General features: G+C 30.8%; 10 protein-coding genes, 1 long non-coding RNA gene and 1 other non-coding gene across 29 annotated transcripts; 6 read left to right on the top strand and 6 right to left on the bottom strand.

Moving 5' to 3' along the window:
- Positions 1-8,414: 8,414 nt before the first annotated feature.
- On the bottom strand, positions 8,415-15,909 carry LOC101249070 (uncharacterized WD repeat-containing protein C2A9.03). Of its 4 annotated transcripts, XM_004237844.5 has the most exons (10): positions 14,614-15,909; positions 13,674-13,830; positions 13,414-13,581; positions 13,232-13,318; positions 9,894-10,028; positions 9,704-9,814; positions 9,532-9,623; positions 9,338-9,443; positions 9,160-9,246; positions 8,415-9,068 (listed from the first exon to the last, which is right to left on the bottom strand). In XM_004237844.5, exons 2-10 carry the CDS (start codon positions 13,824-13,826, stop codon positions 8,655-8,657), a joined length of 1,353 nt encoding a protein of 450 aa, XP_004237892.1. In that variant the 5' UTR covers positions 13,827-13,830; positions 14,614-15,909; the 3' UTR covers positions 8,415-8,654. The 4 variants fall into 4 exon arrangements, with proteins under 4 accessions (XP_004237892.1, XP_019069167.1, XP_019069166.1 ...); XM_019213622.3 differs by lacking the exons at positions 13,414-13,581; positions 13,674-13,830; positions 14,614-15,909 and adding an exon at positions 11,601-11,657 and having other exon boundaries at positions 13,232-13,315; XM_019213621.3 differs by lacking the exons at positions 13,232-13,318; positions 13,414-13,581; positions 13,674-13,830; positions 14,614-15,909 and adding an exon at positions 11,601-13,208.
- Positions 15,910-21,176: 5,267 nt separating this feature from the next.
- LOC101248768 (cyclin-H1-1) lies at positions 21,177-27,656 on the bottom strand. Of its 7 annotated transcripts, none has more exons than XM_004237843.4 (14): positions 27,156-27,656; positions 26,544-26,666; positions 26,387-26,437; positions 25,186-25,264; positions 24,942-25,054; positions 24,790-24,863; positions 24,428-24,548; positions 24,269-24,337; positions 24,079-24,123; positions 23,050-23,127; positions 22,024-22,082; positions 21,858-21,942; positions 21,654-21,742; positions 21,177-21,550 (listed from the first exon to the last, which is right to left on the bottom strand). In XM_004237843.4, the coding sequence occupies exons 2-14, from the start codon at positions 26,601-26,603 to the stop codon at positions 21,490-21,492; spliced, it is 984 nt and encodes a 327-aa protein (XP_004237891.1). In that variant the 5' UTR covers positions 26,604-26,666; positions 27,156-27,656; the 3' UTR covers positions 21,177-21,489. The 7 variants fall into 7 exon arrangements, 5 of the variants coding, with proteins under 5 accessions (XP_004237891.1, XP_010320159.1, XP_010320160.1 ...); XM_010321857.4 differs by having other exon boundaries at positions 26,544-26,688; positions 27,156-27,428; XM_010321858.4 differs by having other exon boundaries at positions 26,544-26,679; positions 27,156-27,366.
- Positions 27,657-28,095: 439 nt separating this feature from the next.
- LOC101264005 (probable beta-D-xylosidase 7) lies at positions 28,096-31,901 on the top strand. The gene is made up of 6 exons (XM_004238472.4): positions 28,096-28,828; positions 29,295-29,597; positions 29,708-29,877; positions 29,989-30,080; positions 30,222-30,986; positions 31,078-31,901. Exons 1-6 carry the CDS (start codon positions 28,436-28,438, stop codon positions 31,671-31,673), a joined length of 2,319 nt encoding a protein of 772 aa, XP_004238520.1. The 5' UTR covers positions 28,096-28,435; the 3' UTR covers positions 31,674-31,901.
- A 6,000-nt stretch (positions 31,902-37,901) lies between these two features.
- Arf/Xyl3 (alpha-L-arabinofuranosidase/beta-xylosidase) lies at positions 37,902-42,259 on the top strand. Its single transcript, NM_001279180.1, has 6 exons — positions 37,902-38,329; positions 38,928-39,230; positions 39,552-39,721; positions 39,827-39,924; positions 40,588-41,352; positions 41,466-42,259. The coding sequence occupies exons 1-6, from the start codon at positions 37,919-37,921 to the stop codon at positions 42,050-42,052; spliced, it is 2,334 nt and encodes a 777-aa protein (NP_001266109.1). The 5' UTR covers positions 37,902-37,918; the 3' UTR covers positions 42,053-42,259.
- Positions 42,260-44,495: 2,236 nt separating this feature from the next.
- Positions 44,496-50,873, top strand: Arf/Xyl4 (alpha-L-arabinofuranosidase/beta-xylosidase). The gene is given in 6 exon segments (NM_001279185.1): positions 44,496-44,937; positions 45,856-46,158; positions 48,179-48,348; positions 48,461-48,558; positions 49,206-49,970; positions 50,057-50,873. Coding segments are annotated over 6 exon segments (2,328 nt in total). The 5' UTR covers positions 44,496-44,535; the 3' UTR covers positions 50,647-50,873.
- An 11,944-nt stretch (positions 50,874-62,817) lies between these two features.
- Positions 62,818-71,997, top strand: LOC101247908 (probable helicase MAGATAMA 3). 5 transcript variants are annotated; one of them, XM_010321856.4, is made up of 8 exons: positions 62,818-63,171; positions 64,436-66,165; positions 67,335-67,514; positions 67,947-68,042; positions 68,121-68,283; positions 68,361-68,493; positions 68,580-70,343; positions 70,456-71,997. In XM_010321856.4, the coding sequence occupies exons 2-8, from the start codon at positions 64,785-64,787 to the stop codon at positions 70,870-70,872; spliced, it is 4,134 nt and encodes a 1,377-aa protein (XP_010320158.1). In that variant the 5' UTR covers positions 62,818-63,171; positions 64,436-64,784; the 3' UTR covers positions 70,873-71,997. The 5 variants fall into 5 exon arrangements, with proteins under 5 accessions (XP_010320158.1, XP_010320156.1, XP_069153429.1 ...); XM_010321854.4 differs by having other exon boundaries at positions 68,118-68,283; XM_069297328.1 differs by lacking the exon at positions 62,818-63,171 and adding an exon at positions 63,246-63,372.
- A 4,010-nt stretch (positions 71,998-76,007) lies between these two features.
- On the top strand, positions 76,008-81,423 carry LOC101247611 (uncharacterized). Of its 4 annotated transcripts, none has more exons than XM_069297327.1 (6): positions 76,008-76,312; positions 77,863-78,349; positions 78,422-78,598; positions 79,040-79,138; positions 79,489-79,731; positions 80,849-81,423. In XM_069297327.1, exons 2-6 carry the CDS (start codon positions 78,275-78,277, stop codon positions 81,257-81,259), a joined length of 1,005 nt encoding a protein of 334 aa, XP_069153428.1. In that variant the 5' UTR covers positions 76,008-76,312; positions 77,863-78,274; the 3' UTR covers positions 81,260-81,423. The 4 variants fall into 4 exon arrangements, with proteins under 4 accessions (XP_069153428.1, XP_004237887.1, XP_010320154.1 ...); XM_004237839.4 differs by having other exon boundaries at positions 76,019-76,312; positions 78,225-78,349; XM_010321852.4 differs by having other exon boundaries at positions 76,019-76,312; positions 78,225-78,349; positions 78,419-78,598.
- A 234-nt stretch (positions 81,424-81,657) lies between these two features.
- LOC101247124 (2,3-bisphosphoglycerate-dependent phosphoglycerate mutase 1) lies at positions 81,658-85,412 on the bottom strand. 2 transcript variants are annotated; one of them, XM_004237837.5, is made up of 9 exons: positions 84,951-85,412; positions 84,127-84,398; positions 83,694-83,917; positions 83,315-83,433; positions 83,069-83,225; positions 82,882-82,983; positions 82,672-82,791; positions 82,044-82,097; positions 81,658-81,959 (listed from the first exon to the last, which is right to left on the bottom strand). In XM_004237837.5, the coding sequence occupies exons 2-8, from the start codon at positions 84,395-84,397 to the stop codon at positions 82,053-82,055; spliced, it is 1,038 nt and encodes a 345-aa protein (XP_004237885.1). In that variant the 5' UTR covers position 84,398; positions 84,951-85,412; the 3' UTR covers positions 81,658-81,959; positions 82,044-82,052. The 2 variants fall into 2 exon arrangements, with proteins under 2 accessions (XP_004237885.1, XP_069153427.1); XM_069297326.1 differs by lacking the exon at positions 84,951-85,412 and adding an exon at positions 84,872-84,919.
- Positions 85,413-90,221: 4,809 nt separating this feature from the next.
- Positions 90,222-95,110, top strand: LOC101263703 (probable cellulose synthase A catalytic subunit 3 [UDP-forming]). Its single transcript, XM_004238471.5, has 14 exons — positions 90,222-90,543; positions 90,619-90,814; positions 90,900-91,090; positions 91,163-91,268; positions 91,359-91,515; positions 91,813-92,079; positions 92,162-92,507; positions 92,623-92,760; positions 92,842-92,967; positions 93,048-93,260; positions 93,353-93,620; positions 93,723-93,910; positions 93,984-94,334; positions 94,431-95,110. The coding sequence occupies exons 1-14, from the start codon at positions 90,463-90,465 to the stop codon at positions 95,013-95,015; spliced, it is 3,213 nt and encodes a 1,070-aa protein (XP_004238519.1). The 5' UTR covers positions 90,222-90,462; the 3' UTR covers positions 95,016-95,110.
- Positions 93,767-97,228, bottom strand: LOC138348342 (uncharacterized). The gene is made up of 2 exons (XR_011220870.1): positions 97,100-97,228; positions 93,767-94,329 (listed from the first exon to the last, which is right to left on the bottom strand). It is a non-coding gene; the product is annotated as an uncharacterized lncRNA (long non-coding RNA).
- Positions 97,229-100,470: 3,242 nt separating this feature from the next.
- On the bottom strand, positions 100,471-101,636 carry LOC101246821 (FCS-Like Zinc finger 5). The gene is made up of 2 exons (XM_004237836.5): positions 101,089-101,636; positions 100,471-101,000 (listed from the first exon to the last, which is right to left on the bottom strand). The coding sequence occupies exons 1-2, from the start codon at positions 101,409-101,411 to the stop codon at positions 100,817-100,819; spliced, it is 507 nt and encodes a 168-aa protein (XP_004237884.1). The 5' UTR covers positions 101,412-101,636; the 3' UTR covers positions 100,471-100,816.
- A 14,060-nt stretch (positions 101,637-115,696) lies between these two features.
- On the bottom strand, positions 115,697-115,769 carry TRNAR-UCU (transfer RNA arginine (anticodon UCU)). Its single transcript has one exon. It is a non-coding gene; the product is annotated as a tRNA-Arg (tRNA).
- Between the last annotated feature and the right edge of the window lie 522 nt (positions 115,770-116,291).

The raw sequence follows: 116,291 nt of genomic DNA, 5'->3' as shown, positions 1-116,291 counted from the left end.
TAAATGAGAAATTTATAATTAACAAATATAAAAATATATATTTTTTTTATTGACAGATTTTTTTTTTTATTGACAGAAAAATAAAGCGAGTCATAAGAGTTGGGCGAATGGAGTAATATTTTTTTAACATAATTTTCAAATATTTAATTTCATTAAAAAATTTAATGACTGAATTCCCGATTAAAATTAAATTATCTCACTCTAAAAACTCGAAAAGGTATTAATAAATTGAGACAAAGACGTGGACATTTATATTGCTGCAAGAAAATCATTTTTTTGATCGACAGAAAAATAAAGTGAGTCATAAGAGTTGGGCGAAAGGAGTACTATTTTTTTTAACATAATTTTCAAATATTTAATTTTATTAAAAAATTAAATGACCGAATTCACGATTAAAATTAAATCTCACTCTAAAGCTCGAAAAGGTATGAATAAATTGAAACAAAGACGTAGACATTTATGTTGCTACAAGAAAATCATACATTAGTTAAGGGCAAAATGCTTCTTTTAATATATGTAATTTTATATCCAACATGCCAAGTGATACTAAGAATCTGTTTGGCTCAGCTTAAAAGCTGGTTAAACTGATTTAAAATTGGTTTTTGACTTATTTAGCTGTTTGGTAATACTCAAAATAATTTATTTTAAGTTAAAAAAAACTTATTTTAAGACAAAAGTTAAAAGCTGGGGTAGGGGTGTTTTTCTTTTTTTTTAGCTTATAAGCTGTTTTAAGTTGACCATATTTTTACTTTTTTGCCCTTAATATTTTTATACAATCTCCAAATTACCCACATAATCCTAACATCTCTTTCTTCCATTTTTCCCTTTTTTCACGTGTGGATGATAGACAATTACTATTACTAATGAATGAAAATAGAATAAATCTTAAATCTTTCAAGTGATCTATTCAAATTATATCTTATTAAAATGTAAAATAAGTTGCACATATAACTTAAATAAAAATTTATATTTCTCTTATAAATAATTTGTGATAATAAAGAAATATTTGAATGATAGACAATTATTATTACCTATGGATGAAACTAAAATAAAATCTTAAATTGTTCTTTGATTTATTCAAATTATATATCTTTAAAGTCTATAATAAGTTTATATTCCTCTTATAAATAATTTGTGATGAAAAAGAAATATGTGAATGATAGCAAAATATAATTATTTATGACTGTAAAATATAAATTAATTAACTTTTATTATGTTAACAACTTTTAAGGGTATTTCAGACATTTTGATTTAAAAAACTGTTTATCAGCACATATTTATCAAACACATCAACAACTTTTTTTTTAACTTCAGCACTTTTATCCATCCAAACGGACCCTAAGCATTACTCCTTCAACTCAAAATAATTGAATTGTTTAATAATTTTTTATTTTTCAAATAAATTTATTTTTTAGATACTTTTAATGTTTAGTTATTTTAATCATGAATCTGACAATAGTTAATGTCTTAATCTTCTCTACTTAAAGAGTGAAACATCTTAACAATTTAATTAATTTAAAATGAAGAGAGCAATTAAAAAGTAAGAGTGTTTACTAAGCCAAAACAATTGTTTAGTACTTACGGTGATATGTGTTGTCTCCTATTTTCATGCAACATGGGCTACTACTTAAGAGTATCAGTTTGTGTTCACATTTGAACTATAACTATAAAGTGTGAAGTTTTAGTTTTCGTGGAAACTTTTGTTAATTGTAAAATTTATTTATAAATGTACAACAATTTTAAAACATTTTGAATATCTAAAGGTGAATTATAGTTTCTCATAGAATTTTCTATAATAGTTTTGTATTAAATATGGATAGATAAAACATTATATTATTTTTGTTTAATTCGTTTTCAATCCATTTATTCGATTCACCTGACCATTTATTACTTCTAATTCAATTCAATCCGCTCATAAAAACTCTAACAATATGCTATGAGCAAAAGTTTCAAAAACATCCTCGTGATGCCCATCGTAGAGGTTGAGTTGACAATAATTGGTCACCAAAAAAGAAGGATTTACGGGCTTCTTGAAAATATCTTTGAAGAATTACACGTCAAAATATTAAAAAAAAAAGTAACACTTTCTATAGAACACAATACAAGTTCATATAATGTATTTATTGAGTTTGAATTGTGACATTTACATGACAAATTTAAGATTTTTGAGGAAATATTTAGAAAAATTTGACTAGAATAGTAAAAGGATAGGTTAAAACTATAAAAGTATGGTTAATGACTTTACGCTTTAATTGTTCATTGATTAGACCTTTGATTATATGAGTATAAATTGCATCATTTCACGCGTCAAAAGCTAAGTAGCGTTTGAAGTAAGTATTGACTAAATCAAAATTTGTAAAATGTGCAACAACCACCATAACACAATTAATTCAAACAAAACTTTAAATTAAATCTGTGTTTAAAGCATGTCTGGTGAGCTGTAACTTGCAAGTGATAAGCTCTCCACAATAGTTGGGGCCAAGAGTTTTTTAGGCTACGTAACAAATTTTAACAAATTTATTCATCGAAATATTCATTATTTTCAAAATTAATCATATTTTAAAGAGATTTCTATTTAGGAAAAAATAATGCTAAATGGCTAGAGAATTTGGCCAGAATGATATTTATCTATTATAGAAAAAAATAACATATAAAAAATGACGGAGGAAGTAATATTTATCATGCGAATTAGTAAATTAATGTGCAAAATAATTAGTTTTTAAAAATTACCTAGTTTTAACTTCTAATTCTAAAATTATTAAATTAATTAAATTTAAATCACGAATCTAACTCATAATTAACATGTTATTGATACAATTCCTAAACTAACCTTTCATTATCTCTAAAAGATACTTTTGTTCTTTTCTTTTATCTTTTTCCTATTGAGAATTTTCAAACAGAAATAAGGTATTTAAAATGTGATCATGAAATAGTACTTATTTAGGGCCTAGGTTCTACATAAAAAATAATCAAAGTAGAGTATATAATATATGCTTTTTTTTGATAGATAATTCAACTGCTGTTAGATTCTTTTTTTTTTTTGAGGAATTTTTCCCTTTTCTTTTTCCTGTTTCCATGTCCATTTCAGACTCCTTTTATCATAATAAAATTATTCTTTAATTTTTGTCCTTTCATTTTTAAGTCAATGGGTAAAAAAATTGTTATTTGTCACTTAAGAAGTGTGACATATATAGGGGGATTAATTAAATTTAAAAAAGGGGTATTGATTCGTTATGACAATTTGATAAACAAACAATTATTTTTTCCGCATGGAATCCCTTTATCAGTTTTGTTGATCATATCTTGGAACTAATCAAGATTCTTTAAAGTGAAATATACTAAAGTTAGTATTGGAAAAATGTTATTTCTAAAAAAAAACACATAAATATTTAAATGACATTTGCTTTTTAATATATTAACTTTGGATGGTCTAAATTAGATTGTTGTCTTAAAACAATATTCTTCAAAAAAAATTTATGAAAAAGACCATCTTAAATACAATCAAGATTTTCTAAAACAAAAAATTGTTTGATAATATATTTTGGTAAAAAAATTCACTCAACTTGAAGTTGAGTTAATTTGAGGGTAAATTATTCAAGTTTGAGAATGTTGGAGTACCACATCGGATAGGATGTGTTCTTCGTCACCTTCTATAGTCTTTGAGCAAATGATAATTTTCATCTGATGAATTAAATTTGTCTTTTGAGTGAATACATATTCAAATGTAACTTTAATTTTTCGATGACTTTTTCTCTATTCAACTTTTATTTATTCTTTAAAAAATATATCATCAAAATTCACATTCAAACACCTAAAATACTTCAATCGTTGGCAAACTTTTTGAATATCTTTATATGTCTAGAATAAACACTACAAAATCACTAAAAATAAGTTAGTTTTAGCACAAAGAAAATTTATAGCTAAACACCAAAATTCATTAATAAATCGTATATAGCGACAAATTGATGATAGATATCAATAGTTACAAACAAAATAACAACAAACCATCATCTAAAAATCGTAGCTAATTGAATCATTTTATTAAAAATATCAAGTTTCCGACCATGCATAATTGAAACATCAAAGGACAAAAAATTGAGTTGACTAGAAGAGCCGTAGACAAAATAAATAAGTCACCATTATTTACATTAAGATGTTGGATCATAGTCATTATCAGAATAAGAAACATATTTAAGCCATTAATGATTTATTAAATGCTTCAAGCAATTGCTGCAAATTAAAGTATTGATTCGACCACTCAATTTTTTTTCGCCAAAAATTTAAATTTCTACGTTCAAAACTTAGAAAAGGTTCAATATTTTTCTAGATAACTCGAGCAAATTCAAGGGTCCAGATAACTCTTGAGAAAAGCTAGACAATTGGTATATACAGTAAAAGAAGTGTCATAAATATGAGACTCTATAAAATGAATGTATGTATAGTAAAAGACTGTATAAAATGAATATTCAACGAATTTACTATTTTTCAATTTATTCTTTCATCGATGAGACTTTAAAACGAGCAGGAGGGTTGATTTCTCCATCTTAAGGTACTAAATATTATTATAGGTCTAGCTCGCTGATATAAAAAAAAAATTACTAATGCACACCATTGGTAATTTGGTATACTCAATTTCAAAAAATTAAAATGGAGTGATTCTCTTGTCATTATATTCCAAGATGCAACAATCACTTCTAATTGCAAAACAAAAAAATAATAATAAAAGTATCTTAAAATTAGATATATATATGTCCTTTACACGACAAAACACGTGAAGAACGTAACCCTAGCTGTTTTCATGTTTCAAGTTTGCTGGATATTTCAATTTAGTAGCGGAGTCTAAATTTTCATTAAATGATTCAAATTACAATGAAGTCAACACAAAAAAAAAAAGGCTTCCAATAAAATCTAAGTATGTTTCTTCACTCTTAGCTCAAAGTATATTGAGAATTATTAGCTTCTTTTGATCTCTATAATTAGAAAACGTTATTGCAATGAATTTTCAAATTTACATATGGAATTTTACGATAATCTCTTGAAAATTTTTTATAATATAAATTTTATTCGTTTCCCATAAGAATTAAGATAAAGAGTTCCAAGAAGATTCTGATAATATTTGGTGGGCCATTTGTTTGTTTTGGAAAGAGCAGGCTGGGCCCAATTAAAGCCATGCTCAACAAACATCAAAGCCCACTAAAATAGCAAAACAGTAATTAAAGTTGTCAACTTAAACCTGAATTTTGGAGTTAGGTGGAGGTGATTAACATTGTGCTTTCCTCTTAATTACTAAATTTAATTAATATATAAATTAAGACCATTATGGCCATTATTATCCAACACATATTTTGCAGAACAAAATAAATAAAATCAAGAAAATAATAGTTTGTCTTTTACGTGATGAACCCAACTTTTTTCTTTTTTAAAAAAAAACATTTTTAAGATATATATAGACTCAGAAATGATTCATATGTGTACAATTATATTAAATATATTATTATTATTATTGTATAGAGTCAGCTTATTTAACGGGAGGGATATAAATTTAAGCCGTTTAATTATTTCAAATCTCCAAGTCTGATATATTGAAATTCATATTCTCCTTAATGTTTACATTGAAATTATTACATAAAAAAGATGTAGGCACTATCTATTGGTTCAACCAATTAAGCAAATAATTTCTTAATTAGATAAGTATATACATGTGGAGAAGTACTAATTTTATTTTATTTTTATATCAAACTTATATTTTCAAAGAACGCTCCTAATCCTCCTGGCCCAAGTGAATATTGGGTTTTGAACAACCAGGCTGGGCTTAATATAGAGATTTAGGGATGGGCTCTAAACATGGGCGGATCTAAGTAGCGAGAGGGTGTTCACTTTGAATTCCTTCGATATAATATTATATGGGATAATTACATAAATATATTATAATAATAATTTCTTTTTATCATTTATAGCAATAATGTTTTTTTTTAAATTTTTTAAAATTTATTTATAATACAAGTTTAATACATATTACAAAGAACAATTTATTATTCACATATAATAAAAAATTTAATGATGGATAATTCGTTTATCGCACATTTTAATACACTTGTAATACAATGTGATAATCTTTTACCAAACAAACATGATATATTCCAAAAAACAATTATAATTCATATATATTGCATACATAATTCACTTTTAATACATATTACAGATTTAACAAATCATTGCAATAAATGATAATAAACAAAAAGTATCGCTAAAATCAGTAATTATTTTTTTAAATGTATTAGTTTATGTAATTTTTTCATATTATATTATATATATAAAAGTAATTACTTATTTTGTATGTATATAGATTCTGATTCTCCCAACGCAAGGTAAGAGACTGATCCAGTAATTTAGGGGATTTTGATGTTTCAAATTTAAATGTTAGGTGCTATGTTTTTATTTTTTCAATTCATTAATGAAAAATTCTAAATCCACGAAGGACGATCCAATTTAGGTCATGCTAATCCTTCGATTAAATAAATCATGTCGAAGTGATAGACAACAAACATACATATGGACAATATTTGAGTTATTTGAAGTTGAATTTAGAAATTTGGTTTAATTTTTTGGTGGGTGGGATATAACACCAAAATGCCACCTATATTACTTCAAGTTGAAGTTTAAATTGTTGTCGAAACTTGTGAAATTAATTTGGTCAAACCAAATAAAGTCAAGTCAAGTTGATAAACAAATGGGTAAATAATATGAGTGATACCTTGCCCTAGAGGATAAGTTTGCCGCCAAAGTAATTTGTTTTGGACTCAATCTTCCCTCTTGACTTAATTAGCTAGATTATGCCATTAATTATTTTTATTTGTCCAGTATAAAATTTTTAAAATGAAATTATCACTTAATGTCTAATGTACTCATAATCTCATATTATTAATTATAAGCACTTCTGAAGCGCATTCAGTTTGTTATATTCTAAGAGTATAATGTAATAAAATTCTCATTCTTATTGCTCCTTAATCAAGTCGATAGTGGATAAGTAAAAATAAATAAAGGAGATATTCAAAAAACAATTCTTTTGAGCTAAAACAATAATTAAAATGAAACATATCGAGAATAATTGTCGAGATAACTTATGCTACTAGTCAAAATAAATAATATCTCGTTATATTGAATTGATTTAGCCAAACAGTTTAGCGACGTTGGAAAACCGCTATTTTGGAACCAGGTATGTAAAATTACGGTGATCTTGAGCATATATAGGGGTAATGCAAAGTGGTAAGTATTGATATAAAAATCAATTCTTTTGTGTCCAAATTTTATTTTTTCAAGACTAAATTATTGATGTGATTGTGAAATTTCTTGTAATGATCATTAATTACATCCCGAATACACTAGATATTAGAAATCACATCAACAATGTGTGTACGTGTATTAATAATTAGTTTGTCCAAAATCAATCTATCGAAAATGACATAGAGGGAGTTACTCAATTTGAGTAATAACACGTTTATCCAAAATCTATTGAAAATGACAAAGAGGGAGTTACTTGATTTAAGTAGGGGCGACAAAATCAACTCAGCCCATTCAATTCGATCCAATCCTTCTAGGTTCGGTTTGGTTATTGACCTAAACATTTGTTAGTTCAACTCATTTAAAAACTGGGTTGATATGTAACACAAATTGATTTTTGAAAAAAATTTATTAATTGTTTTTGATTTTAATGTTATATGTAGCTATAATAAATAAAACAAAGCTTTTATTAGGTACTAAAAACTTATAACATAACTAATAAAGCTATTGAAACTTAAATAAAAATTAGCGAATTGAGCGTGAAAATTCCGAGGGAAGGATTAAAAAAGAATTGGAGTTTCAGCTGGCTGTTGGGTGTTAAAGAAAAAGTTAAAACTAGTCATTGGAAGTTTAAGAGAGTTGTTAATTCTTACTTAACCGCTAATTTGGCCTACACCAACCAACCATCTATTCAAACAAGTATAACCAAAATAGAGGGCCATCTGTTACTCCTACTGTTCGTTTGTCTTCTTTTTTAATAAAAAATATTAGTAAAAGTCCACATCAATTCTTCCTAAGATAAAAGTCTAGTTGTTGTCACTGCCATTGCTTTTCTCAGATATTTTATTTTTGTAATTTGGGTTTGTTCACACTTGATGACGACTTCTGAAATTGTTAAGTCATTGCACACAGTTGAACGATAAACTAAACTTTTCAAACGTTTATTCTTGACAAGTCTCGTAGAAATCTTTGTAGAATATTGAAATGCCTCCTAGCTTACCAAGTACTTTCAGTTTCATGAGTGGAGAAAATATCAAAAGGGACAAACTAATCTAGAGGGTTATAACCAGGGCATGTTTGTAGCTTGAAGCCTCAGAAACATTGTTTCTGTTTGGAATAAAAAGAAATAATAATTGAACAGAACACATGGCACTGTGATAAAATTGGCCATGAACGAATACTTTTTTGACCACACGATTTCGTTCTGATATTACACTCCTATATTAATATACTTCGGTAGGAACAGCCCCTGCAAGGCCATCAGGCTACGCAGACATCAGCGCAGCTCTTCCACAATCGCATTAAGTATACACAAACTATGTACCAAACAAGCAGATGCCCGTATTAAAACCGACACAGGCAAGTGCCTTACACTACAAAACATAATCAAGGTAGTGGCGGTAATGTTTACGGTTGAACTCCAGTAAGCTACCATAGGTTCGGTCAGCCACTCCAATAAAGAGAGCTTCAGTATCAGGACTGAAGGATATCCCAGCAATCTCACCAAACAAATCAATCTCTTGACAGGTACCATAATCGGATTGTGTATCGAATATGTGGACAAAATCAGCTGGCTCCGCCATGGCCATGAAGCGCCCATCTGATGTGAACTTGATTGCACGGATGGCTCCCATCCTTCCTTTGAGCACTGCTATGGACTTCGACGTGTTCCTTATATCCCACAATCTGCAAGTTGTGTCTTGGTTACCAGTTGCCAAAATTCTTCCGTCCGGGTGCCAAGCTGATGAAAATGAATAATCTAGGTGACCTTTTAGGTTGCTGACAACCTGAAGCATCAGTCAAGGTCAACACTTGAGCAACTAATCATCAAAAAGTTAACACCCTTCGGTTAATAAAAGGTATATGGACGAGACCAACCTTTCCACTTTGAGCATCAGCAAGTAGACATTCTGGACTATCACCAAGGATAGCAAGCAATTTATCATCGGGGCTTACAGAGGTGTTCTGCAATGGAACAGAAAACTGTGAGTAGAGAGCCAATGAGCATTACCAAAAATCATGGAACTGCATAGTAGAAATTACATCCACTACTCACGTTAACAGACCAAGGAAATGCATAATGATTGGTGCAAACGAAGCTTTTTGCATCAAAAATCCTGACTTGCTGATCATTATTAGCAGTGATCACCCTCATTGAGCCACTGGAAAGAACCATATAAGCGCACTGGTACACAACAGTTCACATTGAATTCAAGATAAGCTACAGAGGCACAAATTTCAGGGACTTACGTCGGACTATAACTAATATCCACAGCATTGGTGATCGCATTCTCTCCAATACTTATTTTTGTAGCGAATGCAACTCCAGGTTGGTTTAAATACTGCACGAGTTAAAATCCTATCAGTATGCATTACTTAAGAAAAAGTACATATATGCTCAGAATTTACATTGTCATCCTACCTTACAGATAAGCTCCCCTTGGAAACCCCCAGCAGCCAGCAAACCATCTCTAACAGCCATAGTGCTGATCTGCACTCGGGGAAGTGTTTGAGACGCTGATCCAGGGTATTTCTGCACAAACCAGAGAGTTAATTCTTGATAGTCAAAAGTCATTTAAGTATATTTAAGGGAGACAAAAAGTACTGCTAACCATAGTGGGCGTCAATGGCCTAGCAACATTAAGCACTTCTTCCCCCTTTCCAAGAAGTGAGGACCAGTGCATCACAGAGTAGTTTTGCATGAGATACACATCATGTTTTGATGTCGACCACAAGAGATTCCTCAACTGAAACAAAAATATAGAACGGGTTGTTACACTCATCACTAGACAGCATACCAGTTTCCTATGAAGCAAACAACGTCACACGAGATCAAATAAAGCAAAAACAGAACTTAAGAATGCTGTAATTTGCAGAAAAAGCTCATAATTTTTTTTTCCAAAAATGATAGACATGCAATCTCATAAACTTCAGGTTTCAGATAGTTCTCGTTCCCCGTCTCAACCATATTACAAGCTGAGCGAACAGTAAATTGGGAATAAATAACCTACACAGTGTATTGCAGAATGGACCACAAAAATCAACCGCCCCCCTCTCCTTCTGCAAAGTCGGGCAATGCCTAATACAAAGTCAAGTCGTAGGTCAATATGTCGCTAGTCCTAAATATTAGTGGTCAATGATGCATAAGCTAGCGAAGGAACAGCTGCTAGCTTTCTACAAGTCCACAACTGAACAATCTACCACTAATAGTTACACATCATCATCTGCAATAGAGCAGGTTTCCTGGAAAGCAAATTGGGCAGCTAAAAAACAGTTCACTTTCCTACACTATTATACAGATCGAAGCAGAAAAGAAACCTGTGAAAGAGAAGTCAGAAATGTAAACCGCAATGATGACAGGAGGAAAAATGACGCAGAAAAAAATGAGAACGCCACAGAGACTCTAAAGGGATGCCTCACCACCTTGGAAATTGTACATAATCAATACAAGGCAGCAAAACCCAAACAATGAACAGTACATATTTCAAAAGACGTCAACGGGATTCAATAGCGTAATAGATGGATCACAAATACAAGTGCTAGGTTCTCCGATATTCTATTCCAAAGAGTGGAATGGACCAAGGAATATAGGGAAGAGAGGATAACTCTTGGGAGCAGTAGATAAGTAATTGAGCACCCAAGTTCCCAACGCGCTTGATTCAGGGCACAACACCACATAGCAAAGAGAGAAAGTCAGCAATTAAATTCCTAAGTTTGGAAGTGTGATTGATCAAGGACAGAAGAACACACAATAAAGTCGCCGGAAATTTCAAAATGAAGTCACGAACTCTCAAATGAATGACAAACGTAATCCAAGCCAACTATCTTACTCGTATTATGCAAGAGCTCAATTGCCAGAAAATCTTCTCTTTCTGATGGAGACCGTATCAGATGACAGCTACCAGAGAAGATGTACCAAAGAAGTCGTATAATTATCAAAATCGTGAAGTAACTGTGACACAGCAATCAGAATTCACAACCCACAAGTGGAAGTACTTAAAGAGAGCCTAGTGCAGAATCCATCTCTAACAAACAGAGAGAAAAAAAGTGCAACCATCTCCAACAGAAGAGATAACCATAAACAAGATAATGACTACAACCATCTTCAACAGAAGAGATGACCATCCAACTATTCAAATGAAGAAGAGATGACCATCCAACTATTCAAATGATTAAGAGATGACCATCCAACTATTCAAATGATGAAGCAACACACAAACATTTTAATACATACTTGCTGCCATTAACAAGTTAGCTCAAACTTAACAGAAGAAATACCATAAAGGCCTCTTAAATTCACAGATTATTCCCTATCATACCATATGGAAAATGCTTGCACCAGCTGCTCACATAATAACTGCAACCTGCTTGTAAGGCTGAAAGATAGATACAATAACAATGCACATACAATATCTGGTTATTTATTTGAAAGAAAACAATTCAAACAAACATCATTTACAACAAGAATTAAAACACAACCACTTTCACATAATGACTAGCAAAAAAATGTTCATCAACTCAAACTCTTCTAGAGCAACAGCCGAGAAAGGTTTGCAATGAACAATGGGCCTTGAATAGAAAGGGATGAACCATGCAGAAGAGGCAACAGAACTAGTTAACGACCAACTGAAAATGGAGGACCACGACAGATGAATTGAAATAAAATCAAGATTATTCTCTAGAGGGACACACAAAAGAGAATTGGAAGTTCGGAAATTTCAACCATCAGCCTCCACTGTTATGTTTGACACTGCAAAAGTAGATCTGTCACACAAGTAGTAGAATGGAACATAACAAACAACTTTGACTCAGAAGTCAGAACTATATTCTATGTCAGCAAAAAACGACAAACTACAAATCCAGCATAAGCCAGGTTCTGTCCTCACTCCTAAGCTTCCATATCAAAACCCAGTCCTCAAAATACATTCAGCTGATTCATGATGAAATATTCAAGAGTGAAGTTCCAAAACAAGGATCTTCTACAATTACAAAGTTCCATAAGACACTTCTTTAAATGTTTGTAATCTGCATAAAAAAGGATATTGTGAACACTGCTCTCTGATCAATACATCAATCGAGGCAGACTAAACTGCTAACTAAAAAAATGAGTTAAAAAGTAATTGCAGAATATAAGAACGGTTTCTATGTAAATCTTGTTTGCTTCGTCATGTAGCCAGAATAGCATTACTAGAAGAAACTGGCAAAAGTCAAATTCGGCAATATCTTTTGGATTTCTGAACAGAAGAAGAAAAAGAAATTAGCTGCATCAAGAAATAGTAACACTAAATTTACATCAGATGCAAATTCACCAGCTTGGAGGCCATAAGAGGCATCTCTCAAACATATTGGATCTGGTGAATTATTATTCCAGAAAGCTGTCCACAAATGAGTTAGACACACACATAGTCAATCTCTAAGTTGTTCCATATCAAGCATCAAACTCACTGAATTCTTCGATGAGGATGCAGACTCCATACCTCTGGAATTAATGAAAGGGTGAACCAACAGCCTAACAGTTTAAATCAAAATATCCAGAACATTAGGAGCAGAGCACCTGCAGAAGTATAGTTATTGCATGGAGAGGAGAAAAAGGCGACGCGGATCATCGACCAAAAGCTCACACAATGGTTAGACTGTAAATAACCAAATCCTTTTATACATTACCAGTTTCAAAAAAAAAATCCTTTTGTTTAAACTAACTCATAATGATGTAAAATAACAAACAACTAAAAAAACCAGTTAAAAATGAATGAGGAAAAAAAACATGAAAGGCAAGAATGAGAAAGGCAGCCATGGGAGTCGTTTGCCAGGTTTAATTGAATAATGCAAAATGAGACAACAGAGACTAAATCAATCACAAAGAACTACAGGGAGGCAGACCAGTCCACGATTTTCTTGATCAAAGGTTAACATAAATCCAAACAAGAAAAGGCTAAAAAATCTATATTACCTGAAAGTGCACGATAGTTGATTTGACGAGCCTTGTATTGAACTGGAAGTCGTAGAAGCTGTGTCCTTTTCCTACTTCCTTGCACTCCTTAATGGTGAGGAAATAAACTTTTAGAGTTGAGCCTAGCCAAATATACGAGAACATTCCAATACATGGGAATGGAAAAGAGTGTGAAGAAAAACCTTTTCAAGATCTTCACGAGAGCGAGACAGGCTCTCGTAGTTCTTATACTGCTTCAACCTCGTCTCGCGGTACTTGTCTCTGGTAAAATTAAGCCTTTCCCAAGGTATTCCCTGTATATCCTTGCCATTTCTAGCTTCTATAGCTGATGTATCCAGCTTTGACTTTCTCTGTAGAACCGAAGAGCAGTAAGTCAACATTGTTAAACTAAGGATGAAGATGACACCAGTAACATGTCAAAAAAATTAAATCTGCCCAGTACCACTTCAAAATCGTCCTCAAATTCCGAGTCTGCAGAGATATCCGGGTCAGTACTTCGCGGCGATTCACCCCCAAAAGTGCTGTCATCAAAATCAGTAGTGTCATAGTACTCATCCACCATATACTCCAACTCCTGATTTTGAGAGAGAGCCATTATCCTAAATCAACAAAACAAATCTTAATAAGCACCCGAACATATATTATGAATAAGAATTCATGAACTAATTTGACAAGTCTTCACTTGCCAGGAAATTAAACAAAAAGATTAGCAAAAAATTGAAATACTAAACCATTTATATGAAATATTTATTAAAAACAAATCTACTAAGGAAAACATTTAAATTTTTGAATTACAAGGTGAATTTCGCAAACAATAGAAAACTGTCAGATTTTAGTGGAGACAAAATCTTAACAACATCAAAACTACAGAAGATAGCGAGAATTTAGCCGAGAAAAACATCAAAATAATAGGAAGTAGCCAGTATTTAGTGGAATAAAAAGATTAATAACATCAAAACTATAGAAAATCACCAGAATTCAGTGGAATAAACAGCTTAACAACATAAAAACTACAGAAAATAGACAGAATACAGTGGAATAAAAAGCTTAACAACATCAAACTATACAAAGTAGCCAGAATTCAGTGGAATAAAAAGCTTAATAACATCAAAAACTATAGAAAATAGCCAAAATATTGTGGAATAAAAAGCTTAACAACATCAAAACTAAAGTATAGAAAAGGTCATCGCAGAAAAAACTCAGCATGCATTTTCACAGGTATTAGCATAGAAAAGAGGGCAATAAAACTGAAATTTCATCAATTTCTCATACAAAACCGAAACTTAAACAACATAAATTGAAAAAGAGAAAGTGTAAAACGTCGTTTTACAGTACATTCTAGAAGGAAACATTTGACGGAAAAGGAAGTTTGAGAACCGAACCTTGAAAGTATCGGAAGTTGAGAGATTTTCACGAGAAACAAATGGAAAAAGTAACCACCTCACGCCGGAAAAAAATCTCCGGAGTTCTTCAGATAATTAAACTGTGAAAACTAATTGAAAATTAGTGAGAAACAGTGTATAGCTTTGTTAGTTTAATGGCGAAATTTGGAGAGAGCTAAAGTTTCTATTTATAATAATAATAACAATTAGACAGAGGGCGTTAGTTTACCCACTGGTGGACCCGTAAGAGGAAACACATGAGAGAAAGAAATCCGCGGGCTATGGTTTACGGTCTACCGCACCGTTTAGCGCCGTCTGAACCGTAACGGTTTCTTTCTTTCCTTTTCGTCTTTAATCTTTATCTACTTTGATTTTAATATATAGATATATTAAAATTAAATTGTTGAGAAAAAATATAAAATAATATTTGAATAAGTGCGTGATTTTTTATCCTTTTTAATTAATTAATTTGTACGAATACAAATATTGATACAAAAAATACGATTACAATAAAATATATATATCTCACATATTTAATTCAATATATTTAAATAAATTTCTACTTATTAGCACGCTAGAAAAAACAAAGAGAGGGAAAGGAGGGAGAGAGAGGAAGGGTACTCGAAGGTGAAGGAGGGTGTGGGGTATGTTGCTATAAAAATAGCATATTGTTTTTTAAAAAATAATATTTAAATTTAAATAATTTTTTATAAGTAAGTTGTTAATCTAATTATTTTCAGAATTTTTTATATATAAATTATTATTTTTTATTTTTTTGTATTGTATTACGTTTTTTGAAAGTTAATTAATTAATTTTTAAGATTAAAATTAAATTATATTAATTTGATATTAACATAAAAAATTTATACAAAAATACTGTATATTGTAACAATTTTCATTTTAATATTCAATAAATATATTTAATATTGGTAAAAATTATATCGTTTAACTATAAAAAAAAGACTATAATAAATAAAAAAGGACCGTAGTACCGCTTATTTAAGATGTCAACGATTTGTAATTGGGATTGAACCGTGTCTATTTTTTAATTTAATAGTTCTAGATAAAATAATTTAATTATTATTTATTGGAGAATTTTTGTATATTACCACCTAAAGTAGCTTAATTATGTATTAGAGTTATAGTTTATTAATAATAATTTATAGTCACATGTTATAAGGAGAGAGTGATGATCAATATAGGGAGAGGGAGGAGAGAGGCGAGCGAGAGAAGAAAAAGAGTGAAGATTGGTGATTTGTGTGTATATCAGTTAGATTATATATATGTATATGTATCAATATATGTATTTGTATATCTGAATTTGAATTTGTATACAATTGAATTGAGTTAAAATATTTGTATTTGTATATCCAATCTCTCTCCCGCTTTATACAAACACAAATTATGTAAATACATATATAATTTGTGTTTGTATAATCTGAGAGAGAAAGGTAAAAGAGAATTGGACAGTGAAGATTTATATTTTTTATAATTATAAGTGTATAGAACGGAGAGATATGTATTTGTATTTGTATATCCCATTTCTAGCTTTATGCAAATGCAAATGCAAAAGCAAACACAAATATATTTGTGTGTTATATAAAGTGAGAGAGAAAAAAATAGAAAAAATAAACAAAAAAATATTTGTATTTATATATTATAAATGCAAAGGACAGAGAGATATGTATTTATATCGTATATCTTATTTGTCTGAATTTATATATATTTATACAAACACAAATTATATATTTACATTTATATAAAAATGATAGATAGATCGAAAAAATTGAAGTAAGAGAGATTGGAGCAAGGAGATGAGAGATGTGACAAAAGAAAGGAAGATAGAAAACGTAATTATAACTAGCAATAAGTTTCAAATTATAAATCGTAGCCACATAACTAATTAACTATTATATAGTTACTTAACCACATTTTTCTCTTTATTGTTTGACATAAAAATTATTTAAATCATATTATTTATGACTCAAGAAACTTATTAAAGCTAATCGAAACTGACTCTTAATTTATAAATAGGGTGTGCGTGGGAGAGTGGTAGGGGCTTGGGATAAATGCGATTTAAAGAAAATGAAAATTTTATGTTTTTATTTTTTCAAAAATAAACTTTTAACTTTAACATTTTTTTTTTGGTTAGGAGAGGGAATGGGCTGATTTGAGGGGTACGAACCAAAAAAGAATTGTTTTTTTTTTTGAGTTTGGAGAGGGTAGAGATATATGATGGGTGTAAGAAAAATTATAATTTGAAATTGGAGAAGCAATTTTAAAAATGGTTTTCTTAATTTTTTAAGGAAATTGTGGAACTAATTTTTTGTATTTGTTTAGTGTATTCCTTTCTTAAAGTGTTCTGCTCGGTTCAAATTTAAAGAAAAAAAAAATTAATTTGAAAATATTATTTTTGAAATATACCAAAATGAGAAAATTAAAAATTTATCAAACACATCCTAAGAGGAAAATATATATAAATATAGAAAAGTATTCCCTTCATTTTAAACTGATATTTCTATTTTATTTTAATTTATTTAATTTTTTTTAATAACATTTTATCTTTATTTTTTCATTAATTTTTTTTTAAAACTCCATTACAGGTAAAATTAGATAGAACCCATTTTAAATTGGACCCCACAAGTTTCGCCAGCTACCCTTTTGCAGCTTACACGTGTCTAAAGTTCAGTAAATTTCATTCTACAACACCCGACATTGGCAGCTGCAGATTTCACCACGTGGCCGTTATTTAACGTTTGATATAAAACGGCGTTATCTTAACCTAACTGTAGTTGGTGGCTTCTACCGTGGTCGGCAAGAATGGGTCCTGGTGGGGTCCATGCTTTGTGGGTCACTGTCCACGTGTAGCTTTGTCAAATTCTTCTACCTAGTCGGGAAGCATGACTTTTGAAACCCTTATTTAATTCATTTGAGAACAAGTGCATAAGTTTTTTTTCTTTTCAAAGTTAAGTCAAAAAAAAGTGTTCGATAAATTTAATTGTACATATAGATATTTAAATTTATATAAAATTAAATTAAATAATATATTTTATATGAAAATTTTATGTTTTATGTGATATCATAGATGTATCAATCTATAGAGGTGAAATTAAAATTTTCAATAAAAAGGTTCAAAATATGTAGAAATAGGCATATGAAGTATCCGAAGAGAGTTCGACATCTGCTATATATACATATAAAATTATTTTAATCATTTATAATAATATAATTTTCTGTCAAAGAGATGAACTCCCTTTGCACAAGGTGGCTCCGCTCTTGATCATGCTATGTAGAATAAAAGTATTTATCTATTCAATTTTATATAAATTTAAATATCTATTTAAACACATTTAAAAATTAAAAATCATAATCATCAATTAATATCAAATTAAAAGTCATTTTTATATATTATGTCAAAATGCAAACATCACTAACGACAGACCTAATAAAGACTCAATTAAAAATTGTCGAATTTTATCATATAATAATAGATTCATGTGAATTAAAAATGTAGCAAAGTGAGAGATAAAGGAAGACAAATGTGAAGTCAGCATCATAAATTTGTTTTGTTATGGAATAGTACCACTTGTTCTTTTGATCAGGTGATTTCCATTAGCTCCAACGTGATATGTCTCTTCGACTTAGTTTCTCCGTTTTCTTTTCTTTTCAAGTCAGTTCAAAAAATTCTCTTCTTTTTTATTTAATCATCATTGATTTTGATATAAAATTTTAAAAATTATAAAAAAAAAGAAGTCATTTTCAGTGTTTTGCAAAAGTTTATTAAAAAAAAAAATATTTTAAAAATAATATAATTTTTTTAAATAAATAAATAAATCGAGACAAAAAGAGAAGAGAGTGAGTATTAGAGGGCAAATCATTGATTTAAGCTTTATTTAATGATGAGAGATACAAAAGATAATTATTATATTATTTGTTTCATATTAATTGGTTATTTTTATTTTTATTAAATTTATTCAAGCCTTATAATGAATCTATTCATCTGATTAACTATTAATGTGAGACTTTTGTCATTTTTTAACATCTCACCGTCGACAATTTTAATTTTGGAGACCTCAACATCGAGTGAGATGAATCCTGCTCGAATACCATCTAAAAATTAGCACACTAAGCTCAAACTATGCCATGGAACGATCTAAGAAACCATTAGAGAGATGAGAAGCTTTGAAAGAGATATTTTGAGAATGAATTGAATTGTTTCATTCAACGTGAATTATCCTATTTATGCATCAATTAACATCTAATGCTACTAACTAAAATGCAGTTTATGGTCAAATTAGTGCTAGTTAGCTAACTAACAGACTTAAAAACTGACTGTAGCTACAGTAATTCTAACATCTGCCTAACTAACTTCAATAACTTTGTATTGTGTTTAAGAAATCATAATAAGAAGATAATTTTACTAATTAGCTTTAAGATGTTAATTTTATTAACAAATATAAACACTTTAAAAGAATTAATTGCAAGAGTAATATAAAAAAAGTTAAAACTAGTACTTTTTCAATTTAGTAGGGTGAACAACTATTATGGTACAAAATATATTAATATAATAATCGACTAATATAAAATGAATGAACAATAATAAATTTTACGATAAAAAATTATATTAAAAGAAAATAGTATTTATTTTGATAATAGTTTGACGTATATATAAAAAAATTAAAGTATTAAAATTATAGAAAGAATAATCACCCTAAGCAAAACGCTAACAACTATAGTCATGTGGATGCTATTATGTTTCAAGAGAAGAAAATATTTCCATTCATTGAAATTCAAATTTTTTCACCAACAAAATATTTTCCGCAAAAAAGAATCTTTTTTAATAAAAAGATGATTTTGATAAAATCTGAATAAATTAGATAATTCAGGACATATTCGAACAATTTTCTAAAATAGATCAATCAAATCCTCTAATCATTTCAGCTAGGCCAAGATATTGACAAATACTCATGTTAATGAAAAAAGATTATGATAAAAATGCTTAATTTTTCATGCGTATCGACAGATTTTTATCGTAAAACTAAAATATGTTAGACAATTAATCAAACGATAAAAGCATCATAAAATAATTACGGAAGATCCAAACTAAAATTTCTCCACTTGAATAAATCCATCATTGGCATCCTTAGGAGGAGGATCGAAATTACACTTTCAATATTAACATGAGAATAAGCACAAAAAAGGACATCCCAATAATGGTAGGGCAGCCATCAAATAGTACACCATATCATATCATATATTAGAAGCACATACTGCTTTATTTTCCTCTTGTCAACTTCCAATATAATTCACACATTTCGTAATGAAATATCTCACTTTCGAGATCTTATATTTTGCATCTTTGTATTATTTGTTTTACCTAGTATTCGGAGTTTATATTGAAGTTTCAATTAAATTTGGATTGGCACTGCATGGTTCATTTGGGGGTGACGCTCCTGACATAATTTTTTTCATATCTAGAGCTCGAACTGAAACCTCTGATTAAAGATGAAATGTTTCCGCCACTACACCATGTATAGGTGCATCTGTGTATTTATTCCTTCCCAATTGCGTGGTTGCTTAAAAAAAAAAAAGGAACAGATGGGGGGACCTAATATTAGTGTTAGTGCATATATCAATAACCTAATTATTTGTCAGATTTTGAACAAATGAATTAGGTTGTATGGGTTACACCAACATTAATAAACTGAGTGAAGTCCTATAAGTGTGGTCTGCAGTGGGGAAATGTACACATTATTATTTTGTGAATTATGAATGATAAAAAGTTGGATCCTTGATTCAAGTATAGCAAATTCAGGTTAAAAAAAGGAGGCAATCATCAATATAATAAGATAGATGATTGAAAACAATAATAAATAGATTATTCAAAATAATTATAAATAATACAACTAGTACCCTACAAACCACTTATAAATATAAAAAAACAAAAGCCACAATAATATAACTAGTTCAATGGCCTATGTAATACCATCTGCTGTCCTTCTACTCTAATACGTGTTCTTCACACCTTCCTATCTAAGGTCATGTCCTTGTTAATATAAAGTTGCACCATATCATGTCTCATCACCTTTCCCCAATACTTCTTTGGCCTACCTCTCCTTGTACCCTCTATTACCAACCTCTCGCAACTCCTCGATGGTGTGCCTAAGTATCTCACCTTCACATGCCCAAACCATCTCAATCTCGCTTGCATCAACTTGTCTACCACAGAAGCCACTCCCACTTTCTTCCAAATATCTTTATTTCTAATTTAGTCTCTCCTAATATGAACACACATCCATCTCAATGTTCTCATCTCCACGATATGCGACTTCACGACATGCGACTTCTACAATGAAGTCAAGTACTTGTGTGTTTGAAGTTATAAATTGCAAATCTAAACAAGCTTGATTATTCCACTTAATTTGACCCTTTTTCTTTCTGCAGCTTTTGTTTTGGAAAAAAAAAAAGAAAAGAAAGAAGAGTCATGAAACTTTTCAAATACAGAATTTAAGAAGATCTCTTGTTTGTAATTCATTCCAATGAAATTTAAAAAAAGCAGGAACTGCATATTAAACTTTGAAGTTCTCATTAAGAACAACATTCTCATTTCTAAAAAGTGAGCTTTTACATCTCCAAACAGTAAATTCCAGGTTAACTAACACTCGAAGTTTAAACTACTAATTGATTTCATAGTACAAAATTTAAGAAAAAAGTCTTGAGAAATTTGTGATCTTAAATCCTCGACCCGCCTCTACTTCTACAGTCTGGCTTCAATTTTTGTTCTATATTAGGGAACTGATGAGCAGCAATGAGAAACGCTATTTCCACTGGGCAAAGAAGATATGCTTTGAAGCTACAAACTTGAGTTAGAGCAGTTCAAGATAAGTCAGTAGCCTCATGTGAGCTATCTTTGGATCTATGCTTCCTTTTTTTACTCCTGCATTTACAAACCAGTATCATTTTTTGGCTGGGCCAATAAAATATCGCAAAAACCAAAAGATGGAAAAATGATAATCAAATCAGAGTTGATAGAACCGCACTTGTCATGTGAACCCGGATCAAGACATGATTTGAGTTTCCGATCCACGTGCTTCACATCTTTGGAGGTCGGAGTCAAAAGTTTACCAATCTGTTCAAATTCCAGGAGTTCAGGCAGTCAGAGAGATTTCGGGGAAGAAGTCAGCAAGAAGAGAAAGATACACCATTCCAGGCATGCAGTATAACAAGGTTAAGTAAGTACTTGCCAAAGAATCAATGGCATCTATAGAACCAGTAAGTTCTGAAATGGCATGAGCTGGCTGATAACGTGATAGGACACTTCTTAGGTACCTGTTTAAAGAATCATTATCATGTCAATCAGAATGTTAGTGATTATTGTGGACTCCGTCGAAATGAGGAAGGGATTGGGACCTCTCAAAATCAAATATGCTATGCACTGCGTTAGCTCTATGTAAAGCTGTCAATGCCAACTGAAATAAGGAAAAAGAAACTTGATTCAGAAAATGATCTAACAAGATGTGCATGTGAGTATTATCTATAGCATATTTTAAAAGAGAAAATCACATAGAACGCAAAAACATGAGTTTGCTTCACTGTATTATCCAACAAGACCATCAGATGAATTTCTCAGATGTCAACTATTTTAGCATTCAGTGATCATTAGAAGTAGTTACTTCTTATGCGTTTCAAATTTTTTCCATAATGCAGTCTTGTCCTCTGTCAGAACAGCTATCATCTAATATTGACTCATCACATGATTTGTCCTGAGATAAATATGACTCCTATGGGCATAATGTGGCCAAAATATAGAAGAGCTCCTCTAGAATCTAACCACAACCTTGGAAATATAGCAGAGCCTATGGGAAAGCCTTCACTCCAAAAAACTCCTATCAATCATCAGACAAAATGTTTAGACTCGATTTGTCGCCAGAGATAATCGGGAGAAGCTAGAGATAGTCATAGTTAAGTGTCAGGGTTAGTTATGAGGAGCTTATGGGAATTTATAGCTAGAATTGCTTCTTCTATAATATCAAACAAGCTAGATTTGATCTACTTTAACCAACCATACTAGGAAAATTATCTGTCAATAACAGAGGATTTGTTCTGAAACAGCCTCTTCACCCCACATATGCCTGAAAGGTCAGCATACATTCTATCCTCCCCAAAACCCACTTGAGGAATTAAACTGGTATTATGTTGTTGTTAACAGAGGATCCATTCTCCGTGTCCACACTTCACATGAATTAAAAAATATGGACACAAACTAGTTCAAAGGTTTATGACTGATGGAACATGAACTTTTCTTTCAAAAAGATGAAGCAAGCCTCAAAGATGTATTTAACTGTTAACATAATCCTCTGCAGGAGGAAGAGTCAGTAATTAGTTTTATACAGTATAAAATCATTTCAATATAGTATGTAAATGATAAAATATAACCTGCCCAGGTGGGAAAAGAAGTGGTCCATCAGAACGCATAATCTTATCTGCTTCAATCCTAGCAGTATCAAGTGAACCCTGTACATCAGAAGAAAATAAACTTAGCTGGTAGATGAATACAAAGGTCAGAGTAATATAAATTGAAATCACCAATGGAAAACAAAATTAATTCATTATCTACAGTAGATGAATTACAATTAGTAATGCATTGATGCATGTCAGAATGTTACCGACTACTTATGAGGGAAGTCTATTCCTTCTTCTTGTCGCATGTTGCATACACAGAAATGTTTTGAACAAATAAATTGAAGTATAAAAGAAAGATTAGTTGGTGGGTAGCTCAATGAGCTACATAGAGATCTACGATGTGAAATTCTAAGAATACATTGAATGATAATAATCATCATATCTCCAACATGCCACCAACTTTTATTATGTTTGAAGATTGATGATAATATAGCAAGAAGATGCATTAACCTTGATTATCTAAGGAAGAACGACAAACAATAGAAATGGGAAGAGTGAAATCAGCATTTGTTCCATTGGATGGAGAACTGAAGATTTTCAATATTGCATATAGATTCACATGGTTTGGGTGGTTTAACTGCAAAACTACTAGTTGTTGAACAACATTGGATAAAATTCAATTGTCAGAAGCCAGATTTACAAGGAGCAGAAATAGTGCAAGAACATTTTATTTAATAAAGAAGATTGAAGAAAAAGACAGCCCGGTGCAATAAAGCTCGCTATGTGCGAGAGCAGGGGAAGGGCTGGGTCGGACCACAAGAGTCTAATATATGCAGCCTACCCTGCAAGAGGCAATTTGCATGGAAGGAAATAAGAAATTGTTTTTATATTTTAACCTACATCTACCCCACTATTAACCAGTAACTCAACCCCCTCCCAGGAGTCAATTGTGGTCCTTTTCTTCCATTTACTCCATTTGTAACTTGATTTCTCAACCGCAAGGTAAGCGGAGAGAACTTTTCACTTGAACACTTAACCTGTCGAAAAAAATTTAGTGACTACCTTCAGAGCCACAAGCTGGTCTTCATCTTTAGCTCCACAGAATTCCTACAATTTCAAGAGCAATAGTCAATAATTGCAATGAAGAAATCAAGTAGTACAAGGAGTGGAAATGCTACCAATTATAAGGAAGATGTCAACACAGCAATTATTACTCAAAGGGTTTAAGTGTAACAGATCAACAGAAAAAGACCTCTAAATCACTGATAAAACCTTCAAGAGCACGATATGGAGAGTAAACAATTAGATCAAATCCTAGACTCTGCAAAATAAAGGTTAGAAAAAAGTTGATTAAAGCAAAGATATTTAAAGGAAAATGTTGAATGACATGACCTTCAAATAAAATCCATGCCTGGAAAACCAGCATCTCATTGTTGAGGATTACATGATGATCCTGTCCAATACCCTTCCCAAGCTCCTCAGCTGATACATGGTTTTCCTCTGCCTTGCAAGCTGCATATATGCAGGTTAACCTACAAAAAGAGGGGGAGGGGGAGCTAGTAAGCTATGTCTCTGTCAACTATCAACTACTGTATGCATCATATATGTGGAATCCAGATGACTTTGTTTATGTTTTTAAAATGCATTTCAACTTGAATTTGGAAAAAAAAGTAACTATTGTCCAATGACCAACCAAACAATGCATAAAGATAGGGGGAAACTAGTAAGTTTTTTTAAAATAAGAAAGCACAGAGAGGATAATAAGAAGCTTACATAATGTCTTTGGGGTGATGTTCCATCACGGACCATTGTAGATAAAACCTCTTAAAATAAATGAGAGCTGTCGCCTGCAAACAAGCATGAGAACTGTTTCACCTTCTCGTTGATCCATCATAGTGGCAGATCCAATAATTAAAACTTTATACCTGAATCTTACGTGGGAACTTAAAGGCATCACAGACGTCTTGAATTTTGAACTCGTAGAAAGCCTTTAGAAGTTGTTCTTCTTCAACCTTGAGTGGTTTAGGACGCTTTTCAGCTAACATGCCAACCAAAATAGCAATCAAAAGAATGATAACAATTATGATTATCTTAAAAGATTGAAGGAAGCAAACCAGAAACTTCATAGTTTCTCTAGTTTAACTTTGGTCTGAAAAACTACAATCTTACCATTATCTTTGGCGTCATTTTGGCTTTCAGCATATGAGAACGACCCATCAATATCAACTTCCATTCGCGTTGTTCCATACTTCACAACAGAATTAGCTATCAGTATTATTCGTACATCCACAAAGACTACAAATCAGACCTATGTTCTGGGCCATAAGAGTTTCAGGTAATGCTGCCTATAAAATCAGGCAAATTGTTGAAGCGTAGAGAAAGGTAACAAAATTGTTTGAAAAAAACATAAGGCCGGCATACAGAATTTCATACACCAAACACATAAAATGGAAAAGAAATTCTACTCTATCTAACTCTGTGGGGTAAGAATCGACACGTGGAAAGAAGAGTAGGTCAAAAGTGACTCGGCAGGGACAACACCAAATGCTATCCTCAGAACGTGACCGGTAAATGTAATCCTATCAATGAAAAATCCGGAGTCGAGATAGTGGAGCCAGAGTCATATCAGCAAAGCCATCTAGTTCCGAAAGTACGGGACTGGGCACCAGGTTGTGGACCCAACAAGATAAGGTCAAAATAAGTTTAGGGGTCCAGCTGTTGTGTTGCCGAAGAGTCCGAGATCTCTACCAGCTGTTGTGGAAAGAGCCGGTTCAATCTACGTTAGTCGATGGGGAAAGAGCCCAAGATCTCCGTCAGCCATTATGTAACTGAAGTAAATGTACAATTAGTGAACTTTATGAGGGTGAGAACCATGCAAGTTGCTCTCTAAGGTTAGCTATAAAGTCTTATATCTACTCGTTGTAAACCATCGGCTTTTACGCATTTTACTAACATTATACTCTTTCTTTGTGTTCTTAAGCTCTGAAGCTTCTATGATTTCATTGTTACGAATAATATCAATAAGATCAAGCTTACCAAATAACACCCCTAGCTACCAGCATCGGAACTCAGGTTCATTCTATTTACTTAACTTATCGTTTCATGTCTATAGCACATTTGTTATTCATAAAGCAAGTTACAGAATGCAAACCATGTGTTTTGGACATCTCAATAAACGTGCTTGAACCACGTCTTAAAGATAAACACTAACTACAACAGCAAAAGGTCAAAGAACACAATATTGCCTTCATCAAAACAATAACTAATAAGGTGAAAAGGGTATCTCGACAAAAGAAAACATATCCACAATCCCACAGAAAATGCAAAAAGCTAATTAAACAAAAAATGTTAAGAAAATGAGCTACAATACCTTCTCCAGTGCTTGTTTCGCTCTGTGATTAGCAACTTTATACTTATGTTTCTGTGCATACAGTATACCATTCGTAAACCCAAAAATTCAAATAAAAATGGGAAGACGAAAAGAAAATGATTTTCTCCAAGATTTTTGATGAACAATTGTAACTCACAATATCTTGGGGAGTAAAAATCCACTTGGTTCTATGAGTAGATGTCACAAAATCAGCCATGTCTTCTCTCTGCCAATTCTAATTTTCGTTTGGATGCGATTCCTTTTAAACTATGCCATGCCCCTGTGTTTCATCTCTATAAGATCTTCAAAAATAATGTATAAAAACTCCTAGATAGTGGTGTCAGAATAATTTTCAAATCGATTGAAACAATTAAATTTAACCTAGTCACTAAAATTTTAAAATAAGATCATAGATTTCAATGTATATATATATAATTGTATCAGAAAATTGAAAAAACATAATAGTAGATATACAGAAAAGCATCAGAGTAAAAGCTAAGGCAGAAAGATATTCTTCAAACAGCCAAATTAGTATTATTGACAAGTATTACAACCCAAAAAAAATATCTCACGCATTTCCCTTGCTAATAGCACAGGAAAATAGCTGTATTTTCAGCTTTTTATGGAGTAGTATCTAATTTTAAGACCAAATTAAACTTCCACCTCACGAAGGCGACAAGAAAGTACAGACCCATAAGACAACAAATTGGATATGTGCTTAATTTTAGGAAACAAATACAGAAAAATTCCAGTTAATCGGAGAACTTACCGCAGATTTTTCGCCGGTGAAACGATCGCCGGAGAGACCAGCAGAGGGTTAATATACCGGAAGGGCTTAAGGCTTTGTAATGGAAGAATTTAATAAGCACAGTGAAGTGCTCTGATTTATTCATGCCCGGTAAGCTATGCAAGTATAAAACATCTCGCGCAATCACGTTACTCCCTCTCCGTCATTTGATTTAGGTGAAATTTTTCGAATTATTTTTTATAATTTAGATTATTTGAACCTTTTGAAATAAAATATAAATAACTGAAAATTAGATTAAAAAATTAACATAAATTAAGAAAACTTTGACTACATATGAAAAGATACCTTGCAAAAAAGTTATTTGAATTTTGAGATTCTAATAATATCTCATAAATTGAATGGAATTTGAGTTGACTCACAAAATAAAATAAAATTGTTAAAAACATATTATTGTAATATTATACTACCCTCTATTGGACTAATGTAAAGTTACACAGTTCTTCTATCAAACATATTTTTGATAGAGTACTTTCTAGAGTTTCTCGCGTCTTATATATATTTTAAAAGAGTACAATCGAGGTATATTTTTGAGTTATCATATTTATTATAAATAATATTAGTTGATTTATATTTAACCCACTTTTGAATATGAGTTCCTTCTATGTTATCGTCATGTGACATGGGTGGCTAATAAGGATTCAGAATTTTATTAAGGGAGTTTGAAAAAAAAAAGATAACATCTAAGATTTGGACTTGAAACTTCTGGGTGAATTCTGAACCTTTCAACCACTAAGCCAACCATCTTTAGAAGGTTTAAAAAAGATATATAAACATAAAATTTCTTCAAAATACATTATATATACGATACAAGATTTTATCGAAGAGGTTTGGGTGAACTCTCAACTAGCTCAACTCCGCCCTTGGCTAATGGCCACTTAATGTTTCAAGGAAGGCACTCAAGTTAAACAACCATAATGATACTATCATCACCTTATTATCCTACCTAAGCCCAAGATCAAGGACCAATAACATAATTCTACGCACCAAAGCTTAGAGCGATGAATGCGAGAACTTTATTTTGTCAGGCCTAAAGTTAATACATGAATTAATTTATTTATTGACTAAGACATTATTAACACACCTAATTAAATATTAACCGTTACCTTTGAAAGGTTCTGCACTTGGCGCCATCAATCCGTCCCACTAGTAACAGTCGAAACATAACCATTTCTTCTTCTTCCCAAACAAAAAAAACAGGACATATTTTTTTTTTCGTTTAAGTTTGAAAATTAATCCAAAGCATGGGACTCCATAAAATTATTGCGATTACCATAATTATTTCCTTTCTCAGTAATACTGAATCAACTTGTCTTCCATTTTCATGTGATACATCCAATCCAGATACCATAAAATTTCAATTCTGTAATTCTTCATTGCCCGTCGATCAAAGAGTAGATGATCTCATTTTACGCCTGAATTTGGATGAGAAAATATCACAATTGGGTAACAGTGCACCAGCCATTCCGCGGCTTAATATCCCTGCTTACGAGTGGTGGTCGGAGGCGTTACATGGCCTATCGATGGAAGGATTAGGGGTGAAATTTAATGGAAGTATTAAAGCTGCAACTCAGTTCCCTCAGATCATTCTTACTGCTTCTACTTTTGATGAACATCTCTGGTATCGCATTGCTCAGGTATAAATTGATTCTCTCTTTTTACACTCTACTACAGTATGCTTTATTGACTCTGTGGTTGATTTTATAGGCAACGTTTAATCGGACACACAACATTAAGTAGAGAAGGGATAGAGGGTTTGTTTGTGTGCATATTTAAGTTTTTGAATCCCCTTGACATAATCTTTAGTTTGAGAGAATAGTTGTAAAAGTATCCCTGATGTAGAGTTGATCATTTGGTCCTTTCAGTATGTACCAAATCTGTCAAATCACTCATGTTAGGATCTTCTACATCTGAATATTCGAGTTCTGTCATCAAGCTTATGTTCTTCCTGTAGCATTCAGAACGAATGACTCTATGATATCTCGTTTATACTTCCACATTTTATGGTAAACTAAGATCCAACAGATAATCTCGTATGGCAAATACAGAAATTTGAATGAACACATCAATAGCTAGTATTAAAAGATGTTGTACTCTGTGTAGGCAATTTCAAGAGAGGCAAGAGCAGTGTACAATGCAGGTGAACTAAAGGGAATGACATTTTGGGCACCAAATGTGAACATATTAAGGGATCCAAGATGGGGAAGAGCACAAGAAACAGCTGGGGAAGATCCGATGATGGTAGGAAAATACGCAGTGGCTTATGTAAGAGGACTTCAGGGGGATAGTTTTGAAGGTGGGAAGCTCAAAGATGGGCATCTTCAAGCTTCAGCTTGCTGCAAGCACTTTGCTGCTCAAGATTTGGATTACTGGAATGGCCACCATCGTTTCACCTTCGATGCTCAAGTCAGTAACTAACCTGCTATCACATGTTAAATTACGTTTATTATTCAATTTCACCTTTTGTAGAGCAAAAAGATTGATATTGTTATCTAATACTACAATGTGTCAAACAGGTTACACCACAGGATATGGCAGATTCATTTCAACCACCATTCAAGACTTGTGTGGAAGAAGGAAAAGCTACCAGTCTAATGTGTGCTTATAGTCGTCTCAATGGGGTCTCAAACTGCGCTAACCATGATCTCCTGACCACAACTGCTCGCGGACAGTGGGGTTTCAACGGGTAAAATTTTGATGTAAATTAAGAAACAAATGTCTGATACCAAGTTATTACTCCTTATAAGAAGTGATTTCAGCAATCTTAAAACTAACTATTTGTCTATTTGCTGAAAAGTTACATTGTATCAGATTGTGATGCAATTCGCGTTATGCGTGATTCCCATGGATACACAGCTGAAGATGCAGTTGCAGCTTCTCTCAAAGCTGGTAAGTAGTACTATATTCAGTTTCTATGCTCTCACTTTTGTATAAACTCAATGCTGTCTTTCCTGTTACTGAAAGACATCATTGACATAAAGTTCTATTTGTCTCAATTATCTGACCTTTTCCTTGTCACTTGCAATTTAGGTATGGATGTAAACTGCGGTTCATTCGTGGCAAACTACACAAGATTAGCATTGGAGAAGCAGAAATTACAAGATTCTGATATAGACAGAGCTCTTCGCAATATTTTCTCCATTAGAATGAGGTTAGGACTATTCAATGGTGATCCAAAACAGCTGGAATACGGAGACATTTCTCCTGCAGAGATTTGTAGTCAAGAGCATCAAGATCTGTCCCTTGAAGCAGCAAAAAATGGCATTGTCCTTCTGAAGAATTCTGCCAAACTCCTTCCACTTTCTAAGATAAAAATAACATCCCTTGCTATAATAGGTCCAAAAGCAAACGATTCCGAATTACTTTTAGGTAACTATGCAGGCATTCCCTGCAAAAAAAATTCGTTACTCCAAGGATTTCAAGGCCTTGTGAAAAACATAGGCTACCATCCAGGCTGCAATTTTGTCAATTGTACTTCTGCTGCAATAGATGAAGCAGTAGATGTTGCTAAAAAGGCTCAGTATGTTGTTTTAATAATGGGATTAGACCAGCAAGTGGAGAGGGAGAACTGGGATCGCGTAGATTTAGGACTACCTGGACAACAAGAGATTCTTATTAACGCAGTAGCCGAGGCTGCTGTAGAACCTGTTATACTAGTGTTAGTTAGTGGAGGTCCTATTGATATTTCTTTTGCCAAGAACCACCCGAAAATCGGAGGCATCTTGTGGATTGGTTATCCTGGAGAAGGTGGAGCAGCTGCACTAACACAGATTCTTTTTGGTGAACATAATCCAGGTTAACTTAACTACAACATCAATAATCTTTAGTACTTAATCCATTTTGACGAAAAACTTGCTTAATATGCTAATCACATTTAACCTTACAGGGGGCAGGTTACCAGTAACATGGTATCCTAAGGACTTCATAAAAGTACCAATGACAGACATGAACATGAGGCCTAATTCATCGACTGGATATCCAGGTCGAACTTACAAATTCTACAAAGGGCCAAAAGTCTATGGATTTGGCTATGGTCTTAGCTACACAAATTATACATACGACATCGCGTCTGTCACTCATGACAAACTCTATTTCATTAACCAAACATCATCAGACAAGAGAAGAAAACACGGTTCACATATTCATAATATTGCAGTTTCGAAATTTGGCTCAGAGGTTTGCAACAACGCGAAGATATCAGTTAAGGTTGTGGTGAGAAACAAGGGGAAAATAGGTGGTATACATCCTGTGTTGTTGTTTGTTAGGCATTCTAAAGTGAAGAATGATGAAGTTCCAAGAAAGCAGTTGATTGGATTCAAAAGTGTGCATTTAGGTGCAAGAGAAAAAAGTAAGATTAAGTTTATTGTGAGCCCTTGTCAACACTTTAGCAGGGCTAATAAGCACGGTATATCAGTAATTGATGAAGGCAAATATTATCTTGTTGTGGGAGATAAGAAATATCCTGTTACTGTTTCTATATGAAACCTTTAAATCACATATAAAAATATAGTCCTTAATGATTAGATCACACTTGTGGTGTGCATTATAATCCTGTAAAGAGGATTCATCACCTTATTGAGCAGAATAAATATGTTAATTTCTTGATTTTTATAGTTGTTGATTAGCTGGGTAATTGAGAGGTGCGAATGTGAAATGAATAGTTGTTTTCGTAATGAATTGACTTAACGGGTTGAGTCCAGACTGCCCAGTTCTTAAATGTGTCGATTTAGATTAATAGACTGGTTTTTCCTATTTTTCATCTGCTTGATAATCGATCCAATTTCTTATAGTTAAATGAACTATATTATTTTAGTAAAAGTAATTGAAAGCAATTAGCTCGGTAATTGAGAGGTGCGAATGTGAAATGAATAGTTGTTTTCGTAATGAATTGACTTAACGGGTTGAGTCCAGACTGCCCCGCTCTTAAATGTGTCGATTTAGATTAATAAACTGATTTTTCCTATTTTTCATCTGCTTGATCAATCGATCCAATTTCTTATAGTTATTAAATGAACTATATTATTTTAGTAAAAGTAATTGAAAGCATATATTAAAATTATATAATCTTTAAATTCAGACTTAGTGTTATTTAATGTATCTTCAATTATTTGAATTTGGTGCTCTAAATTATCTAACATGATTTTGAATGTAAAATTAACGATATTTCAATTACCTAGTAGCTTTCACAAATTACAATTACTCGAGGCTATATTACAATGTTAGGCATACTTCATGATGGAGTGGAGAGTGATTAAAGTATGGACTATTATATTTTTCGTTTTATGATTAATGGTCAAGTAAAAATGTTTTATATTGACTTCTTTTCAATGTTTTATTACTGTTATTGTTATTATTTTGAAGAAAATTTTTATGTGCCACGAGTGATCAACTTCTTTTTTTTTGTTGTTGAGATATATAATATACTTTTAGAAATTCCCTTTTAATAAGTGTTATTAAAAACCAAAGGCACAAACACAACATTCTAGGCAAAAGAGCAAAATGAGAAGTGCCATTGCCTGTTTTTGAAAATAAATTGCATGGTACTAATATAGAATATAAAGTAATAATTATTAATATACACAGTGAAATTATAGATTTGTGTACGTGATATATACATAAAATGTTTTTTTTTGTTTAACATATTCATAAACAAGGCAATTATAAATGAAATGATTTAAGTTTGGGAATTCAGTAAATCTATAAAATTAATTTTATTTGCATATATACGGTTTATTAAATTTCATATATATATATATATATATATATATATATATATATATATATATATATATATATATATATATATATATATATATACGGCGTACAAATGCTACTTCACCATGGAGATGAACCATCAATATCCAAAATAACGTTTCTTATTTCACTTTTGCTTAAACGCACTATAAATAATGATGCGGTTTTCATAGATAAATATGTTAGTACTTTTTCTGGTTTTCGTAGATAAATATGTTAGTACTTTTTCTAAAATCTACGTAAAACTTTCAATTTAGTTTGTACTTTTTCTAAAATCTACGTAAAACTTTCAATTTAGTTGCTTTATATCAAATTTCCATATGAATAGGTAACTTTTTGGTTACCTTATACATGTTAACGAATATAGGAAATAATTATACAAAAGTTTGATGAGATTGTTCACTCTGAAGTCCAAACAAAACTCGAATAGTATACCTAATTAATACGTAAAAGAATATTAACGATTTTCATTTGTTAGAATAAGTATAAAAAAAATTATAATTCATTTAGAATTTATTTATTTCTAATTTAAATTCATGATATTAATTATTTTATTTCATAAGAGTTCGATATAATCATTTTTTTTAGTCGACTCTCTTATTTTTTAATTTAGGAAAAAAGAATGCATAAAAGTCAAAAGACAAATGTTGACAGATATAAAAAAAAAGTGAAAGTATTAGTTATACTAAAAATTTTATTAACCAATTAAAAATTCAATTTCAATTTTTAAATTTAGAATAAAATGATTTCGAAACCAAACATTCCTTATTTGATTGGACTATTGGAAGAGTGAATCAGTTTGTGTTTCTATTGAATGGTCAGATATTTGCCATCTTAGAGAAAAATTTTAAAATGAGTAATAATCCATGGCGATAAATTGCTAGACAGATGTGACTATATAAGCCATTTCAAATTGAGGTCCATTCGTTTAAAAAGAGAAATCCTCTTTCGCTTAATAAGTTTGAATACTCGTTTAATGAGAAATTTAATAAATTCAAAAGGTATCAATTTTATGAAATTTAAATTTAAAAGCTGCAAGTTGATAATAGTAAAGATGAAGGTTGAAGTTAAAGATGGATCTAGAAAAGGATCTGTTTTAAGAGATGAAAAACAATCTGTTCAACTAGCTGATTTTGACAAACTCTGTCGCAGAGATCATACTCCTCGTATTTATGTAGACGATATCAATGATTCGATGATAAGGGATAAGGTTGTCATCAGAAATTTGGATGATGCAATATTGCTTTCTTACATGTCAATGAAATTCGGAAGATTCAAAGGTAGAGTTAGAATTTTAGATAAGAATACTAATTTATGCATGTAGACGATATCATCAATGATTCGATGACAAGGGATAAAGTTGTCATCAGAAATTTGGATGATGCAAATGAAATTCGGAAGATTCATGGGTAGAGTTAGGATTTTAGGTAAGAATACTGATTTAAAAAAATATGGTTGATATATTAAAATCACATCATATTAGAGTTAAATTGCGAATCCTTCACAATCTTTAATCGTTAAAACTTTTGAAACTTCCACGTATATTTTATTATCTTTTAACCTAAACCTTTTGAAACTTAAGATTGTTAAGGGAATGATTTAAAACACAAGATCGCTAAGAACACTTAACCTTTTGAAACTTTCACGAATATTTCACAATCTTACAACCTCAAAAAGCCTTAAATCTTTTCAAACTTGAGATTTCTAACAGAATGAATTATGATTTAAAACTTAACAGATTACTAAGAGAAATCATTTAAAACTTAAGAGAAAAGATTAAGAGAGGTTTAAAAAAAGTTTTGTATATTATTTAGTGAATATTTTGCAATTTGTTCGATGATTTACAAATGAGAGGCTTCTGTTCATACTACTTTTTAGGGACCTAAATGTAAATAATTATTTACTTTATAAGTCCTTATATATTTATACTTTAGTTCATATTTTAGATTTTTTTTTCATACTTTAGAGTATTTTAATGCATTTTGACAAATATGTTGTCTCTCTTGAGAATTTTCTACTAGTCTAGAAAATTTTAAGGCTTACTAAATATTTTTAAGGCATTTTAGAGTTTTCTAAGAAAAGATATAGGGAATCTAAAGTATCCCACTGACCTCTTTATAACTTTAGGTCCCTCTTATTTCTATGCCAAATTTAAACGATAAAGTGACGGATCATGACACATGACTAATATATTGATATCTCATAAAACTAAGTTTATAAGAATTTAATTTGTTATTTTGTATTCCAATTTTTTGATAGGTCATGATGTTTGGTGAAGCTTGCTAGCCCATTTCCTCTAATTTACCTTTTTGTGTTCTAGATTGCAATGAGACATACCTTGAGTAATTTTGTATGATTTAAAATTTGCATTTTAGAATATTGTATTGTCTTTCATTCTTTATAACTGCGGTGAGATCGCCGGGAGGAGATAACCAGAGCAGAACAAATATAATGATGGCGAAGTAAAATATTAATAAATGGGCAATTATAAAGAAAGAACTCAAGAACTACATTTACCAACTTCCATTAACAGTATCGATTCAAATATCACCGACTCCATTACTAGAAAATACCATTAATCCTCAGAGTCATTTCTTTAGAAGAATGTCTAAACAAATTAGCACACAAACTTCACAAATTTTGTTCACTAACCAATATATTAAATCAATTTTTTTTAAATGAACTGAATTTTTTCATTGACTAATTTTTCTACGTCTACTCTTATATATATAGTGATGTGACCTAACTCACCGTTGCTATGATCCACCCACAAAACATAGAAAGGTGGTCACTCAATGTTTTCCACTTCAAGCCTTTACTCCATTTACGGTTTGCAGCTTTAATAGTAGCAAAATTGACAAATTTCCTTAGTGAAAGAGAAGCCAAAAAGAATGAAAGTACAACAAAAATGTAATGCAACAGATGAGGTCATTATTCTCTTAACTAGGGCAAATATAGAAAAATATTAAGGAGTGTTTCCCTAGCTTTACTTATATGAGTTCTGAACTTCTGATTAATTTAATTTCATTCAATGAATTTTCTTTTCAAAAAAGTAGTAGATTTAATTTTCATATTTTTTTTAAACAAGTAAAATGTAGCAATATGAAGTAGACCTTGTCATTATTCTAGATAGCGATAATGCACAGGTACCTTCTTAATCTATGTCCGAAATTTCAGAGACACACATATATTATACTAAGGTCCTATTACCCCTGAACTTGTTTTATTAATAATTTTCTACCCCTTTTCCGCCTATATGGCTTTATCTTGTGGGCCCAATGCTGGTTGATTTTTTCTTTCAAACTAGTGTCACGTATGCCAAAAAGGGGTAGAAAATTACTTCTAAAATAAGTTCAGTAGCGTAATAGAACTTTACTATAATATAAGTGTGTCTCTAAAATTTCAGACATAAATTGAGAAGATAATTGTGCTTTTTCCCTTCTAGATAAAATAAAAGGAGCTCCACCATGTCCTAGGTTTATTTGAAAAAAAAAGACAGAGATGGCCGGAAACCAAAATTAGGATAAAATTAATTCATCTTCTTAATATAAATATTAAATATTTGAAAATTAATTAGTTGATATGATCCGTCTTTCCTCTCCTTCTTTTTCAACCGATAGTAAACAGTAAGTCGTAATTGTTCTACGATTATACTCCTTTTCATCTCTACTTTAATTTGTCACATTACATTTTTCGAAAGTTAAATTTAATTAATTTTTAAAATTAAATTAGATATTAATTTAATATTTTAAACAAAGTATTTAAATATTCAAAAACTATATGAAAGACCTATAAATTATATTTTTTTAACATATTATAACTAAAATACACATCTTTAAAATATTAGTCAAAATTATTATAATTTAACTCTAAAAAATAAAAATCATCAAAACTAAAAATGAACTGAGATAGTATTTATTGTGAAGCTTTGACGTCATAAGACATCAAGTGAACAAGTTGAATTGAATTTGAATAAGTCAAAATAAATTGAATTAATAAATAAACATATTATTCATCCATTCAAAAGATATTTACTTTGAAATAAATTGAGTTGAACTAATATATAACTCGGATAATGACCCAACTTACTTAATATTTACTGAGTTTTATTTGTTGATTTTTTTCGCAAAGTAGTACCTTATAAAATCATTTTCTTCCTTTATCATGATTATATATAATATATCAAATAAAAAAAATATTTTTAAAAAAATACTTATGAGTCCATTCAAAAATATATCAACCCATTTTTTTTTTATAAAATTGAAGTAAATTTTGTCACATTACTCCTATAATGATGTGACCTAATTCACCGTTGCTATGATCCACTCACAAAACATAGAAAGGTGGTCACCGAATGTTTTCCACTTCAAGCCTTCACTCCATTTACTATTTGCAGCTTTACTAGCAAAAATGAGCGAGTTTCTCCCAAAAAAAAATAACATATTTCTTTTGAATTCGAATAGTTTGATATAAAATAAAAATTAAAATAAATAGCGCTCCCTTCTAAACAAATTTTATATCGCATAAATTTAAATTAATTAAATTTTAATATGAATATCATGATTAAAAAATAATATTTAAAAATTAATTACTACAATAATCGATCTTTCTTCTTCTCTTTTTTTCAACAAATGATGATGACCAACCAGTCTTAACTGTTTTAGGACGGGCTATATTAGTTGTGAAGCTCCATCGTCAAATTTAGGTAACAGACTTCAGTAATAAATATCCTCAAAGTGAAATTCACCAATCATAAATGATTGGAAAAAAATACCATAGGTGTATTCTACATATAGATTGCATTAAATAGCATCAAATCCATCATTGGCTAATTTAATTTGAGTAAATTGATATCTTTATATATTGTTACATTCAATTTTATTCATAGACAAAAAAAAAAGTACATTACATTTATTTACATTATATATATGTAAACTTGTTTTTTACAGAAGAAACACCAAAAAAAAAAAAAAATGGAACAGCAAATAACTAATAAATTCACCGTCATGTTTATCTTCGTCATTTTAGTGCTTCTTTTTCGCCGTACTGAATCAACTAAACCTCCATTTTCATGTGACTCTTCAAACCCAAATACAAGTTCATATCCCTTCTGCAACGCTGCGTTACCAATCCCACAAAGGGTAAACGACCTCGTTTCGCGTCTCACTGTAGATGAGAAAATCTTACAGCTCGTTAATGGAGCGCCGGAAATACCTCGACTCGGTATCTCCGCTTATGAATGGTGGTCGGAAGGGTTACACGGCATTTCTAGGCATGGAAAGGGTACGCTTTTTAATGGAACCATTAAGGCGGCAACTCAATTCCCTCAGATCATTCTTACTGCTTCTTCTTTTGATGAAAATCTCTGGTATCGTATAGCTCAGGTATGTGATTATTATCATGTTTGTTGAGAGATAAATTTTATTATTTTTCAATTTTAGGAGTATCGCCTGAATTCATCGTAAATTGGCTAGTTTTGTATCGGTTGTCGATCTATATCAACCCTTCTCTTTTACTCCGACGCACTCTGATCGTGTTTACGCTATTCAAAATGTACTCCATTGGTCTATGTCCGTCTTTCATGCCTCTTCCTTTTAATTAAATATTAATATTATTAAATTGGAAATTTGACTTAAAATGTTCTTATTTAGTCGTCGATCTTAATTTAATATTTCTGTTTTTTCTTTCACCACATTAATATCGCTCTATTGGAGTAAGAGTAAGGTGGAACAGAGTAATTAATTCTATGTTGATTTTTAAAATTGGCAAGTATTTTGGAATGTTATTTTTGGTAATGGACCAGACAAGGGAGTAATTATAGTTATAGATAACTTAATGATTATCTTCCAATTTGTATGACATGCATTAAAATCATATTTAGTTGAAAGTTGATCATAAAATTATTGGACAGAAGAGGAATGTGTTTGTTGGATAGAAAGAAGAAAATCAGTACTAGTTTGTTGAACTTGTTGCTTTCTGTAGGCAATTGGAAGAGAGGCAAGAGCAGTGTACAATGCAGGTCAGCTAAAGGGAATAACATTATGGGCACCAAATATAAATATACTCAGGGACCCAAGGTGGGGAAGAGGCCAAGAGACACCAGGGGAAGACCCTATGATGGTGGGAAAATATGGAGTGGCTTATGTAAGAGGACTTCAAGGGGATAGTTTTGAAGGTGGGAAGCTTAAAGATGGGCATCTTCAAACATCTGCTTGTTGTAAGCACTTCATTGCTCAAGATATGGATAATTGGCATAACTTCAGTCGTTACACCTTCGATGCTCAGGTAAGTCTTAACTAACTCTGTTGCTGCAGTACATTGATTTTAGCTTTTCGCATTATCTTGTTGAATTTCCATTTTTGGAATGACAAATACTTCTTTTGGCTCCCTGTGATATATGTACCACATCCAAGAAGGTTTGCATGTTGAGAGGATGTGTTGCATATCTAGAATAACTTTTAAGTATGTATCTCCACAAATATAAACTTTTAGATAAATTCGACAAGATTTAATTAAGTTATTAAGTGAGGTTGTATTCCAAACTTGAAGAGTAACATCTACAAGATTGTCAGCACTATTTCTGTTCTAATAAATGGAGCTATTCAGGTCTTGAAGCAAGATTTGGCAGATTCGTATGAACCGCCCTTCAAGGATTGCGTGGAACAAGGGAAAGCCAGCAGTGTAATGTGTGCTTACAATCTTGTTAATGGGATCCCAAATTGTGCCAACTTTGATCTTTTGACAACTACTGCCCGTGGAAAATGGGGTCTCCAAGGGTAATTTCCCAACAATAGAAGAGAATGTTGAATCATGTTTCATTTCATTCGCACGTGAAATCTAACAGCATATATATAAGACTAATAGTTGTGTGTAATATAAAGGTACATCGTATCAGATTGTGATGCAGTTGACAAAATGTATTCCGAGCAACATTATGCTAAAGAACCTGAAGATGCTGTAGCTGCTACCCTCAAAGCTGGTAACTGATTGTCTGTTTCAAACTTTCAATTGCTCTGCTGTTAAAATAGACAAAATTTTCTAAAAAAAACAATAAGTAGAAAAAACATTGTCTTGCTTGTTTGTGAAATCGAAGATTGAATGCCTCACATCAATTATGACTTGCTTAATTCTAAAGTGTGAACTGTGACACAACGCATGCTGTAACAGAAAAAAGTTGATTACTTTATAACCCATTCTCTAGCTTGCGTGTTTTGTAAAATGCAGGACCATTGACATGCCCATGACTTGGTCCATTCTGTCCTGAAGCTGGATGATCTGTGCATTTCTATTATTAGCATGCTTTCTGGTCCTTCTAATAAATTCTGTCGATTACTAAAGCATCTGCTATTATGATTTGTGAATTAAATTCAGTACTTCCTGTTGTCCAATATGAATTTAGGAAGATGAGAAGTAACCTGCATGAGTTTTCTTGGTAGAGATGAAATTTGTTCCAGACGGGTCCTTGATTGAATGTAGTCAACTTCTACTTGTAAGAAAAAATATTATGAAAGAGAACATTTATTATGCATATAATGAAACAATATGTCAAAACAATGTGTGACAACTAGAAATTCCTTTCAAATCTAAGAAAACTTTGTTGATGAAACTAAATGTGTCTTTGTTCTTGGCAATGTAATTTCAGGCATGGATGTGAATTGTGGTTCCCACTTGAAGACATACACAAAATCAGCTTTAGAGAAGCAGAAAGTAAAAGAATCTGACATAGACAGAGCTCTTCACAATCTCTTTTCCGTTAGAATGAGGCTAGGGCTGTTCAACGGTGATCCAAGTAAATTGGAATATGGAGACATTTCTGCAGCAGAGGTTTGTAGTGAAGAGCACCGGGCACTAGCTGTCGAAGCAGCAAGAAGTGGCAGTGTCCTTCTAAAAAATTCCAACAGGCTCCTTCCACTTTCAAAGATGAAAACAGCATCCCTTGCTGTAATAGGTCCCAAAGCAAATGATTCTGAAGTACTTCTAGGTAACTATGAAGGCTTTTCCTGCAAGAATGTTACATTATTCCAAGGGCTTCAGGGATATGTTGCAAACACAATGTACCATCCGGGCTGCGATTTCATCAACTGTACTTCTCCTGCAATAGATGAAGCGGTTAATATAGCAAAAAAAGCAGACTATGTTGTTCTAGTAATGGGATTAGACCAGACTCTTGAAAGAGAGAAGTTTGATAGGACAGAATTGGGGCTACCTGGTATGCAAGAGAAACTCATTACATCAATCGCCGAAGCTGCCTCAAAACCTGTTATACTGGTTTTGATGTGTGGAGGTCCAGTTGATGTAACTTTTGCAAAGGACAACCCAAAAATAGGAGGCATTTTGTGGGTTGGTTATCCTGGTGAGGGTGGAGCCGCTGCATTAGCACAGATACTTTTCGGTGAACACAATCCAGGTGAAGTTCATTTTTCAACAATCCTTGTAGTTACTCTGTTTCCTCAAATGATGTTTAATTGTTATCTATTGATGGAATACTTGCTAAACATGCAAGACTGCATTATTTTGCAGGGGGCAGATCACCAGTCACTTGGTACCCCAAGGAGTTCAACAAAGTAGCAATGAACGACATGAGGATGCGACCTGAATCATCCAGTGGATATCCAGGGCGAACTTACAGATTCTACAATGGGCCAAAAGTTTTCGAATTTGGCTATGGTCTCAGCTACACTAATTACTCTTACACATTTGCCTCTGTGAGCAAAAACCAACTGCTTTTCAAGAACCCAAAGATCAACCAGTCAACTGAAAAAGGTTCTGTTCTGAACATTGCTGTATCAGACGTTGGACCAGAAGTATGTAACAGCGCGATGATAACAGTTAAAGTTGCGGTGAAAAACCAGGGAGAAATGGCTGGTAAGCACCCCGTGTTGTTGTTTCTGAAGCACTCTAGCACAGTGGATGAGGTTCCAAAAAAGACATTGATAGGATTCAAGAGTGTGAATTTGGAAGCAGGGGCAAATACACAAGTTACGTTTGATGTGAAGCCTTGTGAGCACTTCACTAGGGCTAATCGAGATGGTACATTAGTTATCGATGAAGGGAAACATTTCCTTCTTTTGGGAGATCAGGAGTATCCTATTCCTGTATCTCTATGATCTCCCAGATCTAAGCTTTTTAGTTAGTATTAAGATAATAGCTAGTAAAATTTAATTATGGAAGGTTACTAGTTAAATCTGCTAATATTTGCAGAAAGAAACTAGTTCTACTCTAGGTTTATGACAAATAATAGTTTAAAATATGACAAGTGAATTGATGAATAATTTGTTTTCATTTTATCAATAAATATCATGTCTTAAGTATCATCCTTTTGCATAAATTCTACTTTAATTTTGAATAGTTTAAAATATTATTAGTCCCTATCCTTTCTACTGATGAATATGATTAGTCCCACAATTAGAATGCTCATGGATTGTCATTGTCCTACTCACTCCTGTAGCTTACCTCCACCAACTGCATAAAATTATTCTTTAAACTTACTCTATATATTTTTCTAAGTTTTAGGTTGCTGATTGTATATTAGATATTTATATTTCGTAATACCATTTAAGGGGTAAAACGTTCTCGAACAAGATGATTACTTTTTTCATATATCAAGGATTATTCCTGTTAAAGGGTATATATTTATGACCAAACAATCCAACCACCATATATTAAGGATCATCTTCTCTAAAACGTGACAACCAAAACTTCTCTACGCAAGAACGCATAAAATGAGCTCCATTAATTAGTATGATCTTAATAAATATGGCCAAAAATAGTGTTTAAAGTTAGAAATTCTTCATACTTTAACAACGAATTAACTGAATCTCCGGATATTGTGATTAAAGTTAATTGGGAAACAGAGCACCATATGTCCTTTTACTTTGCAATTTAGAGCGATATATCTATATTATATTACAAAAATAGCGTATATATACTTCTATAAATGGTTCAAATATATCCTTATTATTACACTCTTATATGATATAAATTTCTTAAAACATGAGTATTTACCATTGTCTCGAATGATAATCTATATTACTTTATTACACATGTTGATTGAATGTTTTATCTTTCGTTAAAAGATCATATGACAAAAAAAATTATTAATTACTCTTTATTTTTATGATTATTTAATTATATTTAGTAAAATATAATTTGATACGACGAAAAAGGAAGAATAATAAGAACAAGTTGTTAGTTTTTTAGTTGAAGGTTAATTTTCGATACAACTAGAGTAGGTAAAAGAAAACGGGGAAATTTTTTATTCTATTCTTTTTTTTGTGTGGAAAAAACGGGGAAATTGAAAAGGATAAAAATAGGAGAATATATAAATATATATATAATAAAAAATTAATGGCGTAGATTAAATAACAAGAAAAAAAGATTTATAATATTTAATATGAGAATAAGTACGAAACTTGTTAGTAAGACTCGTTGGGTTACCAGATTATTTATTTTATAGTTAATGAGAATTTGCTATATGACTAACCAAACCTAAAGACAAAGTACAAACTAACAAAGCAAAAAGTATTAATACGAAAGTTTCTTCCTACTCTCGTTTTATAATAAATGATGTTTTATCTTGGTACAATTTTTCTTAAATAAAAAGTAATTTTTTATTAATTTTTCCTTAATAAGATATTAAATAATTTCTTGTAAATTGTATTTGTTTAAACAAAAGTAAAATTAAAAGAGAAAAATCAATATAATGAGATGGACCAAATGATCCCTCCATGTAACTCAATTGATCAAAATTTCAAAAACACATAATAATTTATATTAAGCTAATTATTTTAAAAAATTATTATTAATATTAAACACCAACCTAGCTTAACCAAGTTTCTGAAAAGTTCTTATAGAAATAAACTTACTTCGTTTGCTTCTGAATAGTAATAGTTTATGCAATTACTTTTGAGGCATAATATATATATATTAGATCTTAAATTTGGCTTTAAATTTTAACTTTAACTTTTAATTTTTATAATGCACAAACAGACATTTTAACTATCTTACTTTCAAAGTGCTTCTACTCTTTAATTTTTAAGACACGTAAAATAAAGATATATGCTAATTTTTTATATACACATGAAAAATTAATTTAAACGTTTAATTTAAATATATCAATCAAATATTCTATGGAAAAGTTACTCATGAGTATCGGCTAACTCTGAGTTAATATAAAATGGATCAAAATTAAAATACAACGAAGAAATAACTTACATATGTATGCTTTATGAGATTTAATGACTTGTATACATGGAAATTTTACTTGATTTGCAGGATATAAAAGTTAAGCTCAAAATTAATATAAAGTAAAAATATTATTTTCTATACTCGAATTAAATTGCACCAAAAATCATCCTCATTAGATAATAAAACTTATTTCAAAATGCTCTAGGCTTTAAATAGACATATACTTTTAAAACTAAATGGATAAATTCAATATTGTATATCCAAAACTAGTAACTTTAGTAAAATATTCTTTTACTATCAAAAAAGATTAAATTTCTTTTTTTTTTCTTCTTATAAATAAGTTCACCTCTCTTTGTACCACTCCTAACTCCAACTTCCATTTTCCCCCATTTTTCACTTCACAATGAAACTTCACATCTCAACTCTCATTACTACTATTCTCATATCTCTATCATTAGTTTCGATTGTTCAATCAACTCAGCCACCTTTCTCTTGCGATTCGTCGAATCCGCAAACCAAATCGTTAAAATTTTGCCAAACAGGACTTCCAATTAGTGTACGTGTACTAGACCTTGTTTCTCGACTCACACTCGATGAGAAAATATCTCAACTAGTTAACTCAGCTCCTGCAATACCCAGACTCGGTATTCCGGCGTATGAGTGGTGGTCGGAATCATTGCACGGCGTTGGTTCTGCCGGAAAAGGTATTTTCTTCAATGGGAGTATTGCCGGAGCCACCAGTTTTCCCCAAGTTATTCTCACTGCTGCTACTTTTGATGAAAATCTATGGTACCGCATTGGTCAGGTTAGTAACCAATTTAAAAATCTGTTTTGTTTAATTTTTTTTTTTTTAGGATAATGGACAATTAGCCGTTCAATTTATGTTTCAAATTTTTATGGACACACTTATACTATACTAAGGTTCTATTATTTCTAAATTTATTTTATAAGTAATTTTTTATCCATACTTAAACTGAAAAAGGATAAAAAATTACTTATAAAATAGATTCACGAATGATATGACTTTAGTACAGTATACGTATGTCTCTGAAAATTTCGGACATAATATTTACTTGTTTTTTACTTTTATACATTTTGAATCTTTCCGCGGCGATTTATTAACTTTAGACTTTAATTTTGCTAGCGAGGATTTGATTTTTTTACCTTATAGACTTTTTCTCCATTTCCCATGTTTAAAGGGAAGATTGATTTTGAAGGCACTATTCAAATTTTATCAACTTAAAAAAAGAAATAAAAATATATATATATATATAATTAACTTTGTGATTTAGAAGGAATATGCCCTGTCACTTAACATATATGCATTTTTTAAAAAATTGTAAAGTAAAGTTGAGATGTAATTTACTCACTTATTCTAAATTTTATGATTTTTTTATTTTTACCATATCTAAAATAATATTTTTTTTTCTTATGCAATTTATGAATGGTCAAAAGAGATTTCATTTTCTCGATAAATGTAGTATGTTAGTAAACTTTGAAATATAAAGTACACATTAGGTATGTAGATTAAAAATAGTACTCTTTCATTTGGATTGTCGGTGGATGTATGGATATTTATTGTGTCTCAAAATTCAATTATTGATAGTCCATCTTTTTTTTTTTATTTTACTGTATTAATGATTCATGTAACTTGTTACAATGAGTGTAGTGTAAAAAAAACTGTGAATTTTTATTGCTAATAATTTTGTAAGAATGAATTTAGGTGATTGGAGTAGAGGCCAGGGGAGTATACAATGCAGGTCAAGCAATCGGTATGACATTTTGGGCACCAAATATAAATATATTTAGGGATCCAAGATGGGGAAGAGGTCAAGAGACACCAGGGGAGGACCCAATAATGACTGGCAAATATGCAATTAGGTATGTTAGAGGTGTACAAGGTGACAGTTTTAATGGTGGACAGCTTAAAAAAGGTCACCTTCAAGCTTCTGCTTGCTGCAAACATTTCACTGCTTATGATTTGGATCAATGGAAAAACTTGGATCGATTTAGCTTCAACGCCATTGTAAGTTAATTCTTTCTTTTCTCTCTTTTCGATATAATCATGATGTTTGAATCAATTTGTGACCTATGTTATTTCTATGCGTATAAAGTATTTTTACATATTCACTTAAATTGTTTAGTATCTACTTTATGTCTTCATTAACTCAGATTTATGCATCTTAAGGCTGAAAGTGTTTTATGTTTTCCTCCGTCCAACAATAGTTATTCACTTGTAACTTGGCACATTTTTTAAGAAAATATAAATAGAAGGTTGATTTTACTATACCATCTTTTAAATATAATAAATACAATGTCTTAAAAAATGTAATTGAAAAATGAATATAATTGATAATAAGGGTAAATTAGAAAGTTTAAAATTATTCATAAATTTCGGAATGCATATATATATATATATATATGTCTTTTAACTTGACCTCATTTCACATTTATACTCTCAAATTTTGGGTGTACACCAATAAACATTTATACTTGTGTAAAGTTGAATAAGTAGACAAATTAGTCCAATGTGACACATTACACACCACGTAAAACACAAATAATCATGAGAATGTCACATAGGACGTGTGTGTTCATTTGTTTAATTTTATGCAATTTTAAGTGTCTACTTGTGCATATTCAAAGTTAAAAAGACATAAATATAAAATAATGTAAAGTTAAAGGATATATTTATGTATTATTTCATTTTATAAAGTGGACAAGTACGTAAACAAATATTGTTGGACGAATCAAGTTTTTTTCTTTGAAAGAGAGTACTTCTTTTATCTCATTTTGATATCTTTTTCTTTTTCAGTTTATCCCAAAAAAAACGCCACGGTACTTTAAAATGAAGTGATTTAATTTAATTTTTTTTACTTTAATGAAAATAAAATCATATATATATGTATCGTGATTGTTTTAGATTATAAATCTAAGTTTTTTCTTTAAATATCATCAAGTCAAATAATGTTAAAAACGAAGCATGGACTAATATTTTGCATTTCTATAGCCTTTTTATTTATATGACCAACGAGTAATCAGTATTTAACGATTCTTCACTACTTTCGAAGTTTAGAAGACTTCATTGTCTTGATATGTTATATGTACTTTTCCTATCATGGAAACAACAGTCACGGGATTTAATTTTCTGAATTATTATTAGGGCAACAACCTTATCTGTCAGATCTTTTTAAAAAATAAATATATATTTTAATGCTTAAAATTTGCAGGGAATAATTCTTAAAATGCTAGTATCGAAAAAATAATGCTTTTTAATGTTTATTATGACATTGTCGGTGGGATGTCAAAATAAAAATAGAAATTGAAAATATAATTCGTCTTGCCAATATTTTGATGGACTAATTTAAAAATAGAAATTGAAAATATAATTCGTCTTGCCAATATTTTGATGGACTAATTTCAAAAGACTGGATTTGTATTAATTATACCTGGCCCCTTTAATTTTTGTTTTTTCATTTTTAAAATTAGCATATTTTATCGCTAGTCGAATATAAGGTAAAAGTCTCAAAGTCAAATTGTTCATTTTCTATTTATTCTTGCACAATAAGTGGAGTGGATTAGGGACCAGGGAGGTCGTTTTGATCTATTAGAAATAATTCTACTTTTGATAGAAAAAAGATAAAATATATGTAGACTTTATTATAATTATACTGAATATATAATTATTGACGAAAAGTCGTATTTGGACCAAGACAAAAAAGTGGGCGTGGCCATGTCCACCATTGAATGTAAAAGATAACACAAGTCTTTGTCTTCTTTTTAGGATTCACACTTTTTCTCAATAGATTGAGAAAATTGGAGTATTTAATCTTCAACTTTTAGTGGAAAAAATGAAGCATGAGAATGATGCTTTTTTACACTGTACTTTTATTCTTATTGTCACATTACTTCAAGATTTATGGAATCTACAAAAGAAATAAAAAAATTATGGAAGTAACTTTGTACTAGTATAAAGTTTAGTATATTCAGTTTCACTTTTTTCCCTTTTGCAATCATGACCTCTGATTTTTCTTATAATTACTTAGGTAACCCCTCAAGATATGGCAGATACATTTCAGCCCCCTTTCCAAGATTGTATACAGAAAGCACAAGCCAGTGGAATTATGTGCTCTTACAACAGTGTTAATGGAATCCCAAGTTGTGCTAATTATAATCTTTTAACTAAAACAGCTCGTCAACAATGGGGTTTTCATGGGTAATCCTACTATTTAACGCACTATACTCTTATAAATAATCGATCTTTAACTTATATACACTAAGCAGTCTTTTTTTAATATATAGAAGTTAAACTCATTTAAATATTATAGGTACATTACGTCCGATTGTGACGCAGTTCAAGTCATGCATGATAACCACAGGTATGGAAATACACCAGAAGATTCAACAGCATTTGCACTTAAAGCTGGTATGCTTAAACCTTTGGTTTTTTTACTGCTTTATTTATTGATGTGACTAAATTAAGCTATGATAATAATCAATGTCACCAAAAAAAAAAAAAACGTTTTAAGTGGAAACAATCCATGTGCTCTCTAAGCTAGATTGGGCCTACAATTATCTTAACCCAATCTATTGAATTTATTTGGACCTAGGCCCCATGGTTTTGGTTTTGTGGGCTGAATGGAGCAAATAAAAGTCCAAAATGAAAGTCTATGATTTAAATTTATTTGTTTTCCTTTCCTTTTTAGTCTGTTTCAAAAGAAATGTTTTCTTTTCTTGTTTGGAAACTTTTAAAATTTTAACTTTTCTACAAGACATGTTTATGACCATAAGATTAAAGGACATGTTAGGTAAATTTGATCAGAAGTTTAAAAGTCTACTTCGTTGTTGCAATATGAACTAACCTTGCAATTGGCAGAGCCTTTGTCAAAAAATTATACTGAGTAGCTAGGTAAAAACATTTTTTATGTTTATCTATTACATATTGACACACCTTGTGTGTGATTTTACTTCTATATAATTTGACGTCTCTTAGTCAATATTGTGGCTCCGCCACTATACTATAATGGACTAACCATGTTGTTTCAAAATGTGATGGGAATTGAAATTTGATAGGCATGGATATAGACTGTGGGGATTACTTGAAGAAATACACAAAATCAGCAGTAATGAAGAAAAAAGTATCACAAGTTCATATAGACAGGGCTCTTCACAATCTTTTTTCCATAAGAATGAGGTTAGGATTATTCAATGGGGATCCCAGAAAACAGCTCTATGGAAACATTAGTCCTAGCCAAGTTTGTGCTCCACAACACCAACAACTAGCCCTTGAAGCTGCAAGAAATGGCATTGTCTTGCTCAAGAATACCGGCAAGTTGCTGCCTCTTTCCAAAGCGAAAACCAACTCCCTTGCTGTCATCGGTCATAATGCCAACAATGCTTATATTCTTCGTGGGAACTATGACGGTCCTCCCTGCAAATACATCGAAATTCTCAAGGCATTGGTTGGTTATGCAAAGTCAGTTCAGTACCAACAGGGTTGCAATGCGGCTAACTGCACGTCTGCTAACATTGATCAAGCTGTCAACATTGCAAGAAATGCAGATTATGTTGTTTTAATCATGGGGTTGGATCAAACTCAAGAGAGGGAACAATTTGATCGCGATGACTTAGTGCTCCCGGGGCAGCAAGAAAATCTTATCAATAGTGTTGCTAAAGCTGCAAAGAAGCCTGTTATATTGGTGATTCTCTCAGGAGGTCCAGTTGATATTTCTTTCGCGAAATATAACCCTAAAATAGGAAGCATTTTGTGGGCTGGCTATCCTGGTGAAGCTGGAGGAATTGCTTTAGCTGAAATCATATTTGGTGAACATAATCCTGGTAAGACTTGATCACTTCGTTACGATTTTTCCCCCTTCCTCAAACATGCTTGATTTTGACAACGACAACGTTTTTCTTAATGTCAGGGGGTAAATTACCTGTTACTTGGTATCCTCAAGCCTTTGTCAAAATACCAATGACAGATATGAGGATGAGACCTGATCCTAAAACAGGTTACCCTGGAAGAACATATCGATTCTACAAAGGTCCCAAAGTTTACGAGTTTGGATATGGTCTTAGCTACACTACTTATTCCTATGGATTCCACTCTGCCACTCCAAACACAATCCAGTTAAATCAATTATTATCTGTAAAGACAGTTGAAAATTCAGACTCAATCCGTTACACGTTTGTGGATGAAATAGGAAGTGACAACTGTGAGAAGGCGAAATTCTCAGCTCATGTTAGTGTTGAAAACTCAGGGGAAATGGATGGTAAGCATCCAGTACTACTTTTTGTGAAACAGGACAAAGCGCGAAATGGAAGTCCTATCAAACAGTTAGTTGGATTCCAAAGTGTAAGCTTGAAGGCAGGGGAAAATTCACAACTTGTGTTTGAGATCAGTCCTTGTGAACATCTTAGCAGTGCTAATGAAGATGGATTAATGATGATAGAAGAAGGATCGCGTTACCTTGTCGTTGGAGATGCAGAGCATCCTATCAACATCATGATATGAAACCAAAAAAAAAAATGGTTACAAAAAGTTATTTTTACTATTTTGAATTTCACAAATCCTCTCTAAATACCTATAAGAGTGGCAATGTTGCAGCAGCAACAGCTAAAGTATAGATATCAAGATGAATTTGGGCTATTATCTCTTTCTCTTGCTAGATATCTATTTTATTTTCTCTTCTTTTTTTTTCAAGAACTCGAAAAGTTTTATAAGAAATTCAAGTACTACTAGCATTAAGATGTTAAGGATGCTCACTAGTGTATCTCATTATGAATTATAGAACAAAGACGTTAACATAGACGGGGAGTCTTGAATATGTCACTGGTTCAAGTCGTGGAATCAATCATTAATATCTACTACCTTATCCACGTATCACCCCTTTCGAGTACAACACATTCCCTCAAACTGACCTTTTTATATTTTTACTAAGCTAGGTTGTTATAGAATCCATAATTAGCTATAAAATACGAAGTTTTTAAAAAGTGATTGTGCCTTAATATATGACATTGTACAAATAACGTGCAAGCCTTGAAGGAAATTTTTTTACATTGAATAAGAAATATTCTCGATCACTTTACTTGATGGAATTTTGTATATTTTTTATATATAGAATTAATTAGTCATCCAAAGGAACTAGTGCAAAATTCTTTTAAGTGGAAAAACAAGCACCAAACTTTTCCATTTATTTCATTTTATTACCACTAAATATATTTTGTAGCACTTCATGAATAGGACCAAATTAAATGGTCTATCTAAGATTCATCTAACAACATATTTTTAAATCCGGAGTCTAAAAGGTGAAAAATGTTAATAAATTTTTTAAAACGGTATAAAAAATACTTTTTTAATTAAAATGGCAAAATCGTTGCTATAGCAGGGATTTGTAAAATTTCCTTTTAAAAAAAAATCATATTTTTTTTAAAAAATCGCTGCCAAGGCAGGGATTTTCAAAATTATATATTTTTTATTTTTTTAATAAATCGCTGCAAAGACAACGATTTTACGTAAAAAAATATTTTTTTATTATTTTTTACTTTTTTTAAAAAAAATCAAATAAAAAAAATAAGCATCATATATGTGTTGTAAAAAAAATAATCATATTTTTAATTCAAAATCACAGCGATTTGTTTTTATATATTTTTTATTTTTTAAAAAAATCACTGCAAAGACAGTGATTTTACGTAAAAAAAATTATTTTTATTATTATTTTGCTTTTTTAAAAAAAAATCAAATTGCTGCCTTGACAGCGATTTGTTTAAATTTTTTTTTTTTAAAAAAAGGAAATTTTACAAATCGCTACTTTGTGAGCGATTTTGTCGTTTTGGTTAAAAAAAATTTATATACCGTTTTAAAATTTTTGTTAACATTTTTTGTCCTTTAGGCTTCGAACTCATATATTTTTATGGTCCATTTAAGATTCACCCAACTATATATATATCTTCCTAAATCATAAATATGTATTAATGTATTCGACTATAAACTCAATAGTTGTCATATATTAATTTAAGTTTATTTTAAAAATTTATGAATTTTAAATTTTGGATCGTCTTTGAAGGTATAGTTGTAGATATCTATTTCTAATTAGTAAAGTAAAGTAAATTGCAAGAAAATGAAAATGAAAAGGTCAAACGCTTTTTTCTCTAGGATTCATCGTGGACTTTAATTATTTTAATTATAAGCTAATGGTTAAGGAGAAGATTCTCAAGAATCTCAACCAGTATAATTTTTAATTAATTATTTGATAATAATGTAGCAAATTACTCATGCGTTGATCTATGACTACCAAAAATAATTTTTTTAAAAATGCAGCAAGAATTGAGTCATGCTATTTGTAAAAATAAGTATAGAAGAATCTTTTGATTCTCGACAATTATTCTTCCTACAAATTACTACTATATACTATTTATTTTTTTGTTATTAGGGTAAGGTTCAAGAAACAGTTGTAACTCAATAGCCACGAAATGATCATTTTAGGGTATTTATTTTGTTGACGGATGCTTTTATTATGCTGATAATAATTGTGTATATAAAAACGATATATACAACTTAGGTGACTATGTATTTTAAAGCTCAAACATAGAAATTCTGATTATTTTTAGTTATGAGTTGTAGTAGGTTATTTTGCTGCTTATAAATCCATACTACATCGATATTCAATCGATCTGATAATATAAAAGCTATTTATTTCGTTGATTAGCGTATAAAAGTTAAACAAGTTATTTATTTAAATTCTTAAAATTAAGATCATCTTTAGATACATTTTGCATGATATATATATATATATATATATATATATATGTATATATATATATATATATATATATAAACACCCGTATAGAAACTTCCCTTATTATCCACCAACTGTATTTAGCTACATATAATATTATGGAATTCAATGTCAATTGTATTTTTTTAAAAATGTCAATTGTACATTAAACAAAATTTGGAAGTGGAATCTGGTTGTTTATGGGATTTTCAACAGTATAAAGAGAAATATTCTCCATGAATTAATATATATGATAAATAATTAACACTTTCTATATGCTTTTCGTGATCGAAGTCTAAGTGACTAAGTCTTCTATATATATATATAAAAAAAAAATCTTGGTACAATTATCACTCTATAAAAAATGAGTTTTTGCAGTAATTAATTAGCAAAAATATATATTTTTAGCGGCAATTAACATTCTTTGTATATGTCCTAAAGGCTTTAGCGATATTGGATCTAATGACACTTAACTAATGCTAATTAAACACTATTTTTGTGTCTATTTATTGCCGCTAAAAGTTATTTTTGTTATAGTGTATATTGTCTTTTAGATTCTTTCCTCGTAAGGTTTATTGTTATTTATTTGAAAGTCGTTAGTGACATATCACAAAATTAAGAACAAGTGTATTAATTTAATTTATGAATTTAAGATTTAAGTAAATATAGATTCGTAATTTAATAAGTTTATAAAGGACAAAAAATTTAATTCAATAAACCAAAAAAATTAAGATCTGAGTATTGTTGCTTTAGAGTCTTGGTTCCAGATATAGCTTTGTGTCCTTGAGAACAAAGACTTGATCATCAACTAATACAAAGTAAGAGAAAGCTTAGAGTCATTTTATAAGTGAATAAAATGATTATTTATAAGCAACAAATGGAATATATGAACCAAAGTATGTCATCCAATAATAATGTTTTACTCAGAAGTGTGTTAGCGCTAAAATCTCAATGTGATTTGTGAAATTTTATATATAATTATCGTTTCTAATAGGTGATTATGTTTTCTCCAATCTAGTTAAATGTCTTTCATAAAGTTATGCAACCCCGTATTTATAGTTATGGAAAGTATTTCGATCTACATAAGTTGTAAAACTATCACAAATATTATGTGATAAAATTGTACTTATGTGATTGATCAAAAAATATCATTTTAAATATTTAGTGAAATTTGTTAATTCTTGAATTTAACTATGATTGTCACATCATTTGAACATGTGACATTATTTTTTAGTTTTAAACTTGACTAGGATGCCGAGTCATTTTGACAGGTGGCATAAGTTCGATCCTCAAAATGAAATGAATCTTGAATTGAGTTTAAAAAAATAGACTTGTTTAATTGTTTAGTTTAAGTAAATTATTTAATTCATATAATTGTAAATTTAATCTAAATTTTATATAAATTTGACCGAATGAAATTTATTTGCCTATACTATTAGTATATTATTTTTTTTTAAAAAAAAAAGAAATTAATTTTGTGAACGTATAAAAGTCTTAATTTGAATATATTGCTTTTGATAAATAAAAGAATATGTGAGTATACACAATCTTGACGAGCACTCGCATATAAATAAAATAGATTTTAATTAATGTCTTGACCGATTTTACTGTACTTATTTATTATATTGATGCATTACAAAAAAAATTTCAAGAAATAAACCACGATTGGTGAGTTTAATTTACTTTTTTTCATGGCAAGGAATAAATTGACTAAAACTAGAGATTATTATGATTTATCTCTAATAATAAAAATATACATTGTATGTAGGCAATTATATTCAAAAGAGAGAACTACATAATTAGGTGGTACACCATAAAACATTAAATTTTGAAATTATCAACATTGCTTAACAAGGTTAGGATAATGCACCATCCACATTTTTTAAAAAAAATCTTTTCATACGTCCGAAATTTAAATTTAAGGTTCAATTATAGACATTTTTGAAAGTTCAAACTTTATAGTATTACATATCTCCCAAGTCCCGACATTTTAGTATGTTTGACCAAGTTTTTAAAAGTAGAGAATATTTAATTTTTCTTCAAAAAGTATTTATTTTAGAAAAAATAGTTTGTTTGGTCAAATTTTTAAGGAAAAGAATAAGTATTTTTGAGTAGTCCAAGAAAGTTTTTTTTAAAAAAAATAAAACTCAAAAGCACAAGTTATGCAAATTATTATAAATTGCCTTTAAAATTATTTAGCTAAACATGAATTGTTATTATTCTGAAGTATCTTTTTAGAATATGTTTATGATAGAAAACTACTTTTTGAAATAAATATTTTTGGAAGCTTAATCAAATAAGTAAATTATATTATTTCCACTATTCCTAAGTTATCATAAGGCGAAAGAGAAAAAGGTATGTTCATAAAATATCGATTAGTGAGTTGAATATATATCTTAGACTGTATATTATAGTAATTGTTAACCCTAAGACCTTATTTGATATGAATAGTAATTTGAAATAAGGATTTGAATATATAATTTGAAATATTAAAGTTAAAATGTAACTTTATATTACATGTTCAAATGCTTATTAGGATTTATAACGTGGAAGAATTTATTGCCAAATAGAACACCAACAATAACAATATTAACAAAGTAGTCATGGGTCGTGACTAGAATTCGTTGTAGTGAATAAATCCTTTTTATGTATACTAAGTTTAATTTACAACATAACATGTAAGTATTACTCTAAAGTTTTATATAGTAAGAGATTTTAAAGAAGTAACTTAAAAAAAAAAAAGTTCTTATATTATTAAATTTTTATTTTTTGACGTGAAATTCGTCTAAGATGTCATATGTACCTCCTCTTTAGAAGCTTATTAATCTAGAAGTCAGTCAATTTTGATTAACCTACCTCATCAATCCATTTTATGCTAGGGACATTATGTACGCCTTCCTTTAGGGACTTAGTTCCGTCACTAAGAGTCCGTTTGGATTGGCTTAAAAAGTAACTTTTAAGTAAAAAATAAAAGCGCAAACTTAAATGACTTTTAAGTAAAAAAAAAAAAGTATGGGATGCCTACTCTTGGTTTTTAAGTTATTTTTAACCTTGTCAAATACTTTCTAACTTATTTTAAGTCATTTTTGACTTATTTTAAGTTGTTTCTATTGTTAAAGAATGACAAAAGTCCCACATCGAGGATTAATGAGATGGGTGGACTCCTTATAAAGTTTGGACAATTCTCTCCCTTTAAGCTAAATTTTAGGGCGTAAGTTAGGCCTAAGACCTAATTTTACATCTATATTTATCAAACGCCCAAAAGTCAAAAACTGACTCAAAATAGATGTGCAAGGCGGCTCAACAAAATATTTGGCCTTAAGCTAATCATAAGGAAGGCACAATTATATTTTACTTATTTTATTTTATATGTTTTAATTTGATTCGACATGAAGTTTTAGATATACAAAAAAAATTAATATAATTGCAAAAATTAAAATGTATATAACATACAAAAAAAATATTTTATGAATGACGTAATATTTATTTAGAAAATTTTAAATTTTGTGAGCAGATTTTATATATATATATTTTTATATATATAATGCTCCTAATAATATTAGTGAATTTGGGGCCTTAGAAATCTTGGGGCTTAAAGCAAGTGCTTTAGTCTTCAGCCGGCCCAACCTATCAGCGTAATGAGGGAATACAACAATATATAATTGTCATAACTAAAATCGCAATTCACTTTTTTCTTTATTTTAATGTAAAATTTGTTTTAAATATTATGTGCATCTTATTTTTTTAAAAAAATTGCAAGTCAAAAAGCTTGTCAATTTTGTTTGCACTACAAATAATAGATTATACCTAAGACGCAAAAAAAATAATATGAACTCCAGGTTATATGTATGAAAATATATAAAATTAGATCTAACATACCTTATTTACAGCATTTGAACATTAAATATTTAAGTCAAATTAAATTTTCCTTATGCACAAACGATATGAAACATATAAGCGTATATAACGAAATATCAAAGGCAGAACCTATATTAATTCAAGCAGATCAAATTAAGCAAAGAGTGTTGAATTTTTAAAATATTAATATAAAAACTAAAGTAGAATAATATTATAATAACTTTTATATATAATATATAGTATTAATATTTTGACGAGTGACCACTGACGACTAGAAAAAAAATCATATATATTGCATGTGCTTTCTCTTATCATATAAAATTACTTCATCATAATTTTTATTAGGATAAAAAAAATAATAACTCTTTTGGGAATGTGGAGAAACATGTAAATTAGAAAAAAAAATCATATATATTACATGTGCTTTCTCTTATCATATATAATATAAAATTACTTCATTATAATTTTTATTAGGATAAAAAACAAAGTAACTCTTTTGGAAATATGGGAAATTGTCATTTACACATGTAAACTGACGTATTATTTTCTAAGTTTTTTTTTGGGGGGAAATACCCAAGTACCCCTCAACCTATGCTCGAAATTTCAGAGACCTCAACCTATGCTCGAAATTTCAGAGACACACTTATACTATACTAAGGTCCTATTTCCCCTGAACTTATTTTATTAATAATTTTTTACCCCTTTTTAGCTTACGTGACACTATCTTGTGGGCCCAACGATGGTTGACTTTTTTTTTTCAAACTAGTAGGCTAAAAAGGGGTAGAAAATTACATATAAAATAAGTTTAGGGGTAATAGAACCTTAGTATAGTATAAGTGTGTCTCTGGAATTTCGGGCATAGGTTGAGGGGTACTTGAATATTTTTTCTTTTTTTTTAATATTATTATTACATATATATTCAAACAATGTGAAAGTCCTATTATCCCCTTCTCTTTTTTTAAACTTCATTTTTTTCATATTATTTATATGAATATTCACATTTTTCTACTTACACATGAACAATTAAAGGTCTTTGCATTATCATGTCATTTAGAAAATACATATGAATGTATATAACAAAAAATTAAAATTTATATTACACTACATCAAATCAAATTCTACAAAAATCTATGAAATTTTGCACAATTAGTAACTTCATCAATATGATACAGACATTTTGGTGAATGACAAATAGAAGAGTCAAATACAATTTTTCTTATCGTATGCAATTTTTCTTATCTTACCAAATAATTCATCATGATAAATAGTCCAACAATATTATTGTGATTTTTTAAATATATATTTTGCTAATTTTTAAAGAATTTACCTATTTTTCTTGGAAAATTATTTATTCTACTGATCTAATCAAGAAAATACCAAATTAACCTATTTTCCTTGTAAAACTATTTATTCTATTAATCTAATCATGACCATATCAAATTATATTTTAAATGTTTATTTAATTTAAATTTGTTAAGAAGTTCAGAAAGAAATGCTAAAAATAATTGTAGACAATAAAATCTGCGTTAAGAAAACAATAATTAAGAATGGAAAATAATCGCAACAATCCTTTTATTATTTTAAAGTGTGAGCATTAATCTCTATGATTTTCAAGGGTTTTGAGCTTGATCGTCTTGATCTTGATCTTGAATTTTATCTTGATCTCGACTTTTAGTTGATTTCAAGGGCTTTGAGCTTGTATCTGGTGGTCTTGATCTTGAATTCTAGTTGAGTTCAAGTGTTTCGAGCTTGATCATGAATCTAGTGGTCTTGATCTAAATCGATCTTAACTTCTAGTTGAATTCAAGGGCTTCAAGCTTGATCATGAATCCGATGGTCTTGATCTTTTGATCGTTCTTGAACTTAACTTTATCTTGATCGTTCTTGAACTTTATCTTGAATACTTGAATTCTTAAACTTGAATACTTGAATTCTTAAACTTGTGGAGAAATTTGTGGCTTTTGATCCACGAGTTTTCTCTATCATCTTGTTTCGAATTATTGAACTTGTAGAGAAATTTGTGGTTTTTGAACCACAAGTTTTCTCTAGCTTCTTGTTTAGAATTCTTAAGCTTGTTGAGAAATTTGTGACTTTTGATCCACCAACTTTCTCTGGCTTCTTGTTGCGAAGTCTTAAACTTGTAGAAAAATCTGTGATTTTTGATCCACGAGCTTTCTCTAGCTTCTTGTTGCGAAGTCTTAAACTTATAGAGAAATATGTGATTTTTGATCCACGAGCTTTCTCTAGCTTCTTGTTTAGAAGTCTTAAACTTGTAGAGAAATCTGTGGCTTTTGATCCACGAGCTTTCTCTAGCTTCTTGTTTATAAGTCTTAAACTTGTAGAGAAATCTGTGGCTTTTGATCCACGAGCTTTCTCTAGCTTCTTGTTTATAAAGTCTTAAACTTGTAGAGAAATCTGTGGCTTTTGATTCACGAGCTTTCTCTAGCTTCTTGTTTAGAAGTTATAAACTTGTAGAGAAATTTGTGGCTTTTGATCCACAAGCTTTCTCTAGCTTCTTGTGTAGAAGTCTTGGTTCTTTTTTAAATAGTTTTAAAATAGAGGAGTTGTATTTAGAAGATGACTCCGTTCGGCCAATCAGATTTGAATGACGTGGCATATGAATTTTATGGAGTGGACTTTAATTAAATTCATATTTATTGAATTTAAGTAATTAACCCAATTATATTAATGCATAAAATTTATTTGAACTAATATATTCATGAATTTAATATAATATGAATCACTTTATAAATTTATATTTAATAAATTTTAAGCTGAGTACAATGATGTTTTCCTAATAAAAATAAATATTTCAAATGATATTTGTTTATACTAGTGTGACAATTTCTTTTATTGGATTTTGAATTATCAGACAAGATGTGAATTACGTGCTAGACATGTTGAAATTTTCATCAATTAAAATATTAATCTTCTTTGTTAAAGTTAGAATCCCCTTTAAGCACTTTTACAATAAAAATTGATTATCTTGAATTGTTACATCATTTAGTTATTAAATATTTAATTAGTGTTTTAAGAAAATAACGCAATGACAGCATGTGATATGCTTGCATATTAATTATGCCATTTAAAATAAAATTACATGTATATAAATATCTATAACAAAATAAGAAAAACACTATATTATTTGGTGGGTTCCTTAAAAAATGATTGTTTTTACATGACATTTTTATCAATACGGACTTTGATCTTTTGTTTAGAGCAAATTAAATCATACGAAATATATGACATTTCAATTTTAGTTGGGTATAAAATTAAAATAAATTAATTCATATTATCTTCATTAATATGATATTGATATTTGGTGAGTGATAAATTATGATATTGATATTTGGTGAGTGATAAATAGAAGAGTCGGATATAATTTCTTTTTTGCATTACCAAACTATTTTATCATAATAATTTTTCCAAATAAGTCCAATGATATTATCCTAATATCCTGTAGTTTTGTCAATTCTTAAACTTTTATTTATTTTATATGACAAATCTTTTGTTCTATTGATTTAATTAAGAACATATCAAAGAATAAAAAATAAATCTAAATACATTTAATTTGTCTTAGTTAAGTGATTTCGCAAAAAAAAAAAAACACAATATAATGACAAAGCAAATATTTTATATGATAATTTTAAGGCATAACACATAAATATTACCTTTGACTTTACTTTAGTGGACAATTATGCTCTCAAACTTTGAACACTTAAACTTGTATAAAATTGAATAAGTAAACACATTTGTTCTGCGTATAGGATGTCATGCAAGATCCTAGGGCGCCATGTAGGATGAATGTGTCAATTTGTTAAATTTTATACAAGTTTAAGTGATTACTTGTGCACATTCAAAAATAAAAGACCACAATATGTACAAATTTCAGTTGGTATAATTTTCAGTTTTGACCCCAAAAAACAACTATGTAATGCACTAACATTAGAATTAGGCATAATACATGAACATGACCCATAACCCGATGTTAACTGGCAACTATGACCTTTAACTTTGAGTGTTCACAAGTTGACTCTTAAATTTCTATAAAGTTGAACAAATAGAAAACATGTCCTACGTGACATCCTATATGACAATTTGTATACTACGCGATGTCTAATTTATATTATGTCACATAGGTATCGTGTGTCTACTTGTTCAATTTTATAAAAATTTAAGTGTCTACTTGTGGATATCAAAAGTTGGAAAATATTAATAGGAAATGAGACCAAGTTAAAGAGCACATTAATGTATTATATGTGAGATATATTTGATCTACCCGATCTAGTGAAACACCAAATGATTGTCATGCCTCTTCATATTTAGGGTTTGAAAAATAATAATTAAACACGTTGTATTCAATTCACTCAATCTAGTGAAGCACCGAATGCTTGTCATGTCTCCCCATATTTAGGACGCGAAAAAAAGGCATTATGCGAGTTATGTTTGATTTGCACAATCTAGTGAAACACTAGGAAATTGTCGTGCATCCCTATATTTAAGGCGTGACGAAGTATAATTGTGTGAGTTATGTTTGATTCAGTCGATCTAGTGAAGTATCGGGTGTTTGTTGCACCTTCCCAAATTTAGGGCGTGACAAAGTATAATCATGCGAATTTTCTTTTTTTGTCATTCGATCTAGTGAATCACTTGATGTTTGTTGTGTTTCCCCCTATTTAGAGTCTGATAATAAATAATTATGTGAGTTATATTTGATTTGCTCGACCGAGTGAAACACATAATGCTTATCTTACCTCTCTATATTTATATTTGATTCGCTTGACCTAGTGAAACACCGGACGTTTATCTTGCCTGTCCATATTTAGGACATTACAAAAAGATAATTATGTGAGTTATGTTTGATTCACTCGATCTAATGACACATCAAATACTTATTGTGCCTCCCTATATTTAGGACGTGATGAAGTATAATAACGTGAGTTATGTTTGATTTAGTCGATCAAGTGAAGCATCGGGTGCTCAGGGGCAGAGCCAACTTGGTACAAGGGGGTTTCCCCTTCGATGGAAAATTATACTATATATACATGGTTAAAATAATATTTTATGGATATATAGTAAATGTCGAACCTATTTCGGCTACTCTGTGTGTTTATTTCTACGAATTTTGAACCACCTTATTGAAAATTCTGACTTCACTACTGCGGGTGCTTGTCGCATCTCACCATATTTAGAGCTTGACAAAGTATAATCACAGAAGTTTCTTTTATATGCTCGATCTACTGAAGCAGTTGATGCTTGTCTTCTCTCCCCATATTTAGAGCGTGATAAAAAATAATTACGCGAGTTATATTTGATTCACTCGATCTAGTGAAGCACCGAATGTTTGCCTTCATAATTTAACGCATGATAAAAAATAATTATACAAGTTATATTTGATTCACTCGACCTAGTGAAGTACCGAATAGATGCCGGGCCTCTTCATATTTAGGGCACGACACTATTATACATGAACGATATGAAATAAATCTTACATATTTATATCATCTATAATAAAATTACATATATACACGATAGCACAGTAAAAGAGACCATTTATTTTGCTAAAGTGCAAATCAAATTGCAAAATAAAATAAAATAGTCTTTTCTACTATCATTAATGTATAAAATTAAAATAAACTAATATTATAAAAACTCTGTCAACATGACATTAATATTTTGATAAGTGACAAATATGATAACTCATATGAACCTATTCACACCTAACCTATTTTCTCTCTTGGAAACTTTCTTTAATTAATCTAGTTAATAACATACTAAAAAACAAAAAATAATAAATCTCTCTTCATTTTTTTTTCTTTAATAGTCCGAAAAATTAAAAATTTAAACACGAATCCCATTTACATAACCAACTATTAAATGTATTTAGACAGAAAATCACCCAAAACATTAAAAGAAATAACATATTTACTCTCCATTCTCCAATATTGACCATTTACACTGTGTAAATAAATAAAAATTAAAGGGTATTTATGTACACCAAATCATTATTATACTTCTTATGAAAAAGACAAAGTAGGTTTAATTTAATCAAATTAAAAAGATAAAGTGAACGCCGTCAGATTAAGTATCTGCCGGAAAAATTAAATTAACGGTGATCGGCTTTTTCTCCGGCGGGCCACATGGGCCTTTGTATTTTTCCTATAAATAGGGCTCTCCCCACTCCATTCTTTTCACTTTCACTTGTGTTCTCTTCTTTCTCTCTCTAAAAAAAACTCTCTGTTTTTTTTATTTTATTTCTCTACGGATATACAAAGCACACAAAAACTATATAGTAAAACTAAGAGAAATTTATCATTTTAATATAAATAAAATCAAATTTTATTTATATTAATAAATTTTTTTTTCTCTTTGACTCTTTCTAGATTTCGTGGTGCTGTTTAGAGGTACTTTTCCCTTCTCTTTCTCTCTCTCCACACAATTTGATTAATAAATAAAAATATATAATTAATAGTAAAAGAGTAAATAAAAAATAGATCGATTAAATTTTGTTGAAAAATAGATCGAAAAAGTGACTATTTAGTGGATTAAATTGGGTTTGATCTGAAGTGAAGTGAATAGTATATGTGGAATTGAGAATTTCTGTGGTAAATTGACTAATGGTTTGTGTACATTTTTAATTTTTTTTTATTGGTTGTTAGATTATTGGAAACCCTAATTGGAATTGGTAAAGATTGAATCTGTTTGATGAATTTTTTGATTGGTAGGGTTCAATCTGGTATTTAATCTGGAAAGGTGTTAGGGGTGATTTAGTTGGGTGATAGTTGTTGTTAGGTGTATTATTTATGTACCGAGTGTGTTTTTGTCACATTGGTTGGATTTGTTTTTGATGCATCATTAATTTTGTGGAGTTGGGTACTGTTTGTTGCATTACTTACTGTATGTTTTATTGTGGGAATTGAAAAGATAGGACTGTTTATGTGTTGTTTTGATGAGTTTGTAATGGTGGATTGATAGATGTGAAAGATTGAGGCTAGGGTTTGTAAGGGGAATATGGGTAGATCTTTTGGAGGGCTATGAGAGAATGTTGACATACAGAATTTTTATGCATTTGGATATAGTTCATGTACTAATTGTAAAAAATCATGTGTGTGATATAGAAACGAATTACACCCAAGGGGAAGGGTGTGGCCTAGTGGTAAGTGGAGTGGGTTGGAGAACATTGGGGTCTCAGGTTTCGAATCCCAACTCAGGTGTCCCATTTGTCTTATACCTGTTGCTGGTGGGAGGTGGTTACTCTTGGAATTAGTCGAAGTGTGAAAAAAAGAGAAGAGAAATATAGGTGATAATTTGAAAAGAACTGATAATATTCGGAATTTGTGCAATCTCTGTATCCCATTTTCCTATCCTCTTAGTTCTGTAGTTTTTCCTCGTACTTGGTTGTTGAGGCGCATTTGTAATTGCGTGGTGTTGCATAGGATTTGAACTTGCAGATATTTTTAGGGCTTGAGCTTGGTGATGATTTTTCAGTATCTTTTTGCCTTCTCTTTATTGTTTAATTGATTATGACACAGTTAATCTATGTGCTACTGTAACAATCATGATTCCAGTAACTCCCCGATCATAGCATGCCTAATTTGTTTTTTGGTATTCCTTTTTTTTTTCTGCTGAAAGATGAATTGCTGATTGAGAATTAATTTGATCATGCAGGCTATAACTATACGTTCCTGTTTTAAGATTCTGCAACTGTAGCTGTGACTTGTGAGTGCTGTCTGCTACTAAAGAAATTCACTCGCTTCATGATTTTAGTATTCCAAACAGACGAAGATGATGTAAGCCTTATGTTGTAAATTGAATTGCAAACTTATGTGTGTGATGGATGTGACTTTTGTCCTTTAATCAAGCTTGTTGCATTCCCAAATTGCAGTCTTTCTTGCTTTTAATGTTCTTTGAGCAATAAAGAGGTTAGAATAGTTGTCAATAGCAGCGAGAATTAAATATCTGCAAGAGTTGGTGGTATAAGCTTTCTTTGTTCAGTGTATATGCAATTATATTTGAGATGGGTTCTAAAGGAAGGGCGTTGTTTGATCTTAATGAACCCCCTGCTGAGGATGAGCAGGTTAATGATGGTGTCCTCTGTTTACAGCCTCAGAGAGCAGTTCCCTCTTCTAGTACCAACACTTCTGAGTTTTTGGCATCTGCTGTTGATCCTCCGAGGATAGTAAACAATCATGCATTTTCCCATGCCTCCTCCGTTTCAGGTTTTCAGCCCTTTGTTCGGTCAAAAGGTGCAGAGGCATCTAGAGCTCCTGAAGAACATGGGAGTGCTGGGCCCTCAACTTCGGGTGGTGCTTCATTATCTAAATCAAGTCAGGAACATACAATGAAGTCTTTGCTCCAGCCAGATCTTAACTCTCTTGATATGCAAGTGGCTGAAAAGGAAGAAGGTGAATGGTCTGATGCAGAGGGTTCAACATATGCAGATAAAAATTGTGGCTTCAATGATAAGTCGAATACTGATGTTGAGAAAGCTTCGCAGGAGAAATCAGCAGTTGAGTCGGTGAGCAACAGTGATAAAGTTGGTTCTGTTGATAATGCTTCTCATGATAACGAGAAAAGGAATGGTGAAAATTACAATATTTCTTCTTTAGAATTAGATCGTGATACAAGTGACAGGAAAAGTAATAGTAGCAGAAATTCTGAAACCAGTAGTAAAGCTGATATCGCCATGGATGGTCAGGAGGATTCTGGGCAGGTGCCAAAGCATAGAGAGATTAGAGGTGTTGAGGCAAGTCATGCATTGAAGTGTGCTAACAATTTTGGTAAGCGTCCTAAGGTTGACCAGCAGAAGGAAGCGATGCTGGGAAAGAAGCGCAGTAGGCAGACAATGTTTCTTGATTTGGAAGATGTGAAACAGGCAGGTTCTCAAAAAAGTATTGCTAGGCGACAAAATTTCCCAGCACCTGTTACAACTCGCATTGTGAAAGAGTCTCGTAATGTTCCTCCACCTTCTGAAAAGAATGGGGAAAAGCACAGTCAGGTACTTGTCAAAGATGTGAAACAAATTGATTCAACTAATGAAGGAAACTTGCCTATGGAATCTAATGATTCTAGATCTGAATCCAGTGCTGATGTGAACCTAGCACCTCTAGGTCGGCCACGACGGTTGAATAGTGCTACTGACCTCACGTCTGAGGCTCAAACACCACCTTTACCTAGACAGAGTTCTTGGAAACATCCCACAGATCAGAGGCAAAATAGAAATTCACAGTTATCTGGTAGGAAGCCTGCTCTGACCAGTCAAAATTCTATGGAACCAAAATTGGGAGCCAAAAAACCTCCATCCAAGAAGCAACCTATAGTAAGTAGCCCGTGTCAAGATACATCTGTAGAACGCCTTATTCGTGAGGTGACAAATGAGAAGTTTTGGCAACATCCAGGTACTTCTGAGTTCCACTTGATTATTATTCTCATCTTTCATCGTTGTGATTATTACCATTACTTTTTGTTGAATCAATGTTTGCTTCGTTAGTCTTCTGTGTTGATTTTTTTCCTTCTCTGTGCTTTTTAAGCTATGCCACATAACATGTAAACTGTTTCCTGTTGATTCTTGTTTGGGGTATGTCCAGCTTTCTAATGCTCCAACATAGGTTCAATAGAGAGCATTGCTCTTACTGTGCCTAGAAAGGTATATGATGGGAGATAAGCATTTATCTTATCAAAATTTGCATTTCCCTAGAAAATTGTTAGAATGAGTGGTGCACAAGCAAATCCCTTCACTTTTTCTTGTGCTCTTCAATAATGATTGTGTCATGAGATAGTACGGTAAATATCTTTGCTCTAGGATTTATTGGAAGAAGCAAGTATGTGTTTTTCCCACTGGACACTGGACCAAAGTGGTCATTCAAGATCTATTAACCCTTAGTAGTTTTCATTTTTCAAGAATTCTGGATCATAAAAGTTCTTTTTGTTTCCATTGGAAAGCTATAAACTGGTATCGTTTTACCAGCTGAACATTGTCGCGTCTCTCTTTCTTGAATGATCAGCCAGTTCCCTTATGATGGCTCAAGTGTATTCAATAACATGTTTTTTATACTACCACTTTCTTCTAGGTTGTTTTACTGGCCATATTTAGCCTCCTTCCTATGGAATGCTTGGTGAGGCAGGATTTACTGTTTTAGTTTATTAAGTGATGGTGTTTATATTACTCAGGCCCATGCATAGCAAAGGGGATCCTCCAGCTTCTTCTGGTGGGCATCTCAATCATCAGGATAGCTTGTGGGATGGAAGAATCTTTGTGTCATCTCAAAGTTGGCTATATGATTATTTGTGTATTTTTCATGATTTTTTTGACTAACCTGTTCATACGTATCTGGATAAAGTTCTGAGTACATCTTTGTGTTAGCTAACTTTAGTGTTTAATGATTCTTCGGTTTGCTCCTCTGAAGCACCTGTTTAGGCATGTTGAGTAGCGAGTCGCATCGTACTGCTCCTTGAGCCTCTTTTTTTTTTTAATTTCTTATTTGCCTTTGTTATGTCAAAAGTGGTGTGGTGCATGAAGTTCCATCATATGGTGTATTATTAAGGGGTGAACTTCTCTTCATGTCAGATGAAGCGGAGCTTCAGTGTGTACCTGGTCAGTTTGAATCTGTGGAAGAGTATGTTAAGGTGTTTGAACCCTTGCTCTTTGAGGAATGCCGGGCACAGCTGTACAGTACTTGGGAGGAGATGGCTGACACAGGAACCCATGTGAGGGTCCATATTAAAAATATTGAACGACGAGAAAGAGGTATAATGTGGCAACTTTACTTATATATTTATTTTGTTCTTTGACTTGGATATGAGGAACAACTTTGTTTATACCAAATACATAATTTGGGAAGCTATTCAATTCCGTCATCATTCAATGGGGACGAAGGAGGTCGAACAGTTAATGTTGTCACTTTGAGCTGTTCTTGAGGGATTCATTTTTTTCATTTTATCTCTAGGGTTTCCTAGTTTTTCAAGTATCAAGCATGACAAAATTTTACTGTATCAAGGATAACAGAAGTGTTTAGGAGCTCCACTTAATATAGCTTACTCTTAGAATGGCTTCACTCTGAGTGTAAACACGCGCACACACACACACATTAAAGAGAAAGTGTAAGAGCCGAGAAGTTTTGGTTGGCCTGGCTGAATTTCTTCCTCCCTTTCTAATCAGCACTGTGTTCCTTCTGCACAGGATGGTACGATGTAATCCTTTTTCCAGATTGTGAGTGGAAGTGGTTATTCAAAGAGGGAGATGTAGCAGTTCTCTCCACTCCACGTCCTGGATCAGGTTGGTACTATATAACATTCTGTTGGAGTGTATTTCAAATTTCCTATGTTTCTTAATATTTTCGTATCAATTAAGCAGTCCGATCACGGAGAAGTGGCACCTCAACATTTGGGGATGGTGATGAGCCTGAAATTAGTGGTCGTGTAGCTGGTACTGTGAGGCGACACATACCTATTGATACTCGAGACCCTGCCGGAGCCATCCTGCATTTCTATGTTGGAGATCCGTATGACACCAACAGGTCAGTGATTCGACTTTTTAGTTCCTTCCGCCTTCCGTTACTAGTGAGCTAAACGTCTTTGTATTTTGTTCTTTCAGCAATATTGGTAGTGATCACATACTGCGGAAACTGCAACCAAGAGGCATCTGGTTTCTGACTGTTCTGGGTTCTCTAGCTACCACCCAACGAGAATATGTAGCTTTACATGCATTTCGGCGTCTTAATCTACAGGTTATATCTTAAAGCCAGCTCTTTCCTGGAAATTCCTTTTCTGCCTGTTTACCAGTTTGAATAAAGAATTATGATCTTATGTGTAGATGCAAAATGCCATTCTTCAGCCAAGTCCGGAGCACTTCCCTAAGTATGAAGAGCAGACACCTGCAATGCCTGACTGTTTTACGCCAAACTTTACTGACCACTTGCACAGGACCTTTAATGAACCACAGTTAGCAGCAATCCAGTGGGCTGCAACGCATACAGCAGCTGGAACTAATGGTATGACAAAGAGGCAAGATCCATGGCCTTTTACTCTAGTTCAAGGGCCACCTGGTACAGGTAAAACACACACAGTGTGGGGAATGCTGAATGTCATCCATCTTGTTCAGTATCAGCACTATTACACAGCTTTGCTCAAGAAACTTGCTCCTGAAAGCTATAAGCAGAATAACGAGAATAACTCTGATAATGTTGTTACGGGATCCATTGATGAAGTCTTGCTAAGCATGGATCAGAATCTCTTCAGAACCCTCCCAAAGCTATGTCCAAAACCTAGAATGCTTGTCTGTGCTCCTTCAAATGCTGCTACTGACGAGCTTCTTGCACGTGTTCTTGATCGTGGATTCATTGATGGTGAGATGAAAGTTTATCGACCTGATGTTGCACGAGTTGGGGTGGATTCCCAAACGCGTGCCGCCCAAGCAGTTTCTGTGGAGAGGAGAACTGAACAGCTTTTGATGAAGAGTCGTGATGAAGTTTATGGGTGGATGCACCAGTTGAGAGCTCGTGAAGCTCAGTTGTCACAGCAGATAGCTGGCCTTCAAAGAGAACTGACAGTTGCTGCAGCTGCTGGTCGTGCACAGGGATCTGTTGGAGTTGACCCTGATGTTCTTATGGCTAGGGACCAAAATCGAGATACTCTATTGCAGAACCTTGCGGCAGTGGTTGAGAATAGAGATAAAATACTGGTGGAGATGTCCCGTCTTCTGATTTTGGAGAGTAGGTTCCGTGGTGGTAACAATTTCAACATGGAGGAAGCTCGTGCTAGTCTGGAGGCTAGTTTTGCCAATGAAGCTGAAATTGTCTTCACTACTGTCTCAAGTAGTGGGAGAAAATTATTCTCTCGTCTTACCCATGGTTTTGACATGGTAGTCATTGATGAAGCAGCCCAGGCCAGTGAAGTAGGAGTCCTTCCTCCTCTTTCTCTTGGTGCAGCACGATGTGTTCTTGTTGGGGATCCGCAGCAGCTTCCTGCTACAGTTATCAGCAAAGCAGCTGGAACTTTGATGTACAGTAGAAGCCTCTTTGAGAGGTTTCAGCAAGCAGGCTGCCCAACTATGTTGTTATCAGTGCAGTACAGGATGCACCCACAAATTAGGGATTTTCCTTCTAGGTACTTTTATCAAGGTCGTCTTAGTGATAGTGAAAGTGTTGTCAATCTGCCTGACGAAGTTTACTACAAAGACTCTTTACTAAAGCCTTACATCTTTTATGACATTACACATGGTCGGGAATCACATAGAGGTGGATCCGTTTCATATCAGAATACACATGAAGCACAGTTCTGTCTTCGTTTGTATGAGCATCTTCAAAAAACTTGTAAATCTCTTGGTGTTGGGAAGGTCACTGTAGGTATAATCACTCCATACAAGCTGCAACTTAAATGCCTCCAAAGGGAGTTCGGGGATGTTTTAAATTCTGAAGAAGGAAAGGACATTTACATAAATACTGTTGATGCTTTCCAGGGTCAAGAGCGTGATGTTATTATAATGTCATGTGTGCGTGCCTCAGGTCATGGAGTTGGGTTTGTTGCAGATATACGGCGAATGAACGTTGCTCTTACTCGTGCAAGACGAGCTCTTTGGGTATGTTACTTCGGTCTCTGCTTATTTGCATAATGCTATATTCATAATCTATACGTTCAAACGGCAACATAGGAGTCAATGTTAACTTTAATCTTTATTGTTCTCTTAACAGGTAATGGGTAATGCCAATTCTCTGGTGCAATCAGAAGATTGGGCTGCATTGATTGCTGATGCCAAAACCAGAAAATGTTACATGGACATGGATACTTTGCCTAAGGACTTCTTGCTACCCAAGGCTGCTTCTCATGCTCCTCCACAGACCAATATGTCTAATAATCGAGGTTTAAGATCTGGGTTACGACATAGAATATATGATCCACACATGGAGCCCAGGTCAGGAACACCTTCAGAAGATGATGAAAAACCAAATGCATTATATGTAAGGAATGGAAGTTATAGGCCTCCTAAGCCCTCACTGGACAATTCGTTGAATGATTTTGATCAACCTGCTGATAGATCTAGAGATGCCTGGCAAAATGGTATACAGAGGAGGCAAAATACAGCTGGAATTGGGAGAAGAGACCTGTAATTGGTGTCCATGAATGTGCCACATATCACAGGGGCCAATCATTTTTGTTCCTGATGTTGTCTTTGCTCCTGATTAGGAGATTGGTTGATGGCACAGCTAAGCATACTGATATTATGTGCAACATGGTTTGGCATGAAATACTCCTTGGTGATGCAAGACTGGAAGTCTCTATGGAAGTAAGGAAGCTGTTTTTTTTTGTGAAGACTTTGCTCCTGGCTCGGACAGAGGTTGATAACACAGCTGGTTTAGCAGCTGATTTCGTGTTCAGAATATTGTTTGACAAAAGAATTGTTGTCAATGAAGAAAATGGTTGGTTATGTCAGAAAGGAAGAGATCCTGGTTGATTATGGTGGTACTGTTGGAAGTTTTAACCAGTTAATGGGACTTTGAGCATGGGAGCTCAGTTGTGCCTGAAGTTCTTTTGCTGACACATTATAATGGTAAATGTTTGGAATAAATGATGTTAGTATATGCTTGCTTTGGTTGGTATGAGAAGGAAAAGGCTTCATCTCAGCAAATGATCTTTTGAATATACAGCCATTCGGCTGGAAAATGGCAACCCTTTATGATTGCTTCTATGTTGATGATATATACCACCAAGACTTGACCCTTGAGACTTTGCAGCATGGCGTAAGTAGTAAGTCTGGCCTTGACAAGACAACTAGTCCATGAAAGAAACCCAGGACAGAGAGAGAACTGAACTTGGCCATGTGGGGAAATTGTTTTGAGAAAGTTACCGAACTCATTGTAGGCTCTGAAGATGGAACTCTTGTCAGATGGCAAGTCTGTGATTTGCAGAACCATTACGAGCTGCTGATGAACAAGTCACAGGAACACATATAGACTGACTCAGTAGAGTCCCAAGTGTTGATATGGAGGGACATGGAAGATAGCAACTAGTTCTGTACATATTCATGTGGAGAAAATAATTCTTTTCATTAGGTGGGGTAGTCTCATACATAGGAATATTGCAGTACTTTTTGTTATCCTTCTAAAATGAAATCTTGTTCTTCAGATCTTGTCTTCTGTTAAGTGTGTCCCTTTTCCATGTTCAATTCATTTATTGTATGTTCGATCACATTCATCAATGAAAAATGAAAGAAAGATGGTGCGTTTTTAGTTCAATCCTCTGAACTATATAGTTCACTTGTGCAACACTAAATGCACTTGTATCTATTTCTGCTCTAGTTCCTTTATCAATATAACTAACCTTTGAGAACTGAACTTGTTAACATTAAACATGATGTGGTAAAACTGGATATAAGACATAAAAAATGAAATTTTCAATAACCCAAGTATTTGTACTAAAACCAATATCCAATCTAAAATTCATAAATTTTAAAAATAAGATTAAGAATCCAGTATCCATAATCCAAAAATTCATATGAAATATCTAAAAATATTCGATTTTAATTGGATTTGCCAAGCCCACCGCCCCACCACACCCCTAGTCTTAACATTTAAGACACACTTAATACGCTAAAACTTTAGGGGTCTGTGCCTAGTGGTAGCTTTGAATAATTAACGCTCTATATTTAGCTGCCGATTAATCTACGACACACATTAAGTCGATCAACTAAAATAATTGTATTTAATATTAAATATAAAAATATTATATGCATATTATATATATATATATATTCGAACTATTATTCTACTGAATGATTACTCATGCCATTTTTTTAAAAATAAAATACAAGTATCTTAGGTCCCATTTGGATTTGACTTAAAAAAAACGTTTTCTTTTAAATGTAATTTATTTTACGTTTGCAGAAGATTGTGTATGTTTGAAATTGAACAAATTAGTTGACAAATCATTATGCTATTAGCTGTCTTGTGTCTTATTTTCAAACCATAATAAAGAGTTTCTATAATATGTAGGAATATTCTAGAACAATGTGCTAATCAAACAATTCATATTCACTTCTGTATTTTATTAAACTTAAGCTTGATTGATAAATATTGTATTTTAAAAAAAATAGTTTTGTGATAGTGTGTTATATTTTTATTATGAACTTTTGCTTATTTTGTAAGATTGTATAAGAAAATTGGAACAATTTTAGTAGTTTCCACAACTTATGAGTTTTTTTTTTTTTTTTATATCTGAGCAAATAACACAACTTAATAATTCATTATACATCCCAACAAAACTTCAACTTTATCTCATATGATTTTATATCATGATTTCAAATTACGATTTCGTTCTGCATAATCAAACAACCCTTAAATAAAAAATAAGATAATACATATATGGCAGAGTAATTAAATGTTAATCTCTTAGTAATTACTTCAAAAGCGTTTTTAGGTTATGGTAGTGCCATACTTTGTATTTATATAGTATCATATTTCATTCAAATAAATATCGAGTAATTCTGTTATTTTTAAAAACGAAATATACCTAACTTTAGTTTACATGGTCCATTTCAATTGCATTCACCTATATATAAATTATAAGCCACAATTACGCTGACCTCATTTTTGTAACTAGTTATTTAAATTCAAGCTTAGTTTTTCAAAAGTGGATCAGGTTAGCTAATTGAATAAGTGTGTAAATCAAGCATATGTATTATGTCACAATTATTTTTACTTCATAAATATGGTCCTTGATGTATATAAAAAGATTATCTTTTTAGTCCTTACAATAATTTTGTTTGTCCTTGTGCTTTTAGGACCTAATAGGCTTCATTGCATAATTATTTTAGTAACATTTATAAGGAGAGACCTTATATTCTTATATACGATTTCAAATTTGGAAATAGGAATTAAAAAAATCTTGGTACATTATATTTCTCCCTTTAATAAGCCTTATATTGTTGCATGGATTCAAGTTGGTGGAGGAAATAAAATGCAATCGAGTAAAGTATGACTTGGTGATCAGACAATATATGAATAAAACTTATAACGGGATTTTGAAAAATAAATAATTTCTGTTGAGCCTTGATTTTTTTTTTTTAGGTTCATTAGGCTTCTTATTAGTTGAAATTTCTCGTTATCTTGATAGAAATTTGTTATCTTTTTTTCTACCGCAACATAAAGTCCACCAAAGAGGAAATGTTCCCTTCTAGAGATTTTTAATTGGAACTTAAGATCTCTTATTATTCATTCTTAAATAATTCTTTTATCGATTGGTAATCTAGTCAATTCAATTAGTCTATTTAAAGACATAGTACTATAGATATATCAAATTCCTAATAGTCTCTTTTATATATGAAAATTTTATTTTTTGGAAAAAAGATGTGAAATATATTTTAAATTTGACCGAAATTATTGTAACTATCCCAAACTTTGGGTAAGACCTTTTACCATTATACACAATTTAATACTATATTTTAAAGGTATATATATGCAATATGTATATTATAAATATTGTATCATTATAAATAGTAGTAACTATTTTAGATAAGCACATATGTACCTTTAAAATACGTAATAATATAGTGCTGGAGGTAATAGGTCTTGCTAAAAATTTAGAATTGTTACAGCTATTTCATCAAAGTTCAAATATATTTAGAATTTTTTCCCCTTATTTTACTTTTTCTACAAGTAGTACTCAATAAATAAATAAAAAATCCTCATTTTTTTCAAAAAGAAAAAACCTATTATTACTATGTTAAAAAAAATAGGGTTCCTAGAAGTCGGAAGCTTAAGGTGAATGTTTGTTTTAAAACTCTTTAGGACCGTTCCTTAGTTAGGTGTGAACAAACTCCTATATTAGTATTGGGTACTCTTAATTAATTAATGATGTGAGGTTTTGTAGAAACAAATATGGAAAAATGATAGGAATTCGATCTTCTTTTATTACGATTATTTCTTATTAGTTTTATAAATTTTTAAATTTTTTCAGCACATTAAATTAATGTATATCGCATATTAAATTAGTGTATCTCGCGGATCAAATTAGTATATCATGTATAAAATATAATATATCTTACTTAACGATTAATATATCTCGCATATAGATTAATATATCAATGTTTATATTATTGTATCGTTGGAGGGATTTTCTGTAATTATAAACTTTTATAAGGGACAAATAATAATTTTATTTTAAAAATATGTACTTTCTATCATTTGCCAAAAAAGAATTGTGCAATAATATACACTATATTAAGAATATTTTAAATTATTTTAATTTAACAATTAAAATCGAAGTTACGATTTAACGAGATAAATACGAAGATAGAAAACGTAATCACGTACGGTCAACGTAGTGATTTTGCTTGTCTACTTGTCGCTTTGCTACCTTATCCACAGTTTCAAGGACACATATACACAAATATTAAATTATTGAGCTTTGATGGCCATATATATTTATTGATATGAATATATTATAACACATAATTAATTTTCAAACCAACTCATGAATAGTGACGGATATTATGAAATTTAACTTAGAGAAATTATTGAGTGTACGTGAACAAAATCTACATAAGTATATTTTTTTTATCTATATATTTCAGAAATGATATAAAAAAAATTTTAAAAAAATTATCAGAATGAGTCAGGGCTATCTCAATAAATTTGAGGGTCTAAAGACAAAAAATATTGATAAGAGGCCTTATTTTTTTTAGTTAATAAATATAAATTAAATAATGATAATATACTAGTGTAATTCTACAAACGAGATCTAGAGAGGCAGGATATATGTAGACATTATAAAGTAAGAATGCAAATAATGTAATTTTTAATGAAAATTATATAATATAAAGTTGGAATAATAAAACATGACTCAACTTCTTTAAAAATATGATGATATTAAAATAGTGTAGCGATGAATTTGATAAGTTGATAAATAATATTAAAATAATATTGATTAGTTTTAATGCTTGAGATTTGAACAAGACACCAAAAATAAATTTGATTTTTTATGAACACACACTAACTATCAATATCACATAATGTAGAATGTTTGAAAGTGTAAGAGACTTTGAGAATTTAATAATAAAAAAATAAAAAATAGCGAAGGAGAATAAAGAAAAGTAAAATGTGATATAGCAACAATATAAATATATCGAAAAAAGAAAATTTAAAAAAAATAGAATATACCTATTTAAATTAAAAGATATTATTAAAAAAAGGCGATATACCAAAATTACCATACTAAGGACGAATAAGTAGTTAACTTGATGGACCGAAAAAGACTTTTGAGGGACCAGAAGTAAATTACCTTACCTGTTTGCTGGTTCAGATTTTGACCATTTTGTCCTTTGTCGTCACCAAGAGGACTATCTTCAGATTTTTCTCACATGGTGAATGCTATTCATACATATAATGGATTATTTTCCATTATATATATGTTTAGTCACTGTAAACAATGTACAATAACCTTTTTTTTTTTATCTCTGCTAAAAGCTGATCTTCTCCCATTGGAGTCCGGTTCTTGACAACTGAGGAGATTTTCTTCAACTTTATCCAATTCTTCAAATTTACAGTTACCCAGGTAACAACTCCTCAATTCTCTTCTGGGTTTTTTATATTTTTGAAAATGATTTCTGGGTTTTTGTTTTCTTGAGCACCCAGTCTGTTTTGATGAGTTTTATAGCCTGTTTATTGAATTCTGTACTGTGATCACTACAGCTTATAGTAATCTTGCTTTCTAGCTTTTAGAAATCATGAGTTAGTTAGTTAGCAAGCTAAATAAGCTTATGTGGTGTGATGATTTGGACAATTGGACTTAAAATTATGTTAAAACCCCTTAAAGAGGGTAACTTGTTGATGTTTGCACTGTCTACTGGAAAGTTTGTGCAATTGGAAGTTTTCAATTACAAGGTTTGGTCTTGGTTTTGGTAGAAAAAGTGAAGTGCTGTTTTTTTGGGGATAAGAATCACTGAAATGAGGATGTGCACTTCGAATATTACCTAAAGTTGCTACTCGTGTTTGAGCGAACTGATTTAATGGATGATGATTGATGACTATCATTTCATCAATAACAAGTTCCTTTCTGATAGTTGAAATGAAGAAGAGCTTGATAGATTTTAAATGTTGTTTCGATCTCTTGCAGCTAAACCATTAATCTAGGTTTATATTGTTCCTTAACAGCTAAGTGGACATTGCAATATTTCCGTGTTTACATTTACCTGTTGCACCGTCTGGGAATGCGAACAGGAAATCATGTTAGGCATTAACACATTTTTCCTCCTCAAAGCTTCTCTTAGTTTGAATCTTGACTTTTCAATCTGGTAATTTGAAGGTTTTATACCAAACGTATTGCTCTGTAGAGTTTTTATCCGTCAAATATCTGGTTATGACATACCATGTGATGCTTAAATGGCTTAATGACATATTTGGCAATTGAAAAGGGAGTGCTAAACTTGTGGTGGTGGTGTCTAGTATAAAGCATTGATCAAGGAAGTGTGGGTAAAGAGAATGTTTTATTATCATTTTCTAGTTAGAACTTAGAATGTCATCAGTTTTGACTTTGGACTTCATATATCAATATCAGAAGATTTGTTTTGTTGCAAACTGCTGGTGAGTTCCACGTTGAGGTGCTAATGTACTGGTTAGAGGAACTAGAATCTTTAATGTAATATATCATAAGATATTATGATGAAGATACATAATGAGTTTTTTCATGCCTTTTAACATGGCTTACTAGTTTAAGGGCTAACATTCAAAATATTCAAATTCCGATTTTAGTTCAATGGAAGCTAACAAATGAAAACATGTTAAGGCTAGAAGTAAAAATACATGAAATACCAAGTCAAAGATGATAAATGAGGTGATACAAAGAACTTGTGGTCACTGCTAGGCGATTATGCCTTTCCCTGCATGAGTCCCACGAACCAATGAAGGCTGATTAGGTTTCGTCATCTACTATATAGTGCTCAATAGATTATCCTGGTTACACAAGTTGCAAGCAACAGGCAACAAGTTTCTTGTTAGCATTATAAAAGGAAAAACAGATACGAGGAATGTTTTGTAAATGTGATTTGAACTTCTTGTAACTAATGTCATTTCTGAGATGGTCCTAACTTCAATATTTATGTTCAGAATTTGCAATCCCATACAGTTGCTAATACGGGGAGGTATTTCTTCATACTCATGTCTTGCAAAAGTTCATCACTCTAACGGGGAAATGGTTCTCTTCTCTTTTATGTCCTAGACAACAAAGGGCTGCCTGAATAAATAATTATATGGGCTTTTATTTATTTTTGTTTTTTAATCTTAAAAAGATTTGGATAAGACAATGAAAAAGTTGCAACTATTTTCTGCTACATTTATGAGAGGAGGGGTTCCTTACAATTCTTGGCTCTTACTTGAGTTGTGTTTGTTCTGATCCGTGGTTATAGCTGTGTTCTTGTAAGGCTACACTGTTACAATGAAACTTTACTTTGTAGTCATTTTCATTACAGCGTGCAGTGGTTGAATAATTTTGATTACACCAGTGAAATTCCCTGAAACTATGAGTACTAGTGTAACAAAATCCATGCCAAATGGCTTGGAGAATTCTTTGAAACCGGAAGAAGAACGGAACAAGGTATCTAAATTTAAGTTCCATTCATGGTTTTAAGCTGGATTATGCTAATAAATAGTACTTTATTTCTAGCAGATTGATGAGATGAGAAAGTTGATTGGGCCACTTTCAGGTAAGTTGGCCCTTTACTGTTCTGATGCATCCATTTCAAGATATTTAGCAGCTCAAAGCTGGAACGTAAAGAAGGCAGCTAAGATGCTTAAAGCGTCCCTGAAGTGGAGACTGGATTTCATGCCTGAAGAAATTCGCTGGGTACTGTTAATGAACACCCCCCTCCCCCCTCTCCCCCCCTCTGTAATGTTCTTTTTTACCATCTTCGAAAGTGTCTAGATGCTTGTTTGACCCTTATTTCTTGATAAACTTTTGGAACCTGCATTTATGGGTCTTTTTCTTGTCCTTTTTTGTTTTGTGGAGGAGAGAAAATGATGCTTTTATTAATTAAAATTAACGTCTTTTGAGATTTACATCTCCTCAATCGGTAGACTTTGGCATGATCTGCTTCATAAATATTATTTATCGGTGACATTTTTTTACAGATAAATTGTCTTGTGCATTACCTCAGTCTGTATCTGCAGGATTGTAACCTTGAAACGTGATAGTAGTATCTGTACTGATCATGTTGATAATAGTATCCTCTGTTCTTTCTTGCAATTTTTTTTAGTTCTTTTTTGAAAAGCATTTTCTTTGATACAGGATGATGTGGCCAGTGAAGCAGAAACAGGCAAAATTTATAGGTCAAACTATAAAGACAAGCATGGGAGGCCAGTTCTTGTCATGAGACCTCGTTGCCAGGTAGGTTTCAGTTTGCTTTTTCTTTCTTGGGTAAAATACTTGTGTGTTACAATCGTATCGCTTATGATTTTCTTATCCAATTGGTTAATTGAGATAATAATTGCAAGGAAAATGAACATTTAAAACCATTTAAACTCAGTTATATACGCCTCAAAGCTACAACGTCTGTATCATTCTTTATGTGTTATTTATATTACCTCTATTTCATGAACTTGATTCAAATTGATCATGCTCGTATGTCAGCAACTAATAAATGTACTTCAAAAACTGCATTAATAAGTTATACTGATTAATGTTTGGCTACAAGGAACTAACACAAGCTTGATAACATTTTGAGTCGGTCCTTGCAGAACACTAAGTCTCTAGAAGGACAGATGAAGTATTTAGTATATTGCCTGGAAAATGCAGTTGTAAATCTCCCAAAAGACCAGGAACAGATGATTTGGTTGATCGACTTTCATGGATTCACTCTGTCAAACCTCTCAATCAAGGTGACAAAAGAAACAGCTCATATTTTGGAAGACTATTATCCTGAAAGACTGGGAATAGCTATTTTATATGATCCACCCAAAATATTTGAACCATTTTGGAAGGTAATTTGCCCTCAAACTTGCTTAAATTAGCAGTTGTTAATTTTGTGAATGTTACACTACAGGATTCTATTTCTTTATAATGTGTACTGAAAAACTTTTGACTATAATCATTGGCATGGACTGTGACCTCCAATGTTAATATTGAAAGTTGAAACTAAAGATCATCTTGACAATGAGAGATTTCCGTGACACCAGATAAAAGGATATCTTTTGGTATCTTAAGATTGCAGAAGTGAGGCTCATGCATGGGGTTGTCATGAAAATTGCATGACTGACGGCATGGTCAATTGGTGTTTGCAATTGGTATATACTCCTATATCACTCTTCTGTAGGCCTAGTCCTTTACTCTGGGTCTATGAGTTTGCTGGTAACTTGTTATCATGCAGACTGGGATTAGCTTTGATAGCCTAAACTGAGCCCAAGTTGTAGTGACTTCTGGCTTTCTGGGACTCCAAGACATTGTCTGCATGTCTTGCATAGTTTGTAATTACTTTTTAGAAATTCAGTTGTCGTAAGATGGCTGATGGATTTTGGTGCGAACAATGGCTTTCCCAAAGGACAGAAATGCTGAAACTTTGAATGAAGGCTAAGTGTCTGCAGTAGAAAACTTAATTCATGTATTGCGATGCATGGAATTGAGTAAGAAGAATGAGGACAATGTTGTCAATCAGATGACCATGGACTTCTATTTTCATGAAATCTGAACACACTGAAACAGAGAAACTATAAAAAGTTAAGTGAGGAAAGAACGGCACGTGAGAACTGAATCAGGGATTTTGATGAAAGCTAGTTTTACTTGATCAAGAAAAAATTAACTGGATAAAGATAAGAGGCTTTCTGAAGAATAATAAAAGCAGGAAAGTGTGAGTTATATATTAATTACTTATCCTCGCCCAAGATTTGGTTGGGTTATTTAGCAACCATTAGAGCAAAAATATGTGCCTGCTTTAATTTTAAGCATTCAAGTTGTTGCATTACTTAAGGTTACATTTGCTTTATTCCAATAGATTCCCTTTGAACTCTGTTTTCTCAAATATTAAGATGAGACATCCCTTATTTGCAGCATCTCCATTTGATTACCAGGCAACCTATTATTTTGTTTATCTAAATGGTGCAGCTAGCAAAGCCTTTTTTGGACCCAAAGACTGCGAGCAAAGTCCATTTTATGTACTCAGATGACCCCAACAGCAAGAAAATGATGGAAGAAATGTTTGACATGAGTCTGGTGGAGTCTGCATTTGGCGGAGATGATAAGGCTGATTTTGATGTCAATAAATATGCTGAGAGGATGAGAGAAGATGATGAAAAGTTGTCTTCTTTCTGGAAGAAAGACGATAATTCTGCATCAAATGCACAACTTACTGTGACAGCTGATCCCTCTTTAGAGCCAACAAATTCTGATTCTGATTCTGAAGTCTTAGATGAGAAAGTAGAGAAACCTTCTCTTGATGTTGATGAAGAAGAATCATCAATTGAAGAAACTTTGCCTGGAAGTAACAGTACAAATGCGAATGTCAAAGCAGTGTAGCTAAAGGCAATGTCTTCAACTTTTTAGTTTTGTAAATGCTCACAAGATGGGCAATTTAACCATTTCTCCAAATGGTTCAGAACTGAAGTGTACTTAGCAGAGAACATATTAATCAAGGTGATGTAATGAGTGATATGCTATAAAATGAATGTTGTGCCTCTTTATACTAGGTAGTTCTTTTGAATGTTTTGCATATACCAGTTCTTTTAACACAAGAAAATGTGGAGACTGTAGCTTTTGCAAAATGGCAATTCATTCACCACCATCAAATTGCTTTTAGGAAGCTACAAGGTGCTTCAAATTAGCAAGCCTAAGGTTCCATTCCGCGTTGTACCCATGGAGATTGAATTGTACTGATGTGTATAGTTGATAGCAGAAGAAATGATTGAAGTAGCAGCTGAGAAAAGAAACCCCGTGGATATTCTACATTGCCTTATTTATAAGCTGTATAGATGAACAAAAACACTAGTAGGCTCATTCTCTTTAATGTGTCTACAAATACTGATCAAAACCAAAAAATATTCTACATTACAATTCACAGTATCAACACATATAGAACAACATTTATGAAAAAGTGGCCGAGTTTGTTTGGCCTATCTATGAGAAGACTACAGTAAACGAAAAAACAAATCACTCCCATTTGCAAGAGAAACTAGTCTTCAAGAGGCATATCAAATCTACTTCAACTGAAAGCAAACCCCTGCACAAACCATGAGATAATTAGATTCAAGAATCATAGCAGGTGGTTTTCAAGGAATAGAACACAAGAAGTAAATCGACATACCTTGTCACGTTACTCAAACATATCATCTAGCTTTTGTCTGTACTGAGCCAATTTCTGTTATTATGAAAAAGAAAGGAGTACTTGGTCATACAAAGATAATCAATTAGCTATATCGGCGAAATGCTAAAATGCAGGACTTTGACAAATGTAAACACTAAATGCTTTGCATTTTACTATGTTCCTTTTTTGACTTATTTCTTGTGTACCCTATGCCTGACTGAAGAATATCTCAGTTAATGTTGGAGAGGTGAGAACCTGAGGATTCTTACTCAGACAACTTTAAATGAAATGAAACTCCAAAGTATAGAAGCAAGCACCGCTGTTTGGCCTTTGTTAGAGGTACAGCAACATAATATGCCGATTCTTAACAATATGATTACACAGCTTCATACTTGTTTAACCAACTATATGATGTTCAACTTTGTGCCGTAACCCAACTGTTATGCCTAATAATAACCTTTGCATGTTCAAAAGCTATTTCTCTTAGTCATTCCCTTAAAAGCAAATTAACCAGTTGATCAACAGGATTCTTTCAGGCTTCACTTTCATCTAACTGTTTGTCAAACAAGAATGTGACATCTAGACAAAGATAAAACGACTTCAAACATAACTTTGAGAATTTGCATACCTTTGTATAAGCATAGACTGTTGCCTCAGTTGGGGCTGGAGGACTTCCTCTGCGAATATACCTTCCTTCTTTGAATATGTAAAGCATGGGGATTCCAGTGGCAAGCTCCAAACTTATAACCTGATAAGAAGAGTTTCAATTCGTAATGTTTCCTAACAGGAAAAGACAAAAAAAAAAATGCAAGAGATCCCAACAAATTTGAAATTCCACCTCTTGGGATGTTAGCTTGTCAAGATACATAATGATGGACCTCAATGAGTTCCCATGGGCTGCAATCATTATATTTTTTCCACTTGCCAGTTGGGGTTCAATCTGCAACATTACAGCAAAAATGTCATTTCATAAAACCTAAAACTGGATTGATAATATGATGGATCTGAAATATGCTTCAGCCTACGTGCTCTGTGAAGTAGGCAACAGCTCTCTCTGCACACATTTCCAAACTTTCTCCGTTCGGAGGAGGAATATCATAGCTACGACGCCACTCATGAACCTGCTCACTTCCATATTTATCAGCTGTTTCCTGCTTATTAAGACCTTGTAATTCCCCATACCTACAAAATAGCAAAGTCATACATCAGAACCATCAACTGATATATAAGGCTATAGGAAAAATAACCTCGGAAGGAGAAGATGTTTTTACATTCTCTCATTTAGTTGCCAAGCAGTTACAACTGGTATACATTGCATGCTGGTATCTTCACTAAAGATCTGACTCCAAGCTCCTGCTTGTTCACTCTCTTCATGAATGATAGTTGGCACCTAAAATTGACATGAAAGTGGCAATGATAAATATTTTAGGCTACCAATATAGAAGCCTAAAACACTTCAGAGCAGAAGGATAAACCAAAATGAAAGGAGTCTACTGCAGTTTGAAAGCATGTGTAGGCAAACGCTTTAGGCTTCTAATCAAACCATATTATTTCTATCTATTATGATACAGTTACCCCCAAAAACATCTTACCCTTGTGAAATGGAAGTAAGAGAAGTCCAAATGTTACAAGCTTTAACCAAGAAATTACCTTCTTGCGGCGGTGCTGAGTCATGGCAAGCATGGCAGTCATTTGAGCACGAATCAAAGCAGAAGTATAGATCATGTCGACAGGTATATTACTAATTCGTTTCCCAGCTTCAACGGCCTCTTCCACGCCCTTATTAGTCAAAGGCACATCTACACAACCAGTGAACAAGTTTTTTTCGTTCCACATAGACTCACCGTGTCTAATCAGGATCAAAGCAGCTTCACCTAAAGGGAAATAAGGAAGATGGGAATCAGATGCAGTGCTGCAGAGTAGCTTAAAACAATCATATAATTTATCCCACGAAAATCATTTATAGGAAGGGGAACAATTACTTCTTAACGTGATAATGAAAGAAATGATCACAAATTCTTCTTATCTTATGATGTGCTTATGATGATTTGGAAATAACAGTTCAAGAGATAGACTATCATACTTGTTTTCTTGTTGGAGTCACTGGTGGTGGCACTAGATGGTGCTGAAGCTTCATCGAACACCGTAGCTTGAGAAGCAGAGGCTTGAATTACACAAGTACTTGTCTTTCTAGAACAAAAACTTCCTCCTCTCAACAATCCCACATCAACCTTGAAACCCTTGGACACCGGTCTAAAGGAAACATGCCCATAATCAGGACACAATCCAGAGTTACCATTTACTCTACAAGACCGAAGAGTTCCAACCGATTGGTTAAGTGTCGTTGCAGCCATTCTGAGATCAGAGAAACCAACATTGTCAATGAAAAGTACATGCAAATCAAAAACAGCAGCATTTCAACTTGTTAAGATGGAACAAAGTGCAACACAGTTACTCAGAGAAACAGAGGAACTAATTCTTGAGTTCAACACAAAATGTTACCCTCCTTCGTAGGAACAATTTCTACATCAAGGATGAAAATGAATGTGCTATAAACACAAAAAATGACAAAAGGAAAAGCATTGAGCAAAATCACATCAATCCAATAAAATTAATTAGCAATCAAGATAGATCTAATTCAAGATTAAGAACTACAAAACCTACTGACTAACGAGTAACAAGATATGACATCGATTAAACAAAGTGGGGTTAGCCCATATCAAATCATACACACATTACATCAACAGAAGAAAAAAAAAAGCAGAAATCGTAAAAATCACAAATCAATCCATTAGCATCGAACATATCGAAATGAAAACAGAGCTCACATAACCAAGAAAAAGAAAACCCAGTTAAGATCAACAGCAGAAAATGCAGAATATAGAGAGAAGTAATCAGAGATCATACGCTTATTTATACAGCCAAACGATGCTTGCAAGTTGGCGAAGAAACCAAAGCAAGAAAAATGGGAACGATGCTATCCAAGAAAAATCTTGTTTTTCCCCCTTTTTCTTTTGGTGCGGTTAAATGGGGGAAAACGAAAAAGGGTGTTGAGTTTATATCAAGAAAAGTTGGCGGAGAAGAAGATGGCACATTACATGCATCAAATGGTATAAAGATTGAGTCTTTATAGGGTAAAATGTGTCTGACAAATCAAGATTAAGAGGGGGAAATGATGGGATGCTTAGTAGAAATCGTTTTCTTGAAAAAAATTTCTCCAAGAAAGTGTGTATATGGAGTTGGCAATTGGGTGTTGAGAAGAAATGAAGAATATAATATAGTGTCTCTATATGTGGGTAGGTAATGCCTCTATTCTCATTTTGACCATCTTTTTACCATTTGGACTCCTTTTTTTTTCACTTTCAAAATATGTTTTCCTACTTAAACAACCGATACTAATAAATTTTTTTTTTTTTATCAAAATTAATTTTACATGATATTTATTATTTTTATTTATATTAATATTATATAAGATTGTTCATTAAAACTTAGACATATGCATAACTATTTTAGGGAAGATGTTTGTCATAATATTTGTCAACTAACAACCCTTTTGGTCAAGTTTATGTGAAGTCAAAGTACTTATTTGTTTTTAAAGTTTGAAGTATTTGGTCAGGATTTTAGAAAAAATATTTTTTTAAAATATAAAAATATCAAAATTGAAAAAAAGTTAAATTTTTTCTATAAGTATTTTTTAATATATTAATTGAGTATGAACGATTGCTTTAAAATTTATTATATTTTGTTAAACACAAATCAAAACACAACTCTGAAAAGTTTGATCTAACCCAAACACGAATTATTTTGTCAAAAACGAATACTTTTAAAGTTTTACCAAACATATGTTAATTACCTAAATAAAAAAGGGCAAACTATATTTGATTTCTTATTCCTTGAATTTTTATGACAGTGGAATGTTGATAGGGAAGGATGGTGAGAATTTACTTTAATATTGATCGAACATCGTTATTTTATTATTTCTTTACTTATATAATAAACCACATTTATTTAATGTTATGGGACTATAGTGTATGTATTCATTTATTTAATCTATCACATTTAGTAGACAACCCTTGAAGGATTCTTAGGGACCTAAATTTTTTCGAGTCTCAACAATGACTTTTTATTTATTTAATTTTAATACAGACATATTTATTTGGCAACTCTTCAAAAATTGGCCATTAATATCACCTAACTCCTGCACGTGCCTCCCTTTAATGTCACGTGCTTATAATGTTTGTTCAAATATGAATGGCTGCTAATTCTATTTCCACCCACCTAACATAATGCACCTTCTAACGCCAACTACCTCTATACTCCGTTCCGTTTCGATAACTTTGATTTTCATCTTTGTAATATATGATTTAACGTCACGTATGTTTTATTCTTCAAATATTATGACATATTGTTAATATGACATGTGTCTTATATAGCGTGATATATATATATAGTCAAATATATAAATAGATTTCTAAACTTGTTGAGTTTTTTTCTTGGGTACCTCAACTACGTTATTTTTCTATTGAATCATTGAACCACCTATAATTTGTTCCTTTAAAACATTGTTGGTTGATTTTGATCGGCTTTTCTATTGTAAATGCCTTCAACTGTGTTTGAATTGTAATAATTTTGATTGAAGGAATGAAGACAAACCGTGTTAGTCTTATTTGTTTTCTAATGTGTTCAAATGACTTAAGTAAAACACAATTGTTTTTGAACATTTTCACTATCAATTGAACTAATGAGTTGTGGAACAACATATGTATCCTCTATCAATACCCCTCATAAATCTGGTTTCACATCAGACAACGATGTTTGCTTAAATAAAACAAATTATGGGGATTCAATGATTCAATAGAAAAACGATGTAGTTGAAGTACCGGGAAAAAAACCCAACAAATTTAGAGATCTGCTTACATGTATTGTATCACGTAGAGCATATATTTATACTTATTATCGGTATTCAAGAATTAAAATTTTAAATCGCCTTTTTAACTAATCTTATATTGGATTGTTGACCCCGTATCATCCTTCCCATTACTTTGGAGTAGATATTCATATCGTCATTGATCTTTTATTGGATTGTTGACCTCCTACGTATTGTCCTTGCCATTTCTTCGGAGTAGATTTTCATATCGTTATTGAGCTAATAGTTATTATTTATTTATATATAATTATTATATATGGCAACTCAGATTATGGTCAAACCTAATAATAAGTTGGTGAGGCCGAAGAAAGATTCGGAACTCGGAAGAATATGCTTTTTAAAATTCAAACTAATTAGTCGACCTAATGTCTACTTCCCAAAAAGCAAAGTAAATTGGTTATACTTCATAATACTCATTATTAGTGTCAATCAAATCGTGTGGATGTAAATTAAGTTAGATTTATAAAAAAAATAGTATTAAAGACAAGTGAATTAGGTTCGATTGAATTTTCTTTCTCTTTTAGTTAGATCAGCTAAACGAAGCAAATACCTTATTTGTAAGTCTTGGTCTCTTAAGATTATGATACGTGTTAAAAATTTTATGCCTATTGACTAATTAATTTGTTATTAGGTTAAGTGAGGGAACTTTTTTAAATAGGGAGGTATTAATTAGTCAAGAACATATATTATATATCAATAATAGTTTTCTTAATAGGTATTTTAATTGAAAAGTAAACAAATAATTAGGGACAGAAGGATCAAAGTCTATGTCCCTAATTATTTGTTTACTTTTAAATTGAAATACCTATTAAAAAAATTATTATTGATATTATGAGTTTATCGTTTTACCTTTATTAACTATGAAGTGGATGAATTAAAAATTTAATATTTTCAAAAGGTAGAAAGTAATTAATTGAGTATATAATAGGGAAATTTTTTTAATCTCCTTTCTTAATTTGTCAAAATGAACAAGTAACTAGAGAGAATTATAAACGAAAAATGGATAAGTAATTAGGGCGGAAGAGTATTAAACAGGAAGGCATCTTTAAGTTATGAGAAATTTACTTATTATTTTATGCAAATTAGAAGAAAAATAACTAACTCAACTTAACTTATCTACGCATTATTAATACCTATATAACAAATCCTTACATAATTAAGAATATGTGCGTAACGACCCCTTAGAGGACAATCTTGTTCTAACTAAGTTGTTAATTAATTAATGTTCCATTACTTGTTTCAGCTAAATTTTCATAATTAACTCTTTGCAGTAAATGTAAGTATGGCGATGAAATCAATAATAGTTTCATTGAATTTATTTCTGCTGACCAACTATGCATGCACAGGTAACAAAATGTCACATTTATGAGAATTCATCACTTTAACTACTCATCTTAATAATGCAATTAACTTCTATCAGCACACAACTAAGAATTCATGCATTTAAAGGGACATTGATTTTGAAAAAGAAAAAAAAAAAACATAGTCGAGTGCACTAACCTCTCATTATGCGCAAAAAAGAATTGAACTATATTTGGTTCCTTTATTTTATTTTTTCTATAGTGTAATAATGTAAGATGTTGAAGGATGCATGCCCTTTCAAACTGGAAAAAGGTCAATTATTTGAATTAAGAAAGTTTGATAACATGACACACTCAAATGCCCTAATAAAGTTTGGACTATCAAGAAATAGACATATACATATAACATGATGTACATGTACTTCTGTTAGATATCGCGATTGTGTAGATAGGCACCATGAGTTTTGTATGTTTGTGGTGGGTTGGAGGGCTTTTGTACATCATAGCACAAGTCGTGACTATTACTCATATGTTATTTGAGTTGGCGCTCTTTTCTTTAACAACCCTATTTCCTCAAATCAACAAAATGTACTTGTTGCAACTACTATGGCAACAAGAATTAATCCATACAATACGATATATTATATAACAATATGTAACAACCATCCAATCGAGTCGCAAGGTAAAAGAAATTTTGCAAAGGCATAAATAAGTTATGCGTCAAGGCAAAAGAAACTAAGCCATGACACAAGTTATGTCCCAAGAGAATAAGTGCAGTGAAACAAATTAATTAGACCTAAAGGCAAAACAAATTAAGTACAAGGAATAAGTTTAGTGACCTGAGTATGTCCCAAAGTAGAAGTTTAGAAGGATCATTAGCGATAATTAATTTTTCGTTGTCACTAAATATCTATTTTTAACGGCTATTAACATTTTTTGTATGAGTTGCTAAAGCCTTTAGCAACATTGCTTCTAATGACATTTAGCTAATGCAAGTAAAAATTTTAGCTCTCTTTATTAATGTCAATAGTAATTACCGCTAAAAAGTATTTTTATCATAGTAAGTAAATAAAAGTTCTCTGTAAGCTTATCCCATAAATCAGAAATTATCATGAAGGCACTTAAAAGTTTTGCTTGCAAAATTAATTGTGCCCAACAAATATGGTTCATAGTTAAGAATAATTTGGCCCAAGAATTTTCATTAAATAAGCACAAAAATTAAAGTCCACACGAAATAGGGATAGTATGCAAAAACTTGCATTTCAGCCCAAATAACTTTTCTCCATGAACCACCCAAATTCAGTTCAATGTGCACAACTAGGGCTGGGCATAAAGCATTTGATAACCGAATACCGAATTGAATAGAAATTTTTGGTATTTGGTATTCGCTGTGGTATACGAGAATAAAATTTTAAAATTACGATATTCGAATTTAAATTTAATATGAGACATTAATATCATTTGATATTTGGTATTTTTTGAACGTCCACCCTTTGCCCAACTCCTCTACTCATAACCAATATTAAGCAAAATAACAAAAGTGAGTGATGGTGCCAACTAAGAGAGATATAACGTATGTTTATAGAAGACGAGAAACACTTGCAAAATTATGCGGTGCAATGCAATGGAACCAAAATTAGTGACCTTTATAATATGCCAAAAATATAATACATGATCAATGTTTGATGATGATAGCAAGAGTCAACGACAAATGTATATATATGAAAGAATCCATTAAGTTTGTGACAGAGACGTGAAAGAGTGGCAAAAAACAGTTGTAAATAACGACTTATACGTACTTGGACAATTAACATGATATAAGAATCAAGTTCATTCATGTTTGGGCTTCCGATCCATGCTCTAATTGGACCTGAAATCTCACGTGACTTGCGAATGGACAGTTGGTCTGCTTATATGGACTTTGTCCTAAAAAATATATCATATTTGGATAATTTTTCATTTCTCATAATTAGAGTATTTTATTATTCAGTGAGTTTCATACAGAGACATACAAGTAGAAAACAAAAGAAGTAAAAGGAAAGGTGGGATCAGCTAGCTAGAAACTGTTTTCTGTTCAATTTGGCTTATGTAATAAATATTTCTATATATATATATATATAACCATCAGAGCTAAAAAAGATTGAGTTTTGAGTCAAATCTTGAATTATCATTTGAGGCCAAGACTAGTTCTATGGAGGTCAGTGCTGGACTAGTTGCAGGCAGTCACAACAGGGATGAAATAGTTGTTATTCGCCGTGATGGTGAATTCACTGTAAGTTTTTTTCATTTGTGTAAGTGTTATGAATATGACTATGGCTAATTAATAATGTTGATTTATGGTCATCAGGCAAAGTCTATGCAGCAGCAGAGTGGTCATATTTGCAAAATTTGTGGAGATGAAGTGGGGTTCACAATAGATGGAGAGCCATTTGTAGCTTGCAATGAATGTGCTTTTCCAGTTTGTAGAACTTGTTATGATTATGAGCGTCGAGAAGGTAGCCAACTTTGTCCTCAATGCAAAACTCGTTTCAAACGCCTAAAAGGTAATGTGTCATTTTTAATTTTCTTCCTCTGAAATGTTAATTTGCTACTGTATATATTTCTAATTCTTGCAACTTTTTTTGATAGGTTGTCCTAGAGTACATGGTGATGAGGAAGAAGATAACATTGATGATGTTGAAAATGAGTTCAGTTTTCACAATGATCGCGTCAAACATGATTTCCAGAGTTATGGTTTTGATTACTTTGAGCAACACATGTCTTCTTGTGACTCGAGAGATCAACTTCCTCTGCCCAGTGTTATGCATATGCATTATCATGTAATGGTTCTTTTAGCTATGATAAGGCATTGATGAACAAAAATAAGATAACATATGTACATTGCTTTGCAGGTAGATACTGATATTGATCCAGAAAAACATGCATTAGTACCGATTGGTTCAGTAGAGTACGGTGGCAAAGGAGTACTTTCCCTGCCCTACCACTATAACACCAGAGGTAATACACTATAGTAAGACATTAAATCCAAACTCGGAATATATAAAATCTGTAGTGATATTGATGAATTCTTGAATTTTGTTTCTGAAGTGCCACCAAGGTCTCTGGATCCTTCAAAGGACTTGGCTGTTTATGGATATGGAAGTATAGCTTGGAAGGAGAGGATGGAAAGTTGGAAACAAAAACAAGAGAAGCAGCAGATGAAGAAAGACGGAGAGGAAGGCGAAGATGAATTTGATTTATCAGTGTAAGTTCTGCAGAAGCCAACATATCTAACTTGTTGAATTTGTATTATGTGCATTTAGTTTCCATAATATGTGTAACATTCATAGCTAAAGTCAACCTTCTAGTTAATTTTTTTTTATGTAACTCCCAACTCATTACTAGATTTAGATTATTATGGCAGCAGTTAACAGCTAGTACTATTTAATGTGTTAGTGAAAATGTTGATGCATCTTCTATGTATTTGATGTGACAGATAGATATCCAAACATTTATGGAATTGTCATATTGCTGATTTTTGTATTACTTTTTGTGAAATCAGGTTAAATGAAGCAAGACAGCCATTATCAAGGAGATTGCCAATTCCATCAAGCCAAATCAATCCGTATAGAATCATCATCATGATTCGGCTTGTTGTTCTTGGTTTTTTCTTTCATTATAGAGTCACTCATCCTGTTAATGATGCATATGGATTGTGGCTAGTCTCTGTAATATGTGAAATTTGGTTTGCTGTCTCATGGATCCTTGATCAATTCCCTAAGTGGCTTCCCATTGATAGGGAGACTTACCTCGATCGATTGTCCCTCAGGTACTGTGGTTAACCAATTTTACTCCTCTATCATGTTCACATTCTCTTTGTTAATAGTAGCCAAGTACTTTATGTCTTTTAGATATGAAAAAGAAGGGAAGCCTTGTCAACTTTCTGCAGTGGATATATTTGTGAGTACAGTAGATCCACTTAAAGAACCTCCTCTGGTGACTGCAAACACAGTTTTGTCCATTCTAGCGGTGGACTACCCTGTCGATAAGGTGACATGCTATGTATCAGATGACGGGGCTGCTATGTTGACGTTTGAAGCATTATCAGAAACAACTGAGTTTGCCAAGAAATGGATTCCTTTCTGCAAGAAATATAATATTGAGCCTCGGGCTCCTGAGTCCTACTTTTCTCAAAATATAGACTATCTCCAAGGCAAAGTTTTGACTTCATTTATAAAAGAGCGACGAGCAATGAAGGTAAGCTATCATGAGTCATGACTCCCCAAATATTTCCAGGACCTTGAGTCAAAAAATACTGTCTTTTAGCTTTTGGTTGGTGTTTCTTTTGAATAGACTTTACCTGATATTGCAGAGAGATTATGAGGAATTTAAAGTACGCATAAATGCTCTGGTTGCTAAGGTGCAAAAGGTTCCCGAGGGAGGTTGGACGATGCAGGATGGGACTCCTTGGCCCGGTAATAATGTTAGAGATCACCCTGGCATGATTCAGGTACTGAAATTTGGATGTTTATTAATGTTGGTTATTTTGTTTATTCTACCTGTAGTGATTTCTTCTCATGGTTATCATCAGGTCTTCCTAGGCCAGAATGGGGGGCTAGATACAGATGGTAATGAATTACCTCGGCTAGTATACGTATCTAGAGAAAAAAGACCTGGATTCAACCATCACAAGAAAGCTGGTGCAATGAATGCTCTGGTTTGTAATGCATAAATTTTTTACTTTTGCTCTATAGATGCGCGATATTTCTGCTTATGAGCTTAAAATCTATTTAACAGGTCAGGGTGTCTGCTGTGCTCACTAATGCTCCTTATTTATTAAATTTGGACTGTGATCACTATATTAACAACAGCAAAGCTATTAGGGAAGCTATGTGTTTCATGATGGATCCAACGCTTGGGAAGACAGTTTGTTATGTTCAGTTCCCTCAGAGATTTGATGGCATTGATAGGAATGATCGGTATGCTAATAGGAATACGGTGTTCTTTGATGTAAGTGCAAACTTGTACAATCAATGACTGCATATCTGCTTAACATTTCTTTGTACTTGAGTGAAGAGTGTAATTGCTTTTACATGAATCAGATAAATATGAAAGGATTGGATGGTATTCAAGGACCTATATACGTTGGAACTGGATGTGTTTTCAGACGGCAGGCACTGTATGGACTCGATGCACCCAAGCAGAAGAATGCTCCATCTAGGATATGCAGTTGCTGGTTAAAGTGGTGCTGCTGTCAAAGCTGTTGCTCCGAAAAGAAAAAGAAAAATAAGAAGCCTAAATCTGAGGTCAAGCCTCTTTTGAATGACGAAGACTCCCTGGCATTAACGGTCTCTCAAGAGGTCACACAAGGTAAACCGATTCAGACATCCTTGTGCATACTATGCTAGTACCATTTAATTGAAGTTCCTCACTAGCCAGTTCAATTGTTTTATGTCAATGTGGCTTGAGCAGGTGAAAATCGATCTCTTATTTCAGACCACAAGTTAGAAACTAAATTCGGGCAATCTCCTGTTTTTATTGTATCAACACTGCTAGAAAATGGTGGGACTCTTAAAAGTGCTAGTACAGCTTCTCTACTAAAAGAGTCCATTTATGTGATAAGCTGTTGCTATGAAGATGAAACAGAATGGGGAAAAGAGGTATAAAATTCCTTGCGTTCTAATCGTGTTCAAAATGTAGTGATTGTTCAATCTAACTACTTTGAAAATGCAGATTGGCTGGATATATGGTTCAGTCACTGAGGACATATTAACAGGCTTCAAAATGCACTGTCATGGCTGGAGATCCATATATTGTATGCCTAAAAGGCCCGCATTTAAAGGATCAGCACCGATCAATCTATCAGACCGTCTTCACCAGGTCCTTCGATGGGCACTTGGTTCTATTGAAATCTTTTTTAGCAGGCATTGCCCTCTCTGGTATGGATATGGTCGTGGTCTCAATTGGCTCGAACGTTTCTCATACATAAACGCCACCATTTATCCATTCACGTCTATTCCCCTGGTCGCTTATTGCACTCTACCTGCCGTATGCTTGCTCACAGGAAACTTCATTGCACCTAAGGTAAAAAAAAGAAAAAAAAAAGACTTAGCTTCCTTATATCTATCGACACATGAAGAACTCAGCAAGAAAGATAACTCATTCTGTTAAATGTTGCAGCTTGACAACATTGCTAGCCTGTGGTTTTTGTTACTTTTCATTAGCATTTTTGCAACAAGCATTCTTGAAATGAGATGGAGTGGAGTCGCGATAGATGGATGGTGGAGGAACGAACAATTTTGGGTGATCGGAGGTGTATCAGCACATCTATTCGCTGTGTTTCAAGGTTTACTAAAAGTGTTAGCTGGTGTTGAAACCAACTTCACAGTAACATCAAAATCCGGAGACGATGAAGAATATGCAGAGCTTTATGCCTTCAAATGGACAACTCTGCTCATTCCACCAACCACATTGTTAGTGATAAACATTATAGGAGTTGTTGCTGGTATCTCCAATGCTATAAACAACGGATACGAGTCATGGGGACCGTTGTTTGGGAAGCTGTTTTTTGCAATCTGGGTGATTCTTCATCTCTATCCATTCTTGAAAGGACTTGTTGGTAGAAACCATACAACTCCAACAATCTTCATTGTCTGGTCAATCTTACTTGCTTCCATATTTTCACTTCTGTGGATAAGGATTGATCCGTTTTTGGCGAAAACAGACGGTCCACTTCTTGAAGAGTGTGGATTGGATTGTAACTAGTTTGTGATCCACTTTTTGTTGTTTTGGCTATTTGGTTTCATTCAACTTTTGTACAATCCATTGAGCTATATGTCAATACAAGTACTACTCCAGTAGATCATCTTTTTTTGCACAACACATAATGAAGCTATCGCTCACTATTATCAACTACTACCATTATCAGCTATCACTCGATACAACACCACCATCCTTTATTAGTCACAACCACCATGATGCCATTACTACCGTAAATTGTCACCATTTACAATTATCACCATCATTAACACAATAACCATCAATCGATAATAATGATCATTATTGATTATATTATCCACCACAACTATTAATACCACTAGCTATTACCTACAACACCACTATTAGCCAACTACCATCCCTAATTGACGCCAACCATAGGTGGATCTGCATGTGCATCTGTTAACTTCAAAAAAAATCATGTATATCTATTTTGAGAAATTGACAGAAACTAAGATATAATTAACAGTGTGCTCATGATGAATATATGAGTATTCTTATGCAGCTAATACAAGACAGAGGAACCATTTGGATCTAGCTAGAGCATAATGTTGTTGATATAATTAGATTAATCGAGAATTTTATTGAACTTTATATTTAATAATTTTAGATTATAACAAAAAGAAAACCTATACTTAAAATAATGTTAGAAAAACAAAAAACATAATTATTTAATATATTTATACGTATATCAAAATTCAAACATTTAAATCTTAATTCATATATTAATTTTCAAATATTTTAATAAGAGTATAAATAAAAGCACATAAGTCCTTACATCATTAGTGCAGAGACAAGTTCCAATATATGACCATGGAAGTGTTAAGTTCTAATCAATAATAATTGAGATTAACATATTCCTAAGATAAGATTTGTTGTTGTCACATACCAAGACACTGAATTAAGCCCTTAATTGCTAATTTACTATACGTGGAGTAGTGCTTCCATTAGTTTTTTTTTTCACGAAGAGCACTAATTAATTAAACTGTATTTATTATCAGACAAGTGTAACTTTAGTAACTGAACAAATTGGATTCCAATGTAATATACTATAGATTAGCCTTTTTGGAGGCATAATTACTTTTGTCAATTAAGATTAGTGGCAAACATATATATGATCACTATCAACCACCAACAATTTCAATTGGCAATTGCAACATTTTATTTATTATATTCATCGTTAGTTATATATATATATGATGCTCTTAAATTATAGTATAATCTCCTTTTACTGCTGATAGGATTGTATATAATTAATAAAGTCACTTTGCAGTTTGTAGTCATCAAACAAGTAAAAAGGTAAAGACAAAATGACAAAAATGGCCCTTTCTATATGTTTGGAAGTAGAATTCAAAATAATCTCTTAATATATGCACTAAACTGTTTTGGACCCTATGAGTTCATCAAAAATTAATATTATTAATTAATTTCTACTTTGATTGATTCGGTTAGATTTTATATATTGTTAATTTAGTTTTAAAATTTTTAAATATGGTGAAACTATGATCAAATCAATAAGATTTTTTCTTGTCGATTTTTGATTTATCGACTATTGAGCCTTAATGATTTAATTTTGGATTAACTAATAAGAAAATGTTCATAATATAAATATATAACTTCTCCAATAATTTGACACAACAGAGCAATATATACCTTACATAATGCTCATAAAATAAAAATATTAACAAGTACAATATGAAAAAAAATTATACAAGTGCAACATAAATTAAAAATTTATGATGAGTTGAAGACTAAAAAGTAAAGATTACGGTAACCAATAAGGTATTGATTATTGATATTTAATATTTATGTCGGGATAAAAGAGTAAATTATCATAACCCAATACTAAAAACTAAAAACAAAATCGATAATTTTTAATTTTTATAAAATTGTTAAAAATTCGCCAACTAATAACCTAATAATAACAAATCAATAATATTTTTTTTTGCAGCTTAATTTATTGATTGATTTGATTTTTACCCCCCTCTATTGTTAAATATTTAAAAACTTTGAATGTTAATAACATATAAAATCTTAGTAGTTCATCAATTTATTAATTATATAAACTTTACCTTATTGACGAGGATTCGATTCTTGTGAAGGGGAAGGAGACAAATAGCGCTATCAAACAAGGTGTTTGAAGAATCTAAGAGAGGACCACTCACTAATAATAAGGTCCAGAATGCCCACTAATAATGCCTCACAACTGTTCTTTTTCAACATATGTCTATGGACCGGGTCGACATTTTATTTATATTCTTTCCCAATCACTTCTTCAATTTTTTTAAAAAAAGTTTGTTTGGATTAGCTTAAAAGTCGATCAAATATATTTTTAAGTCAGTTTTTGATTTGACAAATACTCAAAATAACTTAAAATAAATCAGAAATCAAAAGCAAGTCTCCCCTATTTTTTGTTTTTTTACTTAAAAGTCAATTTAATTTGACTTTTATTTTTGACTTAAAAACTCTTTTAAGTCAATTTAAACGGGTTCTAAATATTCATTCTTAATTATCAATCGTATCAGTAGTTTAAGTCTATTAATTTGTTTTGTATATATTGTGTTTGATTATGTTATATCGATTTACTCTTTATTAAAACGAATTTATTTCAATTTATAAAATCTTAAAAGTTAAACTAAATCATTTAAAGTGAAACGAAAAGAGTATCGAGCGAAAGAAATTAAACGAAAAGGGAGTGGATTTTCCCCCCCAAAAAGTTGTCCATCATATAAAGTAAAAGAAGTAAGAAAAAAAAAGTAGGGAGATGATGATTCATGAAATTAAGGAATTGCTTTCATGACGTAGTGTACTTTAATTATAAAACTACTACTAATAAATTAGTGGAATTTGCTTACACAACTTTACTTTTCAACTAATTCTTTCATCATCCTTCTATGATACATTCTCAATTAATTATCATATACTATATAGTTCTTCATATATGTGCTGATGAAATGATGTAGGACTTAGTTTCCAACAAGACCTAGATTTCCCTTTTTCTTTTTTTTCCTTATTAAGCCTAATCTTTTATTAATCGCGAAACACCAATTTCATGAAACAAAACGTTAGTAAGTTGCTATATCACGTCTATGGTTCAAAATCGAAACTATTTAATTATTAAAGTAAAATTAATTTTCACCCTAAAACGAATATATACGTATTAGAAGACATATGGTGCTGTCAATTTTAATTTAATTCCAAGTTAAAAGGACTATAGGTTAAAAAAAAAATAGGTTAAAGTATGAGCAAGTGTGAACTAGTGAGACTTTATTGACTTATAGTGAATCTGACATACATAATTTAATTTAATTAAAGTATAGCAGAGGCCAGTGTGTCAGCATTCACCGCACGAACACATACACTTAACCATTTTTTATTTTATTTTTACTGTATCTTTATTTTATTTTTATTGGCTTTTGGACCTTAGTGTATATGACAGACAGGTTTGAAATTGAGCTTCTACCTTGTGATGATGATTCAAATGGTTATTCAAGGTGGTAAATCATTTATTCATAAACGTATCTGATTAAAATTAAATACTATAATTTATTTTAAATATATTAAATTTAAATAATTTTATGTATATTTGAAATATATAGATAAATTTTATTCGCCTCTCTCACCTACCTTTTATTTTATTTGTCATTCTCTTATGTATATGGGGTATCACAGATACATGTATCTACTGTGGTTCACATATGTTTGGGAGGCATGAATATCTTGCTCGTCACTCTCTTATGTATATGACATCTTGTAAACATGCGAATCACACTACATATACAAATACATATATTTAGTGTGATTATATATATATCTGAAATACATGATTATTCGCTCGCTTCCATTTCTATTTTAGTTATTTGAATAGAAATTCTTAATTTATGATAATAAAAAAAATATGTAATTAATATATTATACGGACATATATCTAATAAATAGAGAAAATTGTCACAATTATTTTCTTTTATTTTAATTTATTTATGATTATTTAAACCTTATCGAACCCCGTTCCATGCGTTTGTTTATCCAAGAGAGTTAGCACCAATGCTTTACTTCTTAAATATTCTTCTTTCAGAAAAAAGAAAGATTAAATTGTTGGTTCTTCTATGGTTCATTAATACTTATATACTTACTTTAATTATATAAAGGAGTTTATGATATGGTCCCCTCAATTATTTACTGATTCTAATTTTTGTGATACCTTGCTCACCACAACCAGTCTTCCTTTGTCCTAGACAAAAATTCAAAAATAAAGTAGACATTCCAAAAACAAATAACTTAGTAATTATTTTTCTTTCTTCTAGAAAATTATTTGTACACTAATTAAACTCCGTCATTTGTCTAACCAAGAGAGTTGGCAACACTGCTTGAAGTCTAAAAGGTGACATGTGATCGTCGATAAAACTAAATCAGCAACTTTGAGATTGAGTATGGCTTTGTGTTGTACTCGATAAGGTTAGATCTATTTTTTTGTAATTTAAGATAACGATGCAGATAAATTTAGTTTAAAGAATTTATTGATAGTTAATCTAAAGATCTACATTCTCTACCGCAATGTTACTTAACAATTCATAGGCCCTTAATTCCCTATTACAAATTCAATTGTTATCTCGAATCACCAACTTATAAACACTTTGGTTGCTTGAATAAATTTTTGGAAAAAGAAATGAAATTGATGTTTCTTGTATTATTTTTATGTACTTTTATGTTTTCAATATTAAAAGAAGACTATGATCTGGTCCCCTCAATTATTGACATATTCTAATTTTAATAATAACTTGTTCACGATCCTCTTTTTTCCTTCCACAATGTACTAGACAACTCAAATAAAAAAAAAACAATACAAGAAATCCGTTTTAAAAAAAAAATAGCAGAACTTATTATAAAAAAACCACACTACTTGTTGATTTGTTTATATATCCTTCATTTACTTTTTAATTTAATTATACATAAAAGAAGAAAATGTTCTAGCTCGCTCAATTATTGATAAGACTAATTTTTCTCACCCTCAATTTCAACAAATCAATTACGTATAAGCAAATTTTATTTTTTTCTCATAGAAATAGAGAGATTTGTTTATTTCTAATAACTCACTGGAAAGGAAGAATATAAATAACAAGAAATTAAATAAGAAAAAGGACCTTGTAATACATTTTAATTATAATAATAAGGCTAAGAAATGACAATAATAAGGGTAATACCATTTTTATATTCCCAACTGGCTTTACTTTAGATGGGGTTCTCATTGCTGGCCTGCCCCAATCACAGGGACAACAGGTATCACACCACTCACCAGGGAATCTCATAGTAACTAAAACCACATGACCAAAATTATTTCTTATTTTTTTCTTCGAAATCACAATTTTAATATAATTCCATAAATAAATTATCCGATAGATCTTCAACTCAATAAAAAAGGTACTCAACTCAAAAATAATCTGGGTTCTTCAAAAAAAACCTGCAATTTCTTTTTGAGATTTTATACTAATAAAAACAATTGAATACATAGTACTAGTAGAAGTAATTAAAATGGCTGCATACAAATTATTAACTGAAACCTTGCAAAACTCAGCCCAGAATTTCTTTTTGTAGAGAGAGAAATATATTTATATCATCATCATCATCATTCATCATGCAGATCTTACTCTTAACAACATGTATATACATATACATATTATATAGCAGCTTTGATATGCATTTTTTTGGTGTGTGTGTGGGTAACGTACTGATTAACCACATCACGTTTGATTCATGATCCATACATGGCGTCTACTAAAAATTTCCACTACCTAAACGGCGGCGACAGTCTCGCTTGTGGCGGAAACGTCAGATCCCTTCCCGCCGGCTACGGCGGCAGCGACGGAGTTCTTCATGTAGTCCTTTCTAGATGCAACCAACGAACACTTGTCCTTCTTCTCATCTAGATTCATCTGCTGCTGTCTACACTCTAGACTGCAAAAAGCACTATCTCCTCTGCAAAATTCGACAATTCAAACGAATGATGGTTTATGTAAATTGACTGTCGAAGAGTAGGATTATTAGCAAAACTAAAAATTCGTACCTGTACATGTAGATATCCCGGCCAGGGATTAACCGGCGTTTACAGAGGAAGCAAGCTTTCAAAAAATTAGCAGTTTCTAGAAAATCAGCAGATTTACGGCGGTTTCTGACGGAAACGGTTTTCGCTGCTGTCAATAAACGTTGTTGATCTAGGTGTTGCTGCTGGGTGTTTGCAGGTGAAAAAGGATTGTGAGGATCGAATGGATTATTGTAATTACTAAGAGAAGAATTAGGGTCAGGATTATTGAGATTGAGATCTAAAGTGAATTCTGTCATACTTGTTGTTCTCTTCATCGGTGGCCGAGTCCTCTTCCCCAGCAACATTTTTTTCTTCTTCGATTTACAGAGAGAGCGAACAGAGGAAGAAGAAGAAGAAGAGTGAGAGTGGGGAAGATGTGTTGGGAAGATAAAGAAGAGAGCTAAAGCGCAAGGAGAGAATCTCCACCCTTGATTGTGTATTATTTCATCAAATATTTTATAAATTGAAATAATTTTTACTATTTCATTTTCTCAGATTCCATCTCGTTCGTTACTCTTCGTCGTTTTATTTGGAACAAATTATACTAATATTTATGATATTAATAAAATATTTATAATATTGATTTATCAAATATAAACGACTTATTTTAATTTAACTTTTTAAAATAAATAACTTCTTTTTTATTATATTTATTGTTTCAAATAATCATAAATATTTGTTTAGCTATACATATAATTATCTCAATAAGATTTAAAACAAAAAAAATTAAAATTATGTTACTTTTAAATTATTCTGAAAATTATTTAATCTTAATATACTATTTCCTTTCAAATAAATGTCATTTTAAAAATAATTATATTACTTGAAATATTCAAGACAGTATATTTTTTCAATTATAGATTTTATTTATTTCAAGAGATATTTATTAAATAATAATATAACTACTAAAATTATATTTATTAAAATTTTAAAATGTAAATGTTTATTTGAAACAGAAGATTTTCATACAATTAGCGTCACATAGTACGACTTTTTGATACACACCACTAATATAAAAAAGTCCATTCATTTTTAATGAATGAGAAAATGAAAAGATACGTGTACTTTAACTTTCATTATGACTCAATTAAAAAGTGTAACTGAATATTAATATATTTATATGGAGTTTTAAATTTTGTGCTAGACAAAGCTCTTTTACATAAAGTGAAATGGAAATGGCCGAAATATGTAATTTTTATTTTAAAGTTTTAGTTTCACTCGATTAAAGTAAAAAAAAATAAAAAATGAACAGCAAATATTCATCATTAATATATTTGGAAAAGAAATGAGAATCAGATGTGATTGGTCATACATCCTTAAAATTAAACAGAAAATCAACTGATTTTTTCTACGAAAAAGTTTTGAATATATGTTATATACATTGAGGTTTTATGGGATTCTTTAAACGAGTTTTATTTCATAAATTCATGAAATATTAGTAAAAAGATCGAGATATAACCTAGTACAGTAGTACTACTATGAATGAAATATTTTTATTTCTTCGTATATTTTTTTTATTATTGCAATTTATTTGTCGGTTATATTTAAAATTCGTTGCAATTTGCAGACATATATATAATATACTCTTCCACCAACTATTATACAAATTAGATGTATCGTATACATATATTTTTAATACATACTAATAATCCATATTAAGATAGAAACTTTGTTTTTCATCTAAGATCAATTTTTTTTCTTTTCAAAAGAAAAATATTTTTATGAATCATGGGTTTGGACAGCACAATAATTCTTGAAATAAAATATTAAATGAACCCATCATATATTAATTTCGATTTGACATAATATAAATGGAGAAATAGTTTTTGATTTGATTGTTACATAGTAATTCGTAGAAATTTTCCATTGTCAATTAATCATCTCATTAATACAATCCAAATGTCAATTCTACTCTGCCTTAATTATCAAACTGGTTTGTTGCAAAATTAGAAAATAATTGTATTTGTAATTAAGTTACCAAAGAAAATAAATCATCACACTAATAATAATTAGATTGGGACACTTAAGCAGTTAAAATGGTCCATTAAGAAATCAAGTTATTCAACTGTCCACTATTAATTGTCATACTTTTTATTTTTAGAGTCAAACTTTAAAACTTTGACCTATATTTTAGGATATATTTTTTCATCATATTGATATGTAAAAATTGCAATATACAATACTTTTTATATATTTTTTGAATATCTAATTTTTTTGTTTAAAAATTAAATTAATGTAATCTAATTTAATTTTGAAAATAAGCCAAATTGACTTATGAAAAATATAAATAAAAGTGAACAGAGTAATACTTTTCGAAATCTTTGCTGTAAACATGGTTTAGATTTTGTAAATAAGAATATATAACTTAATTATCTATTTGTTAAAGTTTATAAAATTTAAATTTTGTAAATGATTTGGTTTAAGGAAGAAAAAAACAGCTTAGTCAGCATCCCATGAAATGGGCCCCATAAATGTGCCATTATTAGAAGGGAGAGATTCAATGGGTATTTGGTGAAACAGTCCCACTCAATGAATTCGTTTGTCCCTCTTCCCAAAATCTTAACCCCACAATTTCATATTCTACTTTTTTTTTACCGTTTTAAAATTATTTGTTATTTAATTTGATACGAATTTTTTTAAAAAAATTTTAAGGTTATAAATCAATGATATGTCAAATATAGTGAAAAATAATACGATTTTCGTTCCATTTTATTTGAAGTACTTTGATTCAACATTGAGTTTATAAAAGAAAGGAAATTTTTTAAAATTTATTGTCTAAATGAACGATAAGAATTTGTGTGACAATAAATTATTTTATTTAAAGTTTTTATTAAAGATAAAAATGGATATTCTAAAGTTAAATTGTTATTTAATATAAAAATGTGTTAAATTTTGTTTAACAATGACTAAAAAAAAAAAGTCATATAAATTGATATTAGAGTAGATAGAAAGTTAAAATTTTAAAGTTACAAAAAAGGAAAATAACATTCTTTTTTTTAAAAAAATGAGTATTAAAAAGAAAAAGTAGGATAAATAAATTAAACTACTTTTTTACATATTTTCTGTTAATCTATTTATTCTCCTTTTATGTAAGAGTACGTGAATACTACATCAAAAATGATCTTTAATAGTAAATAGTAGATATATAATTATCGCTAAAAACATTAAACCTAATACAATTAACTAATTTCACTATATATTTCAACATTTATACATATTTATTACCGCTAAAATAATTTTGAAATCTGTGGATTTACATTATCCTATATTTTTACCATTAGTTTAAAGGAAAAATGAAAAAACAAAAAAAAGAGTTGAAAGGGAAAAACAATATAACACTCCTAGAATATTGAAAGTATGTAATATAAAAAGAGTTGAAAGGGAAAAATAAAATAACACTCCTAGAACATTGAAAGTTTGTAATATATATATATATATATATATATATATATTAGGTACTGTTTGGTCCAATTGTTCACACCTTTAGCACTATCTTCATTCTTTCATCTTATTAAATCGTTCATTTTTATCGAGTATAATCCAAATTTAAAAATAATAATATCGTAATATTTATAATAGATAATTAAATATAAGTATTCTAAAAAACCTAACAACAATATTTCTTAAAAAATAGAATTCAATAAGCATTTAATCTAAACGATAAAAACTTATCCTAAAAGGAGCAAGTTTTTTTTTGGGAACATTTAACTAAAGATGGCAAACTAAAATAATATAATTATATGATAAATTTGTGTAAAAGCATAAAAAACTCTATTTTATCTGCCTCCTCCTATCACCAAATTTTTATTTAGATTATTGGTCTGAGGTAAATCTTTGAACACTAGATTGAAGGAATACATAATAGATTTGGGAGTCTCAAAGAGCGTTCACAAGTTGGCCAATTGGATAATAAAAGAATTTATGAGTTGGAATATATAAGGGTAATAATTATTACTTTAATTTATTCTTTATTTGATTCTCTTTCTTGGGAATTTTAAACAATTCCTTCTTTATTTTCATTATGAATTATAATCAAAGTCATGTTCTTATTTATTTTTTAACCCAAACTTTTGTGTGTGTCATGTTCCTTCCAGACATATCATGAACATAAACTTATAAATAATTATGGTGCACCTTTGCCGTGTCAATTAGGGTTTAAAATTTACATTGTAGCTCTTTTTAATAAATATAATTTATAAATATTAATTTTTTCTAAAGTGAAATTTGGATTAGAACTATTTAACGAATGTTATCGTACTTCTAATATATTTTACTCTACACCCGGCTCTAACCATTAACTATGAGAGTTTTACTATATTAAAAATAATCTTTAGCGATCATTAATTAATAATAATATCTTAATTATTATTAACTATATATTTTTAAAAGTAATTAACACTCTTTGTATATGTTTTAAAAATCTATATCAACATTAGATCTAACGATAATTAACAAATGTCGGTTAGATTTTAACACGCTTTATTATTAATAAGTATTCCTTCTGTTCCTTTTACTTGTCAACTTTTGACTTGACACACTTATTAAGAAAATATTAATTGATATATTGAGTTTATCATTTTACCTCTATAACTGATAGAATCTCAAATATCTTTATTCACTTTATTTTTCAAAGACATTAACTTAAAATTAATAAATTAACTATATAATAGGTAAAAAAATATTCTTTCATGATTTGTCAAAAATAATGAATAAAAAGAAAAAAATTGAATAAAGTAAAAAGAAACAAAGAAAATATACTTATGGCTAAAAAAAAGTTTTTGTTGCTGTGTTTGTTGCTTCATTAACAATCATCTATTAATATTTTGTACGTGCTGATCTATTAAATATAAAGTTTAATTTGCACATTAAAGTTTTAATATTACTTCAAATATGTTATGGTCGTCGTTGTGAGATGATTATCATTATTAGAAATAGATTTTTTTTTTGTGAATCATTAAAAACAATTATATTATAAATATTTTTTTACACTTCATTTTTATTGAATCAACTCATTAGATAAATACATGATTAAAAGAAGATTTTCTTTAAAATTTGAAGATATGTGCAATGAACATATTTTCTTTTTTTATCGATTCAATCAAAACTTATGAAAATTAGTACAAAATATTTTTGAGTGGATAACTTCAATGAGAAAATAATAATTTTTTTAGTCTTATCTTACTCTCATTATTTCCCTTACGCATAATTTTATTTGTTTTATTATCCTTTTTTTAATCTTTTTCTTTCCATTCTAAGTTTCAACTGAAATAATAAGAAATTTGCCGCAATTAGCTTAAACAGAACACAATACAAACAGAAAGAAAATTTATTGTCCTAGTAACTATGATAAGATTATCAATTAGAGTAATTTTGTCAGAGAGTAGTTTACACTTCAATGGAAACAATATTATTTATATCGTAGTAGAAAAAAAATTTATTCACATCAAGTGTTTATATCAAGTCAATGTAATACGTAATTTAATAAAGTAAAATATACGTAAATTAATTATGATTAAATAAAATAAACTATTAATTTAAATACATGACATCCGGCTTTACGTACTGCGGATAAGTTTTACTGAAAAAATTTAGTTTATCGGTGCATGTTGCTCTATTATGGCAATTATCTCTATAAAATAATTATCATATATTGTTATTCTAGAGTCAATTTCATTGACTTTTCAAGTTAAATTTAATTAGATTAATTCGTTATTTGAAATTTAAAATTTAAGGAGTAAAGATAATATAGAAAACACCATTTTTTTTTATATCAATAGTTTTGATTTAAAAAAATTATCTTAAAATATTGATCAAAATTTATATTGTTTAATATAAATGGACTGGGAGAATATTTGATATTTAAATGTATGCAAACGTACAATTGAAGTAAAGGTATCCAATTAATTAAATATGGTACACATTACACAAACAAAAAACTATGTGTGAAAGAAAGGGAATAAGCCTCTAAATTAAACAAAAAATCCCACTAATCAATAACATAAAAATAAAGGGAAAAGGGTCTGATATACCTCTCAACTTTGTCATTTGGAGCTGATATACCCCTCGTTATAAAAGTGGCTCATATATGCCGTTATCGTTATACAAACGGCTCACATATACCCATGCCGTTACAAAATGACTCACATATACCCTTCATTTAACGGAAGTTAAAAAATTAGTTTTAAATTTATATTTATTACTTCTAAATTTTTTTTAAAAATTATTTAGGGATATATATGATTCTTCTATCAAAATTCAAGGTATAATTTAATTTTTTTCATACATAAATTATTTTTTGACTTCTTTTATTATAATTATTTGAATTTCTTATTCTTATTTTATTTTTTTCTTTCATTCCTTAGTTTAAAGAATAAAAAATTAAACTATTTTTTTGTGTGTATTGTAATTTAATTTCATATTCGAAGAAAAAATTTACTCATCTACAATAAGTTTTACAAGAATATTAGTGAAACATAAATAAATTTGATTATCAAAATAATAATTATAAATTAGTCATTGAAACAAAAAAAAGTCAAAAAAATATATTTGATGAGGATTAAATTTACTCATATGGGATTATATTTTCTAGAAAAAAATAATAATTTCATTTCTGTTAGAAGAAAAGGGTATATGTGAGTCATTTGTTTACAAATAGGGTATATATGAGCCACTTTCATAACAAGGGGTATATCAGCTCTAAATGACAAAGTTGAGGGGTATATCAGACCCTTTTCCCAAAAATAAATCATAACTGGTAAATAATCAAAAAATTTGACTAGAATTTAACTAAAAAATTAAAATATTATGACATTTTTTAAAAAATTAATTAATTTTTTTCTCTTTTTTTGTTAAAAATATTAAAAATAAAATGATAAAAATATTTAAAATAATAAAATAACATACGTAAATATCATTTTGGCCAAATTGATTTTTTCAAAAAAAAAATAAAATAATCATGGTCCTCTAACATTGGTAAAAACATAAGTAATTTTCTTGAAAATATCATGTTGATGAGGTCATAGATGGTGTATCAAAATTAGTAAACTAATTAAATATCTTAGTATTAATTAATAGTTATTGGAAAATGAAATAAAATGTTAGTTTGCTTCCATAACGGGGTTTTGGGAGTGTCTCTGCAGATTACAATCTTCATTTTTTGCCGTCGATGAGGAAACAATTCCCAAAATTAATATATTTAATTATTAAAAGACATGTACTTTGATATAAAAAAAACTATGTACTTCAGGTTAAAGTTACGTCATTTTTTTTTACTAATTGTACTTGGAGTAAGAAAAAAAAAGAACCAATCAAGGCTGGCATCAACTTATACAAGTGGCAGGCACCAATCTATTTCCAATGTTCATATTAAAATCATACTCTCTTCATTTTCCTTCGTTTTAAAAAGAATGATCTTATTTTTTTAGTTTATTTTAAAAAGAATGATTTCTCTCCTTTTCTGGTAACACTTTAACTTTAAGTTTAGTTTTAGCTTTTCACAGGACATGTTTAAGACCACATGATTAAAGAGCATTTTGGTACATTTGACAGAACTTTAATTTAGAACCACAAGATTAAAAAATCTTCTTTCTTTTCTTAAACTCCCTTCCAAGTCAAACTAGACAATCCTTTTTGAAACGAAAGGAGTAATTTCTTTTCATACATTCTTCGTACCTTATTTATTTTTACTTGTCTATTATACTATCAGGTCAATCGATAAGTAAAAATGGATAGAGAGAAAGAATATTACTCCCCTTGTTTCGATTTATTTATCTGATTTTAAATTGATATGAAGTTTAAAAAAATAATATAATTTTTAAATCTCGTATTTTAAATTAAAAATATATCAAAATATTATTTAATCTTGTAATTTTAAAATAAAAATAAATAAATAAAAACGAAAAATAGATAATTTATGTGAAGTTTAACTTGATTAGTACAAGTAAACATTAATTAAAAAGTTAGTCAGGTGAGCCGTGTCACTGACTCGAAAGATTCTTAGTGTCACAGGGTCAGCTCAGCCTCATCTAATACTTAATTTTCTATCTTAATATTAATCTAAGCTGGAATTATGTGATATAAATATTTGCTAAATGTGTCTAACATAAAATGTTTCACATAGACTATGTAAAAGCATTCAAATGTTTGTCTTTATTTGACTATATTTGATTTGGTATACTTAAGTCTTAAATAAATAATAATATTTTTAATATATGAACCCTAAAATTATCTAAACAATGTTGAAAACTGAACGGTACTTAATAATAAACGTAAATTATATATGAAAATGATGATGAAACTCTTGAATTATTAAACTAAATAAGTAAGATTGAACAATTTTTTTAAATATAATGACAAGTAAAAGTAGACGGATGAAATATTATTTTACATAAAAGTACAATAAATTTGTGTTAAGACTTTTTCCATATTCGTAATTCTGTATTTAAATTTCAAATTTATTATACGAATTGTTTAAAATTTTAAATTTTGATTTTAGTAGAAAGTATATGGATGTATATTAAAGTTTTAGCTGCCTTTCGTTAACGGAGGGGAAAAACTCCCAAGTATAAAAGCTAAAAAAATAATTTAATTACTTAAAATTTCCATAAAGAAACTGTATGATTTATTAGTATTGTTATTACTATAATTATATATTTTCAGCATATACCAACCAACTGATCTTACTATTATTTTTTTATTACATTATTTAATCTATTATTATTTTTTTATTTCTATATAGGCATGTCAAATGTCAATCCTTCACTCCAAATGTCAAATGTTACCTACACAGAAAAAAAAAAATAGAAAAAAAAGAAATCCATAAACGTACTTGGAAATCAATAATGAAGGAGAAATCTCAGGCTGCCAATCAGAACTAATTGCTTATAACAATTTCATACTATTCAATAATTTTTTTTGATGTACTTAGCAACAACATCAACTATACACTATACTACTCCTTTTGTCTCATTTTGATTTGATACGCTATTTATCAAAGTAAAATAAATTTCTAAATTTCAATGTCTAAAATAAAAATATGTAAAATATATCAAATTAAATACCTTATAATCTTATAAACTTAAATATATATATGAAAAATTAAAATTAAACAACTAAGAAAAAAATCATATATTTTATTTAAGCGAATTGAAAAAAATTAAGACAAACAAGTTGATTAGAGGGAGTCTATATATATTTTAAAGTTTATACAAAATTAAAGATGTGATGAGGTTTTGGGGCATGCAAGGCTAGTACTATTTCCATATTCAATTTGTCTACAAACAACATATCAATATTTTTCATCTTTGTTATTATAAAAATGAGAAAGACTTCAAAAAATACTAGTACTACTGTTTTTTTTTTCCAAATTGCATAGATGAATTGATTTGATTCGAATAATCACATTGGACAATATTTTAATTCCCAAAAAACCAAGCATAAAATAACAAGAGAAAGAAGAAGAACATGGTGAATATGTGAAAACTAGCTCCCAAATCATCCATGACCACAAAACCAAATCTTGGAATCTTACTAGCTACGAGAGTTATTGTTGAAGAACAAAATTTGTAGCTTTCTACTCAATTATTCAAAGTTACATTGTTCTTTTCTCAAACAAGAATCTTTTTTTGTTATTGTCACGTGTCCCACGTTAATTAAGGAAATGAAATATATAATTATCTGACTCTTAACATATTAATTTTGAACAATTCTCACTTCATGAATTATTTTTTAAATCAATTTTTATTTGATTCAAACTAATCCATTCCTTATCATCGTATCTGAGTCCGCCTTGTCCAAATTCTCCATTTTTTTTTGTTTATCCATGTTATATATTGTCCACATGACTTCAAATGACCAATTCAAGGAGTATTAGAAGCCTATAGACTATCAAAATTGTGTGAATTACACGGGAATCTTCACGTGAATTTTGAGGAAAATAAGTTTTTTATGAATTTTCATATTAATTTTTTGTATAATTTCAATATAATCTACACGTTTCTTATAGTGATAAAGCGTTAAGGGTTGAAAACAAGTTATTACCTTCAGAATATACAAATAATCTTGATTTATCTGATGTTAATCTTTCACCGTATTATACATATAAAACAATGAATTGTAGCTATTTGAATGAGCTTTAATTATTTTTAGACAATTTTCATATTATAAACTAGTTTTTAAAATTAAATTAGGATAAATATCCAAGTTTTCTTACTAAACAATGACTAGATGAATCTAGTAGGGTCATTTTAGGAGTTCTCAAATTATAACATATATATATATACTCACTTTTCTAACTTTACACCTAAGCATGAAGCTCTAACAATGTCACAATTTCTAGTTTTGTCGTCAGTGTCAACCACTTGTTATAATTTCTACCTTTCATTATATATTTGTATATATTGTACATAGTTCTCCTATTTGTTTGGATATGTCCCACTCATTTTCTCTTTGCCTATTTTCTTGTGACCTTTCTAATACTTAAAGGGTTATTTTACACTTCTCATCGCATCACAAACGTACTATATATAAATTCTATTTTTTAAAAGCAAAAATATAGAGGGTTTCATTTATTATATTTTGTCTTTCGCTTTCCACAAGGCTCATATAATTATAGTGGGGAACACTCTTTATTTTTATTTTATGGTTTGATTGTCAAGCTTAGGCTTACCAAATTCACATATTTAATGATGAATATTAGGTGTTAAATCATCATTTGTAGAAAATTACACTCTTTGTATTGGCTAGCGACCTTAGACTCTCATCAAGATTATATTAATTTTCAGCTAATTTAATTGTGTCAACATATATACATTACATTGTATATTATAAGCTTTTATTGATACATTATATTTGGATATAACATTTTTGGTCCTTAAGTTATTGGTAGCTTCTGGTCCTTGTGATAGACATAATATAAATTTAACATCTAATTAAATGGTGAAATGGTTAATGATTATGATAAATTTATGAATATTCACAAAACAAATGGATCAAAAGTGCTAGATAATGATAAAAATAGTACCTTAAGTATTTCAGTTTTTTCTATAACCTGTCATGTTTGTGAGTTTTCTACTAGTTATCACTAATAATTTATCGAAACACACCTAAATCATTAGGTGTGCGAGTTTCCTACCTGAAACATTGCCATCGTTTAGATAGAAAAGGAGAATAACTGATAATTGAAGACTTGATGTCTATATTAATAAATAGTTGGTGATAGTTTAGGTAGACACTCACACACATGCATGCGTGATAATTCAGAATGAATTAATTAGACACTTCATTGTTTAATTAAGTAAAGATTTAATGTGCTTTGTCAAATATCACATGCACGAAAAACATAACTTACCAATAATTGAGAAATAAAAATGCTATTAACCTAAAAAAATAAAAAGATGAACAAGAATCTTTCCATTAGAATTATAATTATAAAAATATAAATGGTTAGGTTGATATAGAAAGCTAGCAGCAGTGTGACAAGCCCAATCACTACATACACACATCTGAGAGCTACCTCTCATATTATTAGAGTTTGGAGCAGTCCACATATTGGGGGACCAAACTTATGTGAAGTTAGGTGTTGATATTTTAACTTTAGTCAAGAAAAATATAATAGTAATATATATCCCAAAAAAGTCTACTTTTCTTATTATTATAATTGACATTTGTCTTACTTCTCACCATTTTTTAATGAGGATGCATGTTCATGTGGCATAAACAAATAATTTCTTACACATATGTATGTAATGACAGACTCATAATTTTTATTAATAGTGGTCAAATTATAATCTATGTACATTAAATAAAATAAAATGCACTTAGTTATATAGCATAATTTTTTAACATTGGGTTGTCATTACCACTTGTGGAACAAAGGTCATAGTTAGTGTACGATGATGATTACGACTTTTTCAAAAATAAACTTACCCGCAATCGATTTTATACCAAATCACATTAGTTTATCATAGTAAAGGGTATTTTTAATTAGGTGATAATATATATACTAATTTATTATAGCTATAAAGATACAAATCATATATTCATCTGTTTGATGTAAATATTCAATGTTTAGCTAATTTTTCTTGTTTCTAAATGTTCTCCTCTAAACGTTTACTCTACAAGTTTGGATTTTTCAGATCTTTTATACCACTTCACATTAAGAAAAGAAAAAATATTTGTTTTTACTTGGTGAGTTTGAGTTGAAATGAGCTAAATACAGATTATAATTCAATGTGCTCGATTTTTCCAATTTTGATAATTTTTTAATATCTCATAAAATTATTTCCCTTTTTATTACGACTACATATAGTATCAAATAAGCAAAAAGTCTTTTGAAAAAAATATTTCGATAAGATGGGTCAGTTTGAATTACATATAATTCTAATTTGTTCATGAGCTGAAATTTATTGAACTTAAGTAGACTAAGTTGATAAATGGACAGATCGAACGAGTTATCATTTCATGAGTTAATTTTGTCACCTTTATTTATAACAAATAAATAATGAACAGTAGAGTAGTTGATTGTTTTACAATATATATAGAACACTCATTGATATGGGCCCTTTATGTGGCCCAAATTTCCTAAATACACTGTTAATGACAATTGGGCCTACATGGGTACAGCCAAAAAAGTGGGCCGTGTAATAATTTTGACCCACTAAACAACACATGTAATCCGACTCGTACATTATCTTATCAACGATGAACAAAACATTACCCTATTTGGAAACTTTCCCAAAGTACATAATAGACAAAATATATTTCATGTATTTACATTTTTATATTAATATTTGAGGAGTAAAAAAATTGAAAAATTATGAGCACCTAACATTTAAAGACAAAAAAATAAATGCTAAACGGAGGTAGTTACTTATTTTTATTTTTTAAAAATAATTATTTTCTTTCATAAGGAGGATATTATATTGAGCATCGAGCAAGGTAGAAGGATAGAGAGACACGAGTAAGATCAATGAAAGCACCTAAAATTTTCGGTTTGATTTGGTTTCTAATACCAATCGCTTTAATACATGACTTTCTCAACATATTAAATCGGGGATCCACTTACATCATACAATTTTTCAAGAATATCCAAAACGACTTCCCTTCCAATTATTAATCTCCAATTCTGCTTATGTAAACAATAAAATATCATCTTCTGTATTTCCTATTTTTAATATGAATTGCTTATTTTAGTTTGGTGAGATCAGGCTTACAACATGATTACATGACTTTATATATATTTTTGAAAGTGCAATTAATAAAATATACTTACGTAGAACGATTACGTGTGATGATGGAACAATAATCTTTTTAATAATAGTTTGGAATGACTAATTTTATTAAAATTATGGTAGTTAACAACCCATTATATTAATTAGTGAGAGTCCTAAACAATCCATTCTTACACAATAATGCGAGTATATATAACAAAGTTTATAAGGTACTAGCATGTATAAAACATAAAGTGGGGGTGGACATAAATACGAAAAATTAAATCATTTAATTCTTTGATTATATTTTTTCTAGAATTATAATACTTTTTTTGTTCCCTTTTACTTGTTACTTTTTTTCAAAAATAGATTTAATTTTCATTTTCACTTCTTAGATATTAGGTATTCCATTGGGAACTTGTGGAATTTTCTTTTCATTCGATATTTTGTAATAGCCATTTGGAATATCTCTTTTTTTAAAAAAAAAAAAGAAGAGGAAAAAGTAAAAAAAATCCTCTTGCTTTGGTTACTAAAGTTGATCTGTTGCTAGTTTATTACATTGGTGCTTTAATTTATCATACTTTGTGTCTCTCTATCTTTTTACCTTGTCTGATGCTCAATTTAACATCCTCTTTGTAGAAGTGGAGCTAAGTGAGGTTCATGGGTTCGGACGAACCCACTAGCTTTTTCATAGACTTTATATTTGTATTAAAATATTTAAAAAAATTATGTATATTAACTTGTGAACCCCCAAACAAATTAATTTAAAACTCTCAAACTCCTAATCTTGACTCCATCTCTGCCTCTTTGTATCGTGAAGGACTGCAGGAATCCATATAGATGATGCAAGAGTCATTAGTCGGGGATTGGAATCCAGGTCGGGGTCAGGTGCTGAGTCTGAGTTGGTTCACATTGGAGGTGTGGTGGGTGGTGACGGTTGATTGAGAGTTACGGGAATACTTTTCCTATTTATGTTACGAAAGTTATTTTCTTATTTTCTTTAAAATTAGAGGAAAATAAAGTCCAATAGAAAATACTTTTCAAAATGTTGAAGCCATCCAAATTAAATATGAGAAAATTAAAAAAACATGTCCCTTCATACCATACACACCAAAATTGTTTGATGGGCTAAAAATAATGATCTCTAAAAAAAATTTGGGATTATCTTTATCTCATATTCGATTTGGTATATTATTTATTCCCAGCACAACTTTTACGCTAAGAGACTAAATTAATTATCTCATATAGAAGATAGGATAACAAATTTTATGAAATATAAAAAACCGTTTCAACAGAAAAAAAAAAGAGCAAACATATAATAACGGATTTGAAATTTTAACCAAGCATCGCTCGAGAAAAGAAATGTAAAAAATACACGCACACACGCCCAGTGGGACTCGAACCCACAATCCCTTGATTAGAAGTCAAGTGCCTTATCCATTAGGCCATGGGCGCTGTTGTTTTTTCAAAATATTGGACAGGTTTATATATAATACTGATAAATATTATAAGAACCAAAGTTACGAAATTCACTTCTTTATATTTTAAATCTTTTAATGAAACTTCTGGCTATGTCATTGCTGATAAGAATGAATTGACAACACTATTACAATAACCATTGCAAGAATAAATATATATTGCACTTCCGTTAACAAAAGACATAAAAGTCACACATTCACATTGTATTTTATTGCACAGCGAATCCACATCTAAGCATGACGCATTTTCACATTCATATCAGAAAAAAGAAATGAAAAACAATTTCATACAAACAAAGAACTGCTTCTACATAAAAGCTAAACCGGAAGTAGAGCTCTTCAGTAAAAAGGCAGATAGAAATTCACACCAAAATTTAAGACAACAAAGATAACCGAAAAAACAAACAAATAGGAAGTAAGTTAGTTTACTATGCAAGCTTATAATTAAGCAAATATATCAAAGCTATCGATATCTCAAACAGTAAAACAGAACCGTTAT

Source organism: Solanum lycopersicum, chromosome 4 (assembly GCF_036512215.1).
Source record: "Solanum lycopersicum chromosome 4, SLM_r2.1".
In the NCBI taxonomy this organism is placed as follows: Eukaryota; Viridiplantae; Streptophyta; class Magnoliopsida; order Solanales; family Solanaceae; genus Solanum; species Solanum lycopersicum.
This window is presented reverse-complemented; position numbering and strand designations above follow the sequence as displayed.

Coding starts and splice junctions, on each gene's coding strand:
- LOC101263703 (XM_004238471.5), top strand. CDS start 90,463: ATGGAGGTCAGTGCTGGACTAGTTGCAGGCAGTCACAACAGGGATGAA. Junction 93,261..93,352: donor GGAATACGGTGTTCTTTGAT/GTAAGTGCAAAC, acceptor TACATGAATCAG/ATAAATATGAAAGGATTGGA. Junction 93,911..93,983: donor AAACAGAATGGGGAAAAGAG/GTATAAAATTCC, acceptor TTGAAAATGCAG/ATTGGCTGGATATATGGTTC.
- LOC101247611 (XM_010321852.4), top strand. CDS start 78,275: ATGAGTACTAGTGTAACAAAATCCATGCCAAATGGCTTGGAGAATTCT. Junction 78,350..78,418: donor CGGAAGAAGAACGGAACAAG/GTATCTAAATTT, acceptor CTTTATTTCTAG/CAGATTGATGAGATGAGAAA. Junction 79,139..79,488: donor TCATGAGACCTCGTTGCCAG/GTAGGTTTCAGT, acceptor CGGTCCTTGCAG/AACACTAAGTCTCTAGAAGG.
- LOC101247908 (XM_010321854.4), top strand. CDS start 64,785: ATGGGTTCTAAAGGAAGGGCGTTGTTTGATCTTAATGAACCCCCTGCT. Junction 68,043..68,117: donor CACTCCACGTCCTGGATCAG/GTTGGTACTATA, acceptor GTATCAATTAAG/CAGTCCGATCACGGAGAAGT. Junction 70,344..70,455: donor GTGCAAGACGAGCTCTTTGG/GTATGTTACTTC, acceptor TTCTCTTAACAG/GTAATGGGTAATGCCAATTC.
- LOC101249070 (XM_004237844.5), bottom strand. CDS start 13,826: ATGGCTCTCTCTCAAAATCAGGAGTTGGAGTATATGGTGGATGAGTAC. Junction 13,582..13,673: donor TTGAGGACGATTTTGAAGTG/GTACTGGGCAGA, acceptor TCGGTTCTACAG/AGAAAGTCAAAGCTGGATAC. Junction 9,815..9,893: donor GGCCATTGACGCCCACTATG/GTTAGCAGTACT, acceptor TGGTTTGTGCAG/AAATACCCTGGATCAGCGTC.
- LOC101248768 (XM_004237843.4), bottom strand. CDS start 26,603: ATGGCTGATTTTGTGACATCTACTCATAGAACCAAGTGGATTTTTACT. Junction 25,265..26,386: donor CGAAACAAGCACTGGAGAAG/GTATTGTAGCTC, acceptor TCTGTTGTGAAG/TATGGAACAACGCGAATGGA. Junction 21,551..21,653: donor GATCCGGGTTCACATGACAA/GTGCGGTTCTAT, acceptor TTGTAAATGCAG/GAGTAAAAAAAGGAAGCATA.
- LOC101264005 (XM_004238472.4), top strand. CDS start 28,436: ATGGGACTCCATAAAATTATTGCGATTACCATAATTATTTCCTTTCTC. Junction 29,598..29,707: donor GTTTCACCTTCGATGCTCAA/GTCAGTAACTAA, acceptor TGTGTCAAACAG/GTTACACCACAGGATATGGC. Junction 30,987..31,077: donor TTTTGGTGAACATAATCCAG/GTTAACTTAACT, acceptor TTAACCTTACAG/GGGGCAGGTTACCAGTAACA.
- Arf/Xyl3 (NM_001279180.1), top strand. CDS start 37,919: ATGGAACAGCAAATAACTAATAAATTCACCGTCATGTTTATCTTCGTC. Junction 38,330..38,927: donor TCTGGTATCGTATAGCTCAG/GTATGTGATTAT, acceptor TGCTTTCTGTAG/GCAATTGGAAGAGAGGCAAG. Junction 41,353..41,465: donor TTTCGGTGAACACAATCCAG/GTGAAGTTCATT, acceptor ATTATTTTGCAG/GGGGCAGATCACCAGTCACT.
- LOC101247124 (XM_004237837.5), bottom strand. CDS start 84,397: ATGGCTGCAACGACACTTAACCAATCGGTTGGAACTCTTCGGTCTTGT. Junction 83,226..83,314: donor TGGCAACTAAATGAGAGAAT/GTAAAAACATCT, acceptor GCTATTTTGTAG/GTATGGGGAATTACAAGGTC. Junction 82,792..82,881: donor ACAAGCTAACATCCCAAGAG/GTGGAATTTCAA, acceptor TCTTCTTATCAG/GTTATAAGTTTGGAGCTTGC.
- LOC101246821 (XM_004237836.5), bottom strand. CDS start 101,411: ATGTTGCTGGGGAAGAGGACTCGGCCACCGATGAAGAGAACAACAAGT. Junction 101,001..101,088: donor CGGGATATCTACATGTACAG/GTACGAATTTTT, acceptor CGAATTTTGCAG/AGGAGATAGTGCTTTTTGCA.